Below are 144,179 nucleotides of genomic sequence, written 5' to 3' on the forward strand. Positions count from 1 at the left end.
AAACACTGGTCTAATAGGCTAGCGTATTCTTACCTTCTTTCAAACGTAAAACAATAAACCTTGCAAACTACTGCTATTCATTTCATTTTAGTTATGAAAACACCGCAAACAAAAGTCATGGATGTAAGTGTCGGTCGGTCACAGCGTTACCACGGCAACAAGCACTTGTTTGTGTCACCATAGTAATTACGGCAGCCGAGGAGGTACAACTGCGTTCGCCAACTAGCATTAGGCCTATTTGTACAAAACTGGGGCGTTTACATTAAGACATAAAATGTTATGACTTACAATGACGCTGACCAAGCAATCAGTAAGGACCTCATGTTATTTAATCGTGTTAAAAAAATAACCATTAGTTTAAGTGAACTGTCTCTCAGTCTGAATTTATTGGACTTAACACACATTCATTCCATTTTATTTTTCAAATTGTTCCTCTCCAAAAAAGAAAACACTACTATTGCTTTAAAAGTGAAATATATTAAATGATATAATGTTAAATTATATTGACAACATAACACGCTTACTATGAGAACAGTTTACAAACACAGGACAAATGCCATATTAAGGGTCAATTTCAAATACCATACAGTACATGCAGCTATTTCTTTGTTTGTGGCTTTAACTAAATATAACATGCATTTCCAAGGAGATAATACAAAACAAAGTGTTGAATATTGTCGGCCATTCATGATCATAGTCAAAAATGTACAGAAGCTATTGTAGTTTTTTTTTCTTGCCACACATAATGCCCTGTTAGAAATATGTAAAGTTTGAAGGATTGATGGAATATATTTGCATCTGTAACAGACTGGAATGCACTGATAACCATGTAACACTGACACTCTCCAAACATGAGTCTCTTCGTCCACTGCCATGAAAGTGCTATCACCCCCCAACCCCTGCCCCAATCACAGGTAAATCATGCACACAAAAAATGCCCATATGAGTCGGAATTATTTGTTGATTCTGAAGTCACAACTCTTACTCTAACATTAAACCATCTCATGTCGATGTACATAAAGATAGCCTCTTTCTGGTTTGATGTGATCAGTTTTCATATACAGCCCAATGTACATTTGTTGATATACCCTTTTGCTAATTTGGGACTTCTTGGTAAAGATATGGTACTATGGGCTGGGAAAAATAAATGATCCTCTTTATGATACCATATTTGTGCATCTTATTCCATTGTGTGTTGTCTTCTCAAGAGTAAGAAACATCAAAATACATTAAATAAAAGCATGTTGAACTTTATAACTATGGGAAAACACCATGTCTTGTTCTTGGGCCTCCCTCCTCCAGTTCCTCCTCTGAGTAAGAGCTGTAGTTGGCTGCTCCTCCTCCAGCATGACTCACAAAGCCTACAGAGGCTAAAGAACCCGCCCTCAGCACATCTATCTCCTCTTTTTCATCCTCATCATCCCCTTCTATTTCTTCTTCATCCTCCAGGCTCGAGCTGTGTGAATCGCTCTGAGGCTTGGCACTTCGTATGTCCATTCTAGCGCTTTCAGTGTCAGTCAGTGGATTTGCTTGTTCCTTGGCTTTGCGACTTCTCTTCCACTTCATACGTCTGTTCTGGAACCAGATCTTAACCTGGTGAAAAACAACAGGAATCATGAAAGTTAAACAGTGTTTGTTGCTGTTGCAAAAAAATAAAAAGTAAAATAGCAGGACACAATTACCCTGTCTTAAAAAAGGATGGTGGTGAGCTTAATAACTTGACAAGAACTAGAAAGGGTGGGTATATAGGGAATATACTCACACACTGAAATAATGTGATATAATATTTCTATACAAAACATCTGACTCTCTCACCTGAGTCTCAGTCAGCATGAGTGAAGTGGCCACCTCAAAGCGCTTAGGCCTGGACAGGTACTTGTTGACCTTGAATTGGTTTTCTAATTCCAACAGTTGCTGGCTGGTGAAAGCTGTCCTGGGCCTCCGACACTTCCCCAACAAACCTGCCTGGACCGGGGCTGAGATGGGGAAACAGAAAGAGAAAAATAGAAGCAGAGGTAGGGGTTATTCTGTGCATCATTTACATTTATCATTTTAATTTCTGGGGGAGCACAATTACCTCTATTACTATTAGTATGGACAGTGGGTCTATTATGTGAAAGAAGCCAACAGTGAAAGAAGGACAGAAAGAAAACATTAATTTGACAGATTTTCTAATAATTCTTCATACAAAATCTTCCAGTTTTGTTTCCCTTTCACTGTTTGGATTCTATAGGCCTACCTGCCTGTCTGTCTTCTTACCTGTATATCTTGTTTTCTCTCTGTCTGTTAACATTTATTGCCATAAGGTGAGGACGTGGTGAGAGGATATTGCTCTGGAGGGGTAATAAACCATCACAGGGGACCATTACCTTAATGAAAACATTGTAAATGTTATCAATTGATTAAGTAGTAGGTCTATTTCAGGTGTTACCTTTACCGTAAACGTTGCACATAATTCTTTATGAGATATTGTCCTTAAGAAACAGCCTCTCAATGTCATGGTCCTTCTGAAACCAATACTAACACACAGGTGTGAGGAGGCTCTTATATATATATAAATATATACCCATTACAAAAACTTGACAAAACAAAACACAAACAGCATTGGCATATGTAATATTTAACTAAACATAAACTTACAAACATATGATCCATAAAGCCAGCTAAGAGTGTATATAGTTGCTATATCCTGCTTAAAAAAGATAAAAAAATATATTTTATAAAGCAAATTACTATTATTTGGTATTTTAAATAACAAGAAACATGGCTTCAAACATAATACAGTTGCAATATTTTTTATAAGATTACATAATTATATAATTAATGTTATGATATTAAATATAATCAAGGATAATATTATTATTATTATTATTATTATTATTATCATTATTATCATGAGTTTCATTATTATTATTATTTTTAAAATTATTTTAAAGCTCAGCAAACTGTGGCCTTTGGAACATCCATGTCATTTAAATGGGATTGTTAAAACATAATGCATTTTGGTTTCCTTACCATCTTTATTTACAGGAAGTAAGAATGATAAAGTATATAACTAAATCAGACAGATATCTGCTCACCTCCATATTCTCCGAGTCTGGGTATCATCATCCCGGCTCTGATCCAGGGCTCCAGCGGGTGCGTCGCGGCTATGGTGGCACCCTTGAGCTGCTCCGGGTACGGTTGGACGAGCTGCGTGAAACCGGGGTATATGAAAGCGGGGTGCTGGCCTCCGAGGGCCGCAAGAGGGTACATGGAGCCCGAGTGCATTCCAAGGAGACTCGCTTGGTGCAGAGCAGTGAATCCTGACTGGGACAAGCTAAAGAGTTGGGGTTTGGATAGGACTCCAGGCTGGGCTGGAGAGCAGTTTGTTGGGTTTGGGTGAGGGGAGGGAGTCTCTGCGGCACGGTTTGACACCGGACTGCCGGGGCTCCTGCTGTAATACAACCTCGGGGACGCACCATCAATGTCCGTCCTCTGCTCCACGTCGTGCGCCAGTAGCGCATCAATACGAAAGTTTTTAGATTTCTCCATGGTGGTAGTCATTCTGTCCCACGATGAACTTTGAAGTGAAGTGTCTGTAACTTCTGAACGCAGTGATACGTAAAAGTTAACAGAACCTTCTATATTGTTAGCCCTCTTCCCTGGAAAAAAATGTATTCTTTCTGATCCACTTAAGCCCTGTGCGTAAAACCCACTTCACTCACTCCACACTGAGCTGGGAAATTACTCGCACCCTCTAGCGCTATAAAGTATGCTCCATTGTGATTGGCCAGAGCCCTTCAGCACAGGGGCAGGGTATACTCTTTCTTTTAAAGGTTCAATTATGGTGCACTGCTGTATCAGCTGCATTATGTTGAATTGTAGTAAAAAAAAAAAAAAATTTTATATACAGCTATATTATTCAAGTTATAAGTCTTTAAATGTCCTTCATTCAAGCATTCACATTTCATATATAAGAATAATGTGTCTTTCTTTCTTTCTTTCTTTCTTTCTTTCTTTCTTTCTTCCTGTCTATCTTCCAGTCTGTCTGTTATCTGTCTGGCAGTTTGACCTCCAATTCCATCCCTGTCTCAGGTGTAACTTGCTCACACACTGCCTTGCACACACACACATGTGACACACACGGACACACTTGAAAACTACATTGTGTTAATTACTTTTAACTCACTTTAAAGTGATGACGAAATTCATAATTTTACAACTAAAGACTTCATTAAATTTTATTGCCGGCTAAGGGCGACAGAAACCCAGCAGTTCTTATCTGTGGTTGCTGCCATAATTATCGATCATCACCACACCATAGAGCAGATAAAGGGGCAGTAAACTGACAGAGCAAACTCATTTTCTCTCCCTGCAGACTAAAGCCACATACACAGTTGCCAGCAGTTGTCTGGCATTTATTTTTTATCACTATACACATTATAATATGCTTTCTTGCTACTAAATGACTACTAAACGTGGTTATATAGCAGCACAAAACTTGATGATACAGTTTCACACTTATATTAGTTGCAACAATTGACATGTAATTCTATTTATGTGGTTGTGATACAATCTTTTTATAATACTGTACAGATTTTCAGAAGACATCTTACCATCAACCTAAGCTGATTCCTACCTGACCTGGAAATATGCCTCAATGTAAGGCTTCAGGTGGAGTTTCACTTACAGCGTCAAAACCGCATTAATCTGCCCCAGTTTAACCACTGGTGATTTCCTGCTGGTTTATACAGGACTGATAAGAGACAGTCAGAGAGGCCTGGGAAAACAAACTGCTCTCACTTGAAAGACAAACACATGCAGCAACACCTGCTGAACTACCCAACATATAAACTTAACAGCCTACTCATGTGTATGCAGGCATGTGTGTATATGTGCATATGACCATCAAAGCAAAGTATCGTAGTGCTATTACGAGATAGTTTTCAGACAAAGTTCTCTAAGTTGCAGAAGAGAAAGGTTTTTAATGTGTTGCTGTTATGACATAATTGCAGTATAAACAGCATTTAAGAGTTTAATGAACTCCTGTGTGCTGATTTGACTCATGATGAAGAGGCTTTGATGTTCCGTGTTTAAAGTCATCTCACAGGAGACAAAGGTAAATCATTTACAAGTTATTTCATCAATCATTACTAAGAATCACAGCTATATGCACACAGACCTGATCTAGACCACTGTGGGGTCAAAAGAAAAGAAGAAATGACTGCATAAAGGGGTCCGACAAGATATATAAATACGTCTTTTATGTGTGTGAATATTAAATATATACATGTACTATATATGGGATCGATGCCATGCATACTCAACAAAAATCACAATAAAATCTGCTTTGTTTTGTTATTATGTGAAACAAACAAAAAGTTCATAAATGCTTGTTTCTTCTTTTTCTTTCTTTTAAAAGGTTAAGTAAGTAAATAGCAAATTAAAGGTTCTCAAATTCTACATGGCATTATTTATGTCAAAATAAATTCTTTATTTGTTAACGATTAGGTAATTTCTTTCCACTAGACAGGTCACAGTAACGTGTGAAGTAACAGGACAGGACCGAGGTTGTAAAAGCCAGCTGTAAAACAATTAATTCTCTGTGATCTGTTCTACGTTACAGATAAGGGAGGATATATCTCACCGTTTATTAAAGTTTGTACAACATATCTTGATATCCTAGCACAAATATCACACCGTCTGTGATAAGGTCCTGTAGATATAAAAGACACACCATTTGAAATTTCACACCACTGAGAGATGTTATGTTTAGTAATATATTGGAATTGTGATTTATGGTCATTAGATTGCCATTTTAATAACCCTAAACAAAAGAGTCTTTATATTCATATAACCAATACACATAGCTTTTATCTATTCACAAAAAGATAGCAGTCCTGACTTGATACTTTGTACAGTAATATACTCCGATCTGAGGATTATGTGTATGAGGTCAACCATATCTGTGTCTTGTCTGATTAAAATGGAAACATCGTTCATCAATGGCATTCCTTCATCTACTACAGCATGGATTAGAGGACAGAAGTCAGGGCCCTTTGAATTATTTTTAACTAATCATTTTTATTTGTAGTTGAAATGTTTTTTGCCAGGTGTCTATCTGTCTATTATTCAGGTTCATATAATCAATATAGTACATTGGTTTAATACATTACATTGATTTACATTCTAATACACTTAAATATGTGATTATTTGTTCTTATGGTTATGACTCACATACAGTTATTTTTAATCAAGAAATTATCATTTTAAGCCTCTGGGACAATAGTTAATGACATTTCACATCTGGCAGTGCTATGTTGGGCGTTCTCTGTGGCAGAGGGCAGCTTTTAGAATACCAAACTAGACTAAAGTTACTGCAGCCTGAGCACCAATATCAGTCCAAAACCACAGGTTATATTACTTTCTTTCTTTTTCTTTTTCTCATCTTTTCTTTTTCTTTTTTTTTTACACTCATTTGTATTGATGAGTATATGAGTTTTGGTTGATCAGGCGTATAGTAAAATTATCCAAAACTTTGAAGTAGGACCTAGAGATATTTTTGTGGTCTACACCCCTAAATATGGGCTAATTTAAATAACCTTAAATTTCATCCAAATGGTATTTGATTTGATTTCAAGCTACACTATCTTGTCCTCCAATTTATTCTTTTCTTATTTATTTAAAAAAAAATTTTGAAGATGCACTCTGGGGATGCACACCTCTCAAATCAAGAAACACACACACACGCACACACACACACACACACACACACACATACACACACACACACACACACACACACACACACGCACACACACACACACACACACACACACACACACACACACACACACACACACACACACACTCACACAAATAGACAAGTACAATGCAGACCACAGAGTCAAAATAGACAAGTCTGGGAGACAGAACAACTACTCAGGCCAAAGTTCCTCTCTACCCTTAGCTGTAAAAAAAAAAAACCATTCATGTTGCTTCTATTCATACACAAATGTAGCAGAGGTTAACCCAGTGGGCGATTGTGTCAGGCCTCTATAAAAGGTTACGCCATTCTGGTGCACAGGAATACGGTAGAGGCAGGGCTCAGTCCAAACTGATTTGATTTCACTGATTTGATCACAAGAGCTTGTTTTTTATCAATCACATGAATTACCATGGCAATAAGCCAGAAAACAGAGTTGCCTTCATGTTTCTAGAACATTGGCTATTGATGCCCATAACTACTCATCTCATATCTCTCCTCTGTGTAAGAGATTTTTCCCAAGAAAGACCTGTTACAAATAAAGTATTTAACTATGGGAGAGACTTCAGTGCCCCTCCTTGGCAGATGTACACTCTGGCCCTATTATTAATAAGGCCAGTGTGTTAGTAAAGTAAAATATGACTATGTATCCCAGGAGACATTAAGGCTAGAAGAAAATCCCCAACAGATAGAGCATAATAAAGCCTGTTGTTCTCCTGCTGTCTGTGTGCTATTGTGGTTTCTGGTCTAATATCTGCTTTTGGTTACTATTGTTCTATCTATTGTCATGCCCCAGTTTTGCTCTGATTGGCCTAATGGACCGCAGGGGAATAGAACATTTCCTGGTTGGGCAGTGGTGGGTGTTCAGGGTTGCAAGGTTCAACGTCATTCAAAATGAGTTGATTAATGATAGCCGTCACAACTGAGACGGGGCCATAATGAGAAGGACAAGAGGGAGGAGCGGAGGAGAAGAAGAGGAGGGACAGGAGGGGAGTCAGGAATAGGAGAGCTGAGATCGGATGATTATTACTTAGCACGGTAAACAGGGAGATGACAATACAATGAGATGAGGCTTCATGGTAGAAGTGGAGGGGGGAGAGGCGAGAAGGCACATAGCTAATTAGTGCTCAACAGAGGTCTGTGAATGAGAGGAGGAGACAGGCACACGTAGAGCTGGTTAACACACAAAGACAGGGGCGGAAGAGCAGTGGCTGCAGAGAGTAGTTAAACATCTGTTGCTCTGTGGGACACCCAGACTGCTCTGCAGGGTCAGGTTCCCAAAATACTCATTACCCAAGTATGTTCTTCCTTTAACACATATGCATGATGGCTGTGAACTACTTTAAACCCTTCTACTGAATTGGTCTTCTCTATCAAAAAGATTAGAGTTAGTGGAAACCATTGTTTTATATATATATGTGTGTGTGTGTGTGTGTGTATATATATATGTTGTATTGAAAGTACAAAAAGTTCCAATGGCAACTTGATTCTTTAAACATGTTTTGTGCCATCATCAGGAGGAGAAAGTAGTATCTCCTTCTTCAGGGTACACAACATGAAACTAGAGACTATGTTGTGATTGGATAACACCAGCCGCACCGCCAAATTGGGACAGTGGTGTAAAGTAGTAGGGGCCAATGGACAGTTCCCAGCTTCCTATCTCTCTACTTCCAATACTTCTGACCACACTTCACATTAAACTCGACCTTCATTTGGATGTCAACACAATTGTAAAGTTTTGTGACTATATTTTGCACAGTTGTGACGCTATTACAGTGAAAAACACAGACAGACATAAAAAGCCGGTAAAATACTCAAAACTGCCTCTGTGGCTTCAGGACCACATTTTGCCATGATGACACCATGATGACACCATGATGACACCAAGATGACACAATGATGACACCCCTCCAGGTATAAAAAAAAAATGAAGCCAACAAGGAGGATTGCAGTTCATGTTTACAGCCTGCAAAAACAGTTTTGGTCTCTATAGTTATAGTTAGTTATAGTTAATTTCCCTGTTCATGACAGCAATGCAATATTATAACTTACTTGTTTAAACTATATTAAGACCTCAGGTTCTGCATAATTAAGGGCTGTTTTGAGTGACAGGTGGGTACAGTCAAAGTTGGCTGGCATGGACTGTAGGCTACATTCCGCCCGCCTCAGATTTATACACAGGACCAGGAGTCATCCGGCACTGCCAAGATGGCGACACAGAGAGCCACCCACCTAGGAGTGATGTCACAGAGACAACATCCATATTTGAAACAGTCTATGGATACAGCTAGTAACAAACTCACAACCCTTATGCATAGCTATGTAGGCTAAGCATCAGCATGTGGCAAATAGGGAATGGACCAGTGTCTATCTCAAATCTCCCCTTCAAATGTTACAAATAAAAGCACTGCAATGTACAAATACCAAAACAATTTGGGCAAATGTCTACAAATTAAAGATAAAATCATGCAACTGAGCTCAGCACTAGACTCAGCTGTTGATGGGCAAAGTGTGGATGATGGCGCAGGTCAATCAGGTGAGATAAGTCCATTAAAGAAAGTACTTAATAGGGAAAAAATATCACAGCATAGCAAGCAAATAATTTGACCTGATGTCCGGGCTAGAAGAAAACATATCACCAACGTTATCACAAACCTACCTATATTGGAAACATAATGTATACATGTACCAGATTCCATGGCAACCCATCCAACAGCTGTGAAGAGGTTTCACCCTGAAACACAGAAAGAACCTTACAGTGGGGCTAGAAGTCAGTATGTAGACCTTGAATATCTGTACAGAACTCTCAAGGCAATTCATCAAACACCTCCTGATACATTTCAGTCGGATGAAAGATGTGGTGGTCGTGGAAGGGTAATGTATAAAAAACATATATATATATATATATATATATATATATATATATATATATATATATATATATATATATATATATATATATATATATAAGAACACATATTTCTTCTTTTGAGCATGAGACAAGCCTATAGACCTAATAAGGACAGACTGAATGATACCCCCGTCCACATCAGTTGCTTCCTTTCTAGCATCTTTTCTATGACTTTTACTCCTGCTCGTTTAATCTAGTCCTCATCATTCCCTCCATAACCCCCCTTCCTGTCAATTCAATTAGCCTTGTGGTCCTCAGACACTCCCACCAATACATGTTTGTGGGGTTTAATCAGATCGGTTTGTGCGTGTGTGTAGGTGTGTGTGTGTGTGTGTGTGTGTGTGTGTGTGTGTGTGTGTGTGTGTGTGTGTGTGTGTGTGTGTGTGTGTGTGTGTACATGTGTGTGTGTGTGTTTGCATGTATATGTGTGCATTAGGGTAAGGGTAAGGAGGGGGAGACATAATTCTTCACCTCACCTGACACTGTCATATCAACTCTCCTGCTTATATGTGGATCCACTTCTATTGTTGTTGATCCAGCTCCAAAGAACTCAGATGAAAAATAAATGTTGTTCAAGTGAGGGTGATGAAATAAAAATACTGTAGAAAAAAAGCGTGTAACTCTGGGAATGTTACAGGTTTCTGGGAGTCATTGTAGTCTGTATGGATGTTGCTACAGCCTGTATTTAAGAGAGTGACTGCACTGATTTATGGTTTAAAGCAATTTGGATAAAAGAGGCAATAAGCAACATTGGCGATGTGTGTCCTCTACAATGACTTATTTTTCCTTGGATTGTAGTTTAAAAAATATGAGGTTTAAAAAATTCACCATGTGCTTTTGTTCATTTGAAGGGATATAAAATATGCCAAAAATGCAAGAGCCAAATTCTGTATGTATTATCTAACAAGATCAGTCAACAATAAGAGAAAATATTGAGCAAGCCTTATGGGCAACAGATTTGTAACTTAAAGGATATCTCTGACTTTGTGGTTGTATGAGGTACTTATTCATAGTCCGTGCATTACCAAACAATCACCAGGATAATATGTTGACACTGAACATTTCAGCAAACACCAATATGTTGAATATCAATGTTTTGAATGTGTAACTGAATGTGTAATATTAACGTTTGTAATATTAACGTTTGTAATTTTACATTGTCGTCAGTTTAAAGCCCGGTACATCACATACAGACGTAAAAGAGTGCCAAAACATTAAATATCAACATTTCTGTGATATGCAGAAACATACAATGCCAACAGTTTTACCCACGGGAGAAACATCAAGTTTGTAGAAGCAACACAGAAGGTAAGCAATGTACTTTTTAGCCACCTAACGTAGACTATATTTAGAATAATTTCATTTTACCTTACCATCAGACAGTCCTTTCCGATGGGGAACGGAATGGGCCATCAGACTCCTTTGACAAAAACAGTTATTTAGTAACTTAAAGTCAGTCAGTCAGTGAGTCAGTCAGTCAGTCAGTTAGTCAGTCAGTCAGTCAGTCAGTCAGTTAGTTAGTCAGCCAGCCAGTTAGTCAGTCAGTCAGTCAGTTAGTTAGTTAGTTAGTTAGTTAGTTAGTTAGTTAGTTAGTTAGTTAGTTAGTTAGTTAGTTAGTCAGTTAGTTATTTAGTCAGGTAGTTAGTTAGTTAGTTAATTAGTTAGTTAGTCAGTCAGCCAACCAGTTAGTTAGTTGGTTAGTTATTTATTTAGTAAGTTAGTTAGTTAGTTAGTTAGTTAGTTAGTTAGTTAGTTAGTTAGTTAGTTAGTTAGTTAGTTAGTTAGTTAGTTAGTTAGTTAGTTAGTTAGTTAGTTGGTCGGCCAGCCAGTTAGTTAGTTAGTCAGTCAGTCAGTCAGTCAGTCAGTCAGTCAGCCAGCCAGCCAGTTAGTTAGTTAGTTAGTTAGTTAGTTAGTTAGTTAGTTAGTTAGTTCGTTAGTTAGTTAGTTAGTTAGTTAGTTAGTTAGTTAGTTAGTTAGTTAGTTAGTTAGTTAGTTAGTTAGTTAGTTAGTTAGTTAGTTAGTTAGTTAGTTAGTTAGTTAGTTAGTTAGTTGGTTAGTGTTATTTTGAGTTCAGATTAATCAAAGTCACTAAATGAAAATATATACACTTATAAACAGACATTGATTTCTTTTAGGTAGCTAAAATCTGTTTTGCTGCAGCTCCTGTCCACAGCAGTACATTGCTTAGCTTCAGTGTCAGTGCTCCTGCCTCATTCTCCAAACTGGTGGTGTGCCAACTGCCATCTACTGTAGGTAATTCCCAGACTATAAAAATACCTCATACAACTCTGCTTCAAGTTCATATCGGCGGAAAAGGGAAATATTTGCCTCCATAGTAACATTTTTTGAAATAATAGAATGAAAAACGAAGTCTGCCATTATTCGGACCATGATTTTAAGAACAGGATTAAAAAGCTCAGCGCGTTTTTAATACAGGGGAAACACAGGCATACACTTCAAATCTACTGTGTGGCAGATGTGTTCCTGTGCTTGTGTGCAACGTCATGTGTTTGATTGACTGAGCTCTTGTATGCAGAAGGAGCTTGTGTGTTGAGAGGCTATCCAGGGGTTAACGGGGGATTAGCTTTGCTTTAATTGGTCGTTTTGAAGGAGGTGTTACTGACAGGCTTAGAGGCGGGGCTGTCACTGCTTGATGTATGTTGTCCCACACTGAAGATGAGATTTAATTTCCCTAATTGAACCCCCCTTGTACTGACTTCCCACCTTCTCTCCTTGTTTTGCCCGTGCGTCTCCTCTCTTTCTTTACTGCCTTTGCTTCTCTTCAATGTCCCCGAACCAGATGTTGCTTGTGTAATGGCAGTCTGAACAGTTTAATTAGTTACAGTGATATGTAATGTAAAAACAGTTGTTGAATTGATTAGCATCATTACAGGCTATATGAACTGCTTGATGAAGAATTATTATTCTCTCTGGGATTAGCCTCTGGACTAAGTAAAAAGTCTGTCAGGAAAACATAAATAGCTTTTCAGCCCCCAGGGTAAGTTAGGGTTTAGACACTGAAAAGTTTGGGATCTGTTCTTAGTTTTTTAGTTGTCATACAAATTATATTTTTTTAACTAACGAAAATAGCTGGCCTTGAGGCTATCGAAGATAGGATAAGCCTCGCATCAAGATCACAAGTTCTAGCTTTTATTTAGGCTTGTTGTAATGATGTTAAGGAGCAGAGAGAAGAGAGCATCACAAAACTAAGAGGAAGTTGACAACATTTAGGCCGCATGAGATGACAATTTCCTAAACCCACAGGTCTGGGAGGGTGACACATGCTTGTTCAGGTGTCTGTGCTCCTAATGTCTGTAAATGAGCACCTAATGATGTGTGTGCAGCTATTTGCTTATCCGTATCATTTCTGCAGCTGCTTGTGTTCACACGTACATGCAGACATATTCACACTCACTCAGACACACACACCCAATTACTTTTATTGGTGGAATGTTCACTGAGCATAAGATGATTTATTATTTTACTTGTTCAGACTTAGTGCTGCCAGTGTCCCTTCAAAGAATGAGTGTTTTTTTCTTTTTTTTATGGTAGAAAAGCAGCGTGCTTTTATAGACAGAGGGATAGAGCAATTTGAGTGAGCACTTTAGCTACAAGATTTATGTTAGTACTGTGGATGGGACCACCAAAGCTCACATCATATGTTAGCTTTTTTTTAATTTAGGGCACAAAAACTCACAAATTTTTACCAGTTGTGAAATAGAAAAATGTGGTTCTGGAGACATCTACTGTAACGGGTACTACAGAGGCAGATTTGAGTATGTTGCCAAATGTTTACATATATATATATATATATATATATATATATATATATATATATATACACATGTCTTTCTGTCTGTCTGCCTGTCTGCCACCAGATTTGTCACTGCGATCACATCACAAATTTTGCAACATCCCACTTGTAAAGTTTTGAAAAAGATTGAAATAAAGGCAGTGTTCAAAGATGGGTGGTGCCTGTCTGAGCAAGAGTGCTGGAAGTAGACCAAATTAGGCCCTTGCGTTGTGGCTGGTGGGATCCATTGCAAGATGGTCTCCAGCTGAAAATGCATTCGAAAAATTCCACTGTGTTCATGCAAAGATCATTTTACATTTGTAATAACTCATTCAACTGTATTATTTAGACTGCAGCTGCTCTAAAGCTGTGTGATGGTTTTAAAAGTGAATCAATTGTAGCTCAATTTGTTATTTGACCTCATATATCAGCTAAAGTATGTTTTTTTTTCTTTTGGCAAGCAACAGAATAAAATGTGTGCGACATAATTTGATTTGTCACACAGAACAATCAACACTGTAACGTTTGTTGTTTGTTAGTTTGTTATAAACCTTTGGCGACACCCAACTCACAGTTATATTTCACCTTTTGTACATGCATATAGGAGATTACTAAATTGATCATTTCTTCCATGTTCAGCTACCCACAGATGGTGCAGCAGCAGCCCCCCTTTTTCCTCTCAATCCTTACTCTCCTCCTCCCTCCATTCTTGCCTATTGACGTGATAATGGCTACAAATTGATGAAGCCATTGAGTGTGCTGGTGACACCAGGGTGAGTGGGGACACAAACTCTCCACCACCCAGTAACACTCATTAATCAGACCGTTTCCAGTCCCCTGTCCCCTCCCTCCAGACTGCCTGACACACAGCCAGGGGCAGTCATGTTATACCGTGTCTGTACCCATCTCTGAGGGTCCCTCCTTGTCTGCCTTTATGTCTGTATTCTTCTTCTCTGGGACTGTGTCACTGTGTCAGCATCAGTCCCCACAGTGAAGATTCATAATAACGAGAGTGCAATTGAAAAATGATGCTGTATTGTTGTTCTTAGAAACGTAAGACAAAGAGATGAAAATGATGGTGAACCATTTGGCTTACCAGATGGCCTGTAAGATGTTATGTCCACCTTTTGTATTTCAACCTTAAATGGATATTTCCGGTTATTTTAAGGGGGGTTGTATGATGTACTTATCCACAGTCAACTCACCCCCAATTTGTAGAATCAGGCCTGACATAATCCTTAACGTTTAGCTGCTGCCGCCATCCACAGCAGTACAGTACATGGCTTAACTTCCATGTCCATACTCCTGCCTGCTTCTTCAGACTTGGGGTAGGTAGGTAATATACTGATGGGGGATACGTACCTTATACAACCCCACTTAAAAAAACAATAACTATCTTGGTTAAAGGCAAAACAGAGAGTGAAAACACAAAAATGACCTTCAAAACCACACACCTTATTAATCCCCCATGGAAGGCACACAAAATGAATTTCTTCCAAATGACGGATAGCCCTTTTCCAGTCTTGATGGGTGGTTTCATTTAAATCACAGCATAGATTCACGTCAACGTAAATCAGCAGTCTGGTCGCCAATGTGTTGACATCTACATCTTAAACTCCCTTTCTCAACTCAATAATGAAATCAGCTTTGACGCTGTGACAGCTCAATACAGTCAATATATAACTAACCTTACAGCACACATAGGATGGGCTCGTAAAGTATCTACCTTGCAAAACAGTGAAAAAATAATTGATCTGTTCTCAATTTTTGAAAATGAATAGCTCTTACATTTGTGGAGCTGGTGTGAGATTTCCAACCAAAGTGCTAAAAATAAAAAATCAAAGAAACAGCATCACAGCAAACTGTTTGAAAAAGTATCTGAAAAAGTACTTACAAGAGGCAGACAATATGCTTATTAAATTACAACAGTAAAATCCCAATGGCTATATCTCATTGTCCAATATTTTATGTGAAAAGGAGGTTACTCATGAAGATTTCATCTCTAATAATATGCAACATTAAATTAATGGCAGAAAGAAAGGAAGGTTGGGCGAAGGAGAAAGGCGGGAGGGAGGGTTGGATGAATGGATGTTCAATATAGAGATTCCTTAGTTCACAGTGAACTTTGATCGTATATTAACACTAGACGGCAGTAAATTCAGGACTTGGAAAAACCTAAGGTAATCAGCCAGGGGCATAAAGGTGGCCACTTCCTTGTTTTAATGCTATTTGGTTTATCTGGGTCTCCTTGGTGAACCTAGTGCAAACTGTGTTCACGATTAACATAGTTTTAGTGGGTGTTTTCAGTGTTGCATTGTGGGCGAGGCAATAATATGCAGCCTGCAAGTGGCCTTCATTAAAAAGCAGTGGTCCATTGCTTTTTGGAAGAGAAGCAGATCATAAAAGCCTCCTCTGGTCGTTTCAAATGTTAAAGGAGGCATTTGCTCATTTTCTTTTTAATACATGTATTTTGGGTTTCTACTAGAGCATGTTTACATGGATAAATGTTTAATTTTTATCATACTGTCTGTCTGAATATACCTGAATTCAACCTCTGTTTGAAACGCTCCATTTTAGCACCTGTTTCTTTAAGCCCCACTCCCAAAAAAGGCACAGTTTCTCAATACAGACTATGTGCATTTCTCTGTGGATTGAGCGTTTTCATCCTTTCATAGTATTTATATTAATTTATAATCAAAAAGACATGGACATCTCACTTTTTAAAACATGTGACCTTTAAAGCATTAAAGCCTGACCAGATGCATTGTTTATCCATGGTCTCTTTGAAAAGACCTTGACCAGATGTCAAAGGACCTCTTGGCCTGAAATTCAGACCACCTCTGAAAATCATTACTTCCAGAGGGCAGCTATTGTTGGCTCCACAAGCTGAATTTGACTGGCCCCCAGTGTCTGTGCTACAGTACATAACCACACACATACATCAAAGTCCAATGGCATTGCCAGCAATGTCAGGGCTGTTTTTTTTTATTCGGGATGATTGGTGACTTTGAACATTTGATAATGGAAACATTGCAAGATACAAAAGACTATTTAAAATGATTAAACTAAGAAATTAAATATGGATTCTGACCATTCAAATTGAAAGTACCAGTCATTTTTGCTATCTATATAATAAAGAGAGCAATCCGTGTGCAAAAACCAAACAGATGATTATTGATTTGTTAAACCGCCCACACCAAACTTACCTTATGGTGACCATTTATGGGTACACACATGCAGTGTTCCTGATGTAACCTGTGCGTGCTTGAAAGGAGGAAACTTTGCAAAATTGTAAAACTGGCATCAAAAGTATCAGGTAGCAATCAGACATACTTGGAAGAGACCCATGCTACAAAGTTGCAAGAAAAAAGACCCATTATTAGAGACAACACTACAGGCCACATTTTATCTTAACTGCTGCCATCAGGTAGGCTAAACACTATCACAGCATCGCAGCACACACCACTTTTCAAAGACAGCTTTTACCCACAGGCAATTACTTTTTAACAGGCAGGGATGGGTAGCCATGGTTACTTCTTTGCTTGCTTTCAGTATTTTACTCATGTTTCTGATGATGATTTGTTTATTTAAGAGAGAGAGAGAGAGAGAGAGAGAGAGAGAGAGAGAGAGAGAGAGAGAGAGAGAGAGAGAGAGAGAGAGAGGGAGCCACTCTCTCCACCTTACTAACAGCAATGGTTATGGTTATGAAAGGTTGTAGATAGTAACCTAAGCAACAGACAGCAACTTTTGGTGAAGTGAATTCCATATCTGAAGTACAATAATTGTCTTTTTTTTTCTCAGCAGCACTACAGTCCACTGCAGCTGATTACGTTTTGGACAAGATGTGAAATCCTCTAAGGAGAGTTCCAAGGCTCTCCATCTGCCTGCACTATGAAACACTGTATGAGGGTTTGCTAATGGCAACTGAGGCACATATTTTGAAAATGGTTTAAACAATGTTGTTTTATTCAGAAAAGCCTTCATAGAAGGTTTTGGCTAGCAGTATCATGCAAACTTATAACGTAATATTATTATTATTAAATATTGCAGTTTGCAGATGTTTATGCCAAAGGGATACTTTGCTTTACAACTTTAGCCAGTATTACTCATATGCATTATCAGATAAAATATATGTTTATATATATATATATATATATATATATATATATATATTTTTTTTTTTTTTTTATGTCCTAGAATACATTTTGTCAAGTCAGTATTGTGTTGTGTATTGTGTATTTCTCTAATGCAAAAAAAAGAAATGCTCCACAGGAATTGCAAACAGGGACATTTGGAACACCGTGCCTCTGCAGTTTATAAAGACTAAAGTCAGAAGAAACAAATACAGTATTTATATATATATACAAGTTTATGTTGCAAGTAATGTTTTAAATATCCAAGGTTCCTACACCTTTTCCAAAGTCAAATTCAAACACTTTTCAAGCATGTCAAGGTGCATGTTCAAGATTTTCCAGCACCTTACAGCTGTGGTTAATGACATATTTATACACAGTACATAAAGTAAATACAGTATAGTGATTATTGCACTTCTTTAGCACATTGAATTTGATCTTACTGTTCTTTAAACAACCAAAATTATGTTTTATGACAGCGTTCTAAACAAGGTTGACAAATCAGAGGAAAACCTTTCATGTTTGTAAGTAGACTTGGCATCCTATATTACCTACATTTCAGGCAGTTTCAAGCGCTTTTCAAACCTTGAAATCGCCACATTAAATTTCAAGTGTTTTCAAGGTTTTCCAGCACCCGTAAGATCCATGTGTTAAGGACAGGTTCCCTGTTGTACATGTTCCTCCAGTGCCCTCACTCTTTTCCATGCAATTTCATCTCAAATCCATGGGATGTCACCAGAGACTACCCAATCTCAAAGCAAAGCAGTTTGGTTCTACCTCCCATTTACCCCCACTCTGTGAGATAGTACTGTACTGAATGTTCACTTTTAAGTAGAATATGTTAATATCATTCAGATCTTTTACAGATAAAACTCAATTGCATCTTCCAAGTGACAGTCCCAGTTTTTATCCAAATTTTGTACAAGATATTTAAAAAAAATGCATTAAATTACACAACTAATTATTTCGCTGTGAATCATCTGGTGCAACAACCAAGCCTCTCGCCCTGTTGTTCTGATTTGATGCAGATCTGCATCACTGTTTAACTACTACTTCTTTAACAGGGTATGGGATTGTGCTTTGTACAATTCCAACTCCCACTGAGGGTTGAATATCCACTGAGAGGCTGGGACTCCTCCTTCCTTTCCCAGCCTGCAGAGTGGTGGGAACCGGGTACCGGGCAGCCCAAAATGGTATGCTATTTTTACCACTCTGTGCTCAATCTGAGGGCTGCTCCCTGGAGACCTGATGCCGGCAGCTCTCCCCCAGCCGCGGAATTTAACCCTCGGACAGCTTTCCCCAGATGTGATGGAAAACATCTGGCCAGCTGCTTGACTACAAGGCCTGGCAGTATAGCATCAATGTTAGCTAACCCCATAAGACTTTTCAGTCCCATCTAGCTCCCCTGTTGATACGGCTGATAAATAGCTACCAAGGCCCTCACAGGAATGTACGATTTAATGATCTGATTGCGGATTTTTTGAACACTGAGGGTTACACGAACAGCCTGAATCCTTCATGCCGTATACATTTAGGGTCAGATGTGTCATTCATGGGTAGGTGTGGATGGTGAAAACATAAGAATAATTTAAAAAAAACCACAGTATCCCAGAATAACATTTATTAGATTTTTATTTAATTTAAAAAAAGATTACTTTTAAATGTTACGCTGAGTTCTACCGAAACATTTCCATGTTGTGTCTCTCAGCACAGGTTAACATTAGGCACACAAGAATGCAGACATTATTTTGCAGCTCTAGCGATTGTTCAAATACGAAACAGAAGAGGGACAGGGGGAGGAAGGTGTCATTTTAGCAGAACTGCATTCAAACTGTGCAGTGCCAAGGGAGAGAATACATCCAAACTGGCATTCGACTCTGGTTCCTGCGTGAGGGACAGCAACCGCTAATTTCTCAAGTCCCTGTGTTGTGTGCGACATTAAAAAATACAAAACAACTTACAATCCCTGGATTGCAGCACATGACTAGACCAAGTTTGGCTGTGTTATATCCTCAGTCACCAGAGAAATATCTGGGTGACTTAGAAACCAACAGTACAAAAAACCCACTACATCAAAAATAAAGATTATAGTCAACACACCTGAAAATATAGCGGTCTTACGCTTCTTACGCTTCTATGACACTCAAATTTGGCTTGCGTGTAAATATATGTGTACCAAGTGTGTACGTGAGTGTACTAGAAGGTGTAACTGGCTTAATATTTGGTCTTTCCCCCTGAAAATACACAATAGGTCAAAGGTGGGTCAAGCACTACAATAACTCAAGCTGCAGTGGCAAGAACGGCTATTTCACAAACACAGCAATTAAAATTAGGATACTAAAGAAACCCTTTGTCCATGCCAGGGCTCCAGCCTACAGAGCCTATATACAGCTTATGGTACAGTGAGGGCGACTGCTATGGGTTCTCACTACGTTCTGTCGGAAAGAAAGCATTTTATTTATTGCACACAAAAGAAAAGATCAATATCAAGGGTTTTTCACTTTGAATCTGGTGAAGACGCTGTGGAAGTTTTTGTTCTGCTTTTATCAGCATCTTTGATTGTGTTTCCTCATAATGAAAGGTCTTCTTTGATTCATACAGGACATTCTGAGTTCAGTTTACATTGAATGATGAAATAAAGCTTTCAAATTATCTTAAATTGTACCATTTGAAGTTGATCACGTCTAGTGCTGTCAAAACTTACAAGAAACTGCCACCACAGGTTGATAAGATCCCCTATTCAAACACTTTTTTAGGTAATGATGTTGGCAAGAACAGGGTCCATCACCTACATGCTTTTTTCCATGTTTGTATTTGTACAGCAACACGTGACAGGTCATGGGACCTGTTCAATGGCACATACAGGAGGATACAAAAAGTGGTTTTACAATTATCTATCAAATTACATTTGACTTCTCGCCCGCTGTTCTTTGTTTCAGAGAAGAAAAAAATATATATAGAGAGAGAGAAAGAGAAAAAGATAGAAAATAAAACAACATACATCTTTTTCAGCTCATCCTCTTTTGGTTACATCGAGGTGAAAACAAGTGCAGTATTAAAGTTCTTCAGAGAAACTAAATCCGACAGGTCGAGCTCAAAAGTTCCCCGTTCATCTCAAATTCTAAGCTGTCTGCTTAAAGCCAGAGGTGCTTAGAGATGGATGCGTCAAGGCCAGTTGAGGCTGGAGCTTGTCACAAAGTTCTTATAATGACATTTTCTCTGAAGACTAATTCAACATACAGACAGAACAACCATTATTACCACTGGTATATTCCAGGAAGTCTCTTGTGCTCCACCAATATTCTTTTGTCATCCATCTTCAACTCTTAACCTCAGTTTTACAAAACGCCAGTGACACATTTTTTTTTTTTTTAAACCAAACTTCTATGGCGTGCAACCCAAATAAGGGCTTTCTTTGCCAGAAAAAGTGGCACATGGTTACATCTATAGTGGTGCAATAGTAAATCTGATAAGAAGAGACTGAAGGAAAAACAAGACATGCTGAATAACTGCGCTGTCATTTTTCTCTGGGTGGACACCGGGTTGTTGGTTCTTGAGACCAGAGGTTCGGAGCGGATGGTGGTTTCGATGTTTAATCGCTCTCCCCCTCAAGCTGGCGAGGAAGCTGTACTACGCTGTTGTGGCACCAGGCACTGACACCTCCAGTAGGCGGTTGTTCTTACGCTTGCAAGACACACTGTTGCCATTCTTGGGGGCTCCCTGGATGAATTTCACGCAGACTTTGTCGTGCTTGAACTGCACCAGAAACCTGCCACAGAGAAACATTAGCCCCATCATTAAACATCATTCAGGTGGAGGGTCAAATCGCATCCTGAATAACTGGATTTAACTCTGCATGCTCGCTTACTCGTCTGAGATGTCAATGTTCAGCTGCTCGCTGTCTGCGGCTGTGGCCCCGGTGCGATGGAGTTTGGTGATGATCTCGATCAGATGTTCGCTGCTGAGTAAGAAGTCTCCTTTGACTGCTGAGGCTGAGCCCTGAGGCAAAATGTCAAATGACATTTAAATAATAAAAAAAAGAAGTTCAGACACAAGAAACTGCATACAACATTTAATAAAATGTGTTGATTGAACAATTATTTTTAATAGTTTATCATTTTTACTACTTTCTACGCATATCTTTTGTTATTTGTATTGCAACTGCTGAAATGTAATTTCCAGTCATCTTGTCATTCTGTATTTGCATACGGAATGCCATTCGAGTCAATATTCAATAAATAAATTGATAAATATTGTCTGAATCTGTGAGATAACCATTTGTTCCATTCGTGAATGGCCCATGCATCTGAATATATGAACTAGAAATAAAAAAGAGTGAAATAAATGTTATATTATTAAATAAGTGAATTTTTTTTATAAAAACTTATTTATTCATTGAACAATGTGGACTCATTTATTTTCATTGACTTGATTTATTTATATTTTAACTGCCTCCTTCATGTATTTCAGTAGGAATTTTATGGTCATTTCTATTACTTTAGGTATTTATTTAACATCGACTTCAATGGCATTCCATAAATATAAGCTGTGTGCCTGTGTGTATTTTGTGCCTGAAGTTCGGTTAAGATGAAAACCATAACTCTTGTAAAATGTGTATTCGCTTTGTTTATCATTGATAAAAACTAAAACCTTTGAAAGAAAGTTTGAAATTGGTACTTCTTGTAGACAGAGATCTTCCACCAGCATTTAAACTAGTAGTAGAAGTTAGACATATTACTGCATGCTCACTTCAACTGTGGACGGAAATGCTCTGTAGTGCACCCTTTCAGTTTAGCATTTTTATTTCAATAGACGTAACAACAAAAGCGCACAACTGACTGCTGTTTGACAGCTTTAGTGTCTCGCGAAAGGTTTTAAACAAATAGTTTACCTCTTACTTGCTTTCTTGCTGATAGTTCGATGAGAAGAGTGATGCTGAATCATATCTACACGAAAACCACACATGACAAAAATTCTCTTCTCGCAACAGTCCTCCCTCACCTCTTTGAGTTTGAGAGCAAAGAAGCCATCACTCTGTGTGCTGACCGACACACTGGTAAGGTCCGGCAGGGGAACGCTGGCCTTCACCTGGCCAGTCTTCTGATCAGCAAGGACGACGCTCTTCTTAGTCAGCAGGAAGATTCGAGCTGTACCCTGCAGAACGGAGCAGAAACTGCCTGTCATTCTTACACTGTGCTACAGCAAAGCAATTGCACCAACCAAAAATGGTTGTTTTAGGTGCTCCTATCTGCTGGAGCAAAATAATGGCAGATAAGATGTCAAAAAACATCCGATTGCTGCACAGCATGGTGAAATATCCATCAAAACAACTTTACTGGTTTGTGCTCCGCAAAGGCTGTGTGGAAAAGTGGAGCTAAACACTGAACAGCAGGGTCAGGATGTAATCACAGCTTGACAATCCTTTTGGTTTGTATAGGAGCTGAAAACATTGTAGTGCGATTGATCTTTCTTACCTTGCCATTGGCTCTGTTAATCTTGTTGACCACATCAGCCAGCAGAACCTTCTCATCCACAGCACTGTTGAGTTTCTGATATTTGGGGTTCTTGCTGATCTCCAGGTAGTCTCCTTTGAAGGGCTGACTCACGCTGAGGCAAACACATTCATATTACATGCCACATGAGAGGTCTGAAGCTTTGTGTCTTCCATGAAATCAAAAGGCCAGGTTCATACTTCAATTTTAGGTTTCCACTTGGAGCTGGGTTGTAACACACTTGAAAACGTTTACATGCTTTAATGTTCAGAAAACCTATAATTTTTCCTCATACTGTCTGCATATAAATGTATCCCCATAGACTATATATAAACTCTTAAAATACACCTCAGCTTTCTAGTAATTTAAGCTAGTTCTGGTCACTCTGATATTTTTTCATGTATTCATTTTTCTGATGAGTTTGGTTTTAATCAGTTATTTGATGCTATAAAAATAGGATCGGTTGGACGGGTGTATGGACGGGACCTCGATGACGCCACTCCACCGCCTGATCCCTACTGTGCAGGCTCTAGCTACAAAATTACAACATGGTGGCGCATATATCCAGGATATTTTGGCTTAATTTTTGTACAGTGGGAGGAAGTGAAGACGCGCTGTCCGTCATTATATAAAGGTCTATGGTAGTAACCCTCTGTCTTGAACGCTTCGCTTTAGCGCCGATCTCTTTAAGCCCCCCTGCCTTAAAAAAAGTCTTCTGATTGGGCAGAGTTTCTGGGTCTTTAACATCTGCACTCTCGCGTCATTGCAGCTGGGGAATGACTGTACAGTAACGGCACTGTAGCTGCATTTTCTACCTAAATATACAGAAATATATTTGTGACATCACAACCGTACAGAAGTCCTGATAGCTGATTTAAAAAGGCATAGTTCCTGAATATTGACTGTGTGTATTTCTCTGTGGATTGAGCGCTTTGATACTTTTATTGTATTAATATAGCACCTCAACCTGCTTTTAAAAAATTAAAAAAGACACGACAGTCTCACTTTTTACAATATGTAACCTTTAAGCGATTCACAAATCTACTGCCGATACTTTTATGTACCTATGCCATGAAACAAAGAGCACTCTGCCCCGGTGAATTTCAGGTACCTGCTCGGGTAGAGAGCCTTTTTATCTTTGAAGATCTCACTGGCCTCCAGCTTCTCCTCATACACTGCCTTCTTCTCCTCTGTGAATTGGCTCCTGTATTTCTTGCACTGAACACAAACACAACAACAACAGCAGTTCAAATAAGGGTTGTTGTATTAAATATTAAATATTTTGTATCGCCCATCCAATGAATTCTGTTTTCAGGTTTCTACTATGTTCTATGGACCTTGTGATGCAATGCTTATGTAATTCTATGTATATATTTGATCAATATTTGACAGGATCATTGCCTCATGTGTTTGTGATTTGACCCTCTTTTGATTGGCTGTTACAGACTAAGGGGCCAATCAGACATTAGACAAAATGAATAAATTATAAAAAATGACAGAAGAATCAAATACAGGCGAATGGGACAGACAGAGGAGCAGGGCTCTGGGTATTTGAGACTGACCCTCCAGAGGTGGAAGATTCTCCGCAGCTCTGTGTGAACTCCATCGAGAAAGAGGTAAGGCCTGGCAGGCCAGCTCTTGTCTATGGGTGACATGGAGGGCATGGTGCTCTTCAGGCCCAGGAAGTATTTTTGCATCTGGAAAAACAGACATTAATACAGGTAAATAATATTTTGGCAAACTGTTGTTGAAATACAACACAAAACTTCTCTTTTGCTCATACAAAAAGGAGCATGATTCTTACAGTTGTTTTGCATTTATAGTCCTACTTACAATTCTCTGGATGGTGAAGTCATAGATCTTCTTGCCTGCGTTTGCCCTGAAGAATTTTCTGTACTCTCTGCGGACCTTTTACAGCAAGAAAGGAAAGAATAAAACAAACTGTCAATCACTTCTTGCCACACATTAGTTTGATGTGAAGCAGCAAAGAAAAGAAACACAGTGACAGGAGGACGACAATGTACACACTGCACACTAGGACAACAGACGCTTGGTTAGTAACAAACAAACACCTGGAACAAAGTCAGGTCCCAACAGCTGGAATTAATTCAAATGACGATTACTGAATTCATTACTGAAAAGTCAATAATGGTTATGGCAAATGACCTTCATGATGACCTTAATTGCACAAATTCAGTCGTGAACAGGTGCATTAAGGTGCAGGGTGATCAATTAACACAATGAATGGATTAACACAAATGACCAGTGTGACGACAGTTATTCTGGTAAAACCTGAGAGACACGCAACAGATTAGCACAAAAAACTAGGACACACACACACACACACACACACACTTTACACCTAAACACAGATATAACAAGTGAAACAAATGTTGGATACACAAAGCGGGGTTGCTCAACATTTACATGGGTTAGTTGCACAGATGCAGAGGAGGCAGACTTTGAAAAAAGAAGCCTCTGCAGTGTCGGTCAGGCTCTGTTGGTTTAATTTTTCAGCATTAAAAATCCAAAAGACGAATATAGAAGTTGTCCCAAAATAATTATTTCAAAAGTATCTAAAACTCTGGAATTCGAGGAGGAAATTGCCCTTCAACTATCTTGCCACACGAAAGAAATGGTGAAAATCAGGGCTGTGGATTATTAAGTAACCAGGACTTGGTTTCATAGTTAAAAAGGAAATTTTTGCAAAGCATTGAGCGTCTCAAAATAAAATTCCATTCACCCCTATTGCACTGGAGTGGTGGCAGAAGTCTCAAAAACATCTATTAAGGATTTTTGATTTGGGTGGACTACCCCTTTAAGACGAGGTCACAGTTATTGTACAGTTATACATTTCTCTGGACCACGCAGGTGGTGATGGAGGGGTAAATGTTGAAGGACGGTAAGTATTGTAAGTAAGTCCCACGAGGACTGTACTGTAAAGTGAATTGGGGTTTCTGTATCAAGAGGAAAAACCTTGACTCATAATTACTCCAAATAGGACAAATGGGTCAGGTAATTTCTGTAGAGCTATGATGATGTGGCGGCGACTGAAATTGCTTTGGGAACAAATGTTTTACTGTTTTGACAGTGGGAATTATAACAAAAGTTGATGTTATATAACCAGGCAGAATATATGTCATCTACTATATAAAGTAGTAACCACGAGTTCAACCTTTACTAGCTGCAACATTCAACGCATGAATGCACAAATAATTCAACTCCAATTACTATTACTCCAAAATGTTATTCTTTAACGGGTCATTATACATTATGAGTAGTTATATTTTTGGTCTATGGTAATTTTTAGTACATTTTAATGCCAATATTTTTGTACTACTGCAGGACTTACGTCGTAAGTGTATTTCTACACTGTGATATTGCTACAACAACTGAATATATCAGCCAATAAAAGGCATGTGCAACCATGTTTCAATGTCAATAAATAGATAAAGATAGATAGAAGTGTGATCCCAGCACTAGACAGAGTGGCTTCCTGTAGAAGTGTGCATATCGCAAATGGTTGAGATGGATGAAGAGGGTCAGGTGGGTGATGAGTAGGTGGCAGACTTGGTGATGGCTGTGCCGTGGGGCTGGTAGGTACCTTGAGTCCCTGCCAGTAGGCCCAAATCACAGCGACAGCATGCTTACGCCTGGCCTCCTCCTTCAGTCTCCTCAGCTCCCTGCGAGCCTGTTCAGGGAGTGGGCGGGAAGAGACAGAGAGCGGGAACAAACGAAGCGAGAGAAGATGAGAGGAAGAAGATGGAGACACTGTTTTGCCTGAGGTCAGCAAACGTCAAATACACATACACACACACGCATAGACACTGCACACCAGCCTTGGGTGACCATGAAGGGACTGTAAAAGTACAGCTCTACTGCTCCAGACATGAGAAACAAATATGGCACACATTTAACAGGAGGTACTTCTGGAACGGAAACAGACTTTTAGAGCATTTTTAGTGGAACAGGAACAGAGCAAAAGTCACAACTCAGGCAACAGAGGTCATCTGAAAGGATCCAAACAGTTTCATCAAAAGAAAAAAGACAAACTGTACTGCGACGCAGAGAGTGAACATGCATTGACTACACAGAAAGGAAGAAGTCATGCAGAGTGCAGGCAGCATGCACTGGTGAGGCATGGACCTTGGAGGAAGAGGCTGAAAACACACCAAAAAACAGGACCATGATGTGTCCCTGCTGTGAACAGTATATGTACGTGTGTGTGTGTGTGTGTGTGTGTGTGTGTGTGTGTGTGTGTGTGTGTGTGTGTGTGTGTGTGTGTGTGTCTCATCTCCCTGGGTTAGGGTTGCTCACGTATACTTGAGTCACTTACTTACATTAGTGAAATAAGAATATATCCTGTGAGACTGAGATGGGAAAATACTGTTTTGGTCGCATCAGTAACTCCCTTTCTCACTTTAGCATGCAGCTAATGAGTGAATGTAGACGAGTGTATGTCAAACTACCTCACATCATATATGAGATGTTAAGAATGGGTTGAGCAGAATGATGGGTATGTTGAAGTTTTTTTCGGGAGGGAAGAGGGGGTGGGGGGTCAATGGAGGCGGCAAGTCACGGCAATTCAAGTCAACAGGCTTCCCAAATACCTTGGTGCCCTGCCAGCCAGCCCATATGACCGATACTGCATGTTTATTCCTTGCTTCCTCCTTCAGCTGACGCAGCTCTCTCCGGGCCTGATGAAAAGCGGTGGCAGTTGCGGGGGAGGTTAATTTCAGTGACAATCAAAACCTATTAGGTCCCCAGGAGAGGTACTGAGTACTTGTGGAAAAAAGCATTACGGTGGAAACACTGACGAAAGACAACAAAGGATGTCAAGAGACGGGACAACGGGTGGTTAACATCAACATGTGAGCGACTTTCAGTGGTGCTCGTGTTTTGTGACTCTGCAAATCTCAAACTTTAGAGGGAATAAAAAAAACATGATAACAGTAGGAAGGACTGGTTTGTCACAGCATTATATAGAGATTCTTACAAGATGCCGACTTATAAGACGCCTTTATGTTTGCTAAGAGCAAAGTTCAACACAGAATAATATTTAACAGCATCTGTAATGATTCAGTTGATAGCTATCAGAGTGCGAGACCTTGGAATAAAATATTGATTTTTTTACAACCAAGGATATGTGAAATGATAATGCTTTAAGTAAATGCTAATAAAGATGTGCAGCCACAGGGGCTTTACAAAAAGGCAACATATGTGCCTTCATATTGACATAATTCTATGGTTATTTATTTTGCTTTCAGCATATCAGTATATGAACAAGTAAATAACAGTGACAAACATCTGTACGACAGGCACTGCATGGTTGAACCAATTAAATTATAGAAGAGACACATTTGGAACATCACGCTGGTAAGAAACCAAATGGAAGACACAAATCCAAAATATGTGAGTCAAATTTCATGTGTGAAAATCTAGTTTTAGTTTTGTTTTCACACCATGACTGTTATCAAATATTCAACAACTACCAAAACATCAAGTCAATTCTATGTGTGAGAGTTACAAAAAAGAAAACAGGACGGTCAACATTAAGGCACATTAATCAGGCCAGTGGGTAACGGAAGGACCGGGATCGTGGTTTATTCAGAGGGGCTGCTACACTATAAGGTTGTTTAATAGTGGTGATGGGATGGGACGGGACATGGCGGACAGGGATGACAAGACAGCTGGGACAGAGACACACTACAGCTGGGTGGAAATACCTTGGTTCCCTGCCAGTATGCCCAAATTACTGTCACGGCGTGTTTATTCCGTGCTTCTTGTTTTAGATGCCTCAGCTCCATCCGAGCCTGGTGGGACGTGGTGGGCGTTAGGTAAGACAGGTTGAGGATGTGAGGAGGAAAAGAAATCAAGAACGGGGAGTGGGGGGAAGAAGAAGAAGAGAAGTGGCAGTTGTGTGATCAGCAAAAAGAAGCAGGATCAAAGGGAAACAGCAGCAATAACGTCGAGGAGAGCTTTGTTAAAGAACAGAATTTGTGTAATACTGTTGGGGCAATTATGCAGGAACACTGCATGAGATGAAAAATCAAGGGTTTAAGGCAATGCTGTTAAGAATTCAAGAGAAACCCCTTTCCCCAAAAACATGAATAAAAAGCCTGCATCAAACCAAGGCTGATGCTGTGTTGAGGTAAAATCCTCCCTTTCTGATATCCCTCTGCCCTTTCATGTGTCAGTACCTGGGTGCCGTGCCAAAAGGCTGAGATGGTGGTCACTGCCTCTTCACATCTCTTCTGATATTTCAGCTCTCTCAAGAGTTTGCGGGCCTGGTGGAAATACAAACATTTTGATGATTTATTCATTTTCTGTCATGACTTCTGCATGACTTTCCTGCTATGTGTTATTCTGAACAGATGTGACTTCACAGAAAGGGACACACCTGCCATCCTCGGGTGTAAGACTGCACCACAGTGGTGGCGCTCTTGATCTTCTGGTATTTCTTTTGTTGCTGTGAGAGTGAAAAGAAGGAAAATATAGGGAATTAACTACATTACATGCATCAATGCCATCTGTCAATATGTTTGTTTTGTGTGTGATTTTGAGCATTGCATTTCTCTCAAAGAGCCTCGTACCGCATATCGGCGGTACCATGCTGCCACCACTATCTGGCTCTTCTTCAGCAGCAGGAAGTGGCTGCGGCACTTCCAGCCACGGTAGATCTTCTGAATGAGTGTCGCCAGGTCTTGCAGGCATTGCCTCCTCCTCTCCTCTAAGAAGAAGAGCTGGGGGGGAAGAGGAGGGAATTAAGTGCATGAGGCAACAAGAAAAAACCCTTATACGCAGTGTGAATGATGTCCGTTGTTGAAGTTGGCAGGTAATTTTCTTTTGGCAAGTACACATCCTTTTGACCTCTGCAATAAGGTTGTAAGGCGGAAATGTCCTACTCTATGAAATCAATGGAAATGTTTTTTTATTTTTATTTGAGCAAATACTGATTAAGCAATATCGAGTACAAAGTCCAAAAAAATGACCTATGTGAATCGATCTGTCTTCATCCGGGGTGCGATAATGATATTTTATTGTCCGGCTGTAAGCCAAAGAAGTTTGGTCATCTACAGACAGCTTATCTTGGGTCGTTTTTATATCACTGCTGTGCATACAAGTAGGGAAAGAGAATTTCTCAGTGCCTAACTATATTGTACTATTAATGTACAGTAAGAGTATGGTACTTATTACCAAACTATAAAGAATAACTCAGAAGGTATGGATGGTAACACATTTATAACTTCCTATTTGTTCAAACTGTCACTATATCCCGACAGTATTACATAAAAAAGATAATCTGTCACGTTCCTCTGCCTTCACCTAATGCCATTTGCAAGATTCTACCGTACCTGAAGGAAAACAACCAATTAGAGCAGAGGAGACCATGAACTGCAATCAAACTGTCAAACTAAACAGAGTTGATTAAATATGAATCAAGATTCTGTTACTGGATTGCCTATTACCCGCTTCATGTTTTTAGAAACACACTCTAGTGTACCGTTTAGCTGTAAAATTAGAAGATTTGTGACCCAGTCAGCAGGCACTTGGTTTTGGCTCAATTGTATTCAACATGGCGGAGAAACAAGCAGTATGGTAACAATTCATATTTGATCAGCGCTGCCTAATTTAATAACATTTAGGAAAGTCTAGAAGAGCAGCACCAATTAATTATTTTACTACTATTCAAATTGAATTAGCACTAAACCGGCAGTTAGCCGACTCAGACCGTAAGTTACCTACTGAACCTTTAATGCCACATCTTGTTTCATGTTTTCTGACAAGAATTTCTCCAAACCTTGATAATTAAAATAGAGGCGTGGCTGCATTGGATTAACAGCCAAAATCAATATTTTCTGGAGACGTGGAATAAAATCCACTCAACTAGACTCTATGTAGTGATTTTGCAGCTGTAGATGTATAAGGCAGATACGTTTATCAGATAGAAAAAGTAATTAAAGAAGAAAAAAAAAATTCTCCCACTATGAGATCATGTTATTCCTAGCTTTGTTGGTCTTTTCACTGGGTGGGGAGAAAGTCCATTTAAACGCTGCGGGCTTGAGCAGTTGAAGAGCCTACAAGCGCTGAGTAAAGAAGCTTATTTCCCATGTTAGATGGGATGGCTAAGTGAAGCCATGTGTTTTTTTCTGGTGGTTGCAAGCTAATTGCTGAAGTGGGGGCTGTGTGTAGAGCCCACCCTGCTTTACAAACATCTGACTGTGAGAAAACAAGGCAGCCGAGGACGCCGGACCCAACCTTTAGACAGACACAGCAGATGTCAAAACTGGCTAGAAGACATTTTTAAGGGATACAGGGTTGCTTTGTCTGTTTTCTACCGTTCTTGGGTTCCTGATGAAGATCTTGGAGCGTCCGTAGGAGAACTCTTCTGCTGGGACCTGGAGGTCAGCCATCAGCACCTCCACACCCTCCCTACGGAGAGCCAGAAGGGTCAGATGGGTCATCCAATTGGTCATAAACAACATATACAGAAAGAGTGAGACGATTTTGGACACAAGAGAGAACAGCAGACAGCACTGAGGATGTAGAGTTTAAAAAACAGAGAGAAAGAATGATTAAAGGAGAACGAGACAAATCCAAGATGAGGAGGGAGGAAATAGGGAAACCACACAAAGCACTGAGTGATGGCTGAACAGCGAGATGCCAGTGTGTGGTAGAGCAGATAGGAATCAGTGCTTTTTACCAGCACAGTGGATGAAACATGCAAGTCTGGCTGATATGGAACAGAGGAGACAGATAAGGATGAAATGTCTCAACAGGTTGTGGTTCAGACAGGGAATAGTTCATTTCTGCTGAACAACTGGCAGAGTATGTGACAAGTCTGCTGCTAGTTTCTAAAATTACATTAAGGAGTTTTATGTGGAGTGTGAAGTAACTGAAACTGTGAGTGTGTACTACGACAACTACTTTTAAAAGGTCCCATATGATGCTCATTTTCAGGTTCATACTTGTAATTTGGGTTTATTCTTGAGCATGTTTAAATGCTTTAATGTTCAAAACACATTATTTTTCTCATACTGTCTGTCTGAATATACCTGTATTCACCCTGTGTCTGAAATGCTCCGTTTTAGCTCCCGGCTCTTTAAGCCCTCCTGCCAAAAAAGCCCAGTCTGCTCTGATTGGTCAGGTTTCCGGGTCTTCTGCATTACAACCGGTGAATGACTGCAAGGCCACTGTAGCAGCACTTTCTACCTATATAGTGTAGTTGTGACATCACAAGCCCTGACATCTCGTTTCAAGACACAGTTTCTGAATACGGCCATGTGCATTTCTGTAGATTGAGCGCTTTGATAATTTCACAGTATTTAATCAGTACCTCAATCTGCCTTATAATTAGAAAAAGATATTGAATTTTTTCAATAAGATACATGTCAGTATGTAGGGTAAACTATTATCAAGTTCAGCTGATTGTTTCCCCCATTGGAACATTCATTTATCCAGGGAACGTTATGAGCCCTTTACAATAATAACCTGCTTCACAGTCACACAGCTCCGCACAATCACACCTGGGAGCTGACCACTTGAACCACAGTCTATTAGTGCTGGTCACAGTCACTCCACTGGGAGTAGTCTGCGACCTAAGTTAAAGATACCTAGGAGCGTTTCTAAGTTCCCACAGTTGCATTTTCTCACAAAGACCTAGGAGGAATTTGTCTTGGCAACTCTCCACTGACAAGACCACATTTTTCTACTTCCCCTTTACCCCACAATAAGTCACTGCTTCAGAATAAACACCACCATTACCTGGCAGGCCCTCTCCAATGGGGCCAGGTCCGTTTGCAGAGCATTTTGTAGCGCTCTACGCACGGCTCGTAGGCCTGGCGGAAGGCGTAGCCCGCTCTCCTCACACGGACATTCTCCATCAGTCCCAGGTAGCGCACCTGATGGCAGACCAGAGAGTCGGTGAAGATGTGGGAGGCCTTCTTGTCATTGGGCTTGATGCACCTGGGAAGCAAAGAGAGAGGTTGTTCACACTGAGGTTATACTGCTCGTCTGTGAATACCATTTAGCTGAATGGATTGTAGAGGTACACCGTTGATTTTATTGTGAAGTTTTCCTGAATGTATTAAGATTATTTGCAATAGCAGTGTCACAACTTCTATTACGCCACAATATTGTAATGATACTATAATCCAAACATTTAAAACAATTTTGGATACTCCAAAATCTCACTCAAAAACTTCAGGACATCCTGGACCGGCAGGGTAATAACTGATATTCTCATGTTATAAATTATTTTACCGGATGTAGTTTGGGTTCTTGGTCTGCAGGTTCTTCATCAGCGTCCCCACTGATGCTCTGAACTGGAACCCAGCAGTTGGTGGTCTCTTCAGGTTGACTTTGGCTGGGTTGCCCTCAGGGAACAGCTGTTTGATGAGGCTGTGGTTGGCCTTGTACATGGCCTGTGACAGGTCCCGATATAACAGGTCGTTGTTCTTATCTACAAAGCCCTCTGCACGGTAAAGCACCTTGATATGAACAGGAAGAACAGAAATAGCTGAAAAAAATCATGTCATTTCATAATGCACAAGAGAAGAAGCACAACTGAACTGAAAAACTCTTCTCTTTGTCATTTTTTAATACTAATGAATGCATGTAAAGAATTTAACCAGTCTGACCAGATGCACGACTTGATCATATAACAGCACTATCTATATCTAGTTAGTGTTTTCTCTTTATGCCACTGTATCCTTCAACAAACATTATCTGTTAATTGCTTATGTGTACACAGACAAATGTCCAGTACCTTGCCAGCGTAGTGCTGGATGCGAAAGCAATTGTGTGGCAGGCTGTGGTCAGTGATGAACTTGGAATTCTTGCTGAGGCGACTCTCAAAGTGCTGGTGTTCAGCGCAGATGGTGTTGAGTTTGTCTAGGAAGGTCTCGTCGGTGACTGTCCCCGGCCTCAGGCACTCCTCGTCCAACATGGCCAAGATGCCACTTTGGTGCTGGTACGTAGACATTAAAAGTTAATACCAATGAACAATCATAAAGTGTACAATACTCCGAATTATATTCATATTTTTACTGGTCTGTAGTCATTGTTTAATGGTCTGTAAAAGACTTGTGAAAAGTGAAAAAAGCAGTTGGACTTGAACTGGTTTGTTTGGTGTCTTACATTCTCAATGAGGTCGCAGATAATAGCGTTGTTGAAATATTCAATGTTGGTCCACTCGATGCCCTGTAACAAAAGAAATAAAAGGTCAAAAGGGAAAAGGGCTTTTCTATTTTGAGCTGACAAGACATTTTTAATGGCAGCAGGTCTCTCACAAAAATGAGTAGTTGCATGAAATAAAACTCTTCAAATTCAACTCTTCTGTATTTCAACTGACCCTGAGGAAGTAACTGAAGGACAGTCACCTCCTCAAAACAGCTTTTACAACAGCCTTCAGTTAGTACTGTAGTCCTCACAGTAAGGTAAGATTCTGCAGTTTCATCAGACTGAACTGACAATCCTTGATCCAACAACAACAAAAGCACAAGCCTCAGTGTGCCTGCCTTTCAATTTTATTAAACCTCAACCACAAAATGTGACACTAAACACAGCTGATGTGAATGAGAGGTGCTCTTCAGTGGGGCAGGTGAAAGTACAAAAAGACTGAATGTCTTGTTTGATATTAAGCGGTGCAGACAACCACAGAAAAAAATAAGGCACTGTCTTCAGGTGAAATTATATTATGACTTTAGAATCCTCTTCAAGATCTAGAGTAGATATGCATTGTTCAGTCAGATTGCCTATATGCTACAAGAATATATTTATGATATCTTTTTACCTTCACCTTTTTTTCTTCATGGTCGCCTGCACCACTTTGTATCAAGTAAGACTTCCTGGATCCTGTTCTTTCTAAAAGCTTGCACGTTTTACATTATTATAAACTGAAGTTATTCTCAGTCTAGACGCATTAATATCAATAGCACCACTTAGAGCCGAGTATTGGTACTCGACCCACCAAAATAACCCTGCAACAAGTAGTACTGAAACCTCTCCAGTCAAAAGATACCTGCATTCGATCCCTTTTGTACCTAAATCTAGAAAAATAAAGACCCTTTGTATAGTTTTGCACGCAGCCAATCATCGCAAGAATTCTTCAATTTAATGCAAAGCGTGACTGACCCACTACCACAACAATTACAACTCACACAGTCTGTAGTGTGCTGAAGTCGTGTGTGGTGTATTTGATGGAGCTGGCAGTTCAGCGTGCTGAGATGCTTCCATTCACATGGGTGTCAAATGAAAATGAAAATGTATCAAAAGAAGTATTCTTTTGGTATCTGTATCACTTTATGTAGCATTTTTTTATTCAACTTCCTTGTTTTATTAGAAGATTGACTTAAATATTTAACTACTTTTACTACTGGTTACTTGTGTTTTTAGTTTTGTTATTAAGTATTTAATTGTTTGCTGATTTTTAAATTTTTATTTTTCAATGTCATAAGCACTGTTATTGTTTATACGCATATTTAATGCTTAATGCTTTGAATGGTTGTCTTCTCCTTTTTTATGTTTTTAATGTCAAGCACTTTGAGATGCATTTTGTATGAAAGGTGCTCTATAAATAACGTTTATGATTATTAATATTTAAGGGTATAGGTATCGATTTTTTGAAAAATAACAAGTTGGGCCTCACGAAAACAAAGATATAGTTATCATTCCTTATTAAAGCATTCTTTGATCATATCCTTCAGTGCGGTTTTCAGGAATGATGAAGTCTAAATGTTGGCACACTGATTTTCAAAGCCATATCGGTCTTTGCTAGGTTGATTTTATGTTCGCCAGGACTTCTCTCCTACTCTGCCTCTTCCCATCATCTGAGTATGGACAGGGCACAAAGCTTCTGTGGAGAGGAAAGGGGGGAAAAAGGCCACTGTCCCTTAAAAAAACAAAAAACCACTCTGCCTATATCTCATTCACAGCTGGGTTGGGAACAAGCTTGATGAAAGCAAGTTGACAGATAATTTGAAGGGGCAGGCGCAAAGAAGGTGTGGCTTAAACTGACGGGTGACGGGCCAGAATTCTGATTGGTGGTCCTCCCTCCTTTCTCCAGTGCCGTGGTATTTTCCCATGCAATATACTGGACAGAGGCCAGAAGTGCAATATCATTGGTGGTGGTGTTAGTGGGGATGCGGTGTGGGGGTTGTCACTGCACCACTCGCATACATAGAGCTCTGAAAACAAACAGAGCTTAAAGGCCCACAACGGGGAGTGTTAAGGGAGTGTTTACTCTTGCTGGAGTGAGGGATCACTTCCGTCCCCTGGTCTCCACAGAAGGGAGACGGCAGAGAGAATAAACTCAGAGTGTGATGGACGACGTGGTGTTAGAGAGGACAGAAAAGAAGTAGAAATACGTTTTAGGTCATGGGCAAGGATGCAGATTTAGCACGAGAGGCACAACAGATGAGTGACACGACCAGGATGGGATCAAGCCTCAGGGGCCTGCAACCATCAACTGTCAGCACAGAAAATTGAGTGCCGACGTGTTGAATGATGTAGATGTACAGTTGCAGGTGAGACAGGGTTTCCAGGGCTGCAAGCTGGGCTTGATGGGATAATTTATCCAAGTGTCCACTGCCAGTCTACTTAGGGGTACATGGATTGTGTGTGTGGTGTGTGTGTGTGTGTGTGCGTGCGTGCGTGAGACCATGAGTATACAAACTTACCTCCCTGACATACTCTTCCTGCTCCTCACGCAGGGTCAGCTCTATGAAGATCTGCTGCAGCTTCTCGTTGCAGTAGTTGATGATGAACTGCTCGAAGCTGTTGTCCTGTCAGGGGCAGCAACGGAAGGAACAACAATGAGTTTCTGCTACTGTCCATGTTTGGAATCATGACGGTGCCTGTAAACTCATGGTTGTTCTCTGTTGTTGTCAGTCATTTTGACAACAGAGAACGACCATGAGTTGAATGCAAGGGGAAAGCAACTTTTCCATATCCGCTAAATTTGAGAAGTTATTAAATTTCTGAGCTCGGCTCTTGTTGTTCCTGCTGTTCTTCACAAACAACTTCTCCTGCTTCATTTTCTTATTCATCAAAGCACTGACTGCATGTTTTTTTCTCTGCAAACAGAGAAAGCACAGTCACATCCTTGCCAACTTTCGAAATTTCTATCAATTTCCTGCTGAGTTTTATTGAAGAGGATGGCTGTACCAATGCATACTGATAAGAGCTTACAGTAAATATTCTGACCAAAGAAGGTTCCTTGAATTTAGATTGAGTATGGATACGATTTATTAAATCCGATCCAAGAGCTACATCCACCATGATGCGGTAGCATTTTCGAACCCTTCAAATGCACTCCTGACTATTTAAACTGGCCACACATTAGTCAAATAAAGTGTCTGACGTTACATACACTTGAGAGAAAAAAGCTTTGTTGAGCTGTGGAGGCAGCAATACATCTGATATGATAAATACTGTCAATAATCAGCTTAAACAAACTAAAACCTATACATCATTTCTTTTTTGACAACCATCACTGAACAAACATTTAATCAATCTGGACAGTAAACTGTTTCACTATTCAACTATTTCACTGGTGTACTTATGACGATAAACCCTTATCAGAACAAGTTCCTGTTAATAATCACAGACTTCATGAAACATTGACGGAGTGTTAAAAGCCATGGCCGATTTTACTCCCCACATTTCACAATTATAATTGCTGTCAATTATGATCATTGATGGGTGAGTCATGCTTCTTGGCAGACGGCCCTATTGTGTTAGGTTAACATTCATTTGCTGTGGACACGACAGTGGTTAGAGCAGCATGTTTAGTCTAAGAGTGAAGGACGCAGCAAGGTTTCTCAGTGTCCGGGAAACAGGACACAGCCTCAATGACATTAGTTATTAAGATTTCATTTCCTTTTACTGAGAAACCAAAAGCTTGTCTTCACCCCTAAAAAAAAAATAATATACACATAGGCACACACACTCGATAGCATGTCTATACCCAAGTGGCATCAGACAGACGGAAACATGACAGACGTGTACTGAAACACTAAAATATCTCAGCTGCAACTGAGCTGTTTTATGACAAGATGTTTATAGCACCATCTTATATCTATGTTTCAAGTTAATGGCCCCATTTCTCAGCGCTGTGGATTCAATTGCCCCAAGGAAGGGGGAAGTCCTTGCATTTAATATTATGTGTTACACATATTAATCAACAACATTTCCAGGGTGGGAAAACTACTGTGGCTTGCCATTCTTACAGAGAGGACTGGCTCTACCAATTTCTGCTAAATCTTTCCTGTATATTATGGCAGAAGTTCAAGAAATTTCCATAAACTCGTCTTATCATAAACTGATACCTTCACTGCTCTCAACATAGCCACTAGACTACTAAAACATCCAAAAGCACCGGCATAATCTGTAGCTGTTTAAGCATATTACCCAGGATGTTGATTTATTTCTTTTTCACTTTCTTTCAAAGAGTTGGAACATTTGAAGTATCAGTAGAATATGAAGCTACAGTTAGAGGTGATTACCTTAAAAGGGGAACACCACCTAAATTATAAATCAAATATGTTATTTCCATGGCCTAGGAAAGTTCAGGTAATATTGGTGAACATGAGCTACTCTTCCTCAAAGCCCGAAACCAGAGTCTCATACTTGATGTTATGTCATCATGTATAAAGTCTGGAGCTGCTCCATAGACAATGGAAGGGAGACTGATTTTGTTTGTTCTTTTTTATACCCAAACCAACTTTATTATATTGTAGTGCTATAGAAAATGACCCCATATATTCAGAGCATCCTCCTGGGTGTTCTCAGTGTCATTATCTATGGAGCAGCGCAGCACTTTTCAGGTTACTTGATGACATCACAAATTTGAAATTTAGCGATCTCATTTTTGGATTTGAGAAAGATGTTCATGTTTACTAAAATTTTAGACTGTCTTAGACCATAGGAATAACAATAAGTTCCCTTTCAACTTAGCATAAAAAACTAAAAAGCAAGAAGAACAGCTAGCCTTAGCCCAAAAGGAATATAAAAATCTGCGTACGGGTGCCTCTTAAGCTCATTAATTAATGTTATTTCTCATATGTTGGATATGTATGGAAGTGTAACAACAGGAGTGGGAGTAGGGTTATGTGCCAGACCATTTCTTGGCTAGGTGCAGTCACTTGTTGCCAGGCAGACTCACGTTGATGTTGAGACTCCATACAGTTACTGCGCCCAGCCAAGAGATAGTCTATTTTGTTACCTTGGGACATGGTAAGCTTCAGGGGTGCTGCAGCGGCTACCCCTGGTCTCCAGTCTTTAAAGAAACAATTAAGCTAAGTTAAGCTAACTGGCCGATGGCTGTTTCTTCCTATTTACAGTCCAGACATGAATGGTATAATTTTTTCACTTAGCTCTAGAAAAGAAAGAGGATACGAGTATGTTCCAAAATAGTCATCTATTCATATGAACTAAAATCTGTGTATTACCAGAAACTACAGACACTCAATACATCAGCAGCCCATTTAGTAGCCAATTTATTAGGGACACCTAGTACACCTGCAGTCTATCACAACAGCCATGCAATAAATCAGTCTTTCTGTAACAATATTTAGTCTACCCTCATTGATAGGAATGCGGTGGACAAAAAAATAGAAACTCCTCTCAGTACAATGTAATGCTGTGATTCTACAGCACCACAAACTACAGCTGCCAGATATTTGCATCAGCACCTCTCTAAAAGATATTATACAACAACCTTGATGAATGTAGCCTTTATTGCAGGGCTGTTGTATTACACTGCATTAGTTTTTGCTGGATGTATCAAATAAACTGGCAACTAAGAGTTATGTTGTGAATCAAACGATGTAAAGGCTCCCTTTGCATCGTTTCAGCTGTGTGGCTGTGCTGCACAACAGGAGCCCTGCATGGTCTTTAATGAGGAGCTGAATTAAGTCGTTTAGATCACAGCATGCACACTGGCACAGCAAACAGGCCGGTGCAGGTGTTACTTACTCCATCCTGGTGACCCAGACACAACACAACAGTGAGAGGAGAGGAATGAGTTGAGAGTGAGTGGGGGTGAACAAGCAGTGATAAAGACATGAACATATGGGGCATATGAAGGCATCAAACAACAGGGAAAGGATTTTTATTCAGTTTCCAGTCACTCCATACTGTGCACTCCAACTCTGCCTTGCACGTGTTTGCATTCACATAGTTATTTTCATGCACTTTGGTGCCCAAATAGAACCATGCAAACCATACATATTGCTATGGAATCAAAGATATACGGTCTACTATGTCATAGCTTTGACAGTGTGACGTCTACATGATGTGAATTAAGTGTTTCCTGGGTTTTAAGCAGTTCTCTAATGTTGCCATTTTCTACAGTGAAATGTTGATTTTAGTGTTGAAATCACTTTGCCACAAAAAATAATTCTATCCGTGATAGCAATAAAGCTGAACTAATCTGATATGAATGTGGTTTTTATCAGTTCTCAGTTCTTGTTGATAAGCTCCTCACAGGTACCAAGACACACACCCACACAGCCTTCGGGTAAATCCTTTAAAATGTAATAATGAAATGTTTCGTCGGTCACATCTTTTCACTGTGACTTAAACAAAGAGCGTGGGTTTGATGTGCCTTTTGTCTTACCTCGAATATCTCAAAGCCATAGATGTCGAGTACACCCATGACCTTGTGGCGAGCTTTAGTTTGTGCCTGCAGGGAGATAATGTTGTCGAAATTAGAAATACACGATGAAGGGGTGTACTGCCAGCTTAACTTAGCATGAAATATACTTGAATACACACATGAAAAAAACTGAATAACTGATTTAATCAACTGTAATAAAAAAAAATATTGCGGACATAACTTACTTTAATGCTTTCATTGATCCTGGTTACTAGCCAGCTAAACAGACGACTGTAGAGATTTTTGGAAAGGGCGTCTCGGGCATAGTAGGCCTGTAAATAGACACATGTTACTGGTTATGAAAACGAAATTCTTTTAACTACATCTCTCTGCATACCCAAAATATCAGAATGCTTACAAAAATCCTAAAAGCTTTATGTAATAACCATAATACCTTGTTTCTAACGGCCTCTTTGGCAGTAAGATGTATCTACAGGTGAGCCTGTTCCTTCACTGTGTGTTCCCCATTTCCAATTACAATGAAACGCAGCATAACTGGCAGTGAAGAGCTCCACCGGCAGACCGACCACTGTCAGCAGCGTCACTAACATGGCAGTGCATTTGCATTTAGCGAGGGAATGTCACCACAGACACACATATTGGAATACTCGCCAAAAAGGCAACAAGTGCTTTCATTAGTGGGTCATATGATCATCACCATTGTTTTAACTCACTCTTTGATAGATAGTAACTTAGACGATTAACTAGATGAAAATCTTATGGATTATATCTTTAAGTTTCCAGCTGATCAAAAATGAGGGAAAAAGAAAAACAACCTTCACAAACATACACTGAATCATGAAAGCTAATCATGAGTGGTTAAATCATCAGTGATTCCTCTAGGTTGACTGCTTTGGCCTGGCAGATAGGATGTGCTCCCACCACACCAAATTCCATTCTCAAATTAAACACTTTTCCAAATATTTAAGTTGTTTTTGTAAAATCCACTTGAACTACTCTTCACATGGAAGAAAATAAGCCACTTCTAAAGCTGGTTCGCCTGCGACTACTTTTATTTCCTCCTTCCAAAACTGTGGTGAAGAACACAAGAAGCAAGTGCCAGGAGATAAGTTTTCATTCAAACAAAATTATGACTAGTGTGTTAACTGCATGCCAAATTAATCAGAGTACACAAGGCCAAATTGCCTCTTAAGTTACTGTATGGCTACAACTGGTTGCTGACAAAAAAGGTAGCATTCACAAGTCAAAAAAATTATCTGGTCTAGCTCAGCTAAAAACACAAAAACACTGTCATGTTGGGGTGCATTTCACTACCGGACCCGTTTGTAACCGGTAGGGTATCGGCAACAGGTTAATCTTCACTTAACCTGTTCAACTCACTATAGCAGTTTAGATGACTGACACTGGACTGTTCTACTGTTATTACATACGTGTGAACTAACCACAGACACTTGCCTCGTTCATGGACACATGGCAGTGCACTGCTGCAGAATGAACATAGAGGAAATGATATGTGGAGTTATTTTTTACATTAAAAATAGACAGCTTTGGCCTGGCTGGGGTTTGCTTTGGCTTGGTGGCCTGTCAGGCCTGTATAATTATAGGGGAAACATTCATTATTCTGAAGCCAGGTTAATTCTCTGAACCCTTTGCTCTTTTTCTTTTGGACACACGTTTGCAGCATCCACGTCAAATGGGCAGTCTGAGTGAACTCACTAACCTCTGAAATGACCTACATTTAAATTTCCAGGAGGAATAAAGCTAATCTATAATGGAGAGGTTTTCACGTAGCATTGACATGGATGAGAGTCGGCAGCCATAGGAGCAAGTCAGGGGGAAAAAATAACCCTTTATCTTTTTATGCCCTGTGAGTGAGTGTGAGTGTGTGTGTGTGTGTGTGTGTGTGTGTGTGTGTGTGTGTGTGTGTGTGTGTGTGTGTGTGTGTGTGTGAATGTCAATAAAAGTAGGGTAGATAGGAATTGGCATAACTGGTGCAAGAACGATTTATAACTACTGTATCTTTCTGACCTGGGCCACATTCAGAGTAGTGGACACTTTCTCCAGTTTAGCCTCCACTGTACGGTAGCTGAACGCCCTTTCCAGCACCGTCTGTTCAGTCCCCAGCAGCTCACACATCTCCTTCAAATCTGTAAAAACGATAGAATCATTACCATGGCACGATTACAATTATTCTCATTCTGTATTTTATGCTGCCACTAAACATGAAGCTGGTATTTCACGCTCCATTTATTCACAAGAATAAATTGTTGGGGGGTGGGGTCTGGTTGGGGTACTGGTCACTGTGATGTTTTACAGCTACTGCAATTGTAAGCCTGTTGTGCAAAGATGCTCAATTAATAACATCAACCAATCTATTTTTTCCCATCTTTTCATTATCTCAGTGATTTTCGAACAATTTATTTTAAGTATTTAATTATAGAAAGATTTCAACAGTTAAATATGGCTCTGATGTAATCACACTGGTGGAGATGGAAGACTGCTAATAAGTAACTTTAAAAATTAGAATATTGATGCATGCAATATGACTGCGACAAGCATTGATTGATATGGAAAAGCATGTATTTTCCTAGCATAAATAGCAGTAAGATAAACTATGCCACCATTATGGAGGGAAATATGTAAAGGTATTATTTGCCTGAAAGGGACAGCCGTAGGAGTGATGACACAAACAGCTCGTCACGCAAATCATAAAATGCAAATATGTATTAGACTGCAGAAGAGATCAAAGCAGCCAATAGGGGGCAGTGGCTCAGCATCAGGCCAGTAGGCCATGTGGGTAAAAAGGGTTAAAGGTAAAATGATTGACAATAAATCATCTGAACAAAAATTGACAAATACATTAAAATAATTATTTAATTTGTTTGATATTTATCTGACAAAGTATCAGAGATATTTCCATAAAGAAGAGACTCTTCTTTCAAACTCACCGTTTTTGTCTTTAATGCGGCTCTCGTCGGTGCCGTTACAGCGAGACTCTGGCTTGAACTCGATGTTGCCGAGCTTCAGCACGGCTGCCACCAGCTCTAGCACTGACTGCACCTCGTCCTCCATGAAGCCCACGATCTGCATGGCATTCTGGGGGGGAATGAGTAACAGATCAGCTGATGTTGTTGAACCTTATTAAGAAACATGGGCTGATAAAAGGGAACTAAGCTTCACATTCATTGTTTATGTGACAGTGTCTATGACTGTGCAAACACACCAGTTCTGGACACATTATTTTTACAGCCTGCAGCTAGTGTTGTCATAATAATAAATTTGAATATTCAAAAAAAAGATTGAACAAGTTAGGGCTGCAGCAGTCAAAAACCTTTGCTAACCAGATACCCATGTCTTTTTAACCTCTAATTCAAGAGAACAGTCTCTTCTGAGGTCTCTCTTTTGAGGGACTCGAGGCTAAACTCGGAGAGGATTGGATTTACATAATTCATGGGTGCCGAGAAAAGAGGGAAAAAAAAAACATTAGGGATGCACCGATCCAACTTTTTCAGTCAAAATATCAGGCCAATACTGACTCAAATAGCTTGATCTCACACACACACACACACACACACACACACACACACACACACACACACACACACACACACACACACACACACACACACACACACACACACACACACACACACACACACACACACACACACACACACACACACACACACACACACACACACACACACACACACACACACACACACACACACACACACACACACACACACACACACACACACACACACACACACACACACACACACACACACACACACACACACACACACACACACACACACACAGAGAGAAGGCATTATGAGTTGCGAGTTATGATTTTTAATGACTGTAGTAGCAATATGAATGCATTATAATTGCAAAACGCACTATAGATGTGGTCTTCATAGAAAGGTTTACCAAAACAGAATATAATCACATTTCTAAAATCAGATATTTATTACAATCATTATTACAAATGTCTGCAGTGACTTACTCCTATTTTGTGTGCAAAGTAGTAATAGAGAACTAATACAGTGTTGTTTTTTATGCATTTTATGTATTGTATCAAAGTTTAAAACTCTAGTATTGTGACAACTTTAAAGTGAAAAACTGAATATTTAAGTGCCAAATATGACATAACATCCTTTACAAAACTAACATCAATGAAGCTTTTGGGATCATTGTGTTACCAAACACCCACAGCCTTATGTTTCTTGTTTGCTGTGGTACATGTTTTCATATTTGTTCAAACTCAGGTGTCAAATTACAACAATGCTCAACTAACCATTTAACTAAATGTTAAAGGGGGGGGGGGGGGGGGGGGCTTTATGGTAGCCACGGCCATGTGGAGGGGACTCATTGTTTAGTGGGAATGTCCTCTTGTGTTTCCGGTGAAACCCAGCTGTATGGGGAATACTGTGAAAACTCCATGTGAGAGGTGATGAGAAGCAGGATGTTAAACAAGTAAAGGAGTATGTGACCCAACAGACTGCAAAGGCTTCTGCAGTAGCTGAGTGGAGCATGCTGGAGCAGGACTGATAACAATAGAGTGTGGCAGAAATACTCTCTTATAGACACAACATCCTCTGTGTCACCGTCAGTAACGATAAGAAGTAGTGGCATTGTACACGTGGATCTGAGATCTTGCATGTATGTGCACACACATATAAATAAAAGGAAGCAGCTGCCTTGTCTCCTGTGGTTTACCAAAAGAAATGCTGCTGCTGCTGCTGTGCTGTTAAAAGTCAAACCATTTAGTTAAATGCCAAATATGAAACTCCCCATGTTTAATCAATGCAAAACTAGAAGTTTAGTTCACTCAAGTTCACACACAGTTCAAAGTTCACCTGCTTTTGTAACATGTGGGAGTGTTTTCACAATCCAGAAGATGGACTTGGAGATCTACATTCTGTTAGTGTGTTAAATCCAGGAGGAGGAGAAATCAGACTGCCTCTACCCTCTGTCCAGAATTTAGATTATCTCGGCCTGATGTAAAAGGAAAGTCTGTGCTGAATGCTGCCAGAGCATGCCTCCACTTGTGATAAGTGTGTTCTGGTTTGTCTTGTTTTTCTGAGAGATCTTTTAGAAAAAAATGTTTGAAAAAGTGAGATAATTTCTACCAGTCCCAACTAGGTATGAGGTCATTCTTAAAATATCAACTGGAATTCTGACTAAATTTGGGCAAAGTGCATATCATTCAGCCAATACACATTTATGTACTACTCACTCTGACTGTCCTGAAGTTGGCCGCATCATCCAGCCCATTGACCGCAGCAGAGTCCAGGCTCAGGTAGTTGTACTTGCTGAAGTCCCGATCCAGCTTCAGCTTCTCTGTGACACACAAAACATGTGGTTGCTATTTAAACTACATTTGTTTAAAGCTGGTTGGTTAGGGGCAATTTAAGCCTCATTTACATTAAATGTAAATAACGCAGCTCAACGCTCACAGCTAGGAGATGCTTGAAAAATAAAAACAAAAAGACACAACCTTGTAATGATGGTTACAAGCTACTTTCTTCAAAGACCATCTAAAAAAAAAAAAACAACCTCTTGAGGGTGCAAAGCTTCAACTGTGACACCCATGCCTTCAAAGAGGACATATGATAATTTTTTAGGTTCATACTTGTATTTTGCATTTCTCCTGGAACATGTTTACATCCGTCTGTCTGAATATACCAGTTTCCACCCTCTGTCTCAAATGCTCCATTTCAGTGCCTGTCTCTTTAAGGCCCCCTCCCTAAAAAGCCCAATCTGCTCTGATTGGTCAGTGTTTCTTAATCTTCCACGTATGTGCTCTTGGTGTCTCTGCACCATCGTTGCAGCAGGGGAATTACTGTATTGGCACTGTAGCGGCACTTTCTACCTATACTATAAAGCGTAGTTGTGACATCACAGTTTCTGACAGTACAGTTTCTGAATACAGGCTGTGCGTATGTGTCTGTGGATTGATACTTTTGTTGATACTTTCAAAGTATTTATATAGCACCTCGACCGGCTTTGTAATAAAACAAAACAAAACAAAAAAAAGACAATAGTAATCTCACTTTTTACAATATGGGACATTTAATCCACTTTTGTCCAACCATCAGGTTGTCACTCCAAACACAATTTCTACAGAGTGCATGCTCTTAGAGTTACGACTGTGCACGTTATTCTGGAAGATCAAATGGCCTTTTTAAAAGCCCCCATAGCTAGTAATAAAGAAATCTATTCCTCTGGTGGGTGCATGTGTCGGATTTCATTAGTGGCTGCATTAACTACAGCTGAATCAGGCCGCTCTGTGTGCGCTCTAGAGGCATTGACCATTATTTAGCTCTCCTGTGTTCAGGACATAAAACAATGCCCTCCGTCCAGAGAAAAAGCAAATAGAGGGAACCGGTTTCACAGCTAGCCTTTGTTCTCTGTACTGTTTGTTAGGCAGGAAGACTGGGCCATTAATGCAACAGCCATGTGTTTCGAGCAGCTGCAGTCCTGATGGGAAATATTGATGTATGTTTTTAACCTAAGAACTGGCACGATGGTGCTTCCAGATGACAATTAAAGTTTTTTTTTTTTTTTTTAGCTGAAAGTGTCACTAAATCCTGACAGCACAATGACACAGGCGATCTGTGACCCTGTCTGCCCCCAGAGCTTCTCTGTGTGCTCGTAATGGCATCTGATTGTCAGTCAGGTGCAGTGGATCTAGCAGATGACATTAGGAGCAGACAGACTGTCTGCCTCAGTGCTGTCAGAATATAGTGACAAGTTCAGCAAATTTATAAAAACAAAGCATTTTTAAAGAAAGTTACCAACTTCAGCTTTAAGAAGATGCATATAAAAATAGGAAATTCAAATAAGGAAACAAACTCCATGCTCATGTTAACAATCCCAGTCTGGAGTATGACACCTAAATTGAAACAATGCAGCAGGAGATCCAACAATGGAGAGTTTCCTCTGGACAAGCCTGCTCAGCTAGCTACTGTGAAGGTTGATTCATCACTTCCTGTGAGCAGATATGTTTATATTCTGAGACCACAAGTTATTTCAGGCAATCCCACTAAATATAAGACAACCCCATTTTGTGGTGTGGGCTGATCAGAACGGATACAAAAATAACCTTATCCACACTATTTTAAAAAATACACTGATGCTTTGATTCAGTGATTTCCAGCATATTCACGACTTACTGAGCGTGTCATCAGACGCTCCCGACAAGAGCTGATAAAAGATGTGGAAGTTCCTCTCTCCTCTTGGCTGTTTCACCACACGTGACTTCTCCAGCAGATCTAAAATAGTTAAGGACAACAAAAGGAAACAATGATGCATGGTGACAAAAAGTAATTTCCTAACAATAGTCTTTAGCGGTGTCCTTGAGTAGTAAATATGAATCTGACCTGCTATAGTAATAAAAATGGGAAGACCCCCTAAATCAATAATTCCAATGTTATTTCCATGGCATAAGGAAGTCCAATCAATATTTGTGACTGCGATGTGAAGTAGTAGATGTGAAGTCTGAAGCTGCTCTATAGACAATGACCGGGAGACAGATTTGTTTATTTTCTTTTATATATCCAAATGAGCTTTGTTCTATTGTAGAGCTGTCAGTTGTGAAATGTCCCCATATACTCTGAAAACCACCCGGGTGCTCTCAGTGTCATCTAGGACATCATTCTGTCTGTCTGTGGAGCAGCTCCACACTTTATACTTGACAACATCATTTTAGAAAATGGATGTAGTTCACCTTTAAGGATGCCAACATCTGTACGGAGCTCAGAGGGCTTTCTGGTTCAAACTACTGTATGTATTCAAGTTGCCAAGGTGACCAAGCCAATGCTGGTAATTATTTGTGTCGGCATAAACACACTAGAGGAAGTGTACAAGAAAGGAACCACAAAAGGATATCAAACGTCAGCCCTTTCTCCTGGGCTACCGACCAAGTGCAACAGTACCTGATTAGAAGGGGACCCATCATCTGCTCCCTGCATTAGGCTGAGTATGATTTAATTAAAGACCAACAACTGAGCTCAGCATCTGAGGCAGATCCTCTTCACTGCCAATCTGGCTGGATAATAGTTTTCAATTTGTCTGCTTAAAAAAACATCTTATTTTAGGAGACCTAGGAGTTTACATTACACCAAAGTGAAAAAGTGGAAAAAAATATCCACATGACATGACATGCCATTTGAACCACGGTCAAATTTCCAGCCATTTTTTCTAAGACTTTGCAAACTCTGACTCACCAGTCTGTGGGTGCTGAGAGGACAGAAAGGCCACTTTGCGCTGAATTCGTAGATATGCTGCAAGCACCTAACTAGAGAGTCCTACAAATAGATCCGGGGCTGTCAGAGGTAGCGGGGGTCAGGCTGAATGGGAATCTGTGCCACCCACTGGCCATGAGTTACATAAGGCCCTCAATAAGAGCCAGTACATCAATAATACAACATACAACATTCACTGAGTGACTGACACCAGCAATACAGAGCTGTGGTCAAAGATTTAGAGAGGGTAGAAACATACCACTAAAGAGCCACTTTCTCCATTTTAGCATCTTATTGAATGTTTTTAAAAAAGGTCCTTCATTTCATTTTCTTGTTTTATTTGAGGTTTTTACTAGGACATGTTTATATCTTTTAATGTTAAACAAACTCCTGACGGACCTTTAATATATTTGGTCCTATTTGTTTAACTTTTGTGTGGAATCTCTGGTTATTCTCATCCTAAGGGGACTAAAGTTACTTTTCACATTGTCTCCAGCCAAACCCTCCAGTCATTTTGTTATTGCTTTTTTGAGCCACAGCGTCCGAATTTATACAGTAAAGCATCCTGAACAGCATCTGTTGCATGCAACATGTTCCCTCTCCCTTAGATAAGCAAACACACATTAAAGTAGCAATGTGGGAACAATATCCTGCTATGTTTTGACTTTGGTTGTTTGGCTGCCAAAAACTTCTTACCACTCTATCATTACCAAAGCTATGGAGAATTGGCTTTTCAAAAATTATAGCTATCTAATCTCAGCTGTAGGGAAGCACTGAGGGCTCGACGGATGTAAATCTAGTGGAAAATAATGAGCTGAGAGGTGAAGAGAAATCCACCCAGGCTTGCTCTGCTAGAGCATCCTCATCCATCTGTCTAGCCAGCCATGTCTGAACCAGTCACATGTCTGTGGCTCTTCTTCACAGGCAGTCCCTTGTGTTGGACTAACTCAAACAGACAGAGGTTCATTTGTGTCTCAGCGTTCAGCTTCTCTCTTTGTTTCTGTGACCTCTGGCGGAGAAGTCAGCACAGACACAACAATGTGAACAAGTGCAAGATAACAGAGAAACGAGGTGAGGAGAGAAAGTCAGTGGGTGGAAGGGTGCATTCTATTCGGTCTGGTAGCAAGCTTGGTTTCAATAAAGCATTAATCGATTTTAAGGTGAGATGTTTCTGGTCCACTGTTGGGGGTGCTGTCCCGTGGATGGCATTGGCTCAGGAGGCTATAGAGCTCTACACCTCGGTGTGGAGCCTCCTGTCTGCCTTGGCTGGGGTGGTCCCTGTGGCAGCGCCCCCTGCAGTCATGGACAATGATTTCTCTAGTTGTGCGTGGCTCCCAAAGGTAGATTCTTCCTCACCTCAGATCTCGGTGCCGAGCCATGTGTCCTCAGCAACAGCTAGTGTATGTCTGTGTGAATATCTATGTACGTGCGTGAGTGTGTATGTCTTTGTGTATCTTTGTGTGTATATTTGTGGGGGTGAAAGGTTTGGGTTATCATGGTTTCTTTGTTGTTCATGTTTTGTTTTGTTCTGCTTTTATTTTCTCTGAGGCACTTTGTGCTACTAAGAAGTATGAAAAGTGCCATATAAATAAAGTTGATTCGATTTGATGTAATGTCAATACTACTCACAGTTGCTGATGACTCCACCCAGAGGATCTCCTTTAAAGTCAAACTCAATGTCCATGTACTTTCCCTGTGGATCAGAGAGAAACAGTTAGAACTGAACATATATAACTTTACATAACATACTAACATACACTGTCAACACATTTTTTTTTCACTGAGGACTAAAACAAAGCATTTCAGGCCACCTCTCTCCCTCTGTCTAAAACTTGGATGTTAGAACATAGAGCCTTGTTTGTTTGTTTTTTGCTGCCCCCCCTCCTAACCTCTGATGTATTAATAGTAGAAGGTTCTCAGAGCAGGCCAAGCTCTACTGGTGAGTGGGCTCCAGCCAAACTCAATAAGCCCGCTGCACTCAGCAAAATTAAGTGACAGTTTGATTCATAAGTCTCTGATAAACTGATGGAGCTCTGATGAACTAGCCTCTAGTAGAGAGGCCTGAGGTAGTTGTCTAGAGGCTTACACCAAGGTTACCTAAATATAAACAGATCAGGGGCATAATCCTTTATTACAATACTCCCTGTTTCAACTCCCAAGTCCAAGCACCAGCACATGTTTGGATGTTCCAGTGAAGGTAGATGATTGATGTTCCAGTGAGGGTAGATGATTGAAAGTAGCATGAAAAGGAAATCTAAAATTGGGTTTGGAAAAGTATATTGGCAGTTAGCCTGCTAGCTGCTACTGGCTGGTAAATCCAGTTTCCATGAAAACAATCAAGCATCACCAGAACAATTCGAAGATGTATATTAGTGTGGAAATTTTCGATTTCCAAGGGGTGTCATAGTCGATAGACCTACAACCAAGCAGAGCAACGAAACAGGCCAGCCAGGTCACAAACTTTCTAAAATTACAGCTTAACAGTACATTAACGTCTCTTGTCTTCATACACCCCGAGGAAGGTGCATGGTGCGTTGGTGTTTTTATTTTTTAATATAAATTACCTACCTAAGTACCTACTAAAATAAAGGGTTTTTAAACTTTTGTTTGTGCCTGCACTTTTTTTCTTTCTGATCTGTTTGAGGGACACCAGCAGCGCTCCTGTGATCCTGTTAGTACACTAAAATATGTTTCTGAAAACATTTTAGGTGAGAAATAGACAACACAGTACCAGAATCTGGATTCATATTTGATCAGCGCTGTCTAGTTTGACAGCTCGATCAGAGTTTTGTGAGCCTGGTAGGATGTACTGAATGGACCTGCAGACTGCACAGTGATGCTGTCGGTCATCATCTTAAACCCGCCCCACACATGATAAAACATTTGTGATTGGTCGTCTGGAAATCTGTCTGAATAGGAGAGGGGCCAGACGTACCTGCCAGTGCAAATGAAACATGAGCTAGATAGATTTGTCAGGTTTCCGGGCTAGCACCAGGGCAGTGTGTTGCAATCAAACTTTTAGATGTACTGGAAGTTATTCAGATAAACAGACTCACTTATTGACAAATTTGCAGCTAAATAAACATTCATGTTAAAAAAAGATAGGGGTGATCTGATGCAATGTCTTGTCATAAGGGAGGAAGCTTAAGCAGGCAGCTGCTGCTGGACTGGACCTAACTGAAAATACAGAGCCAGAAGGTGTGTGAATACCCTTTTGGTAAAAAAAAGAAAAAAAAGTGGAGCAAAACACACCATTTCCTCTCATACCGCCACTGCCAGGAAATTACTTGTTTTCTGGATCTGATGCAAACAGTGAATCATTGTTATGATGCCATCTCTGTCTTCCATAGAGATTAGCATTTGATTCATTCAGCTTCTTCATTCAACTAATAAACAAGTGTCTATTATTTTTCTCAATTTATCATTGAGAGATGAGTAGAAAATAAATATTTTCAATCTGGACACACACATTTCAGTGTGCTTGGCAGGGTTGCCAATGTAGTGGCATATTCAGACTATCATGGGACAGGGTGAAATATATTGTAATTCATTCCAATGCATTCTGCTCAGAGTAATCACGGTCCACTGCTCTTTTGCCAACAGCACAGAAGGAATCTCAGCCTCTCTGCACAGACAGCCGACACAACCACTAAGTTGCGCGACAATGCCACCAATATGCAAATGAGCGTTGGCCTCGTCTGGTGACTTTTGGAGACATTTGGCGCAAGTGCTAACTACTTTCTTTGGAATAGAGTTGGCAACACTGGTGCTTGGTCTGCATTGACATTTGACTCTGCAGCAGATGAACAGAAGTGTAGGTCAAAGGCCTTGTCCTGTTTGCCGTAAGGAAAGTACATTTACAAAGGCCATTTAACATGTGCAAGTATAATATATCAAGCGTGCAAGGCCTGCTGTAATTGAGGCAGTGCGTGGGTTGTTGTGAGGTACAGAATGTACATTATATTTAAAAGCCCCTAAAAAGGATGTTATTCCTCGTTTTAATGCCAGGGGTGCACAGATTGTGTGGCATCTGCCGATATTCACCTTGTTGACTTCCGTTTATCCGTGTTTATTAATGTTAATCTTCTGTGTTGCATCAATTTAACACCAGCTTAATTTTGTGTTAGCTTAAAAAAAGGTATTGAAGCAGTTATTTTTTCAAAAAAATAATCTGCCACTTGAAAGGAGGTTATGGTTTGTAGGATTGAACTGTATGTTCCTTCAAAGACAGGCAAATGCCCATAAAAATAGTTCTCATAATTAAGATTTGGTTGTTCCTCTGGCACAAAAGGGGGAATGAATAGCAACAAACAAAATAAACAACAACTGTATCTGCTAAACTGTGAAATTCTGGGTCGATACAGTTACTGACTTAAAATAGCATCCGGTGCATTCCTATTTAATGTTGCTGTGAGACACGTACTAACATGCATCACTTAACAAGGACATGTGTCTACAGGAAACATTATCCTTGACATCTTGTGAGCTTCAAACCAGTTTATATACACAAACCCCTGCAGGCCTTAAACCATTAAGCCGGTGCAAAGGCTGTTGTGACTTAATGCCAGTGTCTCGACAGAATAACTGTCATGAGAACTGATGCAGCTCAACCCAATTACAGAAGTGAAGAAAGTAAGCAACCACAATATTGTAAATCCTACTTGAAGTTTAATTTAGTGAGAGGCAGACTGATGCAAGCACATGAATGATGACTGTGTGAAGAAATGAAAAAATATGGTATAATAATGGGCACAAAAGTAGGGAATCAAACACTGTGGGGCTTGTTTAGGAGAAAAAGTAGAAAAACATTGATGAAAGTGCCTGATTATGCACTAGCTTGAATGAAAACATCCAAGCTGTGCATAATATTCAGTAAATAAGGCCTCATTAGAGAAGCAAACATCCAATTAAACAACACAGCTCTGAAGAAAATACTTACAAATCTGGAGGAGTTGTCATTCCTAACTGTTTTGGCATTTCCAAAGGCTGAAAAAAGAGTGAAAAGCATAATGGGACATGTTGAAAACATTGTAACCAGTGCATAATTCATGCCAATCCGTCTAGTATAGAATTACAGCCAATAATATCAAAGCTTGTTTACAAATATCCCAAAACATTGTGCCTCCCTCCAGCTTGCTGTCAATCATATACGGGCTGGATGTCAAAGCTATTAGTACTGATGAAGCCCCATAATTCTGTATGGATTAAGCAAAGCACATGGGCTTTCTAGGCTTAGGCGGGGCTGAACCTTTGCTGTCACACCACATCCAAGTCAAAGTGCTCCAATGTGTGCCAGTGCTTATAAACAAACAATATCAAACATGATTTTAAAGTCACAATGTTGTCAAGCATGAATTTTGAGTGTGATCGAAAACATGTATCAGAAACACGCGTGCATAAGTACTCCTCATTTTACGTGCATAACTTTCAGAGCAGTATTTTCCAATCCCTCTCAATTTGCTTCTACATTTCAACATTAAAATGCTATTAATGTGCTGTGCATCCCAGCCCTATTAGCATAACTGCTTAACTGCTGATAACGGCTGATTAATGTGCATTTTAAGTCCATAGTTGGTTGAAAAAGAATGAGAGTCACAGGGTGCAGAGCATGACACAGACACACTGTATGTAGCACAATACCTGTGCCCCCCTCTCCCTTTATTTTAGCATTAAGGCAATTAGATTGGCAGGAGTTAAATTCTTGCAGATGTGCAGGTTTTCTGCAGCAACTCAGCCCCCGGCATACAGCTTCATCATTCATGAGCATTTCCTGTCCACTGCCCCCAATTAAAATACAGCTGTTTCTGTGCCAGCACTGAGCAGTGGGATTGAGACTGTGTGTGTGTGTGTGTGTGTGTGTGTGTGTGTGTGTGTGTGTGTGTGTGTGTACACATGTATATGTGTGTGCGTGTGTGTGTGTGTATGTGTGTGTGCGTGTGTATACACGTGTATATGTGTGTGTGTGTGTGTGTGTGTGTGTTGGGGAGAAGTAGAGGAAATACAAAGTGTGTTACATAGTATATAGAGCTCCTAATTATCTACTGATCATCTTACGTGTCTATGACAATACAGTTCCTGTGTTCATGTGTTTCTCTGTTTATCTGTGTGTGTTCTACATCTAAAAGTTATGTTTTGCAGAAGGCAGCTGCATTTTGAGGAGTCTTTGAAATGGGGCAGAGTGGCCAACGTGTATAATCTCCAAATGTGAACTTCAGACGAATTAGCCCCTGGATTAGTTTGAGTGTGAATGGCGCTCACTCACCCTCCAGCACAGGATTGGACTGCAGCAGCTGTTCCTTGACCTTATTCACCTCCAGGCCCTTCCCACACACCGCAGCCACATATGACATCACCAGCTTACTGGCCTCTGGAACACATATACACTATAAATATTAGGTCGAAGCTTTTGCTAGACATGACTGGGGAACAAGTGCGACGTGCCCACCCATCTCAACATTCCCCATAAAGTCCCCCTTACCTCATCCCCCCTGATACTCATCAGGAGAGGGTGTGGGTCATTCCTTAGTCTGGGGTACTGAGCAGAGGAGGAAGCTTCGTAACGGAGACCCACTTTTTTAAGTTAAGCCCCTTTCACACAAGCACTGAAACCCTGAACTTATCTAGACATTGCCTGAATGGAATTGCATTCTGAAAATGCAATTGTCCAAATCAGTGGTATCGGACATCTAACTTAGTTTACCCTGCCAGCTCCCATGCACAAAGTCTGTGCAAGGGCCCATTTGTGAGAATTCATTGATCTAGTGGGCATGTTGACAAGGTTTCATGTGGTTCAACGCAAAACCGGAAGAATACAAACACACAAGGGTGAAGAAAAATGGTCATTTACATGAAGATGGCAACAAAAATGTCCAACTCGAGAGATGAAAAGTTTTGTGAACTTCTTTCGTTAAGGGCAGACACCAAAATCATCAGACAAATGGCACGGCAAGAAACTTGGTTGTATCCTGTCTCCTGCACACTTTACACAGGCACCACCCCTGGCATAAACCAAAAAGAGCATTTCCAGTGAGTGAGAACGCACACACGAACAGTCTCCTGCTGCGTGCTACATGCTAAAAAGAGCAGCTCTTGACAATGTCGGTACCTGACTTGTCAGACATTATCCAGAGTTCATATAAGAAAACAGATAGACGTTGACCATAACAACATCATGTTATCATTTAAATGACTGATTTTACTGGGAAACAGAGGACGCACTGAAGAAACTGACTTTATTTGGATTAACAAAGATGATCCCTATTCACCCACTTCTCATGTTAGAACTGCAGATGAGGACTCAAGAGAGTGTGTTGTGAATAAATCATGTTTGCAAAAATTATTTTCTGGATGAGAAATTTGACACAGGCTCAAAAGGGCATCTTGTGCTGTCTGAAACAAGTGGCATGGCCTTGTAGGATGACTGCTGGCATCAGGATCACTGCTCCTGCCCAGTGAGATGACAGTGACCCAGAACTGATGATGTGTGCGATGCGCCAAGCAAGGATAGAATGGAGACAGGCTGCGGATGAGCCTGGCATACAAACGGCTCCAGACACGCTCATACATTTTATTTAGGAAGAGAAAGGTGTGGAAAAAAGAAATATGCAGAGATCAAGAGTCACTGCTCTGCTGAGTAACAAGGTACACACTCCTTAATCTCACATTTTAATGTCTCAGGGTAGCAAAATAAACTTCAGTCATGTCTGGCAGACAATTGAACTGTTATGTCTCCTGCACGGTACTGCTGGAATCTGATAACAGTCACAGCTCCTCACTGGCAGGAGCCACAGCAAGACAGAGAACAAGACACACACATTAAAGCCAATGACCCATATCGATATGGTAGGCACATTTTTGATGGCCTTATTCCACTACAAAGCTTCGGGGCCGATGAGATTACTGAAATCCAAATTTATCTCCTCGACTTGGCTGAGCAGCTTCTTGGAGTGGGGATTTTAATATCCATGAGGCAGAGAGAGGCGAAATAAAGGCTAGCACCTAATGCAAAACATGATCTGTCAAATGTCATACTGTGCTCTCTATTGCTTGGTCCTGGATCTGTTTTATTGCTGTATCTCTGTGTTTTCCTACCGAGATGATAATGATTATTGTGGTTGACTGATAATTCCATACTGTGTTGACAGTGGGTTTTGTTAAAATGCTTGCGTGGCTTCATAGCTCCTGATGTTTGATGCCAAAATACTACAGGGAAAGTTGTGTCATGAAATCTGAGCACCAGCCAGAGAGCAATGGGCCACTAGTTTCAAAGCCATCAACAGCATGAAAACAACACGTTATAATATCAATACAGTTGATGGTTATGGCATCAGTGCAGTGATACACAAAGACACAAAGGATGCTTCAACACCTATAGTACGGTAAACGATCCTTGTTAGCAACTTATCGTCATCATAAGTTAAGGTTTTGAGCAATATCACCTGTTAAATCTGTGTGCAAATGAGTAAATTTGACCTTTTAGTTAGACCTAAATAGATTTTTCTCTATTTACAATATGCCCACTATAATAATTTACACATTGATTAATCCATTAATAAATAAATGGAATGCTTATTTTGGTCACGTCCGATATTTGGGTTGGATCGCGTTCTCACCTAAAGTGAAACAGACTCTAGTGCACTTGGAAGCAAACCGAGACCCACGTGTGCAGGGGAACCAGAGTCTGGTTGTTTAGTCCGCACAGAGTTCAAATGAGCTTTCACATTGTCCAAAACCAACCAGAGTATCCGACGAAACGCTCCAGAGGTGTTTAGAACTGACCAAACAGCTCTGGTGTAATAGCACCCAAGAGTAGTACATAAAGAGCCATAACTCTTATGGAATGGTTTTGTTTATGAATCAGCATTTGGACATCTATATGGCCTTCAGTGCCTTTGTGTATAATTGAGTAATAAGTTTATGGGATAATGGGACGAGCACACGTTTCCATATTTAGTAAAGTCCTGAACCTGAAACATAAAGATGAAGCTGTGATAGTTAATGTTGATATATACATTTTTTTCCTCAATACTGCTCAGCCCTTGATTAAAGCCATGAATTTTTGTTTATTTTTTCACTTTCACACTTGCAACTGGACATGCAAATCCAGAGTGTGTGTGTGTGTGTGTGTGTGCGTGTGTGTGTGTGTGTGTGTGTGTGAGAAGCTGCACAATGCTACAAATACTGAAAGACAAACCTTCATTAAACAGTTATAGTTCTTGAAATGCGTCGTTGAATTATTGGAATCAGTCAAGCAACCTACGTGCAAGGGTCAAGATTTAAAATACTCAAAGTATGAATGCAAGGCTTTATAGTACAGGAAGATATTTTATGAGGAGATTTTGAGTGCTTTCCTGAAGTGTGTGCTCTGCCAACTCAATATGGCTTTTACCTATGACACTGCAGGACCAACAGAGACCAGGAAATTCCATTCCTCTTGGGTTTCTGTAAGGTATGAGAAACTGCTCCCCAAACATGGCCACATCATTATAAAACCAAGCAGAAAAAAAAGGACCAGGGATGTGAACACAGCAGCCTCTAGCATCAGAAGGCTTCATTTAGTATTTCTAATCCAACGCACATAGTCTAACATGAGCTTTGAAGTTTCTTAACTGAAAGAGTGGATGCTGACTTGAAATCAGGAAAGCATCTGTATGCTGGTGGTCTACTTTGATATGTCTACCTCTACAGAGTTACAGCCATGTTGCATGTACCAACATGTTAAAAAAAAAAAAACAGGCATCAAACTGCTTCTGATCTCAATCTGTACGTCTTATCTTGCAGTTGCCTTTACAAATACTTTTTGACTACACTTTAAATAAACGTTTGTTCATCACTACAAACAAGAAGAGCCGAACAGACAAGAAAGCCTGATGATGCATTTTAAACTCTACTAGCTACTCTGTTCTTGGATCATTTTTATGTGTTTTTTTCCTTTAACGTTTCATAAATTCATGTTCATACTGGGAATAGACGCATTGGGGATATGAGAAACAATAAGGTAGGAACCCAGGTTTGAATGTGTGTAACGGAGTATAGAAGCAGGGTGATGTTGGACCAGAGTGCCTGATACTGCCCAACTCCCAGCTTATCGAAGTATGGGCAAAGAGGTGGAGAGTGGATGGAGCTGAGGCGGGCCGAACAAAGTATATCCTAGCAACCTGTGACGGCACCCACCTGTCACTTGAAGCGTCCACAACTTTAATTATACAGAACTTTAAGCTTTAAGATAATTCAAACAGGTGAGTTATATAAAAATTCCCCCCAATGCAATTATCATGCACAGGGAAATAACCATAGAGAGCAGAGCTGTTTTTGGTACCAGGCTGTAAACATTTTTTATTTATTTATTTCTGCTGTTAAGATGGACATTGTTTCATGTTGGTGTATGGTGATGGACTGCAGTTACAACCCTTGAGGTTGCTGGTTGGAATAAACTGACATTGAGATAAAAATGAGTTAACGTTTGGTTACATACCGGTTTTCCCAGCCCCACTCTCCCCTGTGATGAGGATGCACTGGTCCTTGTCCTGGTCCCTCAGTGAACGGTAGGCCTCATCTGCCAAAGCATAGCTGGAAGACAAAAGCCATAGAGTCTTTCACATTACAAGTAAATGCACCCAGCTTACATAACATCCTTATTTTCCCTGCATATTGTGGGGGGTTGATGTAGAGATAGTGGTGTAAAAGAAGTTCAGAGGAAAAATACACTACTGTGCGTCCAAACTAATCAATAGCATGTTGGCTTTATTGAAAATTAGGTCGCATCTGTAGAACAGCCACAGCACTGGAGTAACTTGCAGCCTTATTTAGCTTCACCGGCTGGTTAACATTTGGGATTTGGCTTTGATAGTTGGAATATTGACCATTTCCTGCTCTTTTTGCTAAATTTAACTACTAAACCTACTGCACCCAAACACAAAATAAGAACAGTTACATTGTTTAAAGCCTTTTTACTAATGAACTGAATACAGTGTTTTAACAGCCATATAAATTGTGGATTTTTTTTCCTGGTGCTATAAAAATAAAGAAGAAACAAATCTGCTTTAATCATACGCTGGCAGGTGTTTGGATGATGCAATTAGTTTCTGAGAACATAGAATAACCCTTGGTGGATTAGTGAGTGATAAAAGTAGAGCAGCTATTATAAAGTGAAGCCCATTGTCACACATACCAGGACAGTGATACAATGGGAAACTGGGGCTGAATACTGCAGTATCACCCCCCCCCCCCCCCCCCCCCACACACACACACACACACACACACACACACACACACACACACACACACACACACACACACTGAATTCCAGGACAATAAATTATTTGTTGTCTCTATGCAGATATTCCCTGATGAACCTTTGACAGAAGGGTGTGGATGGTGGGAGGCCCATATCACAATGACAACTTTTTTTTAAAAATCTTATGTGGCACAGTGGTCTGTAATTTCAACATGATACACCCGGAAAGAAGGAACACTAAAGGGTAAGGCTGCGGCAATAGCCTTTTACAGCTTCCATTTGGCAAGCAAACAGTTATGTACAGTGTTACGAGGAGTGTGTTCCAACTTCCTCCTCCACCAGGATGCAGGACTGCAAATTCTCTTTCTTCATCTCTCTTCCCCTTGTACTTTCACATTCAATCATTACTCTGGAATTTTTTCCTAAGCAACGTCTGGTAATAGCAGTGATTGTGCCTTATGCTAGTGAGAAATTAAGTTAGTTTGAGACAAGGTAAAGTGGAGTTGGACGATCATTTAAGACCTCCACGATGAGCTCTGTCAGAAAAGGGGAACACCACCTAAATTGAGAACTCCAGTATGTTATTTCCATGGCCTGGGGAAGTTAAATCAGTATTTGTTAACATGAGCTACTCTCTTTCAAAGCCAGAAACCAGAGGAGTAAGTCTCAAACTTGTGATGTCATCAAACTATATAGTCTAGAGCTGCTCCATAGACAATGAATGGGAGACTGATGGTTTTCTTTTTGCTGCCCAAATGAGCTTTATTCTATTGTTGTGTTGTTAATTGGGAAACAGAAAATGTCAACAAAAACATCTTGTTCATTTTTACTAATAGTTTTGGACTGTTTTAGACGATAGGAATAATAGGGAACATGGCAACGGCAACCAGTATTGAAAGACTTGGCCTAAAGTTGTACTCCATAAGATTTTAGTCTATTTAATTGTCTTTTAAGTTACTATCTACCAAAGAGCGGGTTAAAACAATGGTGATTGATCATATGACCCACTAATTAAAGCACTTGTACTTTCCATTTCGCTGAATCTTCCGTGGCAACATTCCCGGGCTAGATGTAAATAAGTCGCCATATTAGTGACACTGCTGACAGCAGATGGTCTCTCGGCCCAGATCGTCACTAACAGCTATGCTGCGTTCAACTGTATCAGAAATCGTGAATATCGGAATATAAATAAATAAATAGTCGGCACACATAGTGACCGTGAACATGACAAGATGGAAGGCTCTGAAAGAACAAGCTCACCTGCAGTTACATCTTACCGCCAAAGAGGCTGCTAGAAACAAGGTATCTCAATTGTTATGGAGTAGAACTGTAATGCTAAAAACAGTGTGTGGCGGCAGCCAGCAAATTTGTGAGCGGGTGATATCACAAAGGAGGAAGAGGAGAAAGAAAATTGATATTTTAATGATGGGTTTATGCTGAGCAATACCGAAAACATCTGTACATAGATGTATTTGGATGTGGCGACCTTCTTTTTTCAATCAACTTTACTTGTCATTAATTTACAAAACAGTGCAGCACAGGTCAGAAGGACGTCAAAATCTTGCTGTTCAGATTGTGGTTGCATTCAAAAAAATCCGATACATATCTGATTCAGTATCACAAGTGGCCCAATTCTGATTCAGAAATGTCAGATTCAATGCGACTTGTGCTGTTCTCTCCCCTAAACCAGAACATTAGTCATTTTATTTAACACTAGTAAAGCAGGCCCTGCTGAAGTGCCCTTGAGCAAGATGATAAATATACTATCATTGCAGGAGAGTTGTGTCTGTGAGCCAATGCTACTTGCTTTAAAACCATCAGTGGCAGTCTTCTAACTTTTCAAATATCAAGCTAAGATCAACATCTTTAAGTCTTTTCTTTTCACATTGACTGCAGGGTATATATAGATTGAGGTAATTTTGGAGGAATGCATCAAAATAGTCTCTCCCCAGTGTCTAATTTGGTCTAATTCCTTGCCTGGAGGGTGGGGGCACTCCAAGTCTCCCAGGTCTGAGTAATATCATTAATCAAGTACTTCTATACACCAAGAGGGCTAGACGGGAATGCAAAAAGGAATGTCTGACATTCAGGGGTTTCCATATCGCACTAACACTAACTCTGAGCATGGTTGCAGAGGTTAGATTTATTTGTATAGGCAAAGCTGTTGTCAGAGTCAAGCACACTCCATATCCAAATGTTGCGTGGCACCGGCCAGCAAGCTACAAAATTGGTTAGGCAGGGTTCAAAATTATTTTTTAGAGACATGCTAAGACTACAATTTGAGCCTGTATACTGAACAGTTATGTAGCATCCCTCTGCAATTAGTTTATCTCATCCAACTTCCATGAATACACCAAGACATGGAAAAAAGAAGCTAATGTCTAAGAAGAAAAAAAAATCAAATTTGGGGTAGAGCAACGAATATACTGTATTAGTGCAGTCTGTGTGGTGAGGAGCAGAACTTGGAGCATATAATCACACACTGAACTAACACTGACCTCCAATTTTAAAAAGTAGCTGATTGCTAGTAAGAAGTCATGACAGAGAGAGGCCAGAGCTGTACAGCCAGATGAATACGCTCCAGGCCACAGTACAAAGTTAGAGCTCAGGCTTGCTAATGGAGCTTAGGGTTCTGCACCATCACACATCGATTTGGACCAGAGCCCATGAAGCCTGGCAACCCGTCCTTTCCCTCGTCAGCCCCCAGTGTGGGCCCTGCTCCAACAAAACCCAAGGAAAGGGGGTACACTACCGGAGAAGAGAGTTCCTTCGAAACAGCCTGGTGAAGTGAGTTAATGGGCTTGGAAAATTAAAAATTATTCAAAAGGTGTCTTTTTTTAAAACACTCGACGTGCTATGGTGCACTATTTTGAGAGGCTTTTCATTGGATTCATGTGGAATTGCCATCATGCCCATTGATCTCTGTCTAGTGTTTTGGAAGTATGAAACTTTAAAGGACGAAAAGTTGTGGTTGTTTGCAGCTGAAAGTCAACAACTGTAAAGAGGTTAATTTCATAATGGAGGACTCAGTGAAGTTTCTTAGTTGCACTACTACAGTTGGCAACTGGAGGTGATTAACTGCAGCGTGTCCAACTTATTCTTGTACACCACTGATGTATTGTTATAGCTGCTGCGGTAGTGAGCCGATCACACATCACATGAAATTGTTTCAACAAAACTAAACAAAGTTTTTTTTTTTTTCTAGATCTGGATTTGAATGCAGGTATTGTTTAACTGAAGAAGTTTCCATACAACTTGGTAGTGGGTTGTTATGGTCGGTATCTGGTACTGAGACCCAGCACCAGTTAAAATATCAACAATGCAGGTTTAAAAATATCACAAATAGTAATAGTAATAATAATCCACATTTTAAATGTTAAAAAAATAAATCAATCAAAGAACTGTATTCAAAATGGCTATTTGGCCAGAAGCAAACACTCAATTTGTTCCGAGGACAAACAATGAATATTACATGAACTGTTAAAAAAAAGTCTTGTCCGGCACAAGCCTCTCATGCAGAAATCTCCGACCCCACAATTTATGACAGCCCAGCCCCTTTACTCTCTCCTTTACACCACGTTTGTAAGAATCCATAGGACATTACGTCACTGCTGAAAAGGGCAGCACAGCGCAGCAGATGTCTGCTTTGTGAAAACACTCCTGTTGCCTGACCTGATCCTGACAATGAGCAAACCATCACACAATTATCTCACCCCCAGAGGAGGCCAGTGTGAGGGGGAGTGTACCAGGAGAAGGAGAGGGGTGTAAAATAGGAGTGGGAGGTCCATACACACAAACACATGACATCTAGTCATATGAATATTAACGACCATCGCATAATCACAATATGAATAGAAGTCACAAGCCACACCCAAAATTGTGCAAATACAGATGATAAAAAGGTTTAAATCTTAAAACATTTAGAAGAAAAAAGTACAAGACACAGCTAACTTCACAAAAAAACTAATCTGTATTTTTATTCCCACATACAAAAGCGAGGCAGAGTTAGAATTAATGATCCTGCCTGTGGCTACAGCATTGTGCTATCATTAGGGCCATGAAAGCAGTATGAACAGCAACTGGCTGTACCACTTCACAAACGGCGAAGTCAAAATGATGATGAAGCACCAAGGTCACCATCAAAGGCAGAGGAAGCAGTGAGTGAGGCACCAAAATCCCAGAGGCCTCCCTGATCAGTGTGTGGAGCTGTGTGCGCGGGGGTTAGGCTGGGATAAGGCCGGGATAAGGCCGGCCTTGGACCATAAGTGCCGCTTGGCACCTCCCCTTTGCATCTGCCTGCAGGCTGTAATTTGGACTTGCACGTGGCAGCGGTGAACACAAAGCCACACTGGCATGAGGTAAGCAGTAGAAAATAGTCTAGTCAGTTCTTTTTACTACCAACCTCTGGTAACTGGAACAGAGAAGGAGATGATGGGCCCGCGGTGTGTGACCTGAATCTGAAAAGGGTGGAGTACTCTGAGGGCAGATTCAGCACTTTAAAGTCATGATTTGTAGATGCTAATGAAGCTGTAATATATGGGCTGGAGCGCAGCCCACCCAGCTACTTGGAGATGACAGGACTTTTGCAAACAATAATCATCTCTCTCAAAGGCTGGTAGGCATGTCTTCATACTGACATGCAGCATATTTAAATACTTGTTTAAAGAAAGCCCAACTTTGTTCATCCTCCAGCCCTAAAATGAATAAACTCACTACAGAGCTTTGATGCTAAATTCCGCTGTTCTATTATGCATTTGTTTGTATACACGGGGGGGGACCTGTGATCTCAGTGTGATCCGGCTCCTCTAGAGGCCACAGGAAATCCGCTTGGCACTGACGGAGCACACAAGGAAGCAACACTTCCCTGATGTTTTATGACCAGGTGGAAGAGTGGTTGGCTGGTGGGAGACACACATGCATATTCAGAACAGTGGCACGCATTCAGGGATAGTTTGTGATCCTGCTGGTGCGGGTGAACAGGGGAGCAGATGCAAAAGCCGTTTTCTTATATGCACTCTGCATAATGTAATAAATAAAGCAGGAGGCAGGGCATGACGTAGAATACACTATGGTTACGTAGCAGGTTGGTAATTAGGTCATGAACAACTGAGTCTTTTACAGTTCCTCGAATTTGACTGATGATTGTGGCATCGGCCCTTACAGAAACAAGTTCTCTAAGCAAGCGTCTTTGGCTGAATGACCCTCCTTCAGCTTCATATGATTGTTTTCTTCTGCTTTTGAGCGAGCCGCATGATAGAAACATTATAAACTCAGTCACTTGCTTGTTGCAATTTCTCCAGACAATGAGCTGCTCTGCTCTTACATTTAAAAAAGCCCTCAAAACTTGCAAGGTGAAATAACTTCCTCTTACTCTCTTAATTACAAGCTCAGAGTGAAGCACTGCTGCCACAGATCTCTAATTCACTCAACACTCTCTTGGAGCTCCCTGGGACCTCTGCTAAATTACTCATTGATACTCCCCCACCCATACATCAAACTTCGAGGGGGTCCAGGGCTTTAATTTACTTTACTGCACAGCAATTTAGTGTTCAGTAGCAGGGAAACACACAGATTCTAGTTGTTTGTCTGATCCTCGTAAAAGCAGGAAATAAGCAAGCTGAGTAAGTTAGCAAAAACATCCTCAAAGTAATACTCAAACACAGGCTCCTCAGAGCCACGTTCAGTGGATTTTGTGAAAATCAGCATGCAGAAAAATCTATAACTCCCAATTATCGAGTGTTAAAAGGCTAAAAGAGTTGACCGGATTGTCTGAATCATGATATTTCCTACAATGAAGGCCTTGTGTCTTTGGCTAGAAGATGTAGAAAAATACACTTCAGGAAAGAAAAAAATACATGGCCACATGTGCACAGCCACAGACAGGATGATGGAAAGAGAGGAGCAATATGTCTTTTTATAGCCCAGAAAGCACCAGCTCTGTCAAGTCTGAGGACTTCCTCTCTTAATCCTGCTCGCTCATGTGTCAGCCTTCCACAGTGGCAGTGTTTCCGGTCACTTCAGGCTCTCGGAGCAATGTAAAACCCATTGTGACACTGAAGTATAGTCCTGATGACATATAGACCAAGTGACCTATTAAACAAACTGTACTAGACTGGTCACTGCCAATGCCGCCACTGGCACACAGAACTGGGTGGATAGATCGGCAATCTCCAGTTGCTGGGATGACTGTGGCCGGCAGTAAAATTGTAACATATATTCCAACCTAAGTGCATGACCTGCTATGACCTTAAAATCTGAAAAGTGAATAATGTCTTAATATCTATTATCAGTTTGATTTGATTTTCCAATATTAAAAATAAATGTGTAGTCTTTGAGCCCTGCAGGCATCACAACACCCCCTGCACACACTCACAAAGCTGCACAGAAATAAACTGTTACGCCTAATTTAGTACAAGATCTCTTGGCATGTCTTCAAAGAAGCAAAAGGCCTCAAGGGGAACGTGTGACCCACCAAGCTCATTCAGACAACAGGCAGAGTCATTGAGGCTCTATCCCACACTGTCTTAACTTTTTGTAACTGGGTTCCTGCAACAGTGAATCAAAGCACCGATATCTCACAGGGTTTCCTTTTGCTGAAATAAAGAAACACATTTACAAAAAAATACACCATCATTATAGTGAAACATCAACCTTTAGTGAACAAGACTAGGTTGAAACCTAGAACTGAAGTAGAATACCACATGACACGTAAAGCTACATTTGAGACAAATAATTGAGGACCGCTTTGAATGAATAGTATTCATGCTATTTTTACCAATGTATTGTTCTGGATTACTCATCTAAAGGGTAATTAATGTTACTTTGTTAAAACAGGGGGTAATGTTGAGCATGCCCAAGGCCTGAAATGTTGGTGCCGCAGAGCTGCGACATTTATCCAAACTGAAACCTGTACTGTAAATTTTCTACCACTTTACAACTACTGTTTATGTATTTCCTTCTTCGACCTCGTACACCTGTCAGCGAGCTCATCCACTGTCACTCTCTGTTGCTTGACCACACATGCTTGCTTCATACACACTAACGTTTTGCACTGAACACCTTCTCTTAATATGGAGCTCTCCCTAAATTTCTCAAAAGAGGCGATTTGGGTAGTGACAAACATGTTGTGCCGCAAAAACAACAACTTGCGGTTTCGTTTTGAAAAAGCGAAGGCCAATGGAGAAGCTTCAACTTGACCGACAAATAGAAGTCATCACTCCTTTTAACCAATGGTCTGTCTTGATAACTCACTCTGTGACACAGTGTCTTAGTGACAGACTTTTGTGTTTATAGGGCTGTTCCTCAGTTTGCATTAAAGTGAAAATATAACCCTCTGAATCAATTTCAGCCGGAGAAAAACATCTTATCCCCATATCTGCATGAGACTTTTTCAGTTGGGTGTAAAGTACTGGATTCAATAAAAAAAAAAAAAAACATTGATAATTATGAATAATTTTTCAACTTTATTAAAATATCAATTGTTCAAGCCCAAGTTCCCATACAAAAAGCTAGCTTGGCAGTGAACATTAGCTGACACAAGCTTAAACCCACTATGCTGTTCGGTAGATTACATTATCATTTACAGTTTATCTGCGTAATGCCAGCCTTAGGGCTCATAGTGAGGCCCTTTGGGGGGTCTTCCACATCAGTTTTACAGCTCATTTGATTTCATGTGACCAATCACATGCTGCCCCACCAGGACTGTGTACCAGCTGCACAATGAAAGCAACAGCAAATTAACAGCAGGATCTGCAGTCCACCATCAAAAACCAAATATGCAGAACAGTAGATTAAAGCCTTAAAAGAGGATTCGGCCAGAGTTAGACCCACAACATGTGTCCTAACATAACAATACTTTTTTGTTGTCTTTTTGTGCATATAATAGTTGCATAGCACAGCAATGGAAGTATGAGTGCCTTCTTATTAATGATACTAACACATTAAAATTATTATTGTTTAAGATATAAATTTGCATGGCAGAACAATATTCTGCACAGCTTACATTCGTCTTATCTATTTGCCACCATTTCGGTATGCCTCTCACGTGTTGTTATGCAAGCTGTGTACACAGATAAAAGAGCTCAATATCCCATTGTCCTGGCTATGAAAAGAGAGAGAGTTTACAATGGTTTTTGGACGGTCACAGATAAAACTAAATCTATAAAATAAAATCTTATGCTCACAGAGACAATAAATGAAAGTGCGGGCCATGTTTGATCAGTATTGTGTTAACCTATCAGCTATCAAGTGCATAATCTTTGAAAACACGGATTCATAACCTTTCACTAATAATGATTGCCTCCAGGCATAGTATTCTCAGATACTATAAGCTGCCAAAGAGAACCTGGTTCACAGATGAGATATTCAATAAGAAAACTGGTACAACCACTAAGGTAGAAATGAAATGACCATATATAGAAACGGTTTCTTAACTAGCAACAGGGTCCTGTGGCAACTACAAGCCTGCATTATAAACAGTAGGACTGTAATTTATGCACAGTTTCTGGAGATTTGCCTTTTTTTCATAGATTGAAAGTGTACTAACTAAACAACACATGGAGAGAGGGGGATGACATGCAAAAGTCGGATGCCAAACTTGCACCGGGGACATTGGGTTTCATGTGTGTGGTAAGGTGTAGCTCTCCTGTGCCAAGGGAAAGCTTTAACCAACATACTGGGAGAAAAAATAAGGCCAATGACTTTGAATGTCAATCTAAGGAGATTTTTCAAACACCCTGCTCTGCTGAGGATCTATAAGTTTCAGGGCAGAAAGAGACCAGGACTGTTGTGTTCATCTAATAGACACGCTGCCTGTATGTACAAATGTAGCAGTTGATTATAAATGCTTGCATTATCCAATTTAATACATTTGCATTTTATTCTTGGGTTGAAGAAGTAGGTGGAAAAATTAACCCACACAAACACTTTACCAATCATGCCTCTTGAGGTTCTCCGAGCTCACCATTACGCCAACACACATGCTGGAGAGGACTCACTCTTCCCACCTGAGTCAAAATGCCAATTCAACAAGTGCCCACTTAAATCTACCTACGTACAGGTTCTGTGCTGTAACTTATGTAGGCCTCCCTGACAACTGTCTATCTTATATAATACCAAAACAGTGTGCATGTGGAATAAGCTTCTTGCCAAATAATCACAGCTGTAAAAGATTAAATTAAGTGACGAAATGCACATATCAAAAAAGATATGTACTATTTTACAGAGATGTGGCTGTCCTAGGTTAATATCTTTCAGAAGAAACAAAGACATCAAACAGGACTTAATTATAACTAGACATTCATATGTCTAATTAGGGCCTATTGGGCAATCAGGTTTTCTATAGAGCTGCAACAATTAATTGACTAATTGGTTAGTTGCCCCAGAAAAATTATTATAGATTACTGTATTTTGATAATCGATTAATCATTACAGTATTTTTTCATGCAAAAATGACGGAAAACACAGTTTCCAATTGACAAGTCCTTTATAGACATCATCTTGGACATTTTTCACTATTTTTGTAGACCAAACAATTAAGCAATAAATCTTAATAATTACATCAGTAATGAAAAATAATCATTAGTTGCAGCCCTGTTTTCTACAGTTTGAGATTTACAAGAAATGCTGACACTTGAGTCTGCTGCAAAACAACACTGCTTTCACACAGTCAATTCCACATTGGGGAACTCATTTATCCTATGACAAATGAAGGTGAATTCAGTATTATTGTAGTTTAAATAGCATTTCAGGTCAAGGAAAGGAGCAAATGTATTTGGGTGGGCTGCCCAAATAAATTCTATGTATATAGGGGATTACCAACTTTTACTTACTGCCTTTTGATCAGTGTTCCAACTGACATCAATGGAAATGTAAACACAGTTATGATGCCATGATGCAATAACTGGCTCCAAAGTCCATCCTACCCACAGATAGTGCGTTAAGTTACAATGGATCTTTTATCTTAAACCAACATCCTGCATATAAAACAACAACCAGTTTTATTGATCAGATTTGAAATGAATCCTAACACAAAAGGGTCACTGGGAGTTTTGTGTTACACAACACAGCATGGTCAATTTACTCTCACAAATTCAGCAGAGGTTTGATAGAAATAAGCCCATAGTGATGCCGGGGCTAAAAGACTACTAAAAGCCACTTGCACAGTCCTATGCAAAAGGTCGAGAAACATGATGTGAAGCACCTCATAGCTGTGATGAATATACACATTACGTAGGACGAGACTGCAAAGAGGGAATGCTTCTAGTGTGATGCTGCTCAGGCAGGCACTCAGTACAGGGAGACTTGTTCTGATACCAGTATCAGAAATGCCAGTGATACGGCCTAAAGTGCTAGAATCTGCGAGTATGTGAGTTTATTCACAGATCTGATACCAAATAATTTAGCTCCTTAACAAACATCTACTTAAGAGTAGATTGATTATTTTTTCAGTTATGACTGTCAAACTAAATAATAAATTTAAGTTCTATAGCATTTATTATTTGTATACATTTGTTCGTCAGAAGAAACTATGGTATTGGAGCACCTCTACGTACAAGTAGCTTACTCCCCCACATGTGATTGGTCCTCTTCAGTGCTTTTGACAAGGAAACTGTGTTCTTAGCTAAGGGTGTACATGCACTGCAGTTTCTTAATTTTGTGTTTTATTAGGTTTGTGTCAATCAAGGAATGTAACATACTATACTCATTCTAGAGATATGACAAACCTATTAACTGTGATGTTACTCTAGTTGTACAAGAGTAAAGGAAAAATCTTTACCACACTGAGTGAAAGCGCTTCGGCTAAAACACCACGTGTCCTGGGAAGTATCATAAGGCCTGCTGGCATGAGACCTTGCAAGGACATCTGGATATATAGACATCATCAAAACAATACAAAAACGTGAATGATATATATTTTTCTACGGTTTCGTGATGTTAAATATTTAATGAATGATTGTATTATTTATTATAAAATAATTATCGACTTATCTATCAGGATAGAAGATTTTGGCCATAGGCCTCCACACACCTAAAGAACACGTTTAATTAATAAGCAACTCATGGGGATATAACAATCCTAATGTCAAACCTCTAGAGCAGATTTCACCGTCAAACTGTCATAACCACGTACATAACAGCTGAAAACCCTGACATACACCTTGCACGGGGCCTCTTTACTCCATCCGCCAGTCGTGATGCCCCCCTGTAGCCAATGCTCTATTAGCACTAGGTATTGAGAGCAGACAGCATCAGGGGTCTTGATACCTCATTAAACATTGGGGAAATAGGATCCTCCCCTAGAGACATGGGGTGAGCTTCCTGTCCACAGACGCACACACATACTTCCCTCAATCTGTGTCTGGCCTGGGCGGCAGGGGACTTACAAAAGATGACTCCAGGCCATCTGTAATGCTGCTGTTCGTGGAGAAAGGCCACTGATTAGTTCAATGCTAATGCTTTGACTTTGTGTAGAGGGGAGGAAAACACCTGCCAGTTAATTACGAGGTGCCTCATCTGTGCAGAGAAGCATTTTGCTAAATTGGCCGGCAGAGGAAATGGACACATGAGTGGTTCATTCACATTTCCACAGACACAAAGGGCTGGATGATATGGCCAATTTCTATCCTGAAATAGTTCAATTTTATATCTTGGGAATATATATCACAATATGGCATCGTCTCTTGTAATTTAATGAATAAATAGTCTATGAAATAACAGCATGGTAGAACCTATTTTTGTATACTCTTGTGTCAATTTATTACGTATCAAATAGCATTTTCTTTAGTGCAAAATACAGTTCAGTTGAATTTTTTTATTAAATTCAGGTATTTTTCATTATGATGTTTCAAATAGAAACCAATCAAATGTCACACACATATTCAATATAACAGAACTGAAGGTGGACTGAATGTTACTATTTCATGACATCCTTTGAATATAATGCATCTCAGTCTATACATATGTCACTATCACTAAAAATGAGTTAATTGCTGTCTACATGTGTAACATGCTTCCAGCAGCTGTTAAATGCATTCACATTGAATGTTTTTTCTTTGTTGTTTCTTTAAGCTTTGTTGCTTCAATTTAGTTGATGAAAATGTACCTCAATCACAATCTGTATATGGTGACAGTCTTAGTTAACTTCACTTGACTTTCTAAAATTGATGCATATGAACTGAACTGGTCTCTGGCCTGGACAAGAGCCAGTATCTGCAGTAACTCTAATTAAACAGAATGTAAAAGGCAATAAGTGTACTAACAACTTTAGGGATAGAGGAGCAGCTGCAGTTCTCCCTCCAGCTGATGCAAACACAAACACATACCTCTATTTGTCTGGGGATTACTAGAGCGGTTGTGAGAAGGATGAGCACCTGCATACACTTACTGTTCTTTACCTTGGGCTTATACAGAAGAGAAAACAACACTGCCACTCGTACACAAGGTATTTCAGAGCTTGGAGACACATGCACACACGATGATGCAACTTGTTTTACAAAACATATACTGCTCAGGCACGTTTTCTTGGCTTTAATCAATAACCTTAAGCTACATTCACCTCTCCCCTCGTCCAAACAGACTACAGAGGATGCTTAAACAATTCCCCACACCACAAAGTCAGACAATGAGGGAACTTTCATACACAGCCTGTGTGTTCTGAGGACAGAAATGACTAGTGATTGTTTGAAGGACAGCATGTGTTTGTAACATCGGCTGACGTAAGTGTGTGCAGCTTTTTACAGTGGGACTGACTATAACCGTAAGCACATTGTTCTGCTAGGAAGACACAGAAAACAGATTTGTAACATTCTGACATAGTGTTGTCCATGACAAGGAATCGTACACCTTAGACTCTAAATGGGTGCTGCTGTCCAACATTGTAGTGTTATTTACAGTGTGTTTGTGGGTGTGTGCTAGTTCTGAAGGGGCTGTAAGGTTCAAGCAGTTATCTGTTGCTTGTTATTTGTTCTGTAAAACATCTCTGCAGTGGCAGTAAGGTGAGCAATTCAACTGAAGGAGTAACTTCAGGCTAAAAAAAACAACTTTTAAGAAGTACAGATTACAGACATTTGGTCAATGACATGACTATATTTGCTATCATACGCTAAGTAAAAAAATAAAAATCTACAAAACGTTCAAGGCTGGAAGATAATATCTATTTATTATCGCTGACAAATGTTTTGTTGTCACATTAATTTTGTCCATCAAGCTTTCGCTAACATTATTGCAACTACATACAACATGATAACTACCAGTAGATGCTTTAAAAGTTTCATACTTCAAAGATGTTCTTTCAGCTGATCGTACAATTCAAATTTAGTTCAAGCAGGCAATTGTAGTTCAAATATTGTCAATGCTTATAGTTACCATAACATTATTGTAAAATATAGAAAAGTATCATGCTGTAGACTTTTAGCCGTTGAGTTGCCCTACATTAGAAAAACACTACTTGCTTTAAAGTGGTGGATAATTCAAAGCATCAACCTTCACCTAAAACACAGTAAGTTAATGGGGCTTCAAATATCTGGCACAACATCTTTAGGGGCTAGGATAAATCCAAACACCCCCTTGAACTACTTTGGCCTTGACTGATGGAACCTGTTTTGAGCTGCTAACTTTATACAGCTCAAGTGTCTGATGAGGATCAAAGACAGGAAGACGAAAGATTCCTAAGAGCCCCTGTTGTTACCTTAATTAAATCCCAACACTGATCCCCTTCAGTTACTGCGGTAATAATGCCCCTCGGCCAGTTGAGGGTCAGCCATGCAAAAAACAGGGTCATGAAAAACAGAAACTTTATTTCTGGTTTGGAAACATCACAAGGAATTGGAGATTTTGTTTTACTGGACACTAGATTATCTGTGTTTTCGGAAACAAAAATACTATCATCTCAGTATTTATATTTAGTTTTTTTAGCTTTTAAGAAGGTACAGCAAGTGTCTGGCTCTGTTACAATATGATTCTGATACAAGATTCTTGTAAACTCTTTTTAGTTGACCTCAAGAACTCGGGTATGTTGTCTAATACATGTGTACTGTCCTCCTTTTGCATTTTCCGTGGCCTTAAAATAACTTACCCAAATTACTTGATAAGTGTCAGCACTAATAAGGCAGAGAGAAAACAAATCATTTGCGTGTGTTTAAGGCAGGACTCACCATGTATTTAAAATCCCCTGTAGTTGATGCTTACTCACTGCTCTGCTTTGAATACCAGTCAAGTCAAATGTATTGAAATTACAACATCTAAATGTGTTTTCAAACCACAACTATCCAGCTGATTCTAAATTTATATACATTTATTAATTTTGTTTTAAGTCAGACTCCAGTGATGACAAGGCATTGTCAATATGGAAAACATTAAGCACCAACAACTGTTAAAGTGTTCTTTGTCTACTAGGGAAAGCAATAGACCTACTAAAAATGTGTTTTGTGTTCACTCTTGATGAAGTACATAGGATTTAGATGAGGACGTCAATATAAACTTCTTCTCTACATACTCAATACAGACATAGCTTTATGACGTGTTCAACGTTAGCCAAACATTAGCTCAACACAAACTGTGAGAGCAGGTGGACACGACTACCCTGGCTTTGTTTTATGCCTTCAAAAATCTCCAATAAAGTCTTATTAAGATGTGTGTAATTGCCTTGCGTAGAAGTAAAATTGACATTTTAGTTTAAAGAAGCAGTTAGACATTAACATTAACCAAGCTCAAAGTATCTGTAACACATTTGCTAACTATCAAGATTTAAGATGTAAACAGGAAAGTTTTCAGAGCTGAGGAATATGTTTTTCACAAGTGTTTTAATTCTCCCAGCTACTTATGTCAACGTTACCTGTCAATGTGTTAATTAATTAAATTAAATGGCCTATATGACACAATAGTTTAGTACCAGAGTGACCAAAGCTTTAGTACAGGAGAGATGGCCTGAACTGCATTAACAGTGGATCCATTTTGTTCACTAAAAATGACATGGAGTTGAGATAACTGTGCCTGACGAATTTGACAGGACTGGGGGTTTATCATTACTCGAGGATGATCAATGCAAAGCCACAAAGCTCAGTCCAGATGGCCTGACCGGAGGATTAAGATCAATTTATGTAGCATGTTGAAACAATCTGCCTTGGACTGACATTTTAGCTCTCTTACAAGAGGGCTTAATCTTCTTTACTTACAGACTAATGGTAAGATGGTTTTTAGTAGTGGATGTACATTTCAGTCAACAGAAAGAATTTATTTTTGACAATGTAACCAAGCCATCCATCACTAGAAATGTAGAAGTTGAGAACAGAGAGGGACATGACAGGCTTCTATTTGACAGCACTTCTAGTATAGACATCAGTTTTCTGGATGTGTATTCCATTGCAGCCTGTTCAATTTTAGAGAGTGATGGATGGAAGACACATTTCATTATATCTTAGCAACCATTTAGCATGACTCCATTAAACTGGTTCTGTGGATTCACAGATTAGACATTAAAGTTTCAGCCAGATCAGACACCAGAGACTGATCCCCATGCATATACAATAAAACCTATTTTCCCAAAATGGACAACAAGTATTATATTAGTCAAGAAATGAGTCAAGAGCTTTAAGTTAGCAACTTTAAGAACCATACTATTGTTTTTGTATGTTTAGCTAGAAATCCTTTACCACTGCCTTTCTAAGCCTTTCTTTTTTGAATATGCGTGTCCACTGTCAATGCCTCAATATTAACAACTCCTAGGCTATCCTTCTAGCAACGTCAGTTCACAGAAGTGAATAATCTGTTGATTGAGCCATTTGTGTTTTCAAACTAATGGTTCAATGGCTGATTTTACAGGGAAAAAATGTCAGTAGACATCATTTATCTACGTCTAGTGTCTCAGTTTAAAGTATTAATCAGCACGCTGGTCTGTCCAATTAACTTTTTGTCAAAGCAAGACAGTCTGGGGATTGTCCTTGCTTTGTGCAATTTCTTGTAAAGTTATTATTCAACAGGTACATCTGGACTCAAAAGTGATACATTCCTTTAAAATAGTGCAACAATAGCTGACTATAAGAAAACCTGCTTGTAGACACCAGCAGGCCCTACCAGTATACAAAAGAAGAGGGGTGAGACAGGCACTGTTAAACTAAAGGGAGAAAAAAAGGGGGCAAAACGGCCTGAAACTGTGTCGTGTCAGTTCTATTCAGCTGGCTGTAAAGTAAAGCCAATGAGCTTGCTTTTGTCTGTAGGGAGTATGTCTGTTCTAGAACAAGGGCACTATCGCTCTTTCAGTCTGTCTCTCTGAGGGGTTTTGCTGCAGCCTAGAGACACAGCAGGCTAATTGACGAGTGCCGGGCTTTGTTTTTTATCTTGGCAGCCTCGCAGGAATGCTGACTTAATGTTGCCAATGGACAGATGGCATGCCAGGGTGCTGAATGGCCAGCAAGAGCACCAGGCTGACTTCCCACACAAGAGCTGGTGTCCCTCTGATCTCAAAACCCTCCCTACACCCCCCAACATTAATCACTGGGTCCAAATTGATAATCCTTACAGGGGTTTGTGATACATTGCATCTTCAACTGACAGTCTGAATGTTTTGAGCAGGAACTGGCATCTAACAAAGAAATGTAAAAACAAGGAAAGTATGGAGTATGGACTGGCAGCTGGAGAAGTGCCAGTTTGCCTCCTGGGCACTCCTGATGTGCCCTTAGGCAAAGCACTGAACCCAAACTGCTCCAGGGGTGCTGTAGCATTGGTTGACCCTGTGCTACCCCATGACTTGCAGGTGTGTGCTGTGTATATAATAGGGGTGTCATAATTCTCCAAATCTACAATTCGGTTATGACACAATAAGATTGAGAGGGATAATTACAAAACGCACCAGAATGCACCATGAAGTCCTGTTGGAGCCCACAGGCTTTACCGTTCTTTGTTATTTACATAAATCACGGGAAGGAAAAATGTGCCCGCAACTTCAGGGAAGCAGGAGGATTAAACAGTTCTGTTGTTTCTTCGTCATCACCGACCCCGGCAGTGGCCATGGGGTCTCAAGAAGTGCAGCTGCGGCTTACTGGTAAGCTAACAACGCCCTGTGTCTTTTGCCGAAGGCTACTGCCGATACCCTGCGCTGTGATGTCTGTGTGTGATCGGATACACACGAGTAGGCGGAGGTGAAGAAGGAGAAAAAATACTGGCAGAATCGTCAATTTGGCTTTGATTTTGATAATTAAAAGCTCATTTCTGTTGATTTTCAATTTAAAGTCCAAATAGTTACGCCACAAGTACCTCATTAATTGTGTATATTAAAAAATAATAAAAACAGCAATTTTTAGGTAGTGAATTGAAACCTTCACTGTCAAACTCTTAGTGCTTGAGCCTTAATCAGGACATACATTTTACATAGATACTGGGTGGCAGACTTACATGTGTGGACTAAGCTCATAAAAGTTCCTGTTGCGATACTCCTCCACTTTGTCTGGCGTGAAGATGGGCAGGGACCTGTAGGGGTTCATGGAGATCACCACACTGCCAATGTATGTCTGCAGGTAGAGGGGAAAAAACAGTTAGTGTCAATCCACATTTTTACACCTTTACACTGTCCATTTGAGAGTTAATTGTTAAGTTGCAGTGGGAGGAAATCTCCCTCTGTCAGCTTTACCCAGCTGGGGTATTCTTTATGGATTGTCGAGGCATGCTGTGCCTGAAATAAAGCTGAGGACACAGAAAGCCAAGGCAAAGTCTATGGAATCCGTGAGATATCTAAAACAGATAAAATGCCAGCAGTGGGTTTACAGCAAACATTAAAAAGCCCTGCTTTCCCTGTTGCACATAAAAGAACACCTTTATTTAACTTTCACACAGGTCCTGTCCAACAGACAGCACTTGACGAATATTTCTGAAAGCGAATGTAACCAGCTATCATCTCCATCATCTTCCTACGCTCAAAACAGAGCCCAGAGAGAGCACTTTCAAACATCAACCTGAAACATTTTCTTTGCTTTCAATGGTAATGGCTGTTGCATAACCCACTCTGACAAGAGAGGAGCATGGCCTCCCACAGCCTCTCATTCAATAGCCCACTGGAGGCAAAATGAGGCCTTTTCAAATGCATGGGATGGGTGTTGAGGGAGTGTGTGTGCGATGTAAACAAAGTAGCATGTGTTAGGGGTTCTGTTGACCGAGGGCAAATATATATATACAGTATATATTTATTTTTAAGAAAAATCACAACTTGCCAAGTATGTCATGATTATTTCATGAATCCTTTGACAGATCACATCATAAAACTAATTATTGGAGCACTGAAACAGCTATGAACTGAGGGCTTTTACACCAAATAACCTAAAAAACAAAATGCGTATTAACCTTTTCTATCAGCAGAAATAGTAGACATTTTTGCTGTATATTTTCTTTCTTTTGCATTTCTACACCTGCTGCCCTGCTTGTTATAAAACACCATCTGTTCAGTAACTACAGTTATAGTTGCTTGGATGATACATCATTTGCCCAACAGCTACATAAATTATTCTTCTCAGTTGCTCGTTTTTTAACCACAGTGTTGAAAATCCATCACTTTGGCCCGACAGCTTGGATACCTGTGTACAAGACTGCATAGTTGTGACTTCTATTCATTTAAATTATGACAGTTGCTTCTCATCAAATTGTGACTTGTGAGTGTGAAAAGGCATTTAGGAGCTACTGTAGGGCTATGGATAAAATAGGTGTGGCTGAAACCTCAGCAGTTTTGTACAAAACTAGGTATCCTGATATCTTCCTCGTCATTAAAAGTCATAAAAAGAAAACTTGGGTAGATGGTAGTTACAAAAAAAGGGGAAAGGTGCAAAATCATGCAACTGACAATGCAGAGTAAATAAGTAAATACACATGCAAGAAACATTGATTTGATTCTTCCTGCTTGGGAAAAGAAGAAGTAGGGCGTTAACAGGGTGATTTTCATTCTCTTTGATTTCCCACAGAGTTATTGGATACATGATGTGTTGTCCCTGTGGAAAACAAAGCCATGCTTCTTCTGCTGTGAGCTGTCATATGATAGTTTGGGGTGGGGGTTGGGGCCATTTGTAAGGAATGATGCCACATGAGGGGAAAATACATTCGCATGCAAGGGTTGTACACCACAGATTTATTGGATAAGTATAGGCTTCAGTGCTTTTCCTGGTCATCACTCTGGTGCAGCTTATGCCACTGAAAAGCTTCCATTATAGACTTCGGGGCCATGTGATTTACCTTTCCATGAAAATGCCACTTTTACTTTCACTCCACAGGCTGCCAGTGCTAAGCTAGAAGGGTAATATCAAAAATATTAAAATTTGCACCTCTTGGAGGAGCATTACATAAATAATTTGAAAAGGCACAACTGTGCATGTTGAACAAGTTCCACAACATTTAGGTCAGCACCACACACCGGAAAATAAAAAAGCTCTGAGCTTATAGTTTAGGACAGAAAATTGAGGCCATCTGAAATGTAAAAACATCATTCCCATTCCTCAGCAGGATGTGGGCTGCATCTCGGCAAAATATCTAGCGCGCTGCTAAGGCAATCATTGCTATATGAGGTGACATCATCCATTGGGCCCAGAGCCATGTGAGCCAACAGCAACCGGAGCAGAGCTGTAATCATCTTGGCTGACGTTGATAGCAGCTAACCTGCAGCGAAGGAGAATAGTGGAGTGCCACAGCGCAAAGCCTGGAGCCGACTGTCTGATGCAGGGACGATAGTTCAACAACCCCCTTCTTCTTCTTGAGATAGCCAGCCAGCTAGTCCCTTCTTGTCCCTGAGCTCTGGATTTCATGCCTCATTTAAAAGGCATCATCTGCATGCCTTGGTAATGTGATTTATTGATTGGTTGGTTACTGTGGTCCTAGCTCTGCCAGTTCTGTGGCCAAGACTAAAATAAAAGAACAATAGAGTTCTGAAAAGTATATGTGTGTTTCCCTAGGGATGCTGTCTTTGGAAGCAGGGATGAGCAGAAGAGCCTAACACAATATAGTTATACTGCTACTCAAATGAGTGTCAGTTATATTGATGTAAGCTATGGTAGACTTACGTAGATCTCATTGTGGTCAAAGCGCTTCCTCAGGTTCTCGATGAATGAGTCTTCAGACAGGGGTTCTAGGAGGACCATGTCACCAACCCCAATCATGTTGTCGAGAAGTGACGTCTTCACCTCCATTTTGGCTGCAGGTGTTGCCCCCTAGACAGAAATAAAGAGGAAGAAATAGGTTCATCACACATACTGTAAATTAAATATATTATTATTATTATATAATATATTAATGTTTATACAGTCAATGGTGAGCCAATGTTTTGTTTACATAGTGCACACACACACAAAGGACTTAAGCAGCACGATTCGCATTATCACGCTGATCCAAAGGCAGTGGTGGTAATGCAACAACAAACATAACAAAGTTGGCAAAGAAAATTGCCAGCAAGCAAATACGGAAGTAAACAATGCCTGATTTAAAACATCTTTTGAAAAGCTGCTTTGCATGATTTATGGAGGAACGAAATGCACATAACTTATTTGTTAGAGCTCAAGGACACTCACTACGTGTTTTGGTGAGAAATGCTGGTTCAAGAAATAAATACATTTATTACACCCATTAGACCATTATTTTACGTTTGTTGTCCATTATTTGTGAGGTTTCCTACAAAGTTTTTTAAGAGGCATTGTGTAATCAGAAAATAAACAGTCCTAAACTTAGCCAATGTAAATAAACTCCGGGGTGGACATGTTTGTACAGCAGTGGTTTGACTCCAGTGGAGGAACGGGGCCTTTTGATGGCTATTCGGTCGTGAAGCATGTGAGAATGTCCCATAGGCTGTTACATAACTAAGGAACTTTGCCCTTGACCTCTGGGTGTCTGCTCAGCTGGAATCTGCTCCTGTTTCAGGGCTTCTTATAAATCAAAAGAAACATTCCATCAAAAAACAGTAAACTGCTTCATAGCATTTTCTGCAGCCCTCTTGCTTGTTGCAGCCATATAATATTTGTGGCCGGTAAAGGATCTGGGCTGGAGCTCACCATGACAAAGACACTGCTGGGGGCGGCAGTTTTCAGTCCAGTGTTGCCATCTCCTTTGGGACAGTAATCCCAACGCTATAGGGCTGGAGATAAAAGAGGGGCCTAGGATGCATTCAGGGCCTTGATGCAGGGCTTTGCTGTCCTAAAAACCCAATGTCTGCTGTTCTGACAGGCTGTCCACAACTTGCTATTAGATGAGAGCATGTAGTCATCTATTGTTCCATAGTCTTTTAGTAGAGATGTCTTTTTTACATAACCAGAAACAGACACTGCTGGTAGAGTTTTTTTTTTTTAATTGCAAAGCTATGTGTCGATAAATCACTGATGTTTTAGATATGCTTATCAATAAATAAAGCAGTGATGTGAAGAGAAATTAGAAGAAGCCCTAATATGAGCTACCATGTGACCCTCTGTGGGGGAAAATAAAATGTTCTGCATAGATTAATGTCACGCAAATATCTGATAATGCAGCCACAGATGTGGTTTGTAAAGTTTCGTCTTTGGGGATTAAACAACAGGATCAGGGGATAATAAAGTATGTGATTTGAAACAATTGGCCGACAGCCAGAACAGGACAACCGGAAGCTCTAACATTAGAGCACCAAAACCTCACTTTGTCTCCAAGACAGAAGCCGCCATCAGCTGTCAAATTGATTTTTAGCAGCAACTTTGGAGCAGCAGGACTATCCTGGAAAAAAAAGGACTGCCTGCATAGACTTCCACTTTTCTCTTCTGTTCCCCTGCAAGGCAGAATGTTATTGGCCCCGTAAAGAAGTTGCTCGGCTCTTAGTAGGAGGCACGACTCAAGTTCCAAAGGCACTTACTCCCCACACTCAGCGTGAAAACAAATATTTGAAAGGTGGGGCAAGATAAAGAGGGAAAAATGATTGATGTTCTATTGCAATTATGATATTTTTAAAAACCGGGGCGATCTCCACACAAGAGGCATGTACAAAGCAGGAAAAGCAGAAACATTTGCTTACTTGTCAACCCACAGTTTAGTGAGGTCTATTACTTTGTGCCCACTGAATAGCACAATGTGCTGGTCTGATGGCAGTGTGCCAAAACATTCCCAGCAATGGCTTATGTCTACCAGCTGCTTTGGTTGTCTGCAGCAGTTTTAAATTAAGATATTTCCTTTACACATAGTTGCTGATTCTCTAGAGGGATGAAACGGCAATCACCTGCTCTGTGATCTCACAACATAGTTTATCTGCAGGGCTTCATGATGCTGCTAATTCGCTACAACATTCAAGGTTATTTTGTTAACAGAATATTACATTAGTTAAATATATACACACACACACACACCATATATGTAAATGCACTCAAATACAACTCATGACCCTCATTTAATATTTGCTACACAGATCATGACATGATGTATTAGCCAGAATCCATATTAGCCAAACAAATTACTACAAAAATAACTATCCAACTACTGCAAACTTACTGCCTGACAGTGAGCGCATTGACAGGCTACAGTGAAAGTGCTGAGTCGAGTCTGGTATGAACAAACAGGAGTTTAAAGGACACAGAATACTCCTCAGTGAAAACAGATGCTGAAGCCTCTCATGACCTGGGGGAAGAACAGTATGTCTCCATGCCGTCTGAGTGCCCGTTCTATTCTGACCAACAACATATTGCATCTGTCTGCAGCTTGGATGCTGCGTGCCGTCAGCTCCTCTGCTGATAACCCACTACCCCAGATTTGGAACTGGCTTCTAGGCAGCCAGTGACACAATCCCATTAACAAGAGTTGCTGCCTGCTGTTAACTGTTGTACAGGATCCAAATGGGTGGCTGGGTGGGTGGGTGGGGGGGGGGGGAGAACCTGACAGCCTTGATTAAACTCAGGGGATTATCCTCACTATTGAGTGATGGAGAGATGAGGAATATAACCAGTCTATGTTGTTTACAAAATACTTTTTGGGTGGTTTGACTCAAAGTACACACAAAGAACAAAACAACTCAAAGTTATTTTTTATTTTATTATTTATACTTTTTTTTTATCCGACTAAATCAAAATGACCCCAGTATGAACCTTTGGTGAAACACTCTCAGAAACTGGATTAGAAGTGTCCCGCTTTATCAATCTCTCTGATGCATTTTGCATCAGAGAGATTGATTAAATCTCATTGATGCACGTTTAGGAGGTAAGCATCACGTGTGACCGAATGGTTTAGCTGCTGTTAATCTCAAATCTAAATCTCATGAATTAGTTTTATAGCAAAACTTATGTTCCGATATCCTCATCTGGATGAATGTCCCTTTTTGAGTCTGTTGAGATGCTGAGACTGGCACACAGCCTGAGTGTGGGGGTTTACATACAGTACCAGTCAAAAGTTTGGACACTTTTTCTCATTCACTTGAATAGGACAGCGTGTCAAAACGTTTGACTGGTACTGTATAATTGAAAGTCCCACCCCAGACACGTGTTGAAGTATTTAAAAACTACTCTGCTATGATTAATATTTTGTTTTACTTTGATTTCCCAATGAAAGATTAAAAAAAAAAACTCAGAGATGGAGCTGGAAGAACATCTACTCTTTATTCCTCATTGAGAAATTTTGCATCTGGCCTTTTTAAAGACAAAACTAATCCAAACGCTGGTGGTGTCATAATTGTGTAGTTGTCAGCCTACATTGTGCAACCAAAATTTACTTCATTATAAGTTAAAGCAGAAAAGTTATCTGGTGGCAGTTTAAATGCTTACCTTATGCATCAAAAAATGTAAGATTTCAAATGGCTGGATCTGTGTTTCCCACGGATTAAAGTGCTGTATTTAGAAGAGCCAGGTTGCTCAAGAGAAAAATAAAAACCAGAGAGAGAGATTGTATGTGAAAGGTGGGCTGGACCTGGGATTTCAATGCATGTCACCAACAATATCCTGAGACAGACTTTGCTTCCTGCCACTGACAATGACCTAGATTTCCCAGCCAGATCGAGCTTTGAGGACAACATGAAAAACACCATTAAATGTACATATATTATTTACAGGCCCTAGACCGAGGCCATGTGTTTTTTTTTTCTGCCCTTTAGCAAGGAGAAAGTCTCTCAACCAAAAGGTCAATGGCCGCGCAGGCATTCGCTTGGACGCAAAACACATAAGTGGTGAAAATACAAAACTGTGGAGCCAATAAACCAGTTATGTGTTAGGGAGCGTGTGCTTGATTCAAAATAAATCAGCTCAGAGTGGCTATCCATTTTGAAATGGTCAATTCTTTCATCATGATTCACAAAGACAACTTGAAGTCTACAATGACATGTGGTCTGTGACAAAGCAAATGGGTACTGTGTGAGCTTCACTGAGACATAATTGGCCGGCGTCATCAGCGTCATTCTACCTTGGGAGCGGTTGTTAGAGAACACAGAGGCATCATTGTGCAAACAACTGATAGTAAAATGCATTATGCAGCGTAATGGTCTGTTAAATTCCCTGCAGATCGTGCTGGCCTTGTCAGGGGGGCAGGAGTCACAACATCACAGCCTGCTGGCAATGATGGAGATTAAAGCCCTCCCTAATGGAGCAGCAGCAGGGCATGGGGCTGTGCCAAAGAGCAAGCCAGAACAGAGACAGAGGTTTATAGGGACAGAGAGCGAGCTGCTGCCTGAGAGAGTGACCCGGAACCCACGGTCCTCAGCAGCACTCCAGGTGCAGATCTGTGTGAAAGTGTGTGTGTGTGTGAGCAAAGGTTGGCACACAAACTGCCAGTCCACTTGCAGACACAATAAGACCATGACTGAGACTGAACACACTGACAATCTCTTCGGACAACATACATTCATATAATGAATGTTTAATTTGATACTTTCTAGCTTGACAAAAGTGCAATAACACAACCTTTCAGCCTGGTTAAACATAAACCTGTAACATAAACAAACACTTTATTTACAGAGCAGCTCGAGCAGCAGGGAGACTATTACGTTTGCAAAACATGGGTCTACAGCAGGCCATAAAAAAAAGAAAAGGATCAAAAACCATACCAAAATGAATCCACACCAAGCATACAAAACCTTAATTGAAAATAGACCAAATGACTGACAGGGACAACTGTCTGATGTGTTAGCTTTGAAGGCCCTGATAACATTTTCTTTATTATTAGCTTCTTAAATTGAGCGGTGGACTCCTACATGACCATAAAAGAACCTCCAAATTCCGAACAGTTCTGGTAACGTCACATGAGAGATTTTCTGTATTTGTTGCCTGCGCCTGATTTGAAGTGGGTGGGGCTCAGCTGGAAATGGTGATGCACCAAGCCCCCACCACGGCGACTTCCTGGTTGATCCAATACGGAAGTGCCAAAAACTGCAGTTTCCGAGTGGCCACTAGTGGCAGGTTTCATAATAGAGCAGTTTCTCATTGACCCCCATGTAAAACAGGCCTTTTTCCAGAGCATAATTAAACTCATTTTAGGCCCCTCATATCTCCATGACAACACTGAGGGGGGTGAATTTTTTCACCAGGCTAGTTTTTAACTCTGTTAAAAACTCTGTCTGTGTTTCTGATGTACAGATGGACGAATCTCCCCCCCCCCCCCCCCCCCCCAACGTCACATACATGCCCTTTTTTGGTAAGAGGAAATGAGGCGGAGTCAAAGTCTGACAAGATGGCGACTCCTGCAGGCGAGTACGATTGGATCAAGTTGAGAGAACGGACCCAAACAGAGAGGCTACGTACATTTTTGTATACAGTCTATGTGATGCACTACTCATTTGTATCAAAATGTAGTGATCAAATGGCCTTTCTCAGAGCAGAAATTATGACTTAGAAATGATCAAATCCTCCCACCAAAAAATTGTCTGCAAACAATTTATCTTTTGTGACGCAATTTATATCAGAGGAGGTCCAAGTGAATCCTTGAACACAGCTACTAAGGCCTGGTTATATATATATATATTTTTTTTAAATCAGTCCAAATGAAAATACAAAAGACACTTTGAAGTGCTGTTAAGAGCTTGGCAAACCAACAGGTGGTGATATAAATGCCACCTAATTTGTGATGTCTCACAAAAAGAGATAACAGCACACAGTCGGAGGATAGAAGGGAATGTTAAAATGTTCACCCTGCAGGAGTTTATCAAAATATCTGTTTTCAGTGACTTACAATACTGTTTGCATGTGGATGAAATGCCAGAAATGCATAGCAAAAGGCTACATTTACAAAAATACCTGTGTTTTGGATCCTCTGGCTCTCTATCCCTCAAATGTAACATGTGAAAAATGTTATGAGGCTGATTTTAAGTCTCTACTCTTTGTGCATTTATTTATTTTATTAAATGGAGCCCCCTTGTAGTACAAACACACTGCAAAAACAAGAGTGATGTATACAGTATAGATAGACCGGTTGTGAGTTATGAGACTTTACCACTGATTTCAACTGGAGAGCTTTTCACACTTGCAGCTCAAAAAGGCAACTGTTTGCATCCTGTAAAATGCCAGTACATACGGAACATAAAGCATGCTCATATCAATGCACACAGTTCCCTTGTAGGGTTTTTAAAAAGGAGAAATGAGGTGGAGTTTTATATAAAAAGCCTGCCTATGGACTTTCTAATTTGCACAAACATGGTTAACAGTCCTCTTTTCAATCCTCAGGGTATAAGCTGTTGCAGTTTACAAGTTATAATAGCTCTAACGTAGCTCAAAAAATGCACAAAGGAGCACCTTCCAAGATCACAATTTGTCACTGCATTAGTACATGACACATAGTACAGTGCACTCAAATGTTCCCCAGACTGCTCTGCATTAGCAGCTTCGGCGTCGTCTGCACAACAGGCAGTCAAACACTTGGTCTGGCTCTCGTTTGCGAAAAGAGAATGGAGAAAGCAGCTGTACTGGACTTAAAAGCAACGGTGAGTTAGATGAAAATGCACAGTGTTATTGCTCCAGCTCCACGGGGAGAGTATGGATGTAGAGTTTAAGCAGTTAAGTTGAATATGTGGAAAACGTTCAGAGTCAAACAGCACAGTGGAAAGTTCTTCGGTAGGATAGTGGATTTGAAGTCTAATGTGTGATCTGTATCCTTTCAACTCCAAACTAACATAAAAAGGAACATATACAAAAAAGGCACCATATGAAATCTGGTGTATCACAAAGTTCATGTGCCACTGAATTGGAGATGCACCTATCATTCACAGGACTTTGGATGGACATCGTGTAACAGAGGCTGCTAAAGGCTTTTCATGGTCCAGTAAGTGGGGCTTCACCTCTGTTGATGCAGGACTAACACAAGACGCACGCCTCACTACGCTAAGCTGCACGGGCAGACGAGTGCAAGCGCTATTCATCACCATGGCACTGGCTGGGGGACTTTGGTCCTTTATACACACATACACACACATCACATTAGACCACTGCATCTCACCCCGCAGTGTTCATGAGGAGGCTTTTGGCATATTAAATAACACTGATGCAACTTAAAGCAGGCCGGCCAACAAGCTCACACTGGCGAGAGCCAACTGTCCCACGCGCTGACGTCTTCCAAGTCTGAGCTAAACGGTTGTTACTTTTTCCAGGAGTCTCTGTGCAAGTCTGAAAGCTTTACACACACTACCTTCCTCAGTCATCTTACATCACTGTTTGTTTGATCAGCGCGGGAAATAAAAGTTCCCATCTGGCTTCCCAACTGAGACTGAGGCCAACAGAGGTGGGACATATTTGCGGAAAACCACATAGAGAAACACACAATGCTTTAAAAAAAAAAAAAAAAGGTCTTATCTGATCCTCTTGGGATTTCAAGTACACAAATGGAATTAGGGATTCAAAGATTCACAGAGCCGAGCACAGAAACAATCAACATCAAGAGGCAAGCTACAAAATCTGAAGCATAACAAGACTGAGCCTGTAACATTTCCACTGATTTCATGTTTTGGATCAGTTGTGGCCCAATCAGGGCTATAGTCAGTCAGTCCAGTCATGTCTGAGTCAAGCCCAGGTCCAGTCAAGAACAAGTCAAGACAGAGTCCAAAGCAAATAGAGTCCTGTTCAAGACCGTAATAAACAAAATGCATTTCCAATGTTAGTGATTAAGGATGCGTTAGGATGGACTGAGCTATCTCCTAACATCAAACTAAACAATGCACAGCTTTTAGGCACCTTTGTGTACAACTGATCCTGAATCAGTAGCCAGGGACAACTTGACCAGTTCTCAATAGCCAAGACTTAAGACTTTAAGAACGTGGTCTTGACATCAAGACCGACTCAAGTACTACAATCCTGGGCCCTTTATAAATATGTTTATGCTAGAAGTGTTTGGAATTACTCATAGTTTGGACTAAACTGCTTAATGCTAAAAAAAACAAACAATCAAAGTCAAGGTGAAACTTATGTTTAGACTGAGTACAATCAGCAGCAGGCTGAGACTCAGATTTGATAACAGTTGCTGTTTCCAAGGAGAAAATGCAGACATACTAGACTTATTCTACAGTAACAGTCCATGCATCCATTAGGATTTTACAGCAGCACTTCTTTTATGGTATAATGATTTAGTCTACGTTGTATCTAAAGCAACCACGGTGTATTTTAATACTAGTGTGATGTCGTTTTTTCCTACATCTACTACAGTTTTTTCTTACCATAAGGCATTCCTCTCTACCTTTGATTTTATTAGTTCCAGGCTGGATCCCGCAGGGGATCCCAACAGAAAAAAAGCAGGTCAACTGTGACAAGAAGGAATTTTGAGATGTTTCTCAGAGAGGTGAATAGTTTTATTCATACAGCGCCATGCTGGGCAGTAATTTATTCCAGTCAGCGGAATTAAGATTTCTTAAAACCAGGAGCATACTAGAGGGTAAACCTACCTTCAGTTACTTTACAGCCAACATTGATCGTATTCCATATGCCATAGACCCGAGTGTATCCACAGAGAATCGGGTTCAACTACATCATCTATACGTATATAACTGTAGTTCAATGGCATTGGTTTAGTTCCCAGCATGGAGGTCAGAGTTTAGGCTTGATTTACCCCTGCACAACTGACAAAAACGACCATTTCACAGTGAGCTTTCCATTCATACATTGTTCCGTTGTGTGATGATACGAGTGTCTGCCGTTATGAGCAGGCTACTCTATGAAAAGACTGGACTCTGAATGAGTTATCAGAGTTGACACATCCGCGTCGGGGTCTACAGTGGTTTGACTCTGCTGAATGACAAAGATGGTTCTTAAACCCGCAGATGTATGCAATTAGCGACCACACTCTTCATTAACATCACTAAATGAGCCACAGGTTCGGTTAAGAAAGAGGCAAACCTCGAAACTGAACCTGGACAAACTCGGTTCTAACAGTTTACAATACAAGCCGTACACAAAGAAAAAGAAAGATAAACACCAAAAATCCCAACCCCCCCTCCTGCACGAAGTGAGGAGGAATGAATGAGTTGTGAGGCAGACGGTGTGAAGACAACGCAAAGTTAACTTTGGAGAAAAAGTTGCAGCGAGTGCAACAGCATAACAAATCTGACTTAAACGATAAGAATTGACCCGCAGTTGTTACATTTTCAGTACCTAGCCAAGTGGGCGAACAGAAGATGTGAAACTTGCCTCTTTATCTTTGAAAAAGAATCGCTCCCTCTCGCCCTAAATCCACTCTACGGACAAAAGTAGGATCCGGAGGTGATTCTCCAAGAGTGGAGGGGTTCCTGGAGCCCTTCCCCGCTGCCTTTAGTTGACCTCGTGTCCGCTGTGCTGGATGAGGCTGAGCGTGGCTCTCATCTGGATCTCAGCAGCACTTTGAATGGAGCTCTGGATGGACTTGAGTGCAGGGTCCGCCGGGCGAGCGTAGGGAGTGGCTGGAGCGGCGTCCCTGGGCTAGTCCTGCGTCCCTAATCACCTCCAGCGAGGGGGGAGGTGGGGCTGTGATGCCTTCAAATGTTGTCGGAAATTTTGGTACTCATTACTTAATTTTTTTTCACTTTTTGCCACATGAAGTATCCTACTCACTTCACGACTTACATCGCATCCAACAACGCAGCTACATATCATACACCCAAACCAAACCTTTACTGGGCCAAAGGGTGGACTTTCTGGAAATCGAATGAGTGAATGATGGCAGTGATAAGGATGACTGGATTGATAACTAGTGAAGTAGGTCAGCTTGTGTAATAATATGGATGAGTGTGCTCAATCTTTGCCAAAAGCGGGGGATTAATTGGACCAACCCAGGAACAAACATGCTTAAAGTAGTTCCTGGAATCAGAACCAGGATTGACGAGGTGAATGTTAACGTTACAGTTTTCCCTTCATCTAATATTGACGGATAGGCCTACACATCCACCCGACAGCACAACACCCCCCTCCTGTGTCTTAATGATAGATAGCAACGACTTTGACCCATTACTTTGTGATAGCCTACTAACTCTGGGTCGGTAGAGAGGGTTAAACGCTTTCCTGGCCAAAAGACTGATTCTGTCTTCTATTCATTGACCTGTTCAATAAAGAATATTCATTTGAGGAGGGTTTTTTTTTTTTTTTATTTCAATCTTCACTGGAAAAAAATCATATTGTGTATATTTAAAATATCAAAAAAATGTTATAAAGCAATAAAACAAAGAAATATATAAGTATGTACACACACAGTATATATAGTTAAATATATATATATTATATATTCTAATTTGCATATAAATCCAGTGAAATGGGGGTATTTAGCATTTATGTAGGGTATTTAGGCTACATTTTACAATATGTAATCAATAAGTTTACAATCAATTCAGTGTTTAACATTTTTACGGTTAATATTGATATGGTGATTAGTTTTACACAAAACATAATCTTTCATTGCAGTCCAAAAAGTAACTGAATGTATGGGATGGATGAAAATAAATGCGTTAAAGATTTTTAGGTTAATTATTGCAAAAGCCTTAGGGTATTTATAGTCAATATCTAATAATTCGGAGGAATAAAGATTTGTAATAGATAAATGCCTATTTTGTAAAATTTAGACGTGTGCTCCTTTAATTTTATACAGAATGTAGCGTATATGGTAATAATCCTCTGCCAATACAAAAACCAAAGAATGTATTACATATAACCTCTGTCGTTCCATTTGGCATTAATAATCAATACCACCAAAATTAGTTCTATGCTCAGTGAATGATGACATAATTTATTTTTGATATGATGGGATAGAGTATAGACCATTAAAGTTGACTTTCAATACATATTTTATTATGTATTGAAACAACTTTAATGATCTGCTTGTTATAGGAAAAGTAAAGGACTTGTACATGACTAAACGATAAACAGTTGGCATCAAAAAGATCCCTTACATAGCCTAGATAATACATTTATCAATCCAATTTCACTTAAACATAGGCCTATCGGTTTTCTTTTTTTTTTTTATTTCAACAACAATGGCTCCATTGTTACTTCGAAATGAACGGGGGGGAGGTAATTGCAAGGATTAATGTTATTGTAACTTTACTTCATTCTGCGTGACAGGCAATATAGTAAATGCAACCATATAGCACATATACGTGCTAAAGTCGCTGGTACATTTAAAACCGTTTTGTTTTATTCCGACAGTATTGTCAGTTTTTAACAGTTTGTGAGGTACCGTCCCCCACACAAGTGTGCCGTCCCACATTGATTGTGTCAGTGCGCATGCGCCGTAACGTCTATAATTTCCTCTTCCTCGGAACCGAAGTAGTGTTTGTGGATCCCGGTGATATCGTTAGTTTTATTAATTTTACCGACTGTTTTTGCTCATTAAGAGGATTTCGGTGAGTTGTTGTTTGTAATTGTTTAATGCAATTGAGCGACGTTCATATATTGACGCTTATCATGGCAATGCGTCAGCTGACTGTTCGCTAACGTTAGCTAACCTAGCACTAACGTCACCAGGTGTTGTCTGACGAAATCCGTGGCTTTAACGTTAACATTTTAAAATTGTTCGTGTCACAAAACGTCGTTTAATAGATACACATCATAGATGTCATGTCTTAATCCTGATCTTATGTATTTCCCCTTTGTTCCAGAGAGTCTTTTATGAGTAATCAAAGGCAGCAGAAGCCTACGCTAACAGGCCAGCGTTTCAAAACCAGAAAAAGAGGTAAGACACTTGAAGGCATCACACAGTTCTCACAGTATTACCATTAAACTCTTTCTTGGTTGGATAGTCTTTAATCGTAATTCTGTCTAATACATTAGCAGGAAGGAAAGATGAATTACTGACTAAATAATAATAATAATAATAATTTTAATATCCCGTCCACTATGGTCATGTGTAATATTTTTCAATTACAATGCCATAGGCTTTATGTCCAATATCATGTGTGTCTATTGACATCATGTTCTGTCGTTTGCACTTTACTCCTTATACATTTTTTTTATATATATATTTCACCATTTTGATTCTCCTTTGTTATCTTGTTTGTTATTGTTATCTTATTACTGCAATCTGGAACAACAATCCCCTTTGGGATTAACACAGTTCTATCATATTTTATCACACGGGTCTCCATCAGGTATAACCAGCTTTCCATAGTACTGACTTTGCCATTCAGCAATACAGGAATAGGATCGTATGGTTTGATCACTAAAGACCATGAACTGATGATTTGTTCACTGACTAGATACACAACATTGCCACATTGTATAATATTTTTTCACTGACACTGATCACTGAGTGAGCGCACGCACGCACAGTCAGTCCTACAGTTGAGGCCCATCCTCAACTTTAGGACTTAACTGGAATGGTATATGCAAGGAAGATAATATGCAACTTTATGTATGTCTTATGGAATGTCATAAGGTCACAAGTGAGTGGCAGGAATGCACTCAAGTCAATATTTTGTTGTATGTATTTTCGACAGATGAAAAGGAGAGGTTTGACCCTACCCAGTTTCAGGAAAGCATCGTACAAGGTCTGAACCAATCTGGCACTGATTTGGAAGCTGTCACAAAGTTCCTTGATGCCTCTGGGGCCAAGCTTGACTACCGACGCTATGCTGAGGTCCTATTCGACATCATGGTGGCGGGCGGAATGCTGGGTAAGAGGCAGGACTGCTTTTAATGAGTTTAATACATTATACAGCTGGACACTACGGGCCAGTCTCACAAAGATTGACTCTGACTTTGTCTTAGATGTAACTGCTAGTCCGACTTTAGATAGAATAACATGGCTCTTAAGGTGCGTTCACACCAGGGGCGACAGACGCGACAACTGCGACAGGATTAAATACAAAGTCAATGGTACATATGCGACTTCAAGACGCATATTTACCATTGTATCTTTAAAAAGCCACACACTTCATCTGAGAGCTCATTCCTGTTCTTTTAGAAGTATTCAGACCTGGTTGGCACTAGCATAACTACTCATTTAGCACAACATGGCTGAGCTTAAGGCAGCTACTCGCTAACTGCATGATCACGCGACACATTACTTGCGTTTCAAGCGTTTTGTCGCATCTGTTGCGGCCCAGTGTGAACACACCTTTAGTCTGGGGACAGGGCAGCTAACTTTTTAGGTTTAAAATAGTCTAAACTGTCTAGACTAATCTAGCAGTAAACGTATTGTAAGACTGGCCTAACGCTAAAGACCAGTCTAAAATATATTTGTCAAACCGGCCCCATATTTCATGAGACTAATATTATTTATACTTTTACTTTACTATTGTAAACACACACTCGTAGACAAACAGCTCATTAGAACATAAAGCAGACTCACAAAATTGTGGAAATGTGTTTCTTCTCAGCCCCAGGGGGTACCTTGTCAGATGAGATGACCAGCACTGAGTTCTGTCTCTTCAAAGCACAAGAGGACATGGAGACCATGCAGGCGTATGCCCAGGTGAATATTGTTAAATTGCTGCTCAGTATTCACTGTTATCACAGGAAGGTTAAGAATCAAAATGTTCAGTTAGTAGAAATACTGTTTTGTGTTTCCTCTAGGTCTTTAACAAGCTCATCAGGCGTTACAAATACTTGGAGAAAGGGTTTGAGGAGGAGATTAAAAAGGTTTGTCTTTGGCCAAAGGCCATTCTACTTATGTAAAGCACACATCACATGTCTACTTCAAGTTTCTTGAATTCATGACAGCATGTTGATCCAACTCAAATTAAAAAAAAAAAAAAAACTGATTGTATGTCTGACTCAATTCAGGATTTGTGTTTATGTTTCTTCTTTGGCAGCTGCTGCTGTTTCTCAAGGGCTTCACAGAGTCTGAGCGCAACAAGCTAGCAATGCTAACTGGAATTCTGCTCTCCCAGGGCAATTGCTCTGCAGCCATTCTTAGCAGCCTCTTCAATGAGAACCTAGTCAAAGAAGGTACCTACATCTCTGCCTCCTAGGCATGTCTAGTTGTGTTCTACATTGTTTCATAAATAAGGTCTGTACGAAGAAGTAGTTGGACTGATGTTAAATAATTTAATGTGAGTAGGGGGGAAAGCCTCTCATACTTTCAAATCAATCTTAAAATATATATTACAGTATTCTCTGTTGCTCTTCTTTTTTCACTCTCACTCTTCCCCATCTGCTTGAAATGCTTAGCTTATTGTCTTCTCCTTGATTTCATAAAAGTTCTGAAACATGTGAAGGGTAGCAGTGAAAATCTGCATATATTTCCAACCTTTATTAGTGTCTAAATGGTTTACAGTTATCAGAGGGATAAGCAGTCTTTGGTTCAGCATTGCATACACATTATTAAAATCGTATTCTTCCATATGAGTTGGTAAATGTGAGAGATTACTAATGACTTCACTTGTGCTCTTACTACTGTACTGTAATTACTGTGCGTGCATTGCTGTATTTTTTATAAACAACAAAAGTAACCATTATCCTTTTCAATTCCAATGATGAGCGCATTACTACACAAATTAAACATTTGGCGAAATTAGTTTGTCGGAAATCACAAATGCATGCAACTTGATTCCATCGACAGACATACAGACTGGTTTACAAGCTGGCACGCCAAGCTACCCTCAAAGAACTAATGCCAACAAAGGGCAGCTGATCAAATTATAGTCCAGCTAACTTGGATTTTGAGGCCAAAACTGATATTGATATTTGAGATTGCATTATTTTCTTGCTTTAATGCATAATTTAACAAACACTTTGACAATGATCCTTTAAATTGGCAAAACAACAATTGTGGCAAAGGTGTGAACTGAATGTTTGCCTTAAAAAATAAACAGGGACAAACGTTGCATTTAAACCCATTACGAAGACTTCAGCCAAAATACACATATTTTACAACTGCATGAGATAAAATAATTAGTTTATAGATTGTTTTAAAAGTCCAAAAAAGAAAACCTGAGGAAAGACAAGGGTCATTATTTGTGTGAATAGGTTTAAATGGTCTTGTTACATGCTTAGAGTATGAATTGATGATGTCTGAAAAAAGATGCAGATGTTACACAAGTGTTGCTTTTGCATAAAACTCTTGTGTAGAGTCACAACGAAAACCAAAATGTGCATAAATAATTTTTTCGCAGATTTATAAAGCTGCGTGCACGCCCAACTTTGTTTTATAAATGTAGTCATTAAATATGAAATGGCTGTAGAAACGCCCTTATTGTAATTTCACCAACTGTGATGCAGCAGCGAGATCCTCCTGCTGTGCCAGAGTGCTGTCATTATGGCTGTGACTGGTTTTGTAGCTTCCGTACCTTTAACTTATCACGCCATGTTTCTGCAGATCATCATCACAATAAAATTTCAATCATTATTATAATGAAATGTCAAAAGGATGATTATGTTATCGTACTTATTCAGATTTTACAAAGTGCTTCACAATTCAGATTTCAATTAATTGATTAACAGGGAGATGATGTACAACATTAAATACATTTAAAAAACCACTCTTAAACCATTTAAAATGTAAGTTTATAAGAGCCCCTTTGATTGACATTTTGCAGACTGCAAAAATAGTTACACGATTAGTAAACTGGGCAAATGATCTAAAAAAAACAATGTTTCCTGTCTCAAGTTCTATTCAGTCTCCTTTTTATCATATCACCTGCAGCTAGCTCAGCTAAAGTGTGTGTACGCCTGGTCTGAGGTATTCGTGAGGTGCATACATTTTTGCTGCACAATCTGCCTACCAGTTTGTGTGTGGGAAAAGACATATGTATGTTTCTGTGCGTGCACTTCTATCATGCATGAAGCCCATGGTGTTGCCAACCAATTGTTGTTTGCTTGTAAAAGAAAATAAATTAAGTGATAAGCAGCTTCAGTTTATAACAAAGGCACCCAATGATCGCCATTTGGCTTAGATGGAGAGGAGCTGTTGTCTATTTTATATTTGCAAAGAGTGTCACTGAAATGATGTTCACTGAAACCATGCACCTGTTGGCATAACAAACTTTGTTGATTGCATTCTTGTTTTAGGCATTGTTCCAGGTAAAACCTGTCTAATCGCAGCCTGTTTACCAATGTATTTCTTAGGCCTTACTTTATCCAGGCAGGTCTGTTAGCAACAGCTGACTCACATTTCCATGCATTTGTTCAGGTGTTTCAGCGTGCTTTGCTGTAAAACTCTTCAAATCCTGGCTTTCTGGAAAGGACATCAACTCTGTTTCTGCCAGTCTCCGAAAGGTTGGCATGGACAGCAGGCTCATGGTGAGAATTACTCCTCTAAAACAAAATCTGTACAAGGCTAAGATGAAGCATTAGGCTTCACCATGCGGTAAGGAGCAGCAGTCTGCCTTACATTTGTTTGATTAAAATATGATTAATAATCTGTATGAGAGTTCCGAGCTGTTATAGCATCCAGTACTAAATTAAGGAATAAAGGCTTCTTAATTGCTAAAGAAGGCATGTCTAGCTGAAGAGGGTCTGCCTCAATATTTGAATTTACGCTTTTTACAGGAGCTCTTCCCTGCCAACAAGCGCAGTTGTGAGCACTTCTCAAAGTACTTCTCAGACGCTGGACTGAAGGAGCTTTCAGACTTTGCCAAAAACCAACAGTCCATAGGTGCTCGCAAGGAGCTGCAGAAGGAGATTGAGGAGCAGATGTCACGTGGGGACCCCCTCAAAGATGTACGTCTTTTACCACTTCTTTTTTTATTAACCAAGTCCTATTTTATGCATCACACCACTGAGGAGTGGCACTTAAGATTGCTTTCTTCTTAACCTCTGCCCCTGTTTGTCTTGAGGAACCCTGGAGAAAGGGATGCAGTGACTGAATGACAAGTTGCTGACATCTACACATCCTCCACATATTATCTGCTCTTGCAAGCCTCTGTATCCTGCCAGGGTTCTCATACCTCAAACAAATGCTGGATTTGATAAGCAATAAGCGTCAGCATATGCTGGCCATGGTTTGCCCACTTTTCCAATAACGCGTGTTCCATCTTTGGGCTTGGGTCTTACAGATCATCGCCTACGTCCGAGAGGAAATTAAGAAGAACAACATCTCTGAGCAGACAATGATTGGACTAATTTGGGCCAGTATAATGAGCTCCGTGGAGTGGAACAAGAAGGAAGAGCTGGTCACAGAACAAGCCATCAAACTTCTAAAGGTGACAACTGTTTTATTGCTCTGCTCCTCCTTTACTCTGTGGCAGTCATGACAATGCACTCTGAAACAAGAGAGCTAAAGAAACATATGGATGTTGCTCTTAAATTGTTCCAAAAAAAGGTCCCATATTATGCTCATTTCAGGTTTCAAACTTGTATTTTGGATTTGTACTAGAACATGTTTACATACTTTATTGTTTAAAAAACACATTATTTTCCCCATACTGTCTCTCTGAATATTACAGCCGGGAAATGACTGTTACAGCACTTTGGCGACATGTAAATATATATATATGCACATAAACATACGCACACACAACCCAAAATTTGGGATGCTGTGTAAAATATAACTAAAAACAGACTGCAATGATTGGCAGATCATTAAACCCCTATATGTAAATGTCAAAACAGAATATTATATCCTCATTTAGACTTTGATGCCATGTTTAGCACTCTGTTCCATCACCTCTTCTTTAAGCATTTGGGAACTGAGGTAAACAGTTGCTTTAATTGAAAGTGTAATCTTTTCCTATTCTTTCTTCGTGTGGGATTTAAGCTACAGTTCTACAGTATCTTCAGATATTTCTTCAGATTCTCTGAATCTTTAATGATGTTATAAGGGCTCTACCATATGACGATAGAAGAATGTCTATCATTTCATATGTTGCTCTATCGTTTATCTCTCTGTGTCATGAATCATGCACTTTACAGGCTGAGGGGTGTGTGAAGATCAAATGAGCCCAAGGAGTCACTCTTACGCATTATTACTCGAGGCCAGAGACTGATGTTTCTCTCTTCATTAAATCACCAGAAAACAACTGTAACACACACCAGACACACGCTCTGTGTGCGACTCCGACACTGGCTGATGTGTTTCAGTGGAATTAATACATTATCGGGTAATTACAGCTGTGCCACAGCACAGTGAAAATCCGCTATTGTCAAAGAGAGATATAAAAACATTTATTTTATAACAACAAATACTTTTAATAAGATGCCTGTGTCGGAAATCGCATCACTTGGTAATTGGCTGCACCACTGGACTCCTGCATTTGCGGCTGTCCTGTGTCAGGCACTCGTCGCCCAGAATGAGAGGGTTTATTACGGTCACAGTGCAATTGAAAATGATAAATTATATACCGTATATATATAACAATTTACAATTTTTTGTAATCGATTTAACAGGGGCAGTAGAGGGTCTTGTTACAGAAGTCTGGCCGTATTTCTTTTTTCCCTTCTCTATTCCCTACCTCCTAATATCTAGTTCAACTGTAATGTAAGGGCTTTTATATTCTTTTCATTTTCAACATGTTTTCTGTCTGAATCAATACTTGTACTCGTCTGTATTCTCCCTTAAGGAGCTGGTCAGTGCCACTTTTAGCTAAATAGATCAAAACCCTTATCTTGCGCGTAATGCGGCCTGTTCAGCGCAGGGATCATTGTTACAAATGGACCATTTTTGTGGATGCACACCACTACATCTGGAAAAGGCGGAGAATCAGTTTGGGATCATTTCACACTTAAAAAAGAAGCCAAAAAGGTGCAATGTGTGGTTGATGTTTCAGCATCTGAGCCGAAAGCAGCCCATTGTTAACGCCACCTCACCGAACGCCGTTGTTCTGGTTTACGGAGTCTGGTTGCCATAGTTACGGAGAAACTGGAAGAGAATGCATACCTTTAGCTGGCCTTGTGAATGCCATAACGTCATCAACCTGATCAGTCTTTATAGTTTTGTTTATGGAAATGTGTCAGCCTTGTTTTGTTCATTGCTTGCTATGCCTACCCCCGGTGGCGGATTAAGTTGGTCATGGGCCCCTAGGCTACTGTTTGTTTGGGCCCCGACATTATTAATCATGCTTTATCAGAAGAAGAAAAACTAGAAGAACCTTGAAAAAACCTGTAAATTCAGCAATTTTCCCTGTTCTTTCAGTCATTGTGCTTTTCTTTTTCGTGCTCGATCACATTTCCTTACTTTTTGCCGCTATACTGTCGTGTGTGTGTGTGTGTGTGTGTGTGTGTGTGTGTGTGTGTGTGTGTGTGTGTGTGTGTGTGTGTGTGTGTGTGTGTGTGTGTGTGTGTGTGTGTGTGTGTGTGTGTGTGTGTGTGTGTGTGTGTGTGTGTGTGTGTGTGTGTGTGTGTGTGTGTGTGTGTGTGTGTGTGTGTGTGTGTGTGTGTGTGTGTGTGTGTGTGTGTGTGTGTGTGTGTGTGTGTGTGTGTGTGTGTGTGTGTGTGTGTGTGTGTGTGTGTGTGTGTGTGTGTGTGTGTGTGTGTGTGTGTGTGTGTGTGTGTGTGTGTGTGTGTGTGTGTGTGTGTGTGTGTGAATATGGGACCTTTTAAACATAATCCGTCTGTCTGCTGTAGAATTTGAATTTGGCACGGATGATAATCCATTTCCTTACTCAAAGCCATTTCAATGGCAAAGTGGAAGTAATGTAAGAATTCCTCATACCTTTTGAATATCAGATTTCTGTACATCTCTAACTCAAGTTTTCTCTGTTTTGCATTCTCAGCAATACAGCCCACTGTTGAAGGCTTTTACCTCCCAGGGCCTCTCTGAATATACTCTCCTGTTGAAGATCCAGGACTACTGTTATGACAACATCCACTTCATGAAGGCCTTCCAGAAAATTATTGTGCTCCTTTACAAAGGTAAGTTATGTGTCCATGGAGCTCATTTTTTCATCCTCACATTTGATGAAAAACAGTTTGTTGTATAGAGGGAGGTTATGAAGCCATGATGTGTGAATAATGCCAGATGGCCAGAGAATATTGCTAAAAGTGTGTCTTGATGTCATCAACCTGCCTGGGGACATTTTTTTTCTCAAGCACCCGCGGAAACATTTGTGCAGTTTTATTTTTCATCAATCTTTCATGTTTGTTTTTTTCAAAGCGGATGTCTTGAGTGAGGAGGTAATTCTGAGGTGGTACAATGAAGCCCAATCTGCCAGAGGAAAGAGTGTTTTCCTTGAACAGATGAAGAAGTTTGTTGAATGGCTCAAGAACGCAGAGGAAGGTAAGCACCTCACAGTCTCCTTTGTTTCTGCCTTTGACAGTTTGATATTGGTTCTACTTCCCACAGTCAAGGGTTGCCAATATATGCCATGGGTTTGTGCTGAATAACACTTCTTAATTTAAATGGCATTGATAGGAATGCTTAGTGTAGGTTTTTGAGCAAAATAATTCAGTATGATCATTAATTGTTTTTCAATGGAAAGGATATCGTGAAAAAAATCAGATTGAGATTTTGTCTCTACTCAGTTACGTTGCCTTAATTGACAATGGCACATTAAGTCTAAGAATTCTCAGAAAATGATGGAAATACCTGAAAGAATATAATTTGAAAAATTGCTGTTTTGAATCTATAATGAAACTTTACATTACCACACAATTCAATGTGATTGACATCAACCAGATGATTTAACTCATGACTTCACATACGTGAGCATATATCGTGATATATTGAGATAAAATCCTTTCATATTTCCCAGTATGGAAGCAGGCAATAGGAGGAAGCTAAATAGCATCAAAATCACATAAAAATGTCTATCGTATTTACTGTATTTTTCTTTTATCGTTTCTATCGTGATATTGGAAAACCACCGGCGTAACTGCATTACATCACGATTTATTTCATATAGATGACATTTTACGTTCTGATCCTTGCACATTGTGTTTATTTTGCACTAAAGTACTCCTACTAAATTCTCAGTACTTTTCATTTGTCAAGTATTTAACAAAAATAAATTCATATAGAGTATGTATTTATTTAATTATTGAATTACCAGAATACATGCTATATCATTAGAGATACGAAATTACCATGGGTGTCGCCGACTAAAAAATGTTATAGTGGAATACTTGTCGTCAAATCAGTTTTAGTTTTTTTCTGCTCTTGAAAAACCCTCTGATCCGGGGTGGCGAGCCACAGACATGAACCAGACAGCGGCAGGTGCACATGAGTCCAGCGCTGCGCAGCCACAAGTATCAGGCAGATGGTTACTGAGAGATTGATTTCTGATAGGAGCATCTTATTAAAAGTATTAGTTGTTATAACATCAATGTGTTTTGTTTGTATCTTTCTTTGACAATAGCTGAAGGTATATTTAGAACTGTAGTTTCCGTTTCACGTCGCTGTGTCAGTATGTTTCGGATTGAAAGTCTATAATGAAAAACAACAAATGAGAAAAGAAATTCAAATGAAATTATGCTGATGATTAAACAGTTGCAGACTGTTGTATTTCTGACGCCCAGATAGATTTAAAGCCCAGCCAAGATGCACTGTGACGGTGCCGGATCCTGGATAGTACAACTTAGTTGAAGGGGAGGGGGTTATTCCTGCACACTAAGGAGATAGATTAAAAGCACATGAGTTATTTAGACATTTTTAGCAACTTTATTGTTTAACAGGCTTATATTTATACCCAAATAGGCTATTTATCATGGTTTATTGGGAGAAACCAAACATCTATATGTAAAATCAGACATTCAGCACCCCCAGAGCCAGAATGGAATAATCCATTGTTTCATAACAACATTTTGCAACGTTTCGACACTGAGATTGTCGGATCAGGCTCCTTGGATCAAATCCAATCGTCGAATAGTTGTCTATTCGGGGTCACCCCTAGAAATTACGTATATATTGGAATAGGAGATTTTAGTCATATCCCCAGCCCCGCCTATTTCTGACTGATGTTTTCTTTTTTTTACAGAGTCCGAGTCTGAGGAGGAGGAGGAAGAGGCAGACTGAGGACCACTAGCTAGAACTGCCATCTTGATTTGTATTTTTACATTAAACTTGGCACCAGATGCAGTAGAGGGACTTGTTACAGAAGTCTGGCCGTATTTTTTTTCCCTTTCTCTATTCCCTACCTCCTAATATCTAGTTCAACTGTAATGTAAGGGCTTTTATATTCTTTTCATTTTCAACATGTTTTCTGTCTGAATCAATACTTGTACTTGTCTTTATACTCCTTCAGGAGCCGGTCACAGTGCCACTTTTAGCTAAATAGATCAAAACCCCTTTCATGTAACACAGGGGGACAGATGGTACCCTTTAAAATTAGTCAGTTTGGAGGCATATTTCACAGCTATTATATTTAGTCATGGAATTCTTCTTTGCCACAGGTCCATCTGTGTAGCCATGATATCTAGGTCCTCTGAAAGGCAAACTGTTTTTGTAGCCACATTATGCATTTCGGCCAATTATGTGACAACTTTATATTTTTTTTGCCAGTTTTAAGATTCTGTCTCCATTATTGTTGATGGAGCTGTGCCATTACAAACAGCAATGGTTGCAGTGCCCCATCAAATGCTCTATACATCTGGTGTAACAGAACCATGAAAGTTTTTCCTTTACCAAACAGTTTGACTTTTTAAAATAAAGGGAAATACATGTATTCATTACAGCTGGATTTACTATTATATTTGATCATATCAAATAATTATTATAGTGTGAACATACTTGATAAAAAGATATGAGCAATTTCAAGATATTAGTATAATATTGTACACGCACACACAGCCAATGGCGTTGAAAGCTTCTTGTAGAAATTCAGGGGAATCCACCTGTGTTGCCTCAAACTTTTCCATCGGTTCATCTCCAGCCTCACCTAATCAAGTAATCAAGAAAGGCAGCCTAGCATGCGTGACCTGAGGTGCAAACAACCATCTCATTCACCCCACTTTAAATGGTAATTACAGCTCAGTCAAGCATACAAATATGAGAGTGAGATGGCGATTCAACATGTTATGAAAACGGAGGTCCATGCACATTCATTATGACAAGTCATTTTACAAAGTCTGGAAAAAACAGCCTGCTCATTTCAATGCCAAGCAGCAAAACAAATTCTGAATTTTGAGTGCGTATTAAACCTTATTCATGTCAGGTGATATTAAAGTGTCAGGAAAGTGTATTTTTTTTTCTAGTCCCAACCAACCAAAACTTCAATATTAGATGCTTTTTACATTGCAGTGTTGAATCAAGACCATTATCTCTTCGTCTGGAAAGGATCCATTTATGCATGCTTGAACATTTCTCTGTATCTTTCAGAGGAAAATTATTCACCTCATCACCTGCCATCATACAGACACTTACCCAGGCCTTGAATACACTGGATGCAGTAATTGGCTATAATTACAATCCCCTTTACTAACATTAAATAATAATGTAAGTAAAGGGGATGCTGAATGACTGAATATAGTGCGAATAATTTCTAGACCGTGGCTACATTTCCTCGTTTTACAGTGGCCTTGCTAAGTAGAATGGGTAATCCTCTATTTGGCATGCATATTAGAAAGGAAGAAATACATTTACAGTACAGCAGTGCACAGAGAACATTATTGACTGATTATCAGTTTCACTCAGTACCAACAGATGGCAGTAAATCCTTAAGCGATTTGTTCTCCTTCAGATAAAGCCTTCCACAGTTTAAAGAGTCAAATAGAAAAGAAGAAACCAGACTAGAAAGTATTAAACACAAGCAGAACTACAAAGTATCCAGCACCAGTGTTTCCTCTGCCTCTCTATCCCAGGAGGATGTGTTTGCCTTTTGGTTTTATTTAGTCACTCTAAAGAACATGAAACAATTCGGAAGAGTGACACATGAGCGCGGGGGGGAAACAAGATTTGAGATTGAGAGCATGCGCACATTTGTGTGCAGTGCTGAATAGCAATGATGCTCCCCTATCCCTTTCCTGTGTGAAGCATTGGTAATACCATCTTGGTGGGACTGTTATCTGCTTGTTGCCAGCGCTGCCTCACTTCACACCACACACAGAGAGCTCCTCCCTCTGTTATTTTGTACAGGCACTGAGCATATCTGCGTATAGAAGAAGCCTCTGGTATAATGAGCTGTGCGCAGTGTGCCCCTGACACATCTGTTTGTTTTGCTCCAATGTTTTTAAGCAATTACATATGCCGCTGGATATACAGTAGGTATCCCCAGGCTTACCTTTTCTACAGTGGTATCAAGATGTGAATATCCGTGGTTCTCAACATACTCAGCAAGACTTTGACTCTCAGTGACAGGGAGGCCATAGGTGTCTCTATTCCCATAGTGCTGCTTTGTTTTCATTTCATTATGCTGCCGAATTCATAATAAAAAAAGTATTATTTTTTTTTTGGAATATTTATTCCAGTGACATGAAATCTGTCGGTAGAAAAATAGAAGAACAGAACTTTGACTTGATTTATTTTTGGAAATTCTGTCTCGGTTGGACTTCCTGCTTGAACTGAACAGACCAGCACAATGTGCCAGGGAATGCCAGGGGAGTTGTGGAGAGCAATTATTCTGGATTTCACACTGCGGCTTTGGTCAGTAAACATTACTCAGACTGCAATGCACAACTCATCTGAATAATGCTGTCAGAAAACAGGGAGACAGGGCAACGATTCGTTTGTATGAGAAGAGCAAGACTTGAGATAATTGCTCGGATTTTCGTCAAAAAGCACTGCCATCTTACCGTTCCATGATGTGCCACTGAGCAAAAATAAGATGCCCTGTTTTTGTTTTGGGCAAATTGTAAGTGATATGTTTGCTTTGCTTTTCAAGCAGCATTTTGTTGCAGGCCAGTTTTTTTCTGCTCTGCTGGTTTTGTATTTATGGAAGACCACTCTAATGCTGGGCTTAACACCCAGGTGAAATATGGAAATGAGGATCAACATGTTGACTCACTAAATGCTGCCAATTTGTTCTCGGATCAACTTCTGCCAACCTCAATGTAGTCAAATTATGGACAACTGAGCACCTCTGTGACAGGAAATAGTCACTAAGCTCTTAAAACCAAGAGGGATGAGGGTTTTTTGGGGTTATAGGCTGAAAGCTGCTGTTGTCTGTCAGCTGTCCCCACTCAGGTCGTGTTAGTCTAAGTCCCTGGAGGTAACACTGCCGTCCTCACCAGCTTTGTCTCCTGAAGGCAGGGAGCACACTGCTGCCTTTTTAATGCTGTGGCCTGGAACCATTATTCTCAAGGTTATTCATCATGTACAGTAAAATACCCCTGTTTCAAAGGCAGCTTACTTAAAGGGATACTTTACCCATTTGAATCCAGGCCTGTTTCATGGCAATGTGGACATCGTATTCAGATGAATGGCTGACCTGTCTCCGTGGATAGTTTCCTGTCATGGCGCTCTGCCTCAATCGGCAAATCCCAGATTCCACGTACCGCAGGGGCATCTACCAGGGAGACAGGCCAAACGCTGTTCATCTGAACACAATGCCCACATTGCCATGACGCAGACCTGGATTCAAATCAGCAACATATCTCTCTAAAGATGACAACTACAGGTTTGAACCTTTTAGACCATGGCTCCTGCCTTACTGCCTTGGGGCTTGGTCCCTCTATACCTAAAACCTGAAAACCTTTTTTTTTTTAAAGGATTTTTGGTTAGATGCCTAAAATATGGTATGTGGTTTACACAGGCTTAAGAGTTTTTCTTGTTTAATTCTACGCCCTAAACATGGTATCCTTAAAATGTCTTAAATAGACATAAATTGATGTATCTAAAATTAAGGCTTTCAAATGTATTAAATTCATTAGAAGTGTTATATGCTGGTCCTAAATGCATAACTCAAAGGTCTTAAATTTGTTGGGGCAGTAAATTTAATGTTATATTTTTCGAGAAGGAGATGTAGAGATGCTACTTTCTTACTAGCTGCTGATATAAATGCTTATCTGCATGCTTGCTGGTCTGCGACTATGGGTAAGGGCAAATTTATTGAGAGTTAGCTGGACTACAACTGATGTCTCACGTCTGTTGCCAACCGGGACGAGGCCAGATGCGTTCTGTGCAAAGCGACCTTCGAGCTTGGCACCATGGGGGTTAGGGCTGTCGAGAGCCACATGCAGTGCGAAAGCCACAAAACCGCTGCCAAGAGCCACAAACAGACCCTAGCCATTTCACAGTTTTGCATCTCTACCCCGGGGCCAGCGCCGCAGACAATGGTCCGCGCTGCTACTACTGACCTTTGGTCAAGCAGCAAGCACCAGTCTCAGGACTTAAGAGATCTCTTCCGTTTGATGTTCCCTGACTCACAAATCGCGAGCATGTTTACTTCTGGAGAGGACAAGACTGCCTATATAGCTGATTTGGGCTCGGGCCTTTCATCAGAAGCGAGCTAATCTGCAGCATCGCCAAGTCTTTTTTGTTCAATAAACAGACAAAAGGTAAACTTGAATGAGTCTCAATGAGTGACACACACACTGTGCTTGTCATACAGCGGGATCCCCCAACCATCGCCTATATTTATAGTGTTTTTGGTCTTAAATTTAATTCAAGGTGGCATTTAAAAGGATTTAGAAAGTCTTACATTTGACTTGCTGAAACCTGCGGATACGGGATACCCCGATACAACAAGTCATAAATATCCCACTTATGAATTTGAAGCTTTTACCTGTCTTAAAAGAGGAAGTTGCTAACAAGTGGCTAAATGAGACTACAAACGCCATCACGCATAATCAGTTGAAAGCTATTGGTACTAACGTTGCATCCCATGGTGCAGTTCATTTATAGCCTTGTGTTAGCTGTTTACTTCTGATAATTTCATTCACTTTATTAATAGTAGTAATTCAATTAGTTCAATTTTATTTATAGTGCAAATTCATAACAAAAGTTATCTCAGGACACGTTACAGAGTAGGTAAAGACCACACTCTATGACTTATTTAAGATTAACATAGACCCAACAATTCCCCCTTTGAGCCCACAGTGGCAATGAAAACCTTCCCTTTAACAGGCAGGAACGTCCAACAGACCCTGCCTTATGGAGGACAGCCATCTGTCTTGACCGGTTGGGGAGGAAGAAAAGAAGAGAGAAAGAGAGAAAAGACAGACAGATGGACAGAGAGACAAAGACAGACAGAGAGATACTTCAAGAAATCCAAGCAACCAGAAAAGTAAGAGTAACAATAATAATATCTATAGTAATGTCAATATGACTGAACATATTAGTAGTAGTAGTAGTAATAATAATAATAATAATAATAGTTATAATAATAATAATAATAATAAATGACCAAATAACTACATCTAATGTATGGGCAGTATACTTGTGCACAAGTGGGTGTTTTTAGCTGATCTAGACCAATGTAGTTTTCACATCTGTTGATTTGGGAGACAGTGCTAGCAGGATAAATTCAAATCAATCTTTCCACTGAGTGTGAGTTAAAATCGTTTATGTCAAACTGGGTGAAGCTGGCAGGAAAGCAACGTACACATTATTTTATTGTAAAGAAGGCATAGGGCCAGACGCATATAGGTACAGCTGCATGGGTCGGTGGGTTGTAATACACTTTAAAAGGCTGCTACTACTAATATCAACCACTTCAGTACCTCAACTGAGATAGTCTTGCCTTTATCTCTGCTTTCCTATTTGCAGTTCACTCTTCTGTCTGGTCCTAGTAATGTCAGATGTATGATATATATAAATATGAAATCAATAGAACCCTGAGTGAAGGATCACTTCAAATGACCTAACTGTTTGTTCCCTCAATAGGTGATCCACATGTTATCCAAATCTGAGGGGTTAAAGGAAGAGATGCGGCAATAAAATGGCTTCACTATCCTTTCAAAAAAAATCAAGCAAGATAGCTAAACAAATTATAAAGGTGAGCACTACAAAATTGGATGAAAGGAGTCATAATTGAAAGGGTGAAACGTGAAAGTTGTGCAGACAGGGTCCATTGATCTGGTGGTCACCACTGCATTAAATAAGAGCATCTTCTCCTCCTAAAAGCCCCTCTGCCGGCTTATGGGAACCACACCGAGTGTGTGTAATGGCCTGCCTGTGAGAGTCCGGGGATTTAGCAGCTAGACTTGAGTCAACACTGAGGCTCATCACAAACATCATTACTTTTTCTTGGCTTGTCCTTTTCCCTCTTCAGTGGCCCAGGTCTGATAGCTGTGTACAAACGACTGGGAGCAAAGGGATGGATGGCCTACTTTGATAAAGAATGATTGACTCAAGGGCCGCTATTTGCCGAAAACGTGCTCAACTCTGGCTCCATATCCACAGGAAAGAAACGCTGATGTCTGAAGTCAAGGCATAAATTATTATTCTCTCACCTGCCCCAGCTCTTGTTGCTCATTCAAGAGTTTCCACTGATTATTCATACTTCAAATCACTGTCATCAGGGCCTAGCAGTCCACTGCTGGAGGTACAGTAAGTGCATTCAGTCAGTTGGAGCTGTGCAAGAAGTGAAAGGGAAGGGGTGGGCACTTTGACAGAGCCCCCATGGGAATACCAAAGCTACATCACAACACTTTGGCTGTGACAAACTGCTCTGATAACTCACAAATGGAATGAAAGTTTGCATCTCCAGAATGTTTTTTAACAAGTCTCCCTGGAGTGTGGCATAATGACTATGGAACTCTGCAATGGAGAGAGAGAGTGCGAGTGTTCGGTCTGCATGCAGCCCTCAGCTTTCTTGTGCCCGCTTATGCACCAGGGGCTCTAGGGACTCAGACAGGCTGTGGAAAGACATGAAAAAGCCTCTACAAAACTGTTTGTTTTTGTTAAGACTGGCAGAGTAGGAAGGAGGAATCTGCTTAATATTAAATAACTACTTATTTTATATATATAGAAATATAGTCCTAAAACCTACCAAAACATGATGAATATTGATATTTTCAAAAATGTAATAAGCAAAACCTCCCCAAGGAGAGATTAGGTAAGCAACAGGGTTTACTGACTTACTTACTGACTTTTGTCTTTTCCAGTTGTGTATGTGTGAAGTACAAATTTTAATATTTTTTCTCGCAATACAAAATTGATGAGAAAAATGCTTCCTGCAAAGAGAAAAATAGCTCATACTGTGACATCACTAGATAATTACTGTTTTTCAAGAATTTTTCCATTTTCTAACATAGCCTCTTAATATTTTTTTCATTATCAACCCAAAAAGGCTGGAAATAATCAAAAGGCAGGTTTGAATAAAGTTTGAGCATAAACTACCTATCTTTTGTCTGATCCTGTCTTCTTCTTTCATTACATGAGAATAATAACTTGAAATTTGGAACATAAGCAGTCGATGCACGAATAAAAAAAATTACTCATTTGGTCAATATGGCTGTTTGAATCAGATCCAATGAAAAGGAAACAAATGTAGTTTCATTAACAAATTGGTTATTTAGGATTCCAAAACATGTATGAATAAGGGAAAGTTATCTTGATGAAGGTGGTTGGTCTAAGCCATGTTTGTAGATTTTTAAGAAAGCATTTGACATTGTCAATCGGAAAGCTTTAAATTCAAAACTATAAATTGTATTTATTTGTCTAGCCCTCACCTGTAGGAAGGAAAGGGGATGTACTCAGTATTCAGAGCATTAATAAAGCAGCAGACAACTGGCAGATGGCTGTGACAGGTCATCAGTAGTTCATATTTTGGGGAACAGTCTGTAAGATCTGTGTGGTATTTTGAGTACAGCTCCTTAAAAGAGGAAATAAGGTACAACAGTGGGTCACAGGGGCTCCTCATTTCTAGTTTCACAGTTGGGGTCCACCAGGAGTCTGTTTCAGGACCAATATGATCTTTATCTTTTATTATCTTCTGCCCCCTACTCTTTCTGTGTGGAGTTTGCATGTTCTCCCTGTGTCTGCATGGGTTTTCTCCAGGTTCTCCAGCTTCCTCCCACAGTCTAAAGACATGCAGGTATTAGGTTAATTAATGACTCTAAATTGCCCGTAGGTGAGAATGTGAGTGTGAACTGTCTCTGTTTGTCTCTTTGTGCCCTGCGATAGACTGGTGTCCTGTCCAGGGTGTACCCCGCTTCAGGCCCGATGTCAGCTGAGATTGGCTCCAGCCCCCCCGCGACCCTGATAGGACAGTGGTTGAAGATGGATGGATGGATGGATGGATGGATGGATGGATGGATGGATGGATGGATGGATGGATGAATGAATGAATAGATGAATGAATGGATGAATGGATGAATGGATGGATGGATGGATGGATGGATGGATGGATGGATGGATGGATGGATGGATGGATGGATGGATGGATGGATGGATGGATGGATTGATGGATTATCTTCCTTGGGTATGTCCAGGTGTTAGCATCTAGTGTATGCTGATAGTACTGTGATTTCTACCCATGCAAGATCCTTACAACATGCAGCAGCCAAACTGACAGCTGCAATAAGGAAAGTTTGTCTATATTTCACAGCAAGTATTGAAAATTCAGATTCTAGAGTCTGTTGGGGCTCTAGACAAAAATTCACAAGGGGCCCCTCGAACCAGTGTACATTATCATCATGTAATAAATAACCTGACCCCAACCAAAAAATTGCAAAATGTAAACAATACATGTATGACAAAAGTGCAAATTTTAGGGTATGTCCACAGGATATTTCTTCATCGTTCTTAAAAAGTTTTCCATCCATACCGACTCGGCTCAAGAAATATCTCCATCCACAGGAAACCAGTGAACCGGCTGAAACGCTGTTATACTCAAGCCAGGCCTGGATGTGGCGCTGTAACTGCCAACACAGAGAGGAAGAGAGGGAGAGCCGCTGTTGTGTAGGATCATAATACAAACACTGGAGACTCTCTTGCCAAATCTTGAGACTTCCCAAATCCTCATCCATCCTATAGAGAAATCTGTGGGCTGTTTCTGGTGTTATTGGAGACTTTTGTGGTGTTTTGGACTCTGATGCATGAATCTCCCTGTAGTTAGCGTCCTCAACGAGCAGCTGTGCTGCTGTGAGCCCCTTCCACGTCCAAAAACACTCACAGACGGGCACTGTCTCGCTAGATTTACCAACTCTTCACACCGTCTTCAACTTTATTTATAAAAAGCTAGCAGCGACCAATTTAGCGACTTATTCAGATCGTCAGGGAAAAGGGATGAATTTATGGTCGCATAATTCATTACCATGCATGTCGCTCAGAGTACAGTTCAGTCTATAGGTCCATGTCTCCCTCCACGCAGCAGCAGTGTTGTTGTTAGTGGTCAGAGATGGGGAGATGACGGCATCGTTTAACAAAGTATTTAACTGAATCTTGCATGTCACTTGCAAAGCAAAACAACTTGCAACGGGAATGGGTCGGTTGGGGCCCCCTTAGGGAGGTCAGGTTTCCTACTGTCGTTGCAAACTTTGCACATTGTCACTGCTGTAGTTTAAAGTTTGTCAGCCCTCGGGGGCCCACTTCTTGTCTAGGGACCCAAGCAGCTGCCTGCCTTTCCTGCTGGCAAGTGGCACCTTTGATTTTAATTAATTGGGAAGCCATCACATCTGTGACACAAATATCCAGGCATTATTAAAAAAAAAACAAGCTAGTAGGGTCATCAGCACTCTTAAATTTAATCGGAATAATTTTAAGAGAATCCGGCACCAGTCTCCGTCAGCTTCAAAGCTTTGTGTACACTATATGTTTCTCCATCTGTCAGGAATGACTACACCTGTGTACTCACTCTATAAACAAATCCCAAAAAGTACTAAAGCCAAAGGATCATCATAACTATAATATCCTGAAAAAAGCCAACGCCAATAGGAGTATAGAGCATCTACTAGGGATGACTGGGTAACACAATTTATCAGAGCAGTTTGGTCAATCTACTTTCTCGGTTACAGTTAAGTAGGGGAGCCTAGTGCCTTGTAGTTATTGTATTTGTCATACTGATTCCATTTATTATCTCACACGATGGATTGTTATGTATTGTGCTGTTTTTATGCAGTCTATTTTCTGTTCTGTGGTTGTTTTTTGTCTACCTGCCCAGGGACAACAGATATAAATTAGCTGTGAGCGAACTCTGGTGCAATTACTTTTAATTGTGCACTGTTCCCTGCAAAAATAAACAATAAAATAAAATGATACAAGTACATGTACCGCACTCAGATGTCTCATTTTATTATGATAAAATATATCCATGACAGACCTAGTGCAAGACCAGTAAAGTTAAGAAAAGGCTTTATCATCATTCACTAACAACTACTAGTGTTAAGTAATACTGTCAACTAATGTGTTCATTTGGCCATGATTTAATTTCACCTCGTTGTCTATGTATTTATTTTGTGTGTATTATTCAAACACATTCTCTGACATTGAGTTCATAGCCATGTGCCTCATCAAGTAAAGTCATAACATAATAATATATTTGCAAATCATTAGCTAATGAATCATTGAAAAGGATTATCATTGTTTCACTTTTAGACAGTAGCAACTAAAATAAAAGCCAGTAGCCTAAAATTCACAATAAAACTATGGTTAGAATCCTGCTTTCCACAATCATGACTCATGACCTGAGGTAATTGAAAAATAACTTTTATCATAGATGACCAGCATTGGAGTTTTTAAAAGCATCCCTTTTCTTCAACTGTTTCCAAAGACATGCCCTAACCAAATGAGTTTTATAAAAACCATCCACACACTGAAACACTGCCTCCCAGGAAACGGGCCATGAGGTCCAGATCTGAAAGCCTTTTGCCCCTGGGACTGGCAGAGCAGTAAGCCACTGCAGAGCTCTCAGAGGGCCCAGCACCTGCTAGCAATGGCTCCTTCTCCAGTCTGGAGCAGATCTTTAACTCACTGCATAGACGGTGACTCACCCGCTGATTACAGTTCTTTTCATCAAATGGAAGTGGGCCGCGTTTCACCTGAAGTGGATTGATACGGCCATGGCTGTGAAAGGTTGTGTTTAGAGTAACCCAAGATTTGTGAAAGTCTTGCAAGATGGTTAAGGTTCGACTTTAACCTTGAATGATTAAAGGGGACCTGGTATACTCTATTTCAGGTTCATACGTGTATTTTGTGGTTCTACTGGAACATGTTTACATGCTTTAATGTAAAAAAGAACACTATATTTCTCATACTGCTCATGGCTGCTGCACTCTCTGTCTGAGACGTTCTGTTGCAGCTCCTATTTTCTCTCTTCTGTCAATCTCTTTTAAGCCCCCCTTCCGTGAAAACCAGTCTGCTTTGATTGGTAAGGCACTTCCTGGTCTCTTCTCCGCTATTCCGTCTCAGTACTACTGCAGAGAACTGACGGCTACAAAGTATATAGTGAATTTTCAACCATCAAAAGTCACAAATAAAGCCTTCTAAACACTATACACTCTGACATGATGCAGCAGGAGTGTGATACAAAATTAGGCATAACTTTCTACTGTCAGAAATCACAAATAACGCTGTATAAACCAAACACAACACAACCGGACATGTCCCAGCAGGTGTGTAGTCCTAAATTAAGGAGCAATGAACATCATGGGTCAACCAATACTTTTTTGTCTCCCAGTACCCTGTAGCTTCATGTAGTAAACAATGGACTATGGGGGAATATAGCAGTACTACTGTCATAAATCCCAAATTATGCTTTATAATCAGAACACAACACAGCCGGACATGTAGAAAGAGTGTGATACAAAATGAGGGAGCAATGAACAACAAGAGCAATTAATATTAAAGCTTTGTCTGCCATTAGCATGTGGCTACATGTAGTAAACAGCAGAACGTTCTACCGGAGCTGTGCGTGGCTGTCCTTTGGTCATGTTTGGCCCGAACATCCAACATTTTAACAATATATGAATGACGGAAAATAAAAAAAAAACAATAGGTCCATTTAAGGTTTAGATGATTATGGTTAAGCATCAAAATCTAATGATTAAGTTTAGTATAGGTTGTCGGGAAGCAAGTCTCCCAAGAGTTTTTAAGTATATAGCTCGAGAGCAATGTATAGTGATTTTTAGACTTGTAGTTCTCGAGACCGGTCTTGAGACCACTTTTTGTGGTCTTGGTCTTGTCCCGGCCTCGACAATGCAATCTATCGATCAACATGTAATGCAGCCTATTTTATCATTATATATTTTATTTTATCAAATGTTTGATGTGGTATGTATAATGGTTTAGTATTTTTCTGTGTGGGCCTTTGAGCCTATCATGCCACTACAAGTGCAGAATGGTTTAGGCCACAGATTCTGTAGAGAGCAACATCGGACATTATAGAGTAGAAGTGTATATGTTAAGATTGGTTTCATTTCTTATCAACAATACACATGAGTTAGTTGGCTCATATAGCGGTCATGCATTTGCTACACATATTTGATTTTTAGCTAATTGATGAAAACATTTATAGTGAGTTCACACACAGGACCTGCACTGTCTCTGTATTATTGTGCCTCTAGATGAAATAATACAATCTCATTTTTATACAAAGCCGGTGAACCCAGTTTGTTTTTGTTTTGTTATGATCTCGGTCTTGGTCTCGGTCTCAAGTTGAACCAGTCTTAGTCTTGACTTGGTCTGTCTTGGTCTTGGTCTTGATACTTTCTGGTCTTGGTAGTGTCTTGGTCTCGGTTTAGGCGGTCTTGACTACAAGTCTAGTGATTTTCCTGTATTGTCCATTGCGCATGACAAAAAAACTAAACATGCTAGCCTGTGTAGTGTTGTGTTCTTCTCAAGGAAAGCCAGAGTACTTTTTAAAGTTTAAAAAGTTTATTATAAAAAAATAACAAAGAAACAAAGAATCTTCAGCCTGGCCAGGGACTCTCTCTGAGGTCAGAAGCTGCAGACATCTTGACTTTCAGCCAAGCTGGTGCTGTGACCAACGAGGCGGAAAGAGCACCGAGCCCCTCCTTCACAAATAATTTATAGCGCAATACATTCATTGAGTTGTTGTGATTGGTTCAGAATGTTTCATGGTAGTTTCTGGTTCCTGTTTCCATCATTCCCAGACTGGCTGTCATTCATTCATGAGTTAAATCCTCTGCCCCCTGGTCGCATGGTTCCTCCAATGAACCATCAGCTCCTGTAGAAAGAACACTCTCTACTCTGGTCTTCTGGGAGGCTGACCCCCTCTCATTTGTCTCATGTGACTGCATCTAGTTTTAAACTTTAATTATGCCATCTATGTTAAGTTGATAATAATGTGAAAGCATGCTAAATCATTTTTATTTAACTTATATACGTGCACAGTGAGTAATAACAAAACTTCAATTATATTGTGACAAAAATCAACACTTCTTGTTTAAAAATACCAACAGTAGCTAACAAGAGCATTGTTATGCATGTCTATGCTTCATAAATGCTGTTTGAAATTTTGCACCATAAACACTTGTGGATGCAACCACTGGATGGATTGAAATTAAAAGCAAAGTCAGATAAGAGAAGTTAGACCATCACCGTAAAGTTGATTAGCTCGGAAGCCGACCTCAACCCAGGTAAAGGCATACTTTGAAACTATGATAGAAGAGGAACCATGATATATAGATAGATAGATAGATAGATGTGTTTTAAAGAATAATTGCCTAATGATTTGCAAAGATATATCAATATGTTATGACTTTACTTGGTGAGGCTCATGACCATTAACTCATTATTAACTTAGTATTAACTCGTGATTACAATTATTGGTTTTGGACAGGCCACACATCCTTATGTTTGAGGTCTGGGACAGTTGCACAGTGAATACAATGTCAGAGGATGTGTTTTTGACGCAGGGAGATAGGCTGCACACAGATATCAGAGAACCAGAATCTTAATCTTAACAATATACCGCTGTTATAGGAAATAGTGGTACCTGGCTGCATGTTCTCAGTGTCCCACATAGACTACAAGCTTGAATCAGGAGTAGTGTGCCAGTGCATTTGTGGAAGCCCATTTGCCAACAGCTGGAAGTAATTCATGCCTTCGATCCACTGGGGTAATTAACACATTAATTGATAGTATTAATAAATACTGGACATTGATGGGGAATCACTCAACAAGAACCGACTTTTTCTTGGAGTCTGTTAATCAGGTAGGCCTTTTATTAGTTGCTGATGTGCTAAACATTAACGCATGGCTTAATTCTTCATGAGTCATACATTAACTCACAATGATCTGTGCATTTTTATTGCATGAATACACAGTCATACACCAGTATTGGAAAGTGTTACCATTTTAGTTCACAGGCATAAACCAAACAGAGGAAATGGCACGAATACATTCAGCCTGTTGTCATCAACAATACCTTATGGACTAATGGAGACACGTAGATTAGTCTCTTTATTTATATTCTAGTCTAGCTAGATAGATTCCAGAAATGCAGGTTGTGCCTACTCACATGGTGTCATCTCTCCAAAGATGTGTTTGTAAAAACTTGGAGTTAATCTGAGAAACTTGGATCAGTTCCACTGACAGGTGGGATAATTCAGCATTTAAACCTCTGCGGTCACTGCCTTGTGTAAGTGTTACTTGAGTTATGTAATAGTATGAATTGCTGCGAAATTCTAGGGCAAAGATGTTATTACAAAGCTTTTAAAAAACGGAGAGGGGATGTCACAGTCCTCCCTGTCTACGGAGGGATGGTTGTCGCAGTCTGACAGTAATGGATTTCTTCACACCTCATTTAAACCATTAGTCTACTGCACCCCAATGTAGTACTTGACCTTTATCTGTGTTTGGGGCATGTGAAGTTGAGTGATTGTTTAGTGTATCTCTGCAGGTCAAGTTTAAAGATGCTATTCATATAGCTTCAGTTTTCGTTTCAAGTTGGACTTGCACTTCAAATTCTGCGACTGAATATGCTATTCACAGTGCATTTGACGTGGCTGACAATGGCAAAAGCAAATTATGTTTTATACGGAGGGAAACACTGAACAGGATTTCCATGAAATTAAAAAGCAAGGGAAGACAGAAAATAGACTCTCTCACAATGACAAGCAGACAGGAAACTGTGCACATACAATTCACTAAAAATTCTATTGAAAGTTAACATAAAAACATGAGTCTCATCTCAAGGCAAGACAGGGCAAAGCGGCTTCATTTGTATAGCACAATGTGTGCTTTGCAAAGTAATACAAATACAGTAAAAATAAAAGATTTACAATATAAAGACAAGCAATACAAAAGATAAGGACAAGACTTCACATCCAGTTAATATGAAGGCCATTTAAAAGCTAAGCTGAAAAGTTCAAAGTCATAGGGTAGAGTAGTCAGTATAAAATAGAAAAGTTTAAGCTTCGACTTTAAAGTGGTCAGAGTTGGAGCTTTTCTAATATCGTCTTGGAGATAGTTCAAGGTCTATTGCGTGCTAACAGAACGCTGCATCACTGTGTTTTGATCTTATTCTTGGGATAACCGGTGATATGGCACAAGCATGTGTAATGGAATAAAATTTGTGCTTATATTATGCAAGGCTAATGTTTAAGATCATTAAAATAATTCATGCATATTTTTATGTTATGTTGTGTTGATCATTTTAGGTAATTTCCACCTGACCATGATTCATTATGTGAAACCACACGTGAAGCCAGTGACCTGGCTTGAACCAGCTCAGTTGAACTTTTCAACTGTTGCAGTTCCTGTTTCTATAAGTATTGTTTGCTGTTTCTAGACAAATCATGTTAGATGACTGATTATGTATGAAATATCTTGTAAATACATCCTTTTTCGACTGCTTCTCGGTCAGTCAGCTTGCACGCTGATCTGATTCCACTCTGTGATTGGGTTATTCCTTCTTGCAAGAATTAAATTAAACAAAGACAATTCTAACTAATTGAGAATTCTTTATTTCAACATCACGGTAGACTCATAGTGGTAGACCACCATTTCCACCACACGTTAGTGATGTATCTGGGATCAAAGACACATAGTTTGTTGATTTGGAGACAAGACACCCCATTTGAAATAAATTATCTGAGTGACTGTTAGCCAGTGTAAGGATCTTACAACTGTTTTCCTCATCCTGACCCTGCTGCGGTCTGAATAAGTTGGAGTTTCCAAAGAGCCCTGTATGTGAACAGAACATTGCAGTAGTCCAATCTACTGGAAACAAATGTGTTGGTAAGGTTTAGGTTTGGGCATTATTCCTCTGATTTTTTGCAATATTTTTTAGATGGTAAACTGAGGAATTTATAGATTTTATGTGGCTATTGAAAGTTAAATCTGAGTCCAGGGTAATGCCAAGGTTGATTCTTATTTATGAGAAACAGGCAGTCAAATTAAGAGCCAACCTTCTGTCTCAGTTTGTGCTATGTGCTAAGACAATTAACTCGTTCTCATATCTCTTTAGTTGGAGAAAATGTTGTAATCCAGTCACTCATTTGTTTGATACAGTAACACAATGATTCAACAGTGCCAAGTTTGCATAATTATGGTAGGCTACCTTATAATGTTGTAGGATTTGGCCTAAATGTCATTACCATCTGTTCGGACACACTTTACATGGGAATAAGGTACTTTATGGAATGAAGATATGAACCACTTAAGGACAGTTCCAGAGTGTCCCACCGGTTTTCTAATCTTGTAATAAAACCGTATGTTACTACAGCAATCCTACAGTAGTAAAACAGAGACTTTACCTGAGTCATTATTCAGGCGAATTTCTGTCAGTGCCTTTATTAGTACAGTCTCAGTGCTGTGAAATTGGTGAAGTTCGATGTAGGTCGATAAGTTTGCTTTCCAGCACTCCTTTTCTCAAGCCCTCAGGAAGGCTATTCTTGCAATGAGCAGCAAAAAGAATAAGGGCAGCCTTACCAGATTTTGAATGGACTCTTGTACAGCAGAAATACCATGACCTGATAATTCTGTTGTGCTCACAGCCTTTAAGTATTTTCCACACAAATATGTTGGACCATGGCAATTCAGTACTTCATAGACAAGCAAGAGAACCTACCTGTTAATGCAGTGAGTGCATCCAGCCTACACTCATCTGAGGCAGACCACCGTGATGGCCATTACTGGCATTCTTCATCCTGTTCAAAACAGAATCTGTTGAGTCAACATGCAGGAAATTAATATTTTACATCTTTTTGAAATTTATATTTTCATGCATGAAATTCTACTGACTAAATCATATTGTAGATATCACACTGGTTTGGTATATTTAATTCTTTGCAATTCCTGATTCAAATAAACAGCAGACATCCACACAAACCTTAAGAATGACTCCACGGTCTTTGCTGTACTTCAGCAATCATTGAAATCTCTTCAAGTGAAGTGATAGTTTGCAGAGTACTATTTTTTATTTTTTTTAAAGCTTCTTAACGATTCATTGCACAAAGCCTGCTGGATAAGAGATGAGAAGTCTTCAAGGCTGGATACATTTTCATTTTTTTCTTTACTTTTCTTTTGTAATTACAATTAATATATAACTATATTGCCTTATATGCGTTATGTAAAGTTTTCTCATAAAGACTTATCAAAGCCTTTCTTATCATTTTAGTCCCAACTATAGAGTTGAGAATAAAGTACAGTGTAATCATTATTTTCTTCCCTTATGCTTGCCTGGTAATTTAGACTGTATTGTGTAGTTTACTCTTGTGTTTTAGGCGTTCATTGTAAAGCACTTTGGCAGTGAACCAGTATGTTTGGCAACCCTGTCTCAGAGAAATTATGTTACAGTACTAAATTGTTTTTCCAATTACATTGTGGTGACAAACGTGATTGCTTCCTGGATTAATTTCAGAGGTAAACATTATTTTCTAGGAGACAGGGTTGCACATGGAGTCACAACATATGACATATATACATGCTCATCTGAGCTTTGAAAGCAAAGACTAAGATCCACACTAAACACTAAAATTAACCAATGAAGTAAATTGCTGGTTTCATTTATTTTTTTTCTGTTACTGCTAACAGAGTGTAAAGATCAATGATTAAGCATAATGTCCAGCTGCAATCAACAAGTTTATATGATATCATACATCATATCATAACTTAAATGACATGCTATTTAACACAGTGCAACGGATTCGTAGGATATCTTACTATATATAACAGAAAATGGGTTTGTATAATATCGTACTAAATATAACGGGCATTGGTTGGTATAGGAAATATGAAATTCAGTTTATGCTGTGAAACAGCAGCCTGTGGTGACCGTGGCGGTCAACCTTAGGCACCAAAATGACTTAATTCTTTTTAGAAAAAAGGTTGTTGTTTGGCTTAGTACTTCCAGAGACATGAACACTGTTCCTGCGGGTGAAAGTAATATGTGTTGGGACCAATCCACCCCCCTAACCCCCTACCTACACAGATTTGGTGCACTTATTTTCTTCTGTGCTCCAATATAATTTCTACAGTAATAAATATGTGGATTGCATAAAATTACGCCTTCCATCCTTCTACAAATTGCTTTTATGTGATGTGTTGCTACATATAGAAGGGAGAATATAGACAAGAAGGATATTTTGTCTTTGTCACTGATGGGAAGAGAAAAAGGTGAAAGCCATCACGCCTTATTGATTTTGCCTTTCAAAGCAGGAGATGAAGAGGAATAAACCAGGCAGACAAAGAGTTTTAAGATATAAGTGCGATTGTGGGGCTGCATCTCAATAGCAGGAGGATGCCCTTAACTGTACATTTGGTGTATTTTGGACAAGAAATTGTTTTGTGCAACACATAAATTCAGTATGCACTTTTTGAGTTGGATCCAATGAGGTAGTATATGGTTGTCATGGCCATATAACGTGCAATGCTCTTTGGTATCTTCAAACTGAATTGTGTGTGCTGCATTACTCAATTAAAAAAAATGTGTTTGTAGCAAGTTGGCTCTGGCTCATCTTTATGCATCATTGCACACCACTGGGCAAGCAGGTTAAAACCATTCCAATTAAACCAGCTTCATAGTGACAGCTAGTATGCCTGAGTAGACATGTTATTATGACCAAGAGGTACACGTCATTAATCGCACAGTAAAATGTAACATGCAACAGTGATAGCTTCTCTGTTGCAGGCAGTTTCTAATTCTACAGAGCAACCAGATAAGAAGGAACCAATTTTAAGCTGCAGGTCTTAACCTAATAATGCATCCCCAACTTTGATATTGGGTTGGCCTCGTCAAAGTAGATCTGCAATGCACTCCTAGTCACAGCCAGCACTTAAAGTTGCACTGTTCTGACCTTAACATCGGCCTCAGACCTCTAGAGTTTAAGAATTGGGCAGGGTTATTGATGAGGTGGTACAGTTCAGGGTTTCAACTGTTAGTGGCCTTCAGGTATCAGAAAATTGCTCACAAACATGATTCAGTAAGCCTGGCCCTGCTGAGTACATACAAAGCCTTAGCTGAATGTTTTTCCTCATAGATTTTTCACAAAAGCTCCTCCTTTCTCCTTTACACACTTGCGATCAGTTGTTATACTGTTCTTGAACTGAACCACTTCCAACTGCCAGTCTAACTTAAACAATATGACTAATAAAAAATAGTGCATTCTCTCCAATTGCAAGGAAAATATATTTTTTTCATTGTATTATGATTTTAAAACTGTGAAATAAGTCAAGCCAATCATTTTTTTGTGGCTACCTAGATAAAAAAAATATAGCATTCAAAAAGCCATTCACATTTGGTTCCCCTTCCTGTGTCACATGCAGGCTCATTAGAATATATCGACTGCCGTCTGAGTATCTCCACCCATGGCTTGAGAAGTACCTTTTCAAGATTGAACCATATTTTTCTCACATGCCAATCAGAGTAGTTGGGCTTCATAGGAGGGGGGCTTAGAGAGATGTGCGTGAGTGTTTCAGACAGAGGGGGAATACACGTAAAACAGCAATACAGGTGTTTTTTTAAGCTTTAAAGCATGTTAACACATTCTAATGGAAACCCAAAATAGTATAGGAAAGGACTGAGAATGAATGATTGAAAATATGAAAATTCAAAAACAGTCTAGCTGTGAATCTCAAGTCTGACAGCATTATTTGCTTGATGTTTTCCTCAAAAATGACTTCTATTAACTGGACTATACCTTAATACAGAAGACAGCCCTTTTCTTCCATTGCGGTGCAGCTGAAATCCAGTGTCTCTTCATCCATAGGATGAGGGATTTGAATTAGAATAACTGTTGCAGGGTGTAAGCTGGGTAAATGTATTGAGAATCAGAATAACCGTCACAGTTAGCGCCTTAGCAAGCGCCCAACAAGCCCTGATTTATCTTAGCTGGCTGATAGGAGACAGTGGGACTAAGTCATGCAGAATGTGTATTAAAACAGCAGCATTGTAACTCCATAAACCACAAAAAAGCATCAATTGAACTGTAAAACACAGACATGTGGTGATGTGCAAGCACCAACAGCAAAGTCAGTCATTTGCAGAATCAACATAACAGCAGGGGGTTTTATCATGAAATGTTTGGCGTAGAGCAAACATTTGTCAGATTTATGCTTTTCCAAAAACATCACACTGGATTTTTACTATTGTGAAACATGCTTAGTTGATTTACGCTGGGTAACTATACTGCTGGAGAATATAAACATTCAAATGCTTTCAGAAATAGTTTTCTTTTAAATTCTGAAGACTACACATCCAAGGTTCCTTTGAATATACTGTTGCCTTTTCAAATATATATGTATGTGTCACCTCAGTGACATAAGCAAGTTTGACGGCCTAATGAATTGAAAAGTGAACTCTGTATTATGTCCAGGATTGTGTTTCGGTCAAAGCAGAGCTGGTTAATTGTGAAATTGTTATAAAGACACAGGGGTCTGGATAATGATGTCATCACTGGCTCCAACAAAAGGTAGTCTTTTTCTCAGCAGCCTGGCAGCTGGATGATATAGAAGAGAAAATATTCATGCCCAAGATAAAGAATGAGATGGAGATATAAAAGATGTAGTGCATGCCCTCATCAGCCAGCCTCCATGACTATAAAGGTGAGACTCCCTTCCCTTTGAATAAAACATTCTCTTTCCAAAGTGTATGCTTGAGCAAAAGTTTTAAAATGTATACACCTTGCACTTCACTTTGGGACTCTGATCTCCATCAGATAGGAAAGAGGAAATACAATTTTACCCTATCGGTGGACACTCAACCTTTAGCTGCTGTCTGTGTCAGTGGTTCAAAAATACTAGATTTTCTGAGCTTCCCAAACTTGAGATTTAAAAGCCGCCATGGTCCTGTACTTGGTGTTTAAGGCCACATGCACCAAAAATCCCAAAAGGATCAATATTAATATCGTCTGTGTATGTTTGTATACGTATGAGTTGTCTATTATCAGGAATACATTTATATTTTTATCATGTTCGCGTGCATGCATTCTTTTTAAAAACTAGTCTACGTAACAGTCTGCATCTGGGTCCTATCCCAGTTACCATGCTTACTCCAGTTGTGACAGGCTTAGGCTGACTGGAGATTCACATGAGACGCAGAATGAAAGGTCTTAAAATAGAAATTGCACTTATAAATCCTCAATTACTTTGTAAATATGTATAAATCCCTAATCAAACTACTGGGAAAAGCTCATTTCTATCAGCTGTGTCCCCACCTGCAATTAATGGTTGCCCTGGTGATGGTGGGGTAGACATTTTATTAAATATAGATGCATGCACTAATCAAATCTTGTTTATTACTCCAAGAGCGTAATTCATACTGCCTATATTTTAAATCATATGAGAGAGTTGACTCTGCTGAACGTATCGCTGTAAAATATGTGAGAAATAGAGCAAGCTGAAAAAAATCTCCTCTGGTCTCAGCTAACACTGCCTTTTGGTATTTCCTCTTACCAAAAAAGGGCATGTATGTGACGTTGGGGGGAGGGACATACGTCCACCTGGCTGACGTATACCTCCGAGGCGAAGTGAGGGCCAGCGGCTAGCTTTCACTCAAGAGGCCGCACCCCTAATCTTTCCATAAATTTTAACCACCAATAAAATAAGAAATAGCATGTTACAAAAAAATTCACCCCCCTCAGTGTTGTCATGGAGATATGACCTAAACATACAGACTAGAAGGTTTTTTTGCACCAGGTCTTAAATAGGTTTAATTATGCTGTGAAAACATCCTGTTTAACATGGGGGTCAATGAGAAACTGCTCTATTATGAAACCTGCCCCTTATGGACACTCAGAGAACTGTAGTTTTTGGCACTTCTGTATTGGATCAACCAGGAAGTCGCTGTGGTGGGAGCTTGGTTCATACACAGAGACATAAAACCAATGCAGCTTAAACTATGAAGTATATAAATATATGAATCCTAGTTACAAAACACAGCTACAAAAGTAACAGGGTCCAAGGGTCATATTAACATACGTTTATTTTGTCTATATCTTACAGCATCATGGTTTATTTTATTATATTTTTAAACCTCTTAGTGCAAATACTGTGAGCAGCATGGCATGTCCCAACACCATGCTGCTAAAAGCTCTGGTTCATAAATTCAGCAGACTATCATATTTATCCGACTATCACTCTGTCACTACTTTCAGAACAACATTCTGGCACTCTACCTAAGAATAGAAGCCACAGTGTGCAGCCAAACATATGATTGTTTATAACAGCAGCGTGTTAGCCCAGGTTTTTTCTAGAAGGGAGCCAGTAAAAAGAAAGTCTAAATGAAGGTATAAAAATAGTTGTGATGAAAATGCCACTGCAATGCTAATGAAACGCATGAATCTGGATTTCTCTTTTTCATGGATGACCAGTTTTTATAATTCTGTTGTTAAATCTGCATTAGGCACCTTTCAAGTGTGCTGACATATAACTGATTCATTTTGAAAGTCTGAGGGCCTCTATAACCATCTCATTCTTACTATTTAACAGGGGTCAAGATGGTAAAACAGCAACACTACTATAACAAATAATAATAATAATAATAATAATAATAATAATAATAATAATATTAATAATGATGATAAATCGGAGGCCATGGCTCTCAGCAGGAACCCGTTGGATTGCTTACTCCAGGTAGGGAATGAGTCCTTACCCCAAGTGAAGGAGTTCAAGTACCTCGGGATCATGTTCACGAGTGAGGGGACGATGGAGAGTGAGTTTGGCCGGAGAATCGGAGCAGCAGGGGCGGTGTTGCAGTCGCTCTACCGCAACGAAAAGAGAGCTGAGCCAGAAGGCAAAGCTCTCGATCTTCCGGTCAATCTTCGTTCCTACCCTCACCTATGGTCATGAAAGAACGAGATAGGGTGAGAAGTTCAGCCATCAGTGAGGAACTCGGAGTAGAGCCGCTGCTCCTTTGTGTTCAAAGGAGCCAGTTGAGGTGGTTCGGGCATCTAGTAAGGATGCCCCCTGGGCGCCTCCCTAGGGAGGTGTTCCAGGCACGTCCAGCTGGGAGGAGGCCTCGGGGAAGACCCAGGACTAGGTGGAGAGATTATATCTCCACACTGGCCTGGGAACGCCAGTTTGGGGTCCCCCTGCTAAAGCTGCTGCCCCCGCGACCCGACCCCGGATAAGCGGATGAAGATGAGATGAGAAGATGAGATGATAATAATAATAAAGCTGCAAGCAGCGATGCATGTCGGGGAGGTGGCTGCTCGCCGGCACTCGCGGCAGTGTGCTTTAGATATTGAGAATTTCATGTAAATCTGATTCATTATGTCATATAAGTCTGATTTTCTGTTGCCAGTAGATGGCGCTGTGTCTGTTAGTCGATATTGGCATGTAGTTGTCCTTAAGCCTTGACTCTTACAGTCTCTGGGAAATGTGGTACAGTTTGGGCAATTCCTGCTAAAGTTAGAGCGACTTCCTGTTGCCTGCCATGCCATTACACAACAAACACAAAACATGCATTGTGTTACCCTACATGAAGTGTAGATCCCACAATATAAGATTCTTGTAAAATTGTCATTTTTCCTGTTGCCAGTAGGGGGCGCTATGCTTATGACCAAATATTGGGATGTGGATGTGTTCAGGCCTGGACTGGCATATTAGACAATGTATGTTGAAGTTACAACCACTTCCTGTTTCCCAGCGAATGATGGTCACCACAACAACATAATTTGATGAAAAGCCAAAAGCTTCATGATCAAGCATCATGGATGTCTTAAGTATGTGCTGACAGGATTTGAGGTGGATGTGTTCAACCGGCTAGGAAAAGATTGTAACTTCCTGTCGCCAGTAGGTGGCGCTATGACAATGATTCAAAATTGTCCTACATATGTGTTTAGGACGAGTGTCTTATCAAACGTGAAGTTTGGAAAAAATCTGAACACCTGGTATGCAGTTTCAGCAGTGTCTTTTGTCATGGCTTTCCATCGAAATTCACAGTGCCGCCACAGCTGTGCCGTTACACGCCATCGTCCTATGTTCACAATGGAGCATCATTCACGTATTAAGGCTCTCCTCACCACTTTTGAGGAGGATGCGATGAACCAGTCAGGCCGATAAAACATGTCATTTCCTATCACCAGCAGGGGGCGCTATGACTATACGTAAATATTGTTACATAGATGTGTTCAGGCCGAGAGTCCAATCATGCCTGAGAAGTTTGGGCCAGATTGAAGAATGTATGGTCATGTTAAAGACCACTTCCTGGTTCATAGCGAAATTTGAGGCCCCGCCATGGCCGGGTAATAGATGAAAATGCATATGCTCTGCAATTTAGCTTTGCCCATGTCTTGAAGGTGTACAAACCAACTTTGACAAACTCTCTAGGACGAGTTTGTACAGAGCAAAGTTTTTTTTTAAATGCCGAAAAAAAGAACAAAAATGACATGTTTAAATTCAAAATGGCGGACCTCCTGTTGTGTTTAGGACATACCTACAAGAGTATATTTTTTGTGTCTCTGCATTCCTCACATGCCTACCAATTTTCATACAAGTAGGTGAAAGCGCATTGAGGGGCACGACTTTGGGGGCGCTATCGAGCTAATTTGCCACGCCCAAGACTGAGACCCATACAATATCAAATTTTTCACCACTTCTAATCAGTGTGCAAAGTTTAACAAAAAGTTATACATGTTTAGGCCCTCAAAAAAGCGATTTAAGAGGAGGAAAAATAATAATAATAATAATAATAATAATCATTGCAATTACAATAGGGTCCTCGCCGACTTCCCGGTGCTCGGGCCCTAATGATAATAATAATAATAATAATAATAATAATAATATAATAATAATAATAATAATAATAATAATAATAATAATAAGAAGAAGAAGAAGAAGAAGAAAAAGAAGAAGAAAAAGAAGAAAAAAAATTAGCTGTCTAATTCGGGCCACTACTTTTATCTCAATCCAACTTCTGGGAGCCCATCTCTTTTCAGTTTGTAGTAAAAGAAACAGAGTGATAGAACCAGTATATCCACCACTTGTGTATGGAAATCAAAGCTTTAACGAAGTCCATTGTAATCCCTCTATCTGGATTGATAACAGGCTTGTGAGACCTGCTATGCCACAGCTCATCATTTATAAGACATACAGATGAGACATGTCTGCCTTGTCAAATAATTACTCGCAACAGCCTTGTGATGTGTGTGTGTGTGTGTGTGTGTGTGTGTGTGTGTGTGTGTGTGTGTGTGTGTGTGTGTTTGTGTGTGTGCAGAAAACAGCTATCACCGGCACTGCAGGCTCAGTAAACATTTGTCGGTTGTCATCATTTTAATAGCACTCTGAAATGCATAAATTATTTACATTTCTGACTGAATTTAAGTCTGCAGTCCAACAGACCTTGTTGTGTGTCTGGTTCCCTTCAGAACTAAAATATGTATCGTATAATAATAAAACAGATAAAGTAGTTGACTGAATAACTGTATACTGGATTACCAAAGGAAAAACAAAATGATGTGATATAGATTTTAATCTTAAAGTGAATTATTTAAGAGGGTGGCTTTAAAAATGTATAGTATAATATTATACAAGTGTATAAAACTGTATAGAGAACAAGATTTAAAGGAATGGGAGTTGGAAAATATAAAAAAGAGTTGATATAATGTGTCCAGTATGTATGCATATACAGCTCAAAGGCACACTGAAATGAGGTTCTCACCTGCAAATTCCCCTCGGAAAGTTGAAAGGAAAAAGACCACGCATCAACATTATGGGGCGTGATAGCAGAGTCATGGTCATTCACTTATTTATGGCCTTAATTTAGATGGACTGTAGCAGCCTGAGGTAAGATTCCACACACATCATTTACAAAGAATGGCATGTTTACTGTGCAACTATCACAGTCAATGATAATGGTGTTGATCTCTTTGAGAATATATTTACTAAATAAGGGAAACGGAAGCTTTCACCTTTTAACATTTGTCTACGGCTGCTGAGGATGTACTGTAACTGTATCACCAGTTGGACGCCCTTCGCTGGTATTATCCCTATCCAGACAAATCTGGTCTGCCGCAGTTTCCAGTCTTTTCGTGGTGCTTTTACTAGGTGATCGTCACCGAAGTGCAAGTAGAATTTATTTACACACTTCTACGAATCTACAGGTGATATTTCATATTTGTACATGGGCATTTATTGTACATTTCCAATTAGTAAATGAAATTCACCTTGATGAGAGAAAGCAGTAAGAACAGTTGGGTGACGCTCAGTCTGAGCAGCTAAGGTGGTGGTTTACATTAAAAATGGAAATTAAGAAGACTTTACGGTGTATTTTGGAGCTGTTCAAGTATGTAATTTTATCATGAAGGACTGAAGTATGGTATGAAGTAACATTGATGTTAATTACGGCGAGGAGCTCAGGGTGTCCGACAAGGGCCAAGAGTAGGACACGGCTAATTCACCGGTGTTAGCTTCCATTTTGGACTCTTGCAAACACAAAATTAGACTGTTTAAACAATATATGCTTACAAAGATAAGAAGTTAGACCATTAAATTAACTCAAAACATTACACCATAATTTATATTTGAAGGTTAAACAGAATAGATAAATTGATAGATAATTTAATAGAATTTAGCCAAAAACTGTCCGACTGGTGACAAATCCGTTAGGCAACAACAACGATGTTGGACTTTTAAAAAACATATCTTAAAATAGTCTCAATTATGCATGAATGAGAATGAAATTCTTTGTCAAACTGCTCATTAAGTTCACAAGTTCAAAACTGTTGAGTCATGATACAGATTTTACATTCCTCGATTGAGTCTTTCATTGATCTTTCATACAATACACTAAAGTCTGAACAGGGGAAAAAACACAGTAAGTTCCAAAGAGTTAGTGAACCTATAAATGGTAAGCAGTGGGATCCTGCATTGGTCTCTGATGGCACCCATAGACATCTCCCACCAAGCCTCCTTCATAAAATCAATATCGTGAACCGTCTGTCAGATTCAGAAAGATAGACGACTTCACACACTGAATGTGTGCCCAGTCTGCTAGTGTTACTTTTAAGTTGTAGGGCAGATATGGTAGGAGCTGTGGATAGGAATAATGAGTGTGCTTCGTTCTTCTTTAGGCTTTTCAGTAATGACTGGCTACCTAAGAATAATCACCTGGCTTTGGAAGATGCTCATTCTTACGTTTCATACTGGTCTGCTGCTGTGTGCCTCTAGGGGCCCAAAAGAGTCTTCTGCTGAGCCGAGTTGAAAGGTTTTACACTACATCATAACGAACCTGACTTTCAACCTCCCCACTGTAGGACGTATAAGCAGAGAAACACAGCAGCAGTTCAATAATCATATTTTGACTGCAGTACCTTATGAGCAATCCAAAAACTTTGATATAAATTATCTTTTTTTTTTAACTCAGTAAAATAGAAAGGGAATGGTACAGTAGTGTTGGAGAACAAACTGGCTTTGTGCACCAGTATAACACCTGATTACCTGATCTTCAAATGTGCATGAACAGTCAACACATTCTCACTCCTAACTCGTCTTTGGCATCTTTTTTCAACATGCACAGTTAGGTTTAGGTATCAAAACTTCTTGGTTAGGTTTAGGAAAATATTGTGGTTTGGGTGAAAATAAGTTTGTTTGTTACATAACTTATAACTATGATGTTAGTAAGCAGAGGCAATTCTAGAGTCTGTTGGGACCCGAGGCAAAAATTCACAGGGGGCCGTCACCATTATGTTACAAATAATCTGACATCAACAAAAGAAATTGCTAAATGTAAAAAAAAAAATAGTTCAAAAGTGGACATTTCAGTTCTTTTTTTTTTAGTTAGTTATTTTTAAAATATGAATATAAACATTAAATAACTTGTAATTCAAAGATATTAATACGAAGAACAATAAAAAAAACTTTATTGCACATTGTCACTTCTGTAGTTTAGTTTGTCAGCCCGCGGGGACCCCTTACTAGCCTGGGGCCCCAAGCAGTTGCCTGCCTTGCCTGCAGGCAAGTTAGGCCTCTGTTAGTAAAGTATATTACATAAGTAAGTTAACTTGTGTAAGATGAAAAGTATCAGCAGCATATTATAATTCAGTGTTTATCAAGGAGAGATAACGTGGACAATCCTCCAGATACTGCAATGGTGAAAGCAGCACCGATCCTCCTAAGTATGGAAGAAGAGTTATCGAGGGGATATTCAACGGTGATCATTAAAGAGGATCTATTATACTTTCCCGTCTTTTCTGACCTATAAATGTAGTTATAATGTTTTATAGTCATGTTAAATAATACCAAAGCGTCCAATAATTACATACTTGCATTTAGACGTTAGCCCTGCCGACTATCTGGGTTGGCTGCGCTCAGCTCTGAACACAAGGGTGTCGGTCGCTATTATCTTCAAATTTCCAGAATTTGTCTACATAGAAGAATCCTGACTTCCCTATTGGTCATGCTGCTACACACAGGCTTAAACTGTAAGCTGTAAGTTCGGCCACTTTTATGCTGTTTTGGTGTTTATTGGTGTTTATTTTAGAGGTTAACCTGTTAAAAATAACGTTAGCATGTTGCACAGCTAATGTGGCTAGCTTCCATTTTGACACTGTTTTCAGCTGCTGAGGTAACTGATTCCGTATATGGTAAGGTGCATAACATTTCCGGGTATGCAGCATAAACAGACCAGCCAACAAATCAGAGCACACTGGGTTTTTCGGAAAGGGGGGGCAGAAGCTCAGACAGAGGTGCTGCATGGGTGCTGCAGCAATGGACAATATGAAAAATATAATGGGTTTTTTAAAGATCGAAGCATGTAGTAAACCTATTGTAGTTGACCCGAAAAATACAAATATGATCATGAAAACTAGCATTATAGGGCATCTCTTTTATAAGATGTTATTCTCTAGCTTTTGACAAAATGTCCTTATGTAGCATGTCCTTAACTTTGAATCTTTGGATACAGAACTATATTTTATTGTGGGTGCTCTCACCTGAAATGAAAATAAAACAATGACATAAACACACACAGTATACACACACCATCTATGCATACACTTTAATTTATTTGTATCAGTGTTGTTCTCAGGATACAGCAGTATACGCTCAGTAGTATGATACTGAACCAGGCTGCTACAGTACATGTGATTCATGCAGTTAAAGTAAGACATGTGCCAAGGTTTTTTCTTTAGTTGTTGACCCGTAAACATGTCCACCAAACAGCACAAAAATAAATCCTCCAATTAATTTTCAGTGTTGGAGTCCGCATCTTACCAGAGAGATAAGGCTCTGTGATGCCCTCCTATCTCAAATATCGCAGTCACAGACTCACAAGCCACTGATCTTTTATTTTGATATACTACAGCATTTCTGTGTAACTGGGACCCTTTGAGTTCGTCATGTAGTTTTTGCAAAAATTCAATAAAGAAGATGATGTCTCATCACCCTTCTGTTGGTGAGTTTTTACTACTTCTCTCCAGACCCCCCCCCCCAAACATTACCATTAAGTTTCATTGTTCAATGAACCAAACAGTTGGTAGATCTTTAAATGTCATAGCTGTATACATGTATCATTTTGTCTTTGAGATTGAGCATTGTCCAGACCACCATTTTTCCTATCACCATACTGATCTTTCCTGGATAAGTCCTGCTGGGAGAACCTTGTTCTTCCAAATCTCTCCTCACCCACACCAGCAAAACCCCCTGGTGGCTTGTGTCCCTACTATTAAAGCCTGTGCCTGTGAAAAACTGTCTTATTTCTGTATTGAAATTCAAAATAAACATCACTATTCATCTCAACTTAATCTCTCTAAATCAGATACAATAACTGGTGTCATAGATTACCATCACATACTGGTGCTAAAGCACTTGGGTGCATAAATGCACGCTGGAGCTTTTACTGGCTGATTTGATCAGATTGTTAATGAAATTACAAATGAAAATCAATGCTTACTACCTACTACCTACCTGAACAAATTAAAACTCACTGATTAGTAAAAATCATATTTGATTGTATCCTGCATTCCCAGAGCCGCCCTTCCCTAAATGCAAAAACAAGTTCTGTGCATAGGGCCACGGCACCACGGTGCCACAGTGCATGCAGTTGGCGAGGCCCACAAAGGATCAGACACGGTGCTCGCACGCGCCAAGTCAAGTGAGAATTTTAGAGGAGAGAAAGGAGGTATGTCATCTACCGTAACGCACACATTGCTACAATGATTGACAACACAATAACTGACCAATGACTGCTCAGAGCCAGGCACCAGTGCAGCGGAAGAGATGGTGACAAAAAGCAATTATTCAGCTGCAATAATTCAAGACAAGAAAGAAATTCCAGTCTCGGTTTACAGGCTACTGGAGATTAAAGTGTAAGATCGACGAAAATGGACTCCATGGTCTTTTTCTGCATGAAAATACATCAAATAAGCCATCAAGATAGTTTTTTTCATTGACCACCATGTATGGAGAAATCCCGGAGAAACAGACCCAAAGGGCTAACACTGATTAGTTCAGGGCGGTGCAGTGAACACATCAAAAACTACATTGTTTAACCACTAATACTGCCAAAAATAGCACCAAACCTCTGCAATGGCATGACTAGGGTCCCTACACATAAAACGAAGCACCCCTGATGAGCAGTAGTGATTAATTGACCAGTTTGCGGACATGTATCAGTTAAAGTTTATAGTCATAAAACATGGCTCGTCCTCCATTTGAGGAATCGGTGGTTCGATAGATGCCGTGTCAGAAAGACACTGAACCCTGAATTTCTACCCTGTGCGCATGCATGTGTGAATGTGGTATGCATGGTTAGATTATTTTAGATGGTATGTAGATGTCAACTGCCACCAGTGTGAATGTCTGTGTGAATGGGTGAATGTGACACATAGTGTAAAGCGCCTTGAGTAGTCAAAAGACTAGAAAGGTGGTATATATATACGTACAAGTCCATTTGCCATATATAGTATAAGTATAAATATACTATGCAATATATATATATATATATATATTGGAAATCAGAATTATTATTAATACTTGATTTATTCTGAAATACTGTTATATCTTATTGTTCAGAATTTGATAGAATATCCGCTGTGGCTATACCACTTTTTTTTTTAAATAGCCAAGACACTTGAACAAAAACCTTTATTTTGTGAAAAAACAATAGTGAGCAGTAACCATTGTTTCAGAAGAGACTATTTAAACAATTTTTTGATTCTTATATGATTTTTATATGATTAAAAAATGAATATGAAGTGTGGAGGCCCTTGCTTTGAATGACTTCAGCACATCTGAGCCCACAGGACATCACTAGTTTCTCACACTGCTCTGGTTTGATCTTGGTCTATTCTTCTTTCAGTCTCTTTCACAGTTTGGTAACTGTAGTGGGTTTCTTAGCCATTACTTTTTCACTGAGGATTTTCCAGAGATTCTCTATGGGGCTTAGATCCCTGTACTATGTTTTACATTTCTCTGTTAATTGGAGTAAATTTAACCTACCAAGTTTGTGGCTGTTGTAAAGTTGTGCATTTTAACATGGGGGTATATGGCGATTGACCGCTTTTGGAACGAGCCCCAAGTGGCCATTCCAGGAACTGCAGGTTTTGCCATTTTGAATTCACATTGATTGTCCACATACTTTTACAATATAATGTAATGCACCTTGTGTATTTTTTTCCAATGCAAAACGTTTATATCCACACTGTACTTGATGAGTCATTTGAATTATTTTAGCCGATAGTCTGCAATTTTCGAAAGGTTACGGGCAGAGCAGATGCATTTGTGTGCAGAATTGTGAGAAAGCTGGCATCATTTTAAAGGTTAGAAAATATATAAGGAAGGCATTAACTTCTGGACCCCACGACATAAAAGCTTCTCCTCAGAGTGCCTTCTCTGCTACTGCAGGGAGCACTTTGCATCGGAATCATTAAAGGAAAAAATATAGGGCATGCACACATACTCATGGTGGTTTCACTGGAACCCAATAACACAACACAAAAAAACAGTTCAGGTGCAGAAACAGTATTTAACAACCAAGTGGAGGGCAAAGCCGTTGGTCAATCAGAAAGGCAAACAAATCCGGTAAAATGCAGTTTCATATTTTATATCAATAATGGTCAAATAAAGTAAATCAATCAATCAATCAATCAATAAATCAATCAATGGTAAATATACTGAGGGACTGATAAGATGATGAGGAGCAGGTGAGTATGGGGGTTGGGCAGGCCAGGTGAATGGAATCACCAGGTAATGCAGAGCAAGAGTGAGGGGCAGCTGCAGTACTGTTCCTCTGCACAGAGGCAAAACACACCGAGGGCATTTCAGCAGCAGAAACGCTATGCTACTAAACGCGGCGCTCCCACATCAGGTGGAATTTTGAGGTTAAAATGGCAAAAACAGGAAACAGATAATGAAAAACTGAAGGGTGCCTGAAATTGTGACAGTGAGACTGTTTGAGAGTATATTGACTTATGCTCCACGGTACCTACTTGGTGACAAGTCGTTATGGTAGCACTGACAGATCGTCTTACCTAACTGCACTTGGGCTTCATCTTTCACTTTTTGAACCGACTTTGTTTTAACGGAGTGATGACATCAGCAATAAAATCACGTGAGTATAAAGGAGGGTTGGGAACTGTGTGGCTATGTGAGTAGTCAAGAATAAGAGCCTGAACTTTAATTAAAGCCATCCGGCAATTAGGAGCCAGCACGATAGTGCTTTACAATGCATTTCTGTCTTGTCCATTACCCAGGCTTAATCAAAGAAGTCCCTCCACTGATATGAGCTATAAATGTGACGGCAGTATATGGGTCAGCCACATGGAGACTGCTGTTGAAATGGAGTATTTGTCAATTTATTGCAGACACACCATTTTAGTTTTGTTTTTTTTAGCAAGTAAGCTGTAAGTATTTAGGTTGTATGGATTTACCTCAACAAAATAGGTCACACTGGGTAAACAATGGGACTGTAGCTCAACACATTTTATTGAGAAATTGTTATTGAAATGGTTGTTGTGCCAAAATGAGGCTGAGATTGGCCGCAGTGAATATGTTAATTCAGTCGACTGCAATGCAAAGTATAATTCTCCACATTGTTTCCCTGTAAGTGCCTTCTCAACTGTTAAATGATGGTATATTCATTGATGGCTCACATGTATCCATGGTTGATCGATTGCAGGGGTGTGAGGGATGAGGAACAACAGTGTGGAGGTGCAGACACAGTATACACATTGATCCGCAATCGCCTGTGTGCCAGACGCAGACATGCAGTAATGGAGTGTGAAAGTGGAGAAGATGAAAAGTAACAGATGAGGAAAAATGAACTTGACCAAGTACACAGCCCGCTGTGAGACCTGGGATTCATCGTGATGATTCAATAGTGTCAATATTTCTGACGGTAGCTTTATTAGCAACGGCTGTGACTCATTAATATGTGTACAGCGGCTCTGGATGACCTTCACAATCACTGTTGTTGGTTTTCCAGTTACATATGATCGAATAGGACAGGTGAAAAAAACTCTTTGCTAACGGGCATATGCAATTAATCCTTTAGCATCTAATGAGGTCCTGACGTTAAACTGTTACACAGTAACTGAGAAAATAGAAACGTTCACATGTATTGAGTGAGATCCAGTATTGGATGTCTCAGCTTTACTTGTGTTTTTTTAAATGGCCCTCCCAGATTTCTTTAGTCAGTCAATGTAGCTCCAGATTGGCAGGAAAGTAACCCTGGAGATGGACCACCAAGGCACTTTTAAGTTCTGAAAATGAAACATGCAGTTGTTCACAGAATAAATAATAAAAAATTACCATAACAAGAGTTTTCTTATGTTTTTTTATATATAATTATTTTCTTGTTTTTCTTATTTACCAATGACTATACTGTAGCATAGTCTTAGTGGTCTGTGCAATATGTATAGTATATTTATGGGTTGCTCTGATATAAATATTCTATACATGGCTACAACTAGGCTGTAATATGTGCAGACCACATATTTCACCTGGACTGTTTGCTCTGTAAAATCATGAGAAAACAATAAATTGAAAGTTTGGTGCAGCTGCATTTGTATGTGCAGTAGCTACATCTTGGGACACATTTTCTAATTTGTCAAAGAGTGTGATAGCAGATCACATGCAACATAGAAACATCCACAAAATAAAGCATAAACGTACAATCATTTTGGGCTAAGATCAGATATCTAGCAGAAAATAACAACCCTTAAAAACAATATTAACACAGTCATAGTGATAATCTTGACTGTGAACAGCTGGTGCATTATACAGGATTTACATTATAGTCATGCACTGTCATTGATGTCTTTGCTTTAGCTTGTTGAAAGTCAGCAAGCCAATGCTGAGGCTGCTGTTGCAGCTGGATTGTTGCTCAGTTGTGGTATTTTTATGCTGCGCTTGTTGCTGGCCTCGCCTGAGATTCAATTTATTATAGCATCAATTGTTGAGATTTTATTGCTGTCCACATAGTGCAATGTCTAGTGCTGGTTGCTAATTTGCTACATAATGGTACTGGATTTATGTGCATTCAAATGCATGATATCGATTTGCAAATTACTTTAATGTAGCTAAATTTGTTGGGTATTTGGCATATAAAATATTTTGATGATGCTGAGAGTAAGAACATATTTACTTATATTTATGGGCAAAAAATGATCATGGGCCTATTTTCCATAATTGTTGATAGAGCTGGTTTGGAGTTTTTTTCTTTATTAGATTAAGTTCATGGGAAACATACTGCAATAATAACTGTTCCTTGAGTTGGAATAGCAAGGTGCCAGTTCTCGAAAACAACACCCTGCATACCATGCATGCAGGATTTGAGAGCATGCATAGTCATTAGTTATTCATTTGAGTGTACATATTAGTCATTTGTAATACGAATTATAGTAATTTATGTGTACATAATAAATGTAATAAAAAATAAACCTGCAGGGCTCGGTACAGACCATGAATGCTGGAATGTTGTGTGAGCAGAAATCTAAATACGTTTCCTTACACTGCTGCACTTTTTGCAACTTTTTGCAGTGGCAATCCTAGACTCTGCGGGCTCCATGGGAAGAAGTCCACCTAGGCAGGAGTGGATGGAAATATGTTACATTAAATATCAACTCACAATAATGCTTATTAGAGGTCTTGAAATATTTCAACTTGAGCGATGCAAATCGTGCGGTGTGAAGCAAATTTACACGCCCAGTGTGAACACAACATGAGTTTTTTTTTTGGTGCAGTGGCAATGCACTTTATATAGTGCCTTTATGTGAGGTTTTAAGGGGGGTTATAGTTGTCATTGAAAAATGAACCAATACTATTAGCGACCATCAGGGGACCCCTTTCCTAATTTCTTTTTGGGGGGTACCAAACAGTTGCCTGGTTTGCTTCTCCTGACGGTGCACCCTGCTCTTGCGACATACTTTTTCTTAGCAGTACAATATTTTTCAGCCGGTTTCTTTGATTTATTTGATATTCTTTATATCATAATCAAATCCAAGAGGTGAACTCGTGCTCTTTGTTAATTTGGCTAGCACTCAGGGAGGTGAGAGGACGTTGCTTGCTCACACAACTGTGGTGTCGCATACACATGCAGATGGTGTCAAACTGTTAGATTGTTAATAAAGGGCTGTGTTAAATGTCTGCAGGTGATGTGCTCTGATGGGGGCTGTTGCAGATTGATGAGACTCTTTGTGTGCGTCCTTCATGTTAGTATACTTCAGTGAGAGCGAGGAGACCATGTGTGGAGCTGATCCACTCATGTCTTCTGTCTTGGAAAGTTCATACCACAAACTCTGCCCATTTAAATGGAAATGACCTGGAGATGAGCAGTGCAAGCAAATCTGCAGGTGAATGATTGGATGCACATGAGCCTCATTTCCATTGGGATCACCTTGCTACTTACTATGTTCTGCACTCACTTTTTTTTGTCTGATCCCCATTCAACTATTGTGGCCCATCTTGCACCACAATAAAAGGGAAAGAGTCACTGATGACACAGATATAGCTTAATTGGTGTGAATAGCACATAAACCCTCATGGCATTGTTGCCTCTGCCTGAAGACGTGTTGGAGAACATGTTGAAAAGTTCATGCCAGATCATGGCCCGAGGCCATGAATCAATCAATGTTTTGGAGCTCATATGGCAGCAGCCAGCTATGACATGTTAATTAGTGATGACTTTCCCTTCTGGCTGTAATGTGAGACAGCTACAGCAAAGGTGAGATACTGCAGGGAAATATGCAGGAAACTTCCTAGAGCTCATCTCGGTTTTTGATCTGCTGGGATCGTTATCGTTGTTCAGTTTCATTTATGGAGATGAAAGTGGAACTCCTCTGACAATCTGCAGTGCTGCTGACAGCATGTTAAAAAGGAATAGATCTGCTGTGAGAGTTTGACTTCATTCTCACATTTTAATTTGGATAACTTATTTTCTTTAATTTCATGTTGTTTGAATATTAAATTACAGCTACAACAGTCCAAAGAAGCAGATAAATTGTTTTTTATTTAATTGTTTACAATAAATAGTGGGAATTCTGTAAAGTGAAATTTCCTGAGCATCAAAAACATCTAAATCCGCCTTTAAAGCAACGTTCTGAACTATTTTACCTTAAAATTACAGCTTCAAAAATATTTTGCTCCACTGACTTGTTATAAGGAGAATGGTGCCTCTGTCGTTCCCACTCTACGGCCTGAATGCTTGTTCTCACACAATGTAACTTTGGGGAGCGGGTCGGATCTCCCGGGAGAAGTGCGTAACGCTTTATGGCACTAGGCCCACCACTGATTTTGGTAACACTGGATCCTACTGTATTTAACGGAGATAATGTTTTCTGGTTTTCCCTCTGATGTCCTCTGGGTGCTGAGATTCCTGATGGACAGTAGTAGTAATTAGTAATACTAATAGCGAACTGTAGCTGCTGTAAGCTGGTTAGCTCAGTTAGCTGTGCTGTCAGGACTAGGAGCTTGGAGCCCCAGGGGAGGTAGTGAAGTGGGGGGAATGCTGGCAGGAGGGTCCGGATCTGGCACGACATTGGCCCCAGACGAGTGGCAATGGAACCGGGTTCAGCAGCCTCTACAGACATCATGGCAGAGGCGAGGAGACTGAAGAGGATGTTGACAGAGGAAGCTAAGAGAGAGTGACTGAGCAAGAAGCTGCCAGACGAGAGTAAATCTGAGACTCGCTTCTAGTCGTTGGTGACATCTTTACAAAATAAAAGGCTGCAAAATATGTACGTGTACATATAAACACCCTTGGTGAGCAGCATCATCAAGAAATGGATGGTTTCTCATTCAGAGCTCTTTTACCAAGATTGCCCCGTGCAAAGAAATGATCGCAGTGAGCTCCTCAGAGAGTGGGCTGTTCATTTTAATAAAGGCCTCAAGCCACGCACGAACAAAACCTAGAAGCTCCAGACATGCTGACCTTTTATCATGCAGTCTTTTTTTTTTCTTGTGCTCTTAAAGAGGACAATGTAAAAGCCCTTGAGACTAACAGGAATTAGGTCTTAATTAAAGCAAGCTGCACACTATATTGTCCAATCCCTGTGGCAGTAAATTTAGTTAGTTGCACAGGTAGCATTATTCTACCCTTACAGTTCTTGTTGATACCCTCAAATGACAGAAAGTCCATGGTTTGCTGATGTCTTAATTCAAAACAGGGATCATCCTCCCATGCTGAATGAAAGGTCAATCTAGTAATAATTCTGACATGAGATCTGACAAAGTAATACCTTTCCATTGATTACTCCTGTCACTGGTATCCACTTTATTATGCCTTCATTATGCCAGTAGCCTTGGCATATGAGACATGATTTTCAGGCACTTTCTGATGGATCTGCTTTGTGGTTTACAAATATGTCATTCATATAAACTATTCCAAGTTAATGTCAGTAGTAAGACACATTTTCTGTGTTTAACTGCCACTAGGTCAGAGATCAAGCCAATGCCAAGGTATATTTGTGTGTCTATGTGCCACTGCGTTGTGTGTAGGTAAGTCTGTATGTACATAAGTCTGTGTACTGTACATGTGTGCAATCTGCGTTCCAATATTGAATTTACCATTCTCTCAACAACCTTCCCTGCTGCTACAAAGAACTGAATAATGTAGCAAAATGTAGCCAAGCAGATTACCAGGGTACAAATGTGATTGTGAATGCACAAAAGCGTGTAGTGAAAAATCTGCAAGGCACATCATTATAAAACACAAAGTCGTTTCCAACTGTGCCACCATGTACAGTAGGATCCAAACCGTGTTATGACTGTCTCATACATTTAAAGAAATTCAAGCCTGCAAATATGGGATCAGTATATCAAAAGTCCAGTATATTTTGACCCTGAGGTTGAGAAACTGAGTTTAATTTTGATTCAAGTTATTAAGATGTGGGTCAGTCACTGCGTAGAGCGGATTTTATAGAGTATTTTAAAGGTCTTGCAGATGATTTGAATTTCATACAGTATAATGAGGTGTTCATGAATAGCACCAGTAGTCCATGCATTGCGTTTAAGGGAATATAACATCAATCGCATCTGCACAAAGGTAAGTAAGCACCAAGTGCTCTCATATTTCAAATAATAAACAACATGGAAGCAAATAGCGCCACAATGTGATCCTGAAGCTATTAATAATTTATATCTTGGTAAATCGATAAATAAAATACAAATGATTCATGGTGGGATTTGGTTCCCCTATGACTTGTTATTTCCAGAAACAGAAGTATTGCTTGTGGTAAAATATTCTAGCCTCAATATTCTAGCCTTCACTTTTCCAGACCTTAACTGTGTCTTCTTCAGCAAAGAGAACTTACTCAGGTGTCATTGCATGACTTTAGTTTGGAATTTCCGTCACATGGGATGCAGTCGTAATGTGTAGAAAGAGCTCATGAGTTTATACTATTTTCTCGGATATGGGTTCCCAAGGTCAAGATCGAATGTACATGCTCAAAACTTGCAGTTATATCGATTTCTGATTAATTTGAACAGAAACAGGTCTAAGTGTTCCCATTGTTCCCACTTTTTGGCCGCCATCCAGACAATAAGGAATAGAATAGAGCAGAATAGAATAGAATTACTTTAATGATCCCCTGCCTGTCTTACAGTCAAGACTTCAGTACTGCAATGGAAATAAGTCATGTGACTTTCTTGCGATACCCTGATGAATGTTAAGGAAGGAAACTGATTGGGAAAGGGCAGGCACCTTTTTTGCTTTTGATAAAGTTAGTAGCACACCTATGTAAAATATCATTGTAATATGATTGATGTTTTTCCTTTGAAACTATGGGGTCGAACACCAACAATAAAAATACACAAAAAGATGTGGACAGGATTGTCCACATACTTGGATGCCTTTTTAACATCAGCATCTAATTAGATTGCAATTAGTATGCAGAAAGCCACAGTAGGCTTTCGTGTTTTGTAACTGATGAATAATGATGGAACAGTCTCACCAACAAGATATAGTTATTTAATGTTACTGACAGAGTGTGTATCAGGTGCAGATTTATATACACATTATTCACTTTTGTATTGTTTGTCTTAGCCACCCTAAACCCATTACCATCTATTCAATGTGCAATGATTCAAATTACTTTTAAATGTTTAGTAAAATATGTGATGACTAGTGCATAATATCCATTTCTTCATAATGGCACCATTGCAGAAACAGTTAACAGTGAAAGCACTGCACAGTTAAAAGTGTTGTAGGCTGTGTTGGTACTTAGCTTCGTGAGCTACACATAGTACAATTGCAAAAGACAAAAACAAAATTTTCATTTTCACTTACAGCTTAGAAAATATGTGCCTTGCAGCATTTCCCCAAACAATTCCAGATGGCATAACAGATGAGTTAGAGGCATATTGAATTCAGAATTATATGCATCCGAGCCTCTGACAATCCCTCTGTTCCCGTTTTACTTTGTAAGTCATCTGGATCGCTTGCTCATTTTATTTAAAACAGGTGGCATATGCTAGCACAAAAGCCATTATAATATATGCAAAATACCGCTGCTACATATGCATACATTGACACATTCGTGTATCCTACTGCATCAAGAGCTCTGACTTTATAGACTGGTCAAAGTTATTGTTGAAGGTATGAGGAATGGAAAGTAAAACAATTGCAAATTTTGAGAGGATAGGAAAAGATGTTGGCAAGCGTTTGCTGAAAACTGTAGTGGCGGCTTGTTCTGAAAAATGGAGATAAAATCGTTGAGTTGTCAGATTGCCACCTGGTATAACATACGAGAAAGGAGATGAGCATGAAATCCTCATAAACCAAAATGCAGCAGTCTATCATCAAAGCGAGATGAGAAGGAAATGTTTCATGCAAGGTCACAGCGAAGCAAGTGTGACATTAAAAACAGCTCAAGACGTTAATTCACTCTAAATGCGCCATTTATATGCCATGGAAAGCTTACCTGACAATATATGCCTTGTAAAGCTTTGTGCAAAGGTCATTCGGAAGTTTCTCCGACACCATTAGAAACTTTTACTGGTAGTATTTTGTTCAAGTGTTGACAGAAGAATCGGAAAAACTGTCCTCAGCCTGGCGCAGTATCATTTCTGGCAAAAACATTTTTAATATTTGAGCAGCTACTCACAAATACATGATGGATCTAATCGCTATGCAGTGCCAACTGATGGCTTCATTCGTGAAGCTACTTATGTTATGCTGCCAGAACAATAAAGAGTCTGGGTGTATTTGGAAAGTTCTTTTTTGTGTTGCAGACATCCGCTTCTGTAATTTTCTGGTATTGCTAGGGGATTGTGCTGCATGCAAGCTGCGGAAAATGACACTGATATTTATATTTTCACTCATCCTCTGCACAGTGACTTTGCTCTTGCGCTGATAAGATTTCTGAATCCTATCCGAGACTTGTTGATCTGTCATGGCCAATGCATCTGTGGTGTTCAAAGACATTTAGCTGTGAGGGCAGTCAGGTGTGAGGAGTTTGGCCCTGGGAAGTCGGATGTGTATGAGCAAGACAATACCTGACCTTGGCCTCACTGTGTGAGCTGCTTGGCAAGGAATGTTATCCACTGTGCATGCAAATGAAGAGGATGAGAGCAGAACAGAACAAGATACCTGGTTGAGTCACTGCACTCTGTAGTCGCTCCTTTTAACATGCAGCTCACTCCTCAGCTGTGCTTTAATATCATAGAATGTTTTCTCATTAAAGCATTTCAGGACCTAAAAGAATGTGAATAAGTGCATCATTTGGACTTTAAAACTAAAGCAGTATAGAGTCTGAATGAGTGATTGAAATTGGTTTTCATCTGTTGTGTGTGAAGACCACTGCAGACTCTCTGGGACCCTCAGCAACATTTTGCCAGAGGGCCCCTACTTCCATTTCTCAATAGCAACACCATCCCCAAATGCTTATGTAAACTCCATCTACAATTCAAGCTCCTCAATGTAAAAGTCATTTTTATTTATCCTAATATAAACCCGCCCGATAATGCATGATTGACAGACCTTTTTGCAAATACCAATGTTAAGATGTAAAGCTCGTTGTCATACACATTTGTAAGCAATAGTAGGGCATACACCTTGGCTACTCCTATTTAAGTATTTATCAGTCAAGTAAGAAAAGTTTCTTACCTGCAAAAAAGGAGAGAAAAGTT

At 39.8% G+C, this 144,179-nt stretch overlaps 3 protein-coding genes across 5 annotated transcripts; 1 reads left to right on the forward strand and 2 right to left on the reverse strand.

Moving 5' to 3' along the window:
• Positions 1 to 1,257: 1,257 nt before the first annotated feature.
• Positions 1,258 to 3,546, reverse strand: LOC310952755 (uncharacterized protein; the record flags this gene model as incomplete). Its single annotated transcript, XM_083921450.1, has 3 exons — positions 1,258 to 1,593; positions 1,816 to 1,976; positions 3,081 to 3,546. 3 exons carry the CDS (start codon positions 3,544 to 3,546, stop codon positions 1,258 to 1,260), a joined length of 963 nt encoding a protein of 320 aa, XP_083777576.1.
• A 15,832-nt stretch (positions 3,547 to 19,378) lies between these two features.
• On the reverse strand, positions 19,379 to 90,004 carry myo1b (myosin IB). Of its 3 annotated transcripts, none has more exons than XM_083922016.1 (31): positions 89,744 to 90,004; positions 80,219 to 80,365; positions 77,577 to 77,692; positions 59,427 to 59,521; positions 55,215 to 55,319; positions 53,892 to 53,938; positions 50,582 to 50,645; positions 47,882 to 47,980; positions 45,943 to 46,046; positions 43,646 to 43,793; positions 42,726 to 42,844; positions 40,922 to 41,008; positions 40,698 to 40,763; positions 36,757 to 36,861; positions 34,217 to 34,279; positions 33,846 to 34,046; positions 33,341 to 33,567; positions 32,843 to 33,043; positions 31,417 to 31,510; positions 29,671 to 29,820; positions 29,478 to 29,546; positions 29,278 to 29,364; positions 27,688 to 27,774; positions 26,682 to 26,768; positions 24,911 to 24,985; positions 24,640 to 24,774; positions 24,189 to 24,295; positions 23,060 to 23,192; positions 22,587 to 22,739; positions 21,454 to 21,584; positions 19,379 to 21,354 (listed from the first exon to the last, which is right to left on the reverse strand). In XM_083922016.1, exons 2-31 carry the CDS (start codon positions 80,342 to 80,344, stop codon positions 21,216 to 21,218), a joined length of 3,420 nt encoding a protein of 1,139 aa, XP_083778142.1. In that variant the 5' UTR covers positions 80,345 to 80,365; positions 89,744 to 90,004; the 3' UTR covers positions 19,379 to 21,215. The 3 variants fall into 3 exon arrangements, with proteins under 3 accessions (XP_083778142.1, XP_083778144.1, XP_083778143.1); XM_083922018.1 differs by lacking the exon at positions 89,744 to 90,004 and adding an exon at positions 28,804 to 28,890 and having other exon boundaries at positions 80,219 to 80,353; XM_083922017.1 differs by lacking the exon at positions 27,688 to 27,774.
• Positions 90,005 to 91,808: 1,804 nt separating this feature from the next.
• On the forward strand, positions 91,809 to 103,071 carry LOC310952384 (eIF5-mimic protein 2-A-like). The gene is made up of 12 exons (XM_083920989.1): positions 91,809 to 91,923; positions 92,179 to 92,252; positions 93,016 to 93,192; positions 93,898 to 93,992; positions 94,094 to 94,159; positions 94,333 to 94,468; positions 96,651 to 96,760; positions 97,010 to 97,180; positions 97,516 to 97,662; positions 100,171 to 100,309; positions 100,551 to 100,673; positions 102,370 to 103,071. The coding sequence occupies exons 2-12, from the start codon at positions 92,189 to 92,191 to the stop codon at positions 102,405 to 102,407; spliced, it is 1,266 nt and encodes a 421-aa protein (XP_083777115.1). The 5' UTR covers positions 91,809 to 91,923; positions 92,179 to 92,188; the 3' UTR covers positions 102,408 to 103,071.
• The last annotated feature ends 41,108 nt before the right edge of the window (positions 103,072 to 144,179 follow it).

Source organism: Echiichthys vipera, assembly GCF_963691815.1.
Source record: "Echiichthys vipera genome assembly, chromosome: 10".
NCBI classification, from domain to species: Eukaryota; Metazoa; Chordata; class Actinopteri; order Perciformes; family Trachinidae; genus Echiichthys; species Echiichthys vipera.

Coding starts and splice junctions, on each gene's coding strand:
- myo1b (XM_083922018.1), bottom strand. CDS start 80,344: ATGGAGGTGAAGACGTCACTTCTCGACAACATGATTGGGGTTGGTGAC. Junction 46,047..47,881: donor AGCGTCTGATGACACGCTCA/GTAAGTCGTGAA, acceptor TGTGTGTCACAG/AGAAGCTGAAGCTGGATCGG. Junction 22,740..23,059: donor TTAACAGAGCCAATGGCAAG/GTAAGAAAGATC, acceptor TCCGTTCTGCAG/GGTACAGCTCGAATCTTCCT.
- LOC310952384 (XM_083920989.1), top strand. CDS start 92,189: ATGAGTAATCAAAGGCAGCAGAAGCCTACGCTAACAGGCCAGCGTTTC. Junction 93,993..94,093: donor CCATGCAGGCGTATGCCCAG/GTGAATATTGTT, acceptor TGTTTCCTCTAG/GTCTTTAACAAGCTCATCAG. Junction 96,761..97,009: donor GCATGGACAGCAGGCTCATG/GTGAGAATTACT, acceptor CGCTTTTTACAG/GAGCTCTTCCCTGCCAACAA.